The following is a 144179-nucleotide window of genomic DNA, read 5'->3' as shown; positions in this document are numbered from 1 at the left end:
ATGGGCTAATATGGTGGCGATATGTTGGGCTGGCATCACTGCTCTTAATTAAAAATGAAAGGGAAAAGAACCTGTGGCAGTCCTTTGAATGTAATTACATGAATGAACGATGCCATTTTATTGTTCTAGTTAATAGCATGTCTTAATGGAAATGGGCACATCGATAGGCATGTAAACATTAAAATGTAGTTATCATCCCTGTACAGCACATAACAATTAAAATAGTAATTGCTTACAGCTGATTTATATGTAGTAAAACTCAATATTTCAAATATAGCAGCCCCTGGAAATAAATCACTAATCTATGATAAACTGCATTTGCTACCTCCCTTGAAAACAGGGATGGTAAACTTATGGCCCTGCTGATGTTGTTTGACTTGCGCTCTCATCTGCTCCAACCAGCATGGTCAATGGTCAGCGGTGATGGGCACTAGAGGCCAGCAACATCTGGATGGCCACAGGTTCTCTACTCCTGCTTTAAAATAAAGCCCCAGCACTGGTAAAGGATGCAGCTGGTAAAAGAGAAATTGCAAGAAGTGAAAACAGAACTCTTCTCATCTACCGCAAATGATTGGAAGTTCCAAGTTCCAATAGGTTCAGTTCTCTTGTGAGGAGAGAGTACTGGAGACTTAAAGAACTAAAAAATAAAATGGTTGATCTTCTAACAAAAATATACAACATGTCCCTAAGCTCAGCCTCTCTCCCAGAGGACTGGAGAATGGCTGATGTAACATCAATTTTTAAAAAGGGATCCAAGAGGAATCTGGGAAACGACAAAGTGGTCAGCTTGACATCTGTTTTGGTCAAATTGGTTGAAAGCATTATTAGAAATAAAATTACTAAGCATATAGGACAAGTCCTGATGAAAAAGAATCAACATGGCTTCCACAAAGGTAAGTCCCATCTCATTAACCTTTTAGAATTCTTTGAGGGTGTAAATAAACATGTAGACAGGGATGATGCAGTAGACATTGGTTACGTGGAGGATTAACAAAGGGCTTTTGACAAAGTCCCTCACCAAAGACTCCTGAGCAAACTTAGCAGTTAGAGAAGAAGAGGAGGGGTCCTTTTATGGATTAGTAACTGGTTGACGAACAGAAAGCACAGAGTAGGAATAAATGGTAAATTCTACTAATGGAGGGATGTAAGCAGTGGGGTCCCACAAGGATCTGTATTGGGACCAATGCTTTTCAATTTATTCATAAATGATCTGGAATTAGGAGTGACCAGTGAAGTGGTCAGGTTTGCGGATGACACCAAATTTTTTAGGGTGGTTAAAACAAAAAGGGATTGTGAGGAGCTCCAAAAGAATTTCTCCAAACTGGGAGAATGGGCAAATGCAGTTCAATGTAAGCAAGTATAAAGTGAAGCACTCTGGGACAAAAAAAATCCCATCTTCAAGTATAAGCTGATGGGTCTGAGCTAGCAGTGACCGACCAAGAAAAAGATCTTAGGGCTGTGATGGAAAGAACAACGAAAATGTAGACCCAGTGTGCAGCTGCTGTGAAAAAGGCAGATTCCATGCTATGTATAATTAGGAAAGGAATTGAAAATAGAACTGCGAAGATCATACTCCCTTTATATAAATCTATGGTGCAATCACACTTTCAATAACAATACTGTGGACAGTTCTGGTCACCTCACCTAAGGCTAAAAAGGATATTGTAGATTTGGAAAAAGTGCAGAGGAGGGCAACTAAAATGATCAAGGGGCTGGAGCAACTCCCCTATGAGGAAAAGTTACAACAGCTGCGATTGTTTAGCTTAGAAAAAAGCAGAGTAAGGGGAGATATGATAGAGGAGCACAACATTATGTATGGTGTGGAGAAAGTGGATAAGGAGACATTTTTCTTAAGGCTGTGCACCACTTCGGCCCGAAGCCAGAGTTGAAGAAGGCTGCTTCTGGCCCCTTCCGAGGTGAAGTGGAGGGGGCATGAAGCAACCCGAAGTGGGTCTGGGGCTCTCTGAAGTGCTTTGGTGTGCTTTGGAGCTTTGGCACCCTGGCCCAGCCATGCCGGCACCTCCAGCTCCTTACCTGAGCCATCGCAAGCAGGAGTCACCATTGTTGTCGCTGCCACTGCCGTCATGTCCACCTCCGCTGTTGCCACTGCCACCACCGCCATCACTGCCACTGCCAGCTCCTGAGCTCTGGATGCGCAACGGATCTTGCTGCAGGGAGTCGCCATTTTAAAAATGGCAACTCCCTGCAACAAGAGTTGGCGTGTGTCCAGAGCTCAGGAGCTGGTGATGGTGACAGCAAAGGCGGCAGCAGCAGTGGTGGTGGTGGTGGCGGTGGCGGCATTGGCGGCGGCAGCAACGATGAGAGTGACTCCTCATGATGGCTGCTGGCACACATCCCGAGTGCCCAAGTGAGGAGCTGTGGGCTTGTGCAGCACAGCAGGGGCATTGGGGGAGTGAAGTGGGATTCAGCCATCCAGATTCCGCTTCAGGGCCGAGATGGATCCAGGCCCCCCAAATCAGCCCAAAGCAAATTGGGCCCACCTCATAAGCTCCGAAGCAGTTTCCAAGTTGGTTGGGGGGGGGGAGTCCATGCACACCCCTATTTTTTCTCCCTCTCATATAATATTAGAAGCTGGGGTCATCCCATGAAGCTGACTGGTGGGAGATTCAAGGCAGCACATAAACTAAGGAATTTACTTCCACAAGATGTAGCAATGGCCACCACTTTGGGTGGCTTTAAAAGGGGGACAAATTCATGGAAGAGAAGGCTATTAGTGATTACAACTCCTGATGGCTATATGCTGCCTCCAGTATCAGAGGCAGTACACCAGTTGCTGAGGGACTTGGGCGGGAGGATCCTGTTGCACGCATGTCGGGCTTGTGGGTTTCCCATGAGCAGCTGGTTGGCTATTGTGTGAACAGAATGCTGGACCTGATGGACCCTTAGTCTGATCCAGCATGGCTCTTGTGCCTTATGGTGACTTTTGGAATAAACTATTACAAATATATATGTTGAGTTGATGAGAATCAAGCACCCACAAAAGTAGCACTAGTCATAAGCAACATCAATGTAGCAGCACCAGTTGAATTCTAACAGCTGCTTCTGTTGTCATTTGTGCCAGCCAGAAACCACCTAACACCCTTTTCTTGAGAAAGCTACAAAGAATCTTGTGGCACCTTAAAGACTAACAAATTTATTATTATAAAAGTCTTTGTGGACTAGAGCGGATTATATCACAGTCCTCAAAACTGTTCTTCCCATCTTGCTGGCTGGATTCAAGACTACAAAAGCTATTCCTTCACCCCGCTAACCCATGTCGCTGGAGTAGTCACCCTCTCTTGGGCTGGGCCATTTTGGCAACCAAAAAAAGCACATTTCCAACAATGCCATTTTATTCTTCTTGCTGTTAAGAAGGAACCTATTAATATTTAGTGTGCAACATCCACACAGTGTTTTCCATCAGCACTAATTAGAAACAGAAGTTCAGCTCTACTTCTTTTCTTCACTATTAAAGAGCCTCTCTGTGACTTAACAGTTGTTGGGATATGGGAAACTATGTGCAATACGTACAACTGCAGATTCTTCTCAGTGCTGTAGCTTCCTGTTTTTACAGCCACTAACTAGGTTGGGAAAGATGCCTTCATATTCTTTATGACAGCACAATAAATACCTTTAAAAGATATGCTTTTTCCTCTGCAATTGTCAAGATGCATACTTCAATAAAAAAAGAACCAAAGCTGCTCATGAGCAAGGCGATCACATTATCCCTCCCCTCTCCAATATGGTTCCCTGTTGACTGAAGCTACCTCATCCACGCTTCCTGCATGCTTTATTTTGTATGGCTAAAGTAACAGTACTGGAGAAGGAGAAAGAGCAAAACAGCAAGTAGCAACAGAAAAACAAATGATTAAAGGCAAGAAAGGTTCGTTTGTATTGGGGCAGGGGTTCATTCCCCTATAATAAAATGCCCCCCTACATGGCTTACTTCTGGTTAAAGCTAGCCTTGCCTTTCCCAGGAGCCTTGTGGCTTTTATTACCTTTTTACAGATAAATAATTGAGGCTACAAGAGAGTGATTGATTCAAGACAACACAACATACCTGTGGTAAAGTTGGTACTTTAAGCCCCTTCCCTCAAGAGCAGATCCAACTCAGTTACAGAGCTCCTGTACCGTTAATAATGGTGTAGATTGGGAACGTCATCAGGTGCATCCATTTCAGACCCTTGCATAACAAGCTGCCAACATCCTAAAAACCCAGAAGCACGGATCTAATTATCTTTCTGCATCGCAGTTCTCAGGTAGATTGCCTTTACAAGTGGCCAGGTAACATGCTAAGTATATTCATTCATTCATTCATTCAGTTTCTATACCGCCCCATAGCTGAAGCTCTCTGGGCAGCTCAAAAAATTAAAAACCATTAAAACACTATATAAAGTGTTAAACCATGCACATAATGACATAAAACAAACAGCACACACAACAGCAACATATATCTAAAACCATTTAAAGCAATCAGCCAGAGACAATCAAAGAAACTCCTTATATGCTGCCAAATGCCTGCAATATGCTTCTAATATGCTTCTAACCAAATGCTATGTGTATGTTTCTAACCATATGCCATTTTATAGTGCTTCAGTCCCACCCTTGCTAAGAGGATGTAAGGCCTTTGACTGGCTGGGTGTTGTTGTTTTACCCTGATAGTGGTGACAGCCACTGGTCTTGCTCTAGGGATTGAAGTTTGTTTCACAGCTAACTTAAAAATGAATTGAATGGGGACATTTGATTCAACTTTCATTTGTTATGAAACAACAATATGGGTACAATTGGGAGTTATTTTCATTTCCCTATTCATTTGGTGAGGCGGGCAATTTCCCTTCTCTGGCAGTGGCAGCAGACATCCTCTCAGCAGCTGTCTTCTAGTGGCTGCCAGTTTATTTTCCCAGAATGCCCCTACCATTGCATCATTCATGGGCATTCTGAGAGGAAAAATGGCAGCAGCTAGTGAGAGCCATCGTGTGTGTGTATGTGCCTGCCTGCCTGCCATTTACCCCCAGAATGTTCCATAACAATGCCACATCCAGGGAATTCTGGGAAAATAATATGGTGACCACCAGGAGGCTGCTGCCATAATCATCTCTGATGCCACCACTGCTACTACAGGTAGAGGCAAAAGAAGGGGCGGGGGAGAAAAGCCATGACAACATATGTGGGTAATAAGGAAAATGCTTGAAATATACTGAATAAATAACAACATGAATATGATGTTAATGAATGACTAACAGAATAGATGAGATCTTTAATAACAAAAGTGAACAGAGCAGCAAAAAACAAAACATATTGTCGCACACTCATATTTTGCTCTACCGACAACCCCCAGCATTCCTGACCCTTGGCCATGCTGGCTAGAGCTGATGGAAGTTGAAGTCCAAAACATCTGGATGGCACCAGGATGGGGAAAACTGCAATCCCAAACAAATATGCTCGTTAAAGATATAGAGCCCTATTCTCCTTTGCACGTGGTCTCCCTTCACTTTGAAACGGGTCCAGAAATACCAGCACTTTGAATCAGGCCCAGAAATGGACTGGCAGCCAGTGCAGCTGGAAAAGTACTGACGTAATGTGATCTTGTTGGCCAGTCCCTGTTAACAATCTTGCTGCCCTATTTTGGACTAGCTGAAGTTTCCAGACTGTTTTCAAAGGCAGCCCCACATATAACGCATTGCAGTAATCCAGACAAGAGGTTATCAGAGCATGGATAACTGTAGCTAGGCTACCTCTGTCCAGATAAGCGCATATTTGGTACATCAGACTAAGCTGACAAAAGGTGCTCCATGCCACTGAGTTCACCTGTGCCTCAAGTGACAGTTCTGGGTCCAAGAGCACCCCTAAACTATGAACCTGATCCTTTAGGAGGAGTGCAACCCCCTCCAGAACAGGTTGAATATCACCTAGCCAGGCAGACAAATCACCCACTAATAGTACCTCCGTCTTGTCTGGATGGAGTTTCAGTTTATTCAGTTAAATAAACACTTCCTCCTTGCCTGTGCTGTGAAGTGTTGGTGATATTGGCATCAATGCCAATGAGACTGCTTAGATGAAATATGCAAAGTCATCTATCACAGTTAGCCATGGACTAGTGATTGCTTTAACATTACTTATCCCATTGCAACATTTCCGGTCAGACAGTGGCGGTCTTGTTAATCTGCAATAGATAACATAGGTTGTCATTGATCAATGAAGGAAACAGAAAATGAGAGGGTTTTTTTCATTCCCATTCTAGAACCTCTTTATGGCTGATGAAAGCCAACAAAAAACACAGTATACGTTTGTTTGCTTGTTTCATTTCTATACCGCCCAATAGCTGAAGCTCTCTGGGCAGTACACAAAAGGTTATTTTTCCTCTACATTGATATACACTCCATATTCTATTTATATCACCCACTGTATATACCACAACTCTCACAGACTTTATATCCAGCTTTTCCAGAATGTAGCATTCTGTTAACTAATAGTTTTGGTTCATTTGCTCATGATGGTCCCACCATCATTCTCCAAGGCCAGATCTACACCTTATGTCATATCATTACGATCCCATCATGGTCCTTCTTGTATATCCTTCTTGTGCAATTATACCTGGTAGGACACACAATGACTTTAGTTGCAGTATTTTGGATAATGTGGAATAAAAATCAGGAAATAACACTATGATAGTGGTATATCAAATGTGTAATGTGCCCCAACAGTTATCAGTGCACTTCAATACCACTATAAAGCAGTAGCGTAGCTCTAGCCCATGAGGTCTACTAGTAATAGTAAAAGCTGTATGAAGAGCCCATGTGGATTGTTCAATGGAGGGCTCCATCAGCCTGCTACTGTTTTATAGATAACTTTACATACCTAAGCTATTAAAGCAGGGGTGTAGAACCTCAGGCCTGGGAGCCAAATATGGCTTTCCTGGGGTCCTAATCTGGCCCTCAGAGGTTACCCCGATTGCCTCTTTCCCTTTCCCCAAACCACCTATAGTTTAGTGGTTTCCTGGCTTTTGTGTAGTTGTTTCCCCCATTCTAAAAGGTTGAAATGCCTACTGGCATTAAGAGCTTTAAGCTAAAATGTGCAGGTGGTTTGGGGCATGTTTGGTTTTTTGGCCTCGGCCCTCTTGCTTTTGGTCCCCCTGGAATGCGGCTTCTTCAGATTTGGCCCTCGGGCTGAATGCTGTTCTGTGCTCCTGTATTAAAGCCTAGTGCATCATACCAACAAAGAGCATCATGGTGGCTGTTTGAAATACAACTGTGTTGGCAGAATTCCACATGGGTGTCTCCTGCTATTCGTGGAAACCTTATCTATCTGGAAGTAAAGAAGGGGGGAGGTAGAGGCAACTATCACTGTTGGGTTTCTGATTTGTCTAGTCTTTTCTACGCACATTAAAAACCACCCTAAAGTGGTTCTCAGAGTGTCAAACATATTGGGTCAACTAGATCCATCTCTGTTCTGTGACAAACAGGAAGAGACAGCGAAACCCTTGGTATCGTCAGGATAGCTCTTTGGGGTTAAAGTAGAGCATATACTTACCAGTCCAAAAGCAGTCAGCCTTTCCTCTTTGTATTTTGATAAATGAATAAACTTATTTATTTATTTATTTATTACATTTCTAATCTTCCCGATAACTACTGTTCTCAGTGAGGCAGTGAGTAGAAATGCTCATTTCCAGAAGGGCAAGCCGTGCTCCTTCCATCAATGAGCATTTCCGCTTGTTGCGTTGCGTCCCCCTGAAAGTGCTACATCACAGCTGCTGGTGGCAGGGGCTGTGGGTGCCCTGGGGCCAATGGGCTTGGGCCGCCCATTCAAGGGCTCCCTTGGATACTGCCAGAAGTGCCAAAGTAAATGTGATGGTAATAATTATCTGGTCTCTCTAACATTTTACAAATAGGAACTGCAGGAGAGCTGATCTGCAACTGGGATAGTGTGTGTATCCCTCCCCCAAAGTTGCTATTTGCCACTCCTCCCCTCCCTGCTAGAAAGAACACGCAGCTCCAATTGACAGTTCCTCGGGACTGCGGACTCTGGCCTCATCCATCGGTTAGAGAACCGAGGGCCACTGCGGGGCTGCACCTCCTGCCTCCCGGGATGAACATCATCGCAGGGGGGAGACCAACCTGGCCCAATACATCAGTCATTGGTGTATTTGCTTTCCTTCTTCACCTCTCTCCTAATTCCTTTTCATGTCATGTCTTTTAGATTGTAAGCCCAAGGGCAGGGACTGTCTTAATATTCATCTTTGTACACCACTCTGGGAGCCTTTTTCGGCTGAAGAGTGGGGTAAAAACACTCCCTAAAAAAAACACCCTTGGGAAAAATATGTGAGTTATTGGGGCTTTTCTCTGATCCAGCAGGGCTCCTCTTATATTCTTATTAAAAGACGATTAGCTGCATTAATGGGAAATAAGGCTATCAATGGCTACCAGTCCTGATGGCTATATACTACTTCCTGTATCAAAGGCAGTTGCTGGGAAACACAAGCAGGAGGTACTATTGTCCTGCTTGCAGGCTTCCCATAGGCATCTGGTTGGCCGCTGTGGGAACAGAATGACCTTTGGTCTGATCCAGCAGGGCTCTTATGTTCTTAGGTGTGCTTGCCAGTGGACAAACAGCATGGGAGAAACATTAAACCCCACTCCTACTGTACCATTGCCCCATTCAGATCCCCCCTTGTCCCCTGCTCCCCAGAACTCTTATATGCGAAAGAAGCCAGAGAGCTATTCATGTAATTTACTCAGTTTTAGGGGAGGGGCTGTGCCTTAGTGGGAGAGCACCTGCTTTGTATGCAGAAGGTCCCAGGTTCAATTCCCGGCTTCTCCAGGAAGAACCAGAAAAACTGTCAACAATACTGGGCTAGAGTATAAGGTAGTTTCCTATGTTCCTAATGTAATGTTAGGGTTGCTTTCCTGTGCACAGTTACTTGGGAGCAAGACCCACTGAACTCGGTGGAACATATTTCTGAATAAATAAACTAATATGCATGGGACCCTTATGTGACTTATTCCCCTGTTGTTTAAAGGACAATTTGTTTATATCTCTTTCACTAGCTAACATAAATCTAAGCAAAAAACCCTGACAGCTGAACTGGATTTCCCATAAGGGCACTTGTTATGTTCTCTGGAGGCAATGTCTTGGCAGCTGAATTTATGTATGTATGGCCGCCATCTGCACCACCAGGATCTTATTCCACTGCTACGTATGTGGGTAATGAATAGTGTCAACCAGCTATTAGCCTTCCTGCTACAGCTGCATGGTCCTGAGTGGAGAAAAAGCAATCTGAATCAAACGTCTTAAGCATGGCTACTTTCCTTGTGAACAGCAATCTAAATCATTCTGATAGGACAAGACAGTGTTGGTCGTACCATTAGGTAGAGTGAGACAACCACCTCAAACAGCAGGTTTTGAATGCCTTTAAAAGTCAACAAATGATTGGTTATTGAATGTATTATATTGTGAGGGCAGGGGGGTACACCATCTGAAGTTTGAGCCTTTGCTGCCAAAAATTTCTTAGGCTAAGAGTGATATAAGCACTTATCCTTAACCATTTCTACATGAGGCATTTATTGTGCACTCATGATTGATCACTCACGGAAGTTTGCAGGTCCTACACACAACATCAACATCCTCTAGGCCACTTCCAGCTCTTTGCAACCTTTATCACGTTGTTTTTCCATGACAATGGAAGTCCGGCATTTTCCCTCCTCCCACTACAAACCATGGTAAGTCTATGGTGTGCTGATGAAATGGTGCTTTGTTGCAAATAATGCTACAGCACCATCTAGTGGCTCTGTAATGAAACATATAGAATTTTCAGAGAAAGAAAAAAAGGTGGCGGGGGGGGAACTACGTGGAAAGGATCTGATCATATTCCACAAGGAATCTGGACGCAGAAGCCCGATAAAGTTGCAGGGTTTTAGCCTGGTATGCTCTGACTATAAGGAGGTTCAGTGGCTGAAGCTCTTTCCAACTTTCTGCCTGCACATGAGTAGGGAGAAAGTGAAGCAAATATTTCAGTGTAGTGTTGGGAATTCTTCTGGGAAGCAGATTTTGCATTTTTGGTTGGGGTGCCAAAAGATCTCTTAATTTTGAGAAACTTCAATACTAACAACACACACAAAAGAACTTTCCCCAATGTTTCTTTGGTCAAATATTTCCTAACATTTTCAGCATCAAGATACAACTTCAACTGAGACCTTTAAAAGCCCTTTGGATCCTGTCAATTTTCCTTCTGGTTACTTATAACCACGGGAGTCCATGAAATGTTCTCCTTGGAATGGCTTTGCACTGGAGAACTGCAGTCAGTAAGCAGAGTCCTCCACAGATAAACCCTAGTGGTTCGTGTGATCCCATATGCAGAACACGGGTCTGGAAAACTGCAGCTGTATCCATTAGGGATGGCAGAGAATTCCACCACGGATCTCAGGGAGGCCGAATGCCAGTGCATTAGGCCCCCCGAAATCTGTGGTGGAACGGCCTGCCACACACACACCCCCGTTGATCCCCCCAGGACGAGACTTACCTGGGGCAGATCTTCCGGGTGGTGGCGGCTCTGGCGGCTCCAGCGGCTGGTCTTCCGACCGGCTGCCGCCGCCGCCATTTGCAGGTGTGTTTTTTTACACACACGTGATAGGCTACGTAAGTTTTTACGTAGCCTAAAACGTCTGGGTAAAAAAAAAAAGGCGTACGCAAATGGCGGCGGCTACGGACACCGCCATTTCCGTTCCTTATTTTGGGCCGCCTTAGTCTGCATAAATAATTACGTAGACTAAGACGGCGAAAATAAGGGGAACGCAAATAGCATCCGCTATGCTATTTGCGTTCCCCTTATTTTCGCCGTCTTAGTCTACGTAAATATTTATGTAGATTAAGACGTCAAAAATAAGGAACACAAATGGTGGCGGCCATAGCCGCCCCCATTTGCGTACACTATTTTTTTTTCCCCCCAGAGCCCTCCGCAGCCGGAAATCCAGCTGCGGATGGCTCTGGCCTGGCTGGGCCTGGCCGGCTGCTCTGCGGAGCTGCTGTGGAGCACAGCTGGCTGTGGAGGATTCTGGGGGGGGAGGAACAGAGCGCCTCCCCCCCATCCAGGATTCCAGAGGGAGGGACAGAACGCCTCCCCCCCCACCATAAACATAATCCGCGAACAGGTAAGTGATTTTCATACATCCCTAGTATCCATGGATGTCTCAAATCAAAATCTGTGTTTCTCCACAAAAATCCATTTCCAATGACTTGTTGGGACATTTGGAGCCCTTTCAGAACTTCTAAACTGCCTCTAAGGGCTTTTCTACATTTATCATGTGCTTGTCATTTATTTATCATGTGCTTGTCATTCTTTAGATGACATCATGACCCTTCAGTTTCATTTCTGTTTCTAACCAGCACTTTCAGTGAGGTTTTTTCGGAGCAGAGAAAATGCAGCATTTAATTGTGAAAGCGGAAGAAAGTGCAATTTCCTCTTGTGTATTTGCACTATTCTGCTACACCACAGTGCCATCTAAAGGTTAAGTAGTGGGAAAGCAGGAAAGGAAATGCTCCTGATTTTGTGCTTGGATCTCAGTTCTGTCACAAAAACTAAAGTAGATACAGCCAATTAAAAGCCGATTAGCAGCCTTGTGTAGAAAAGCTCTAAGACTGCAATCCTATACACACTGACCTAGGAGTAAGTCCCATTGTACTCAGTGAGGCTTACTTTTGAGCAGGCATCCATAGGATGTGAGTGTTCTAAATGGCAGTAAAGTGCTGAAGCTGAAAACCCATCAGTGCTGTTCTAGCTGTTGACCGAATTCAAAAACCTTCTCTGCCCTCCCCACTCCAACATGTGCTGAATGCACAGTAGCCAGTGCTTAATTTCTAAAAGTAGGGCTTAAGCTTGCCTGCAGATTTTTGAGCCACTGTCCTTTTCCTCACTCAAAGATGTGGGGGAAATGGCTATGGTTTTCAGAAGAAAGGCACTCTGCACTTGCTCAAGGCACAATTCTTCATAAATGGTTTTCAGCCCTACCTATAGCTTAGGCAGCTTCTGTCTGAGAAGGAAATCAATGGGGGGAAATACCATTAAGCCCGATCTTCTTATTTCCACTTTGCCCATATCCATATGCTGGCACTCTGTTTCTGCTTTAAAACGTGTGTGACCAACCTGCAACATTTTGACATCGCGCTAAAATATTTGCATGCTAAATACTAGTTGAAGCCTGTTTATTGTTATGGATGCAATTCTTCAGGAAGGGTCAACTTGGGCACTGTTGTGCTGACAAGGCATTTAATTCAGCTTTCAAATCTGCTTTCCTGAAAAGGTTTTTGGAGGGAGTGTTTCATGACAGCTTTTTTGCTTTTCCAAATTAGTTTTTGGGAGCAACATCAGGCTCCTAGAATGGATGCTGAGGGGGCACTGGACAGTGGAGACCTTCCTTTCTGCTGGCAAAGAGGGAGGTCCACAAACTGAGAAGGAGGAACGCCAGAGGCCTCCTCATTGCTGCTGTGGAATGAGTCTGAAATGAGTACAAATCAGAAATGAGTCTGCATTGGCAACAACTCTAGTGAGGCCTGCCTAAGATCTCTGATCCCTGCATCTGATAAGTACTAGTATGAAGTGGGGAGGGGCAGCATGAATGGACATAGGTTCCATGGGTGCTTCTAGGTCCTCATGCTGCCAAGGTATATAGGCTATAAGATTACTAAAGCTAGTTATCTAGGAAATAAAAGGTGACACCTGCTCACAGGCATTTAGCCTTCATCAAAAGCCTTGTCTGCCGAGATTATAAAAACACTCTCCTTTCTACTCTTAATTTTAAAATTAAATCTTACCTATTTTCTGGATTCAGTGAAATGCAACATGTAATTTACATTACCAGTGAGCACAGCAAAACTGAGGCATCCAACTAAATGGGCAAATAGCCATAACATTAAAGAGTAAGGTATAGAAAAAGCTGAAACATTCTTGCTGTTGGGGAAAAGAACTCTGAAGAAATACATCTGGAGTGGAAAGCAGAACATGCAAAAGCACAGCTGCCTGAAGGAAAGAACAGAACTAGACATCCATTAAATAATTGAATTAACCTCTACTCAGCCTTTTCAACTGGCTGCAATTTACTTTGATAACTTGCTATTTGTTTTCTTCTAGGTTGGTACACAATATTCAAAGTGTCTCAGCAGCTGTAAGAGAAGTTGAAGTCTGTATCTTGGTGTTGGTAAATGGTACCCTGAATGTACTATATGAAAGAAAATTAAAATATGACCTCTTGTTGCAGTCTAGGGCATGGTGGTCTAGTATTCCGTAGTATGAGCCCATTTTCATAATTATCAATCTTTTTATTTTTTAAATGTTTTTATTATTTTTCCATTAAACAGATAAACAAAACTTTAAACAATACTTTAGAGTTTTTGTTGTTTATTCGTTCAGTCGCTTCTGACTCTTCATGACTTCATGGACCAGCCCACGCCAGAGCTTCCTGTCAGCCGTCACCACCCCCAGCTCCCCCAGGGTCGAGTCCGTCACCTCCAGAATATCATCCATCCATCTTGTCCTTGGTTGGCCCTTCTTGGTTTTGCCTTCCACTTTCCCTAGCATCAGCAACTTCTCCAGGGTATTGACCATCTTCCGACCATATACATGCTTATTATACTATATTAACATCTACATTTAGTTTTGTAGTGCCAAAGTTACTCTAGATACAAAGAGTTGCACAAGGCATGCATTCAAATCTTAAAACATTACATCTCTTCAAAATGATCTGTGTGACTGCAGGTCTGAAGTTATTTCCTTTTTTGTTAACAAAAAGTCAAAAATGGAAACCATATCTTTATAAAACCATCTTTCTTGGTCATCCCCTTAATCCATTGACTGTGGTGAGTGAGCTTCTTGACAATTATTAATCATTTTTACAATATTCTCAGCATACAAACAGCTGTTTTAGCTTGTCCATTTCTGCAGTCACAAGAACTTTATTTTTCCAGTCACAAGATCTTTTAACAGCCATTGCATTACCTTGGGGCATGAAAGAGATTTCCAGTACTGTGCTAAAAAAAAATCCATTGAAAGCACCACAAAGCATAACATCATTCTTATCATGTTATTTCAAAACTGATCTTAATGTATCAAATTTCAGTCTAACTCTAGCATCTAATAAGTAACTCAACCACATAAGCCTGATACATTTCTATCAGAGGACATCTTCACCATACATGACGAAAGCCTACATATTGAAGTTTTGTCAACCTGACCTCAATTATGTGTTTACCAATTATATGTAGGTAATTATTCTTCTTTTACAAATGGGGGGTTGAGCGTGCTCTATCACTTAGCTAGGACACAACGACTGAGTCTCATGGCTGGAGAAAAGTTGTTATTGCGACTATTCGTCCTGTACTTCTGCGGTGGGGGGATCCATGTCACCAGCTGGTATTCTGCAAGGAATTCTATCCTGGTATTCTGCAAGGAAGAGAGGAGGCATGAACTGACGCAGACCTACACATTTGATTTGGGAAGATGGTCCAGGTTACTGGATGTTTAGATCCATGTTGTATATCTTCTTTCATGTTACTGGTGTTGCATACTTCCTGTTAGAATTATGAAGTTTATCTACCCACTTCTACCAACATCAAGTTTACGAACTTTTTCTTTCACAAGATAGGAGACATTGTGCCAGTGTTGGGACTTTTAAACCCTATTTTGAGTGCTTTGGAAGAGTAACGTTGAACTTTAGGGTTAAACTGTAGAAGTGTAACTTGTACCCTCAGAGTAGTCCCAGAACTCAGTTCTTCAACAGGACTTCAAGAAAACTCTACCTTAGTAATGCACCCTAACATTGTTTTTAAATTATTCTTAAGTCTGGCAGCTATATAGGCATTTTAGGCTGTAGCACTACTTATTATGAAGTAAATTCCATATAATTCAGTGCAACCTCTGGGTAAACATGGGCCAAGCTACAGATTGCAGCTGTGTGCATGATAGCTCAATAGCCCCTTTTCTGCTGGAGAGCAAATACTTTGCTGTGGAGAAGAAGCGGCAGAATAGAGGTGCTATTCATATTCATGCAGGTTGCGAAAAATCTTCATTTACCTGATATGCAAACTAATATTTCTGGCTCGACTGTTCTGTTCCATGAAAGACCAATGGTGTTCTATTGATTTTCATATAAAATACAGAAATGTTTGGTGCCAAACAGCTCTCTCTAAAGCTGCTTTCTAAGAGATGTCCTATTATAATGCCCTTATTTTCACTTGGATTCTCTGCTGTTTCCATAGGGCACACTGCAGACATATCTAATAGTTACTCCTTAGGGGAGAAAATGTATGTGAAGTGAATTGAGCATTTAGTGGGGAAAGGCCTCATAAAAACAAAGTAGTATTGATGGATGAACTCACCATGGCTCAATTTTGAATTTGTATTTATGAGCCTTCTCAGCTAATTTATTTTGGGGGGTGGGGAGCTCCTTGGGGATGTGGCTGTGATAGTTTTACCTCCTGTCTGTCCTGAAGAATAATTATGGGTTTATCCAGACAACTGGTTCAAAGCATGGAGAGGAAAGCTGTGTTGCTACCTCCCCACCCGTGCACATATGACATGCTAAAGCCCTGCATAGGGGGGCCCTGTCAGCCAATGATTCATTGCGTGGTGAACATACAGAAGCTTTTCTCCCTCGCTTTTATTATGAAAACTCAGAGTCATCCAATGCAATTGATTAGCAATAGATACAGGACAGACAAGAGGAAGTATTTCTTCACACTGCACATAGTTAACCTGTGGAATTTGCTGCCTGCCACCCAATGTGGTGGTGACCACTAGCATATACGGCAGTGGAGGCTTGGGCTTGCGAGAGCTGCAGTCCAACGACATGTGGAGAGCCATGTGTTCCCCACCACTGTTATATGGCTTTAGAAGGGAATTAGCCATATTCATGGAGGGAGGATAAGGCTAGCAACTTACAATGGCTATGTGGAACCTCCAGTTTCAGTGGCACTGTGCCTCTCAGTTCTAGCGACTAAGCAGCAACAACAGAAAAGGCCTACTGGATTCCCACCCTGCTTGTGGCCTCCCTAAGGACAGCTGATTGGCCACTGTAGGAAACAGGATGCTGGACTAGCTGGACCTTTGACCTTTTCTGGCATGAGTCGTCTTATGGTCAGTCTGGGGTCAGTTTTGTGATATGAGGAAGTATCTCATGCAGTGCCGCCTCCAGGTTTTCGAGGGCCCTTTGGCAAAACACGCTGAATGGGCCCCCTCCCTCAGTGAGTCGACCTTCTCACCGCCATTGTCTCCACCTGCTCTCGCTCCTCCTCTTTCTCATCACTGATACTGCTTGCTCGCTTGGCAGGCAGAGAGCCAGGGAGCATGCGGGCAGTGGCATCTGCTGCTCCTTCTCCGCTCCGCTGCAGACTGGGCAGGGCAAGAGCAAGCGAACAGGCAGGCTGCAACGGGGAAGGGGAGGACTAACACCAAGGGACTCTTGTCAGTGGTACCTGGCTGGGCTGTGCCTGGCCATGCCGGCCCTTGACACTGGCCCTCATCTCAGGACTGCAACTTAGAAACCACTCATTCCACAGGAGTCCTATTGAACGGAATAGGAGTATTCTAGTTCATAATATTCCACTGATGTTGTGTAGGCCCTTTTGTATGGTGCAAATAACACTTCAGGAAACAGTTCAGAACATCAAATCCAAAGAAAAACCGGACTATAGTCCCCAGACATAATTCCACTCATGTAGTGGAGCCAGGGCTCACAGGGACACAGTGCTGGACCTCTGTGATTAGCAGGGATGCTGATGTCGTTTGCCCCTCCCCCCCCCCGCTCAGAATTCCCTGTTCTCTCTCAGCTTAGCTGCTATCCTCACAGTAGCTGGGGGGGAATGAGTTTCCCAGCAGCTATATATAGTTCCCTGTGGTAATGCAAAGTATTTGGGGGTGTCAGGAGTGCCCTAGCTGCCTCTTGCAGTCCCCTCCAATAGCCAACTCAGGGCACAGACGACGAGGATTCTTTCCAAGACTTTATTCCTTTATTCCTTTATGACTCTTACAGATACTAATCACTAGCGACTAAGCAAGGAACAGCCCTGGGGAAAGATAGCAGAGTAGCCTAAGCTCCAGGTAAGACAGTTGGTCCCCATTTGAAGGAGAACCACGGGAAGACTCTGAACTTATGGGCTATGGAGAGATCCTCCCTCTTTCCCTTGGATCCTTGGTACGCGACCGTTGAGTGCCAAACAAGCAGAGCGCCTCCTTTCCGCGCCCTCCATCTGTCGCTGCTCCCTGCGTCTGCGCCGAGCATCCAGCAAGCCCCCCTCCACCGCTCTCTCATTGCCAGGGTCACTATCTCTCTCAGGAATGCAGGCAGGAGGAATCTCTCCCTGCCGCTCTGCCGGTGAGAGATGAGTGAGCTCCTCTCCCATGGGTTGTTGCTCTTCCTCAGACTCAGAACTGTTCTGGGGCTCTATGGGCTCAGTTTCCACCCTGACAGGGAGGTAGCTTGGTCTTGAAAGGGAAATAAGCTGGTGCAAATGAGCTGGTGGAGTGCTAAGACCCAACAGCTTTACAAAAGATCTGCTCCTGGTGGAGATGAAAACTGCTAGAACTGGCTTGTTGATATGGCTCAACCCAGCTGCCTGCATTTTCAGACTCTCCTTGGGGATGTGACTATGGGGGCTGGCTGTCATGATGAGTGCCTGCACTTCAAAATTTACCCCTACATCACTGCCTTGAGCAGGGAAGGGGAACTCCCAGCCTGCAGCCTAATCTGTCCCATCTGGACCCTGGAGGCTCTGATTCCCTCTGCGGGCCCCAGCCCCTCCCCAACCTCACCCCCAGGAGTCTACAAGGGGTGGAAGAGGCAAGAAACCTCTTGTTATGATCAGAGATAAGAAGGGGATTCCCCCCCCTGCTCCTTTCGCAAGCCCCCCCCCCCCAAGTAATCCTCTTGTTATTTCTGATCAGTTCCTGGAGATAACATAGGGATTTCCCTTTAGTGTGCCACTCGCCCTTCCAACTGGGAGCTCCAGTGGTCCGCTAAAACCATTTACATAAAAACACATGAACGGACAATACACACAAAAGAAACATATCTAAAACAACTTCAAACAAACAATTGCAAAAGCAAACAACCATAACCATAATACATTCCAGGATCAATTAAAACTTATCATATGCTGCTGAATGCCTGGGAGAAGAGAAAGGTCTTAACCTGGCACCAAAAAGATAACAATATTGGCGCCAGGCAGGCCTTGGGGAGATCATTCCATAATTTAGGCGCCACCACTAAGAAGGCACTCTCCCTTGTCACTGTCTTCCGAGTTTCCTTCAGTGTAGGCAGCCAGAGGAGGGCCTGAGATGTTGAGCGTAGTATTCATATAAGTTTGTGTCAGGAGAGGCATTCCATCAGGTATTGTGGTCCCAAGCTGTGTAAGGCTTTATAGGTTAAAACCAGCACCCTGAATCAGGTTCAGAAACATACAGGCAGCCAGTGCGAGGGGGCCAGAGTTGGTCTTATATGTTCGGACCTTCTGGTCCCCATTATCAATCTGGCTGCCACATTTTGCATGAGCTGCAGCTCCTGAACCATCTTCAAAGGCAGCCCCACATAGAGTGCATTGAAGTAATCTAACTTGGAGATTACCAGAGCATAGACAACTGAAGCCAGGTTATCCCTATCCAGATAGGGGTGTAGCTGGGCCACCAACCGAAGTTGGTATAAGGCAGTCCATGCCACTGAGGCCACCTGAGCTTCAAGTGACAATGATGGCTCAAGGAGAACCCTTAAGCTACGAACCTGCTCCTTCAGGGGGAGTGCAACCCTATCCAGAACAGGTTGAGCACCCTCCATCCAGTCAGAAGAACCACCCACCAACAGCATCACAGTCTTGTCTGAAATGAGTTTCAGTTTATTAGCCCTCATCCAGTCCATTGTTGTAGCCAGGCACTGATTTAGCACATCCACAGCCTCACCTGAAGAAGATGAGAAGGAGAAATAGAGCTGTGTGTCATCAGCATACTGGATAGGGGTGAATGCTCCTTCCTTGTTCTCCTCGACCTATCAGCGGCTTTTGATACCGTTGACCACGGTATCCTCCTGGACCGCCTGGAGGGGTTGGGCACTGGAGACACTGTATTGCGGTGGTTCCGGTCCTTCCTCTCCGGCAGGTACCAGAGGGTAGCACTGGGAGAGGAGGTTTCGGACCCGTGGCCACTTACTTGTGGGGTGCCACAGGGTTCCATCCTCTCCCCAATGCTATTTAACATCTATATGAAGCCACTGGGGGCTATCATCAGGAGGTTTGGGGTGCAGTGTCATCAATATGCAGATGACACGCAGCTCTACCTCTCATTCAAATCTTCACCAAGGTTGGCCGTAGAATCCCTGTCCAAATGTCTGGAGACGGTGAGTGGCTGGATGGGGAGGAATAAGCTGAAGCTGAACCCTGACAAGACCGAGGTACTTTTGGTGGGAGACAAGAGGAGGCTGGGGGATGTTGACCTGGTGTTGAATGGGGTACGGCTACCCTTGAAAGACCAGGTCCGCAGCCTGGGGGTCATTTTGGACTCCCAGCTGTCCATGGAGGCTCAGGTGTCAGCTGTGAGCCAGACAGCGCTGTATCAACTCCATCTGATACGGCGGCTGCGCCCCTTCCTTCCCGACCATCTGCTCCCATCGGTAGTACATGCCCTGGTCTCCTCTCGTTTAGACTACTGTAATGTGCTTTACGTGGGGTTACCCTTGAAGACGGTTCGGAAGCTGCAGCTGGTACAGAACGCGGCGGCTCGCCTGATTAAAGGCAGCCGCCGGCGAGATCACATCACTCCAGTGCTGAAGGAGTTGCACTGGTTACCAGTTGTTTTCCGGGCCAAATTCAAGGTGTTGGTTTTGACCTTTAAAACCCTATATGGTTCCGGCCCAGCCTATCTTAAGGAGCGCCTCCAGCAACACCAGACAGGCCGTTTAACAAGATCAGCCTCAGATGGCCTTCTCTCTGTCCCATCAGCCAGGACAGCTAGACTGGTGGGGACCAGGGAGAGGGCCTTCTCTGTGGTGGCCCCCACTCTGTGGAACTCCCTCCCTAGGGAACTCCGTCATGCCCCCTCTTTAATGAGCTTCCGTCATGCATTAAAAACGTGGTTGTTCAGGCAGGCATTTGGGGTGGGTTAGGGTATTTTAAAAAAAAAATTATGGTAAAATTTTATTGTTTTAGGTTGTTTTATGGTGGGTTGTACATCGCCCAGAGTGGCTGGGTGACCAGTCAGATGGGCGATTAATAAATTTAATAATAAATAAATGACAACGCACCCCAAAGCTCTGGATGGCTGCACTCAACAGTTTCATGTAGATGTTAAATAGCATGAGGGACAGACTTGACCACTTTGGAACCCCATACTGAAAAATCCACAGGGCTGAGCAATATTCCCCAAGCACCACCTTCTGGAGCCGACCATCCAAGTAGGAGTGAAACCACTGCAATGCTAGGGGTGTACGAAACCCCCCTACCTGAACTCCATGGGGGTCCGTGGGGGGGGAGGCAGGGGGGACGTCCCCGCTTTTATGTGATAGGCTATGAAGATATTTGCATAGCCTATCATGTTAATTAAAAGCACGGATGCAAATGGCGTCCAGGACACCATTTGCAGCTGTAAAGGCCTTAGTTTAAGGTAAATGCAGCCATTTACGGCTGCATTTACCTTAAACTAAGGCCTTTATGGCCGCAAATGGCGTCCCGGACACCATTTGCAGCCACAGTTAATCCGCCCAGCCAGGGATACGGCAATGGTAGCCGTATCGCTGGCACTCCGGAGCTGGCTGGCAGGGAGGATCCGGCAGGTGAGGATTTCTCCAGGAGGCGGAGGTAAGTCTTCCGATCCTCCACGGACTCTGGGGGGCCGGATTCTTTTGATTTCTCCCCCATCTCTATGCAATGCAGTCCCTCCCACTCCCAGCTCAGACAATTGTCCCAGAAGGATACCATGGTCGACAGAAGGATACCCTGTCTCTCTCCTGACATAGGTCATCATACAGGGCGACCAAGGCTGTTTCCATGCCAAAACCTGGCCTGAACCCTGACTGAAATGGATCTAGATAATCAGTCACATCCAAGAGTGTCTGGAGCTGGTTGGCAACCACCCACTCAAGAACCTTGCCCAGCAAAGGAACATTTGCCACTGGCCTAAAATTAGTAAGATCTTCCGGGTCCAGGGAGGGTTTCTTTAGGAGTGGTCCCACTACCGGGCTGCCTCTTTCAGGCAGCCCGGGACCACTCCCTCTCGCAAAGAGTCATTAATCACCTCCCTGGCCCTGCCAGCTGTTCCTTCCCTGCTAGTTTTTATCAGCCAAGAGGGGCAAGGCTCCACATTGTACCTTCCACCATCAGAGAGGATGCAGTGCATGCTGTCAGGGTGGACACTGAGCCCATAGAATCCCAGAGTAGTTCTGATGCTGAGGAAGAGCAGTCGCTCCTTCGGGAGAGGAGCGCGCTCCTTTTTTCCCAGGACCAACAGCTGACGGAGATTCCTCCCACCCACATTCCTAGTTTAGAAAGCAGTCCAGGGAGTGACTCAGCACAGATAGCAGACTGGGGGGGATGCGCGGCGCAGACGCAGAGAGCGGCGCCAAATGGTTCGCACTCAAAGAACGGTTGCGCCCAGAGGATCCAAGGGAAAAGGGGAGGGATTCTCCCTAGTCCTTATATTCAGGGGTCTGCCAGTAATTGCCCTTCAAACGGGGACCAACTGTTCTAACTTAGGGCATAGGGATGCTGCTGCTCAGATCTAGTTGCTACCTGTAGAGCTGTTAAGTTGTAAAAGAAGAATAAAGCTTTGAAAAGAATCCCTTTGTCTGTGTCTGGACTTGGCTACTGGATTAGACTGAGAGCCCTCCAAGGAGCCCTTGACACATGCAAAGCCACCCTGACACGAAACACCATCTGGAACTCCAGCCAACTCTTCGTGTCGGGGGAACTACGACATCAGGGGATGTGGCCACACTGCATTACATCATCCAGCCTGAGGATGGCTGTGGGGGGTATCCCCCCCACAAACTCAGTCTCCTCCCCCCCCCGCCCAGCTTATACCGGGAATTGTTTAAGAGCAGTTTGCTTTCCATCCGTATCTCTGCCATTTAGGTCCTAAGGCTCTGATTGTACTGTTTTTGCCTTACAGCTAGGTAGATTGTATGCCTCCCCCTTCCTGTCTTTTCCCCACATCATTGCAGCAGTGTACACTAGCGAACATGGCAGTGTGCTTTTTAGCTGCCCCTGAAAAAGAATTTTAATTCAAAGCATGTTGGGCCGATAGAATATTTCTGTGCGCCCATTGAATTTCACCTGCCCTCTTTTCTTCCTGCCCCAGGTCCCTCCCCTCCTTTGGTTTCTCTCTTCTTCCTGACTGTTAGAGCAATACGACAATGGAACCAATTCCCTAGGGAGGTAGTGGGCTCCCCCACACTGGAGGCGTTCGAGATGAAGCTGGACAGCCATCTGTCAGGGATGCCTTGACTTGGATTCCTGCACTGAGCAGGGGGTTGGACTCAATGGTCTTACAGGACCCTTCCACCCCTACTATTCTATGATTCTACTCCTTATTCCATCCTCCAGCCTACCTTGCTGAATGCATGCCCTCCAGCAGCAATTAATATCCTTGCATGTATTTAATTGCAATGAGGAAGTAACACATTAAAAGCTACCCACGCATCCTAGAATGTGCTGGTGCTAATGCTAAAGCCTTTGCTTTCTGCTCTTTGAATATGTGGAACTCTCTTTTCTTTCCTGAAGGTCACTAGAATAACATTAGCAGAATCAAAGCCCCTTAAGGAGATCTGTGTTATTTTCTGATGTATAGCAAAACCAAAATAGCTTTGGCTGCATACAGAGCATCTGATCATAATGGAAGGATCCAAGGACAAAAACAAAAAGTTGAGCTGCATTTTCTTTCTTTTGGATATAAAGCCATAGGCTGGTAGTGGCCAGGTTCCTGCTTCAGTCGAATACATACAAAGCGATCTCTGATTTTCCCTATCAGTTTTGAAATGGTGGTCTGCCTTTATTAAGGAATTACATTGGCCCCAGTTCAAAGAAGGACAGGAAGGCCTGGCGTGCTATGGTCCATGGGGTCACGAAGAGTCGGACACGACTGAACAACTGAACAACAACAACAGTTCAAAGAACAGGGGTGGATATGGCTGTGTATGAGGAACACCCCACCAAACCGAAGGCTGAACTAGCACCGTGTTGTTTGGGGACTCAGTCCAAATATGCCAGGTCCCATCATACCACTGATTGCCCGTGGCTTAGCACTGTGACCATGCACTTCTCCTCTGCCCCTTCTCTCCCCGCACTACATGCCACCTTCAGTGCTTCATTTCTGGCTTGCATTAAGCCAGAGTTCCCCATTATCTCTGAACTTGGGAACTCTGGCTTAATGTCGAGTAACAAACCAGGAAAATAAGCCAGGATTACATCATAACAAGGAACCCAGACTTCAGTGTAGACTGAAGGTGTCTATACCAGCGTGAGCCAGCGTGGTGTAGTGGTGAGAGTGTTGGACTGCAAGCTGGGAGATCCGGGTTCTAGGCCCCACTCAGCCATTGAAGCTCACTGGGTGACTTTAGGCCAGTCACAGACCCTCAGCCCAACCTACCTCACAGGGTTGTTGTTGTGAGGGTAAAATGGAGAGGAGGAGGATCATGTAAGCCGCCTTGGGTTCCTTGCATGAGGAAAAAAGGTGGGATATAAATGCAATAAATAAAAAAAATAAATAAATATACATGGAATATAAAGCTATGTAGATCTCTATACATGGAGCAACGTGTGTGTGTGTGGGGGGGGAAATAAGGCTATCAGTGGCTATTAATCATGATGGCCATATGTTACTTCTAGTATCAGAAGTAATATGCATCTGTATGCCAGTTGCTGGGAACATGAGCATGAGGGAGCTATTGCAATCGTGTCCTACGTGTGAGTTTCCTACAGGGGTCTGGTTGGCCACTTGTGAACAAAATGCTGGATGAGATGGACCTTTGGTGCGATCCAGCAGGCCTCTTCTTATGTTCTTAAGGTGGGAAGTAGGAGGCTGATGGGTAGACTAGATTCTGTGATTGATCTTTACTACCACTACTTAGAAGTGCCTTAAGCTGTAATACAACATTTAAAGCTTGTTACCCCTTTCCCGTCATGACATTTCATTTATTAAACACGATTTAATATTTCAAACTGCTTTAAAAAGTAGTGGTGCATTTGTTTAATAGCAATAAGCTCATTATACCACACCTGTTTAAACTTGACAATCTCAGCCCAAAATGGATATAGAGTTAATGTAAGTTGTCCATCCCCTTCATGGATCACTGCCTTGTTGTGGCGAAGGGGCTTGCGTAACTCAGTGAAGCCATAAGCTATGCCATGCAAGGCCACCCAAGATGGACAGGTCATGGAGGAGAGTTCTGACAAAATGTGGTCCACTGGAGAAGGAAATGGCAACCCACTCCAGTATTCTTGCCAAGAAAACCCCATGGAACGTATCACAAGGCTAAAAGATATGACGCCGGAAGATGAGCCCCTCAGGTCGGAAGGTGTCCAATATACTATTGGGGAAGAGCAGAGGGAATTTCCAAATAGCGCCAGAAAGAGTGAAGCGGCTGGGCCAAAGCCGAAAGGACACTCAGCTGTGGATGTGTCTGGTGGTGAAAAGAAAGTCTGATGCTATAAAGAACAATATTGTTTAGGAACCTGGAATGTAAGATCAATGAATCAAGGTAAGCTGGAGGTGGTCAAACATGAGATGGCAAGATTGAACATCGACATCTTGAGAATCAGCGAACTAAAATGGACAAGCATGGGCGAATTTAATTCAGGTGACCATTATATCTACTACTGTGGGCAAGAATCCCTTAGAAGAAATGGAGTAGCACTCATAGTCAACAAAAGGGTGGGAAAAGCATTACTGAGGTACATTCTCAAAAACGATAGAATGATCTCAGTACGAATCCAAGGCAAATCATTCACCACCACAGTAATTCAAGTCTATGCCCCAACCACTGATGCCGAAGAAACTGAGGTTGATCAGTTCTATGAAGACCTTCTAGAACTAACACCAAAAAAAGATGTCCTCTTCATCATAGGGGATTGGAATGCTAAAGTAGGAAGTCAAGAAATCACTGGGATAACAGGCAAGCATGGCCTTGGTGTACAAAATGAAGCAGGACAAAGGCTAATCGAGTTTTGCCAGGAGAACACGCTGATCATAGCAAACACTCTTTTCCAAAAGCACAAGAGGCGACTCTACACATGGACATCACCAGATGGTCAATATCGAAACCAGATTGATTATGTACTTTGCAGCCAAAGATGGAGAAGCTGTATACAGTCAGTAAAAACAAGACCTGGAGCTGACTGTGGCTCAGATCATGAGCTGCTTCTTGCAAAATTTCGGCTTAAATTGAAGAACGTAGGGAAAACCACTAAACCATTCAGGTATGACCTAAATCATATCCCTTATGAATATACAGTGGAGGTGAGGAATAGATTTCAGGGATTAGACCTGATAGACAGAGTGCCTGAGGAACTATGGACGGAGGTCCGTAACATTGTTCAGGAGGCAGCAACTCAATCCATCCCAAAGAAAAAGAAATGCAAGAAAGCCAAGTGGCTGTCTGAGGAGGCTTTACATGTAGCTGAGGAAAGAAGGGAAGCGAAAAGCAAGGGAGAAAGGGGAAGATATATCCAACTGAATGCAGATTTCCAGACAATAGCAAGGAGAGACAAGAAGGCCTTCTTAAATGAACAATGCAAAGAAATCGAAGAAAACAATAGAATGGGAAAGACTAGAGATCTCTTCAAGAAAATTGGAGATATAAAGGGAACGTTTTGTGCAAAGACAGGCATAATAAAGGACAAAGAAGGCAGGGACATAACAGAAGCAGATGAGATTAAGAAGAGGTGGAAAGAATACACAGAAGAACTATACAGGAAAGATCTGAATGTCCCTGATAGCCATGATAGTGCGGTCACTGAACTTGAGCCAGACATCCTAGAGAGTGAAGTCAAGTGGGCCTTAGGAAGCATTAGTAACAACAAAGCTAGCAGAGATGACAGTATTCCAGCTGAGCTATTTAAGATCCTAAAAGATGATGCTGTTAAAGTGCTGCGCTCAATATGCCAACAAATTTGGAACACTCAACAATGGCCACAAGACTGGAAAAGTTCAGTTTACATTCCAATTCCAAAGAAGGGCAATGCCAAAGAGTATTCAAACTACTGTACAATTGCGTACAAATCCCAGTAGCAACGTATGGCTGTGAGAGCTGGACTATAAGGAAGGCTGAGCGCCAAAGAATTGATGCTTTCAAACTGTGGTGCTGGAGAAGACTCTTACGAGTCCCCTGGACTGCAAGGAGGTCAAATCAGTCAATCCTAAAGGAAATCAACCCTGACTGCTCATTGGAAGGGCAGATACTGGAGCTGAAGCTCAAATATTTTGGCCACCTAATGCGAAGAGAAAACTCTCTGGAAAAGACCCTGATGCTGGGACAGATTGAAGGCAAAAGGAGAAGGGGACGGCAGAAGATGAGATGGCTAGATAGCATCACCGATGCAATGAATATGGACTTGAGCACACTCCGGGAGAGAGCGCAGGACAGGAAGGCCTGGCATGCTATGGTCCATGGGGTCACAATGTGTCAGACACGACTGAACAACTGAACAACAACGTCCATGTGTAAATTGACAAAACATACATCTTATGCCTACACTAATATAGACTTCTAAAAAGGATACTCACCAGCAAGAACGGACCTCAATACAGAGATACAGACACAGAAACCAAACCTTATGGCAGGCCCAGATGCCCACTCTGTCCCCATAAGTACTCTGGCAACTCTGACCTAATAATGCCATCCACAATATCAGGGGTTTATACACCTGCTCATCTTCTAATGTGATACATGCGTTCATTTGCCAGCAATGCCGTACTGCATTCTACATAGAACAAACAAGCCAGTTTTAGCACAGAGGAATAAATGGACACAAATCTAGCATCACAAATGACGATGTTTAAAAACCAATGGGGGTGACATATCAGCCTCCCAGGTCAATGAGCTGAAGGTGGCCATTCTTGAACAAAGGAATTTCAAAGACAGATATCAACGAGAAATTGCTGAAGTACAGTTCATCAAGAGATCCAGCTCTTGGTCCCATGGTCTGAAGGCACATGAGGCAGCTACCTTGCTGAAGCTAAGCAAGTCTGGGTCTGGAAAGTGCTTGGAGGGGAGACCACCTGGGAACCACATGTAGCCACCTTGACTTCCACAGTGGAAGAAAGGTGGGATATAATTGTAAGAAATGTAATAAATAAACTCAGCTCTATTTCCTGTGATTTGAATAAGGACAAATTATTATTATTAATATTATCATCATCATCATCATCGTCATCACACTATGTATATTAAGCAGCTCACCATTGCAATGACATCTGCATTTAACAAGGTTTTATGAATGGCAACAGTTAAGGCAATTATCACCGTCTGCACTTTTTGCATTTCAATTCCCTCTGACAACAGTTTACATCTCCCCCCACTCCCAGCATGCATATGTAAATCTGCCAATTTGAGGTTAACACTTCATCCATCTGAAGTGGACAGTGTATATGAATGCTTATGCCAGAATGCATTTGTTACTGTTTAAGGTGGCACAAGACTCTTTGCCACTTTTGTTTCAGATATTGGTGCATTCTTAATGAACCTGTGTGTGTGTTAAGCTTTTCTAACACAGGGGTTCCACCACTTTAAAAAAAAGGGGGGGTAGGAATCATCTTAAATATAGAAGCTACTCAAGAACAAAATGTCAATGCAACTGATTGAGGAATTTAATTGTTTAAATGTATCTGCTCTGTTCACTAAGTGGAGTAGAGAAAGAAAAAAACAGAAATAAAATAAATTAACTTAATATTGCTACTCTATCTGAGCAATATGAATTTAAAGTCAGAGCCACTGCCACTATTTGATATAGAATTGATAGTGGTATTAAGATAGCGGCTACAATTTTATTTTCATTACATTTGCTAAAATAATGTACCAAAGTTAAAATTGAAGCAATTTTTAAAATCTAGTCTTCTATATAGATTTAAAAAATGCATCAGGGTTTTTTTTTCTATATTATTTTAGCAAATGTAATAACCCAAAGTGAATATTGTTCTTTTGTGTGATATAATTGGTTATAACACTGAGTTATCACACCTAAGTGAGTTCAAAGTAAGAAATATGCTATCCCTTTGCTGTGGCATAAAAAATAAAGTTGCATACTTTTTCTGTTCATGAAAACATTAAAAAAACACACTTCAATCCAGTCAACAAATACATAAAAACATAAGAAGAGAGCCCTGCTGGATCAGAACAAAGGCCTACTTCATGGGTAGCCAAGGTAGTGCCCGTGATCCAGAAGGACATCTTTCTTGGTGCCCATCAAGGTGCCCTAGCCCTCCCACTTTTTAAAAAATTAACACATTTTCTTAGCAACAACTGGGATTGTTATGCAGTAGGTTTCTGTTGGTGCTGAAAACTGTGGCTTCAAAGGAGTTGTTTAGCGTGTTGAGACTCGGACCCCAACTATGCCTTTTATTCAGTCTTTGGCCCAGTTACTTATCCTTTGCTATGCCTCCCATAGCAGCCATGGTGGTGCCCGGGACAGTTTCCCAAATTGTCAAATGTGCCCACAGCCCAAAACATTTGCCTATCTCTGCCCTACTTAGTCTAACATCCTATTTCTCACAGTGGCCATACAGGTGCCCCTGGGAAACTCAAAAGCAGGACAGTAGGCCAATAACCTACAAGGTTATTGGTAGGATGTTATAGACTGGATCCAGGAGATTGCAAATTCCTCCTTGAGAGAGGGAGTGGTGCTGGCCTCTTTAAAAGAGGCAGTAATCAGGCCACTCCTGAAAAAGCCTAACCTGGATCTGGAGGAATTAACAACATCCCTTCTGGGCAAGGTGCTTGAGCAGGTGGTTGCAGGATAACTCTGGGCACTCTTGAATGAAATGGATTCTCTAGATCCATTTCAATGAGGCTTCAGGCCTGGTTTTGGAATGGAAACTGCCTTGGTCACCCCATGGGATGACCTCTGCTGGGAGAGGGACAGGGGGAGTGCAACCTCTCAACAGCTTTTGCTACCATTGACCATGGTATCCTTCTGGATTGGTTGTCTGGGTTGGGAGTTGGAGGCACTGCACTGCAGTGGTTCCGTTCCTACTTGGATAGCTGATTCCAGAAGGTGGTGCTAGGGGATTATTGCTCTGTGCCTTGACAATTATGCCATGGGGTTCCACGGGGCTCTATTTTATCCCCTATGCTATTCAACATCTACATGAAACTGCTGGGGGGGAGGTTATCCAGAGGTGTGGGCTGAGGTGCCATCAATATGAGGATGACACCCCTCTTTTTCATCAAACCCAGGTGAGGCCATGGCTGAAGCAGTAATAGACTAGATGAGGGCCAATAAACTGAAACTCAGTCCAGACAAGACGGAGGTACTATTAGTGGGTGGTTTGTCTGCCCAGCTGGGTGATGTTCAACCTGTTCTGGAAGGGGTTGCACTCCCCCTAAAGGATCACGTTCATGGTTTGGGGGTGCTCTTGGACCCAGAACTGTCACTTGAGGCACAGGTGAACTCAGTGGCACAGAACACTTTTTATCAGCTTAGGCTGCTATACCAACTATGCCCTTATCTGGACAGAGATAGCCTAGCTACAGTTATCCATGCTCTGATAACTTCTCTTCTGGATTACTGCAATGCATTATATGTGGGGCAGCCTTTGAAAACAGTCTGGAAACTTCAGCTAGTCCAAAATAGGGCAGCAAGATTGTTAACAGGGACTAGCCAATGAGCTTACATTATGCCAGTACTTTTCCAGCTGCATTGGCTGCCAGTCCATTTCCAGGCCCGATTCAAAGTGCTGGTATTCAAATCCCTACTTGGCTTAGGGGGCCAGGTTATCTGAAGGATTGCCTCCTCCCATATGTGCCTGCCTGGACACCTAGAAAGCTTCGGCTATTGGGTGGTATGGAAATCAATCAATCCATACAATAAATACAATAAATACAATAAACTTTCCCCAGCAACATATATTAGGATGCGTATGCTGCCTCAGATCCCAGAGCACCTTTAGGTCCAACTGATTAATTGCTTAATTCTTTTCCACCAAACCCAATGGGAACTTAAAAGTGCTTAACTTTGGCTACATTTTGCCTAATAAACCCAGAGGTATTGAGAAATGATTATTTTGCATTGTCAGTGTAAGACATAGCAGCTGTTCCCTTCCTCTTTGAAAGTAGCCATTTCCTAGAAGTTTAGGACTTCATAAACATTTAGGTGAATGTACATCATATAAATCATTATAACTGTGAATTCTGGATAAATAATAGTTTGAACTCTTGTACAACTCTTATATGCCTTATCATTTAACAGTTAATGTTGCCTTATAGTTGCGTAACAGAACACTGAGTGAGAAAACTTTATACATGAGGGAGGGAAATAGGGATAAATTCAGATGTAAGTCTCCACAGAAAGGGGCTGACGCACTTGTGTGTGTGTGGGGGAAATCTATGCAGTGAGAAACACAATATGCCTAAGGATACAAAACCAGTGAAAAGCAGGCCCTACAACATGATTATAACTGGGTGCTAAGCCAAGTTACAAACCATGTACATTGCCTTTTTTAAACAATCATGGGTCTTTCTCCTCACAGATGTAAAGTGGAGCAGAAACGCCTCCATTGTGACACCATTATATTGTTGGAGATGTGATGTGTCAGGTTTTATCTGTGTCAACAGCAGCCTTGTGAAAGCAAAACCATCATTATCATTTAATTGCCTTAATCCAGGACAGATACGATCTCAGAAAAGGGTATCCTGGTTTTGATTAGCATAATCTAATCAAAACCAGTATTTGGTCATGGGATAAAAATAGATTGTTATTCTTCAGCATGGAAATTAATGCTTCAGTCACCAGGACAAGACTGATGGATTTGGTATGTATTTTGAGAAGCACTCTTCTGAAAATGCATTTGCTGTTAAAACGTTGTTTTTAATTATGAAAATTTCCAGAGATCTAAAGAGCAGTGAAAGCAATTCTGATACAGTGGAAGTGTTGGTGTATATATATATATATATATATATGTATGTATGTATGTGTGTGTGTGTGTGTGTATGCGCACCATGCCTTGGAAGTGTGGAATGTTATGCTGCAGATTCTCTATGAATGGGTTAGACCCTGGTAAAAGAAGTCCAGTGATTTCCTTATTGCACCAGTATGATATTTTCCCAAGTCTATGCTTTTTTTGGCTTAGTACTTCTTGCAACCTATGGTCACAATCCATCCTCTCATGGGCACAGATGCGTGTGTTGGAGGGGATTTGGCATAGGACTCGGGGCTATGTACCTTTATTTATGACTTCCTACACTGCCCAATAATTCAAGTTCTTTCCACGCATCCCATCCTGACCCTTGGTGTCATGAATGCCATGCACCACAGTGTACTAGCCATTAATTATAACAGGAGGCCCATGTGTACCTCCGATATATACCTGTTCTTCTCTCCAGGAAGTGCCTACAGCTGGGCCTGATGGGTGCCTACAGCTCTCATCAGGCCCAGCCAACATGACCAATGGTCAGGGATTATGGGAGTTGTAGTCCAAAACATCTGGAAGGCACCAGGTTGCCTACCCTGCTCTAGAGCATGTGTAATGTGCAGGCAGGGGCTGAAAATGGAAGTTGGAGATATTATACATACCCTGGTCTTCAGCTGCAAAAGGCTCCCAGAATCACTTAGTAAGACAACCCCTTCCCTCAGGCTTACAATATAAAAGATATGACACGAAAGGAAAAAGGATTGGGAGGGAAGAAGGAGAGCTAAAATTAGCTGGTCTCTCCGCAGACCCAGTGGACTGGCCCTGCTTCCCCTCTCTCCCTCGCTGCAGCCTTGCATTATATAAGACTCACACACAGGCCTCATGGGATCCGTTGATCCATATGCCAGTATCCTTCCATGCACTGTCTCTGGAGGATGGATTGATGCTTTCTCTTTATGTTCTGCCTTGTTCTCTTCGTTCTTCTAAGGGCGCAATCCTATCCGGATAGTTGCCAGCCTCCAAAATCGGAGGCTCCTGACTATCCTATGCAGGGCAGCTATCCTATGCAAGGCAGCTATCCTATGCTGACTATCCTATGCAGGGTAGGTCCTCCGTGCTCCAGCCACCCTGCATTTTTGCCTAGACAGGCAATTTTGCCCATCTAGGTGCGGCTTCAAGGAGGGGGAGAGAAGGGGCCTGGAGATCTGATAGAAAGCTGCGTAAAGCAGCTTCCAGAGTCTCCTCCCCTCCCCACCCCTGGGACCGTCCCATTTTCCCTGTCCCCATGTTCTGTTTCTGAGTGTGGAGATGTAGCTTGCGTGCAGAATACTGCATTGGCTACAAAGGGGAGGGGGAGGGTTAGGGAGCATGGTTTCTGGGAACCACGTTTGGAGCCCTGGCTCCAACCTCGGTTCCCAGAAATCGAACAACCCCTTCGCCCTCTAGACAGTGTCTAGTGTCCATAGGATTGCTCCCTAAATGTCTTCTTCTGCCACTCTCCTTTGTCTTTTTTCTTTGGTATTCCTTACAGTCTAGCATTCATACTTGCTTTGCTTCTCTGTCTCTCTCTCGTTAAGCCTCAGGACTCAGGGATTCCATCTTATTCCCCGTACTTTTTAATATTCATATGAGGATATCCCCTGGTAGAGTTTGTCCAGGGATTTGGAGTGAGGTGCCATCAGTACGCTGATGACACCCAGCTCTATTTCCCTTTGTCGTCTGATGCAGATGAGACTGTGCAGGTATTCAAATGGTGCCTGGAGATTATAATGGGTTGGATGAGGACCAATAAACAAACTGAGCCCTGACAAGGAGACCCTCTGGGTAGGTGGTTCCTATGTCCAGAAGGTGGTCGGTCGAGCATACTCTGGATGGCATTGCACTCCCTCTTTAGCAGCAACTTCACAGCTTGGGAGTGCTCCTTGGTCCAACTTTGTCACTGGAGGCCCAGGTGGCCTTGGTGGCACAGAATATATTTTACCAGCTTGGGCTGGTTCACCAGCTGTGGCCATTCCTAGTCAGGGATAATCTAGCCACAGTAATCCATGCTGTGGTAACATTCCATCCGGATTACTGTAAGGCATTATTAGTGTAGAATTTGGCAGACAGAATTCTAACGGGTACAGCCAGGTTTGTTCATATCACACTAATTTTAGAAGAACTGCACTGGTTGCCTATTTGTTTCTGAACCCAATTCATGGTGCTGATGCTTACCTGTAAGGCCCCAAATGGTTTGGGGCCCAAATACCTGAAGAAGCACCTCTTCTTATACCAGTCTGCATGTGCCATAAGATCTTCTACAAAGGCCCTTCTCCAAGTGCCTTCCTAGGGAAGTATGTTATGTATCTAACAAAGGGCAGGGCCTTTTCTGTGGTAGCAGAAAAGAAATACCTCTGGAGTCAAAATTACAATTTTTTCAGTGCCAGGTTAAGACTGGTTTTATTTGCCAAGACATTTTAAATGGTAATGTTGCCTCTGCTTACTCTGTGGTTTTTATAATTGTATCTGCCTCTTGGTTGTGCTAATCATTGCTGTTTTATTGTATTGTATTTATATTGGTGTGATTAATTTTATCATGCTTTTGTATACTGCATTAGAATCCTTCTGGATGAAGGGTGGTTTAGAAATATTTTAAATAAATATGACTTACTTGTTCACTCTGCCTAGATATCTTTTGTATTCCTCTTTGGCGGAGGGGGGTTAAAGTAAGAAGTTGATATCTTCATTTCCTTGTTGTTGTTGTTGTTCAGTCGTTCAGTCGTGTCCGACTCTTCGTGACCCCATGGACCATAGCACGCCAGGCCTTCCTGTCCTGCGCTCTCTCCTGGAGCGTGCTCAAGTTCATATTTATTGCATCAGTGATGCTATCTAGCCATCTCATCCTCTGCCGTCCCCTTCTCCTTTTGCCTTCAGTCTTTCCCAGCATCAGGGTCTTTTCCAGAGAGTTTTCTCTTCGCATTACGTGGCCAAAATATTTGAGCTTCAGCTTCAGTATCTGTCCTACCAGTGAGCACTCAGGGTTGATTTCCTTTAGGATTGACTGATTTGACCTCCTTGCAGTCCAGGGGACTCGTAAGAGTCTTCTCCAGCACCACAGTTCGAAAGCATCCATTCTTCGGCGCTCAGCCTTCCTTATAGTCCAGCTCTCACAGCCATACATTACTACTTGGAAAACCATAGCTTTGATTAGACGGACCTTTGTCGGCAAGGTGATGTCTCTGCTTTTTACTATGCTGTCTAGGTTTGCCATAGCTTTCCTCCCAAGGAGCAAGCCTTTTTTAATTTCATGGCTACAGTCACCGTCTGCGGTGATCTTGGAGCCCAAGAAAGTAAAATCTGTCACTGCTTCCATTTCTTCCCCTTCTAGATGCCAGGAAGTGATAGGGCCAGATGCCATGATCTTAGTTTTTTTAATGAGGAGTTTCAAACCAGCTTTTGCACTCTCCTCTTTCACCCTCAACAAGAGGCTCTTTAGATCCTCTTTGCTTTCTGCCATTAGGGTGGTATCGTCTGCATATCGGAGGTTGTTGATAATTCTCCCAGCAATCTTAATTCCGACCTGTGATTCATCCAACCCGGCATTTCTCATGATGTACTCTGCATATAAGTTAAATAAGCAGGGTGACAATATGCAGCCTTGTTGTACTCCTTTCCCAATTTTGAACCACTCGGTTCATTTCCTTAGCTCTCTTCTTTTCCTTCCCCCCTCTTTTCCATCATTTATATGTTTTCTATCTCTTTTTCCTAATTTTTAAATGTTGCCGTATTGTGAGCCTGCAGGCAGGCCAATTGTCTTTTCATTGGTCATACAGTGCCAAGTTTTTACTTATGTATTTATTAATTTGAATAAAGAACAAATATCACATTGCATCTAATAGTACCATTTCTTAGGAACACATACTGGCCAGGATCCAGGTCTACTTGTGGGCAACTAATTGTGTGAAACAACTGATGCCCCTGGATGTAGTTCTACTTCCACATGTGAAGATGCATGCAGAGGGTTCAATAAGGCCCAGGGAAGCATCACAGTGCAGATGGGCATGCAGCTGCATCAGCAACATGCATGGCAGGCTGTTTCCATGCTGCCCTTCCATGCTCAGTCGGGGCAACTGAATTCAAGAGCACCCAACTTTCAGAATTGGCTTTTTGACATTTTGAAACTGAACAGTGGAGGCTGGCAGCTCCAATGCCAGTGGGGCAGTACATCCACTCTGGGTTTCAGTCAGAAGCAGCCAGAACTCTAAAAGAGGTATCCAAGGTGTGAACATCAGAGCCACCAGTCTCCACTGAAATTGAACTGTCCAGGCCACTAAGATCTTAGTTACCGGAACTATTTGGAGGCAAGTAGATCTATGAACCTTTAGAAAGGTAGGATAAAGGCAAATTCAGACAAATTTAATAGGAAACAGTAAATTTACACCGTGTAATGAACTTCGTTGTTATTGCTCCCCACTCCCTGAGTGGTGACAAGTTCTAGAAGCACTGCTACATGTTTTAGAATACTTTGGGTGAGAGAGCGCTGGAGAATCATGGAGTTTGCAACATTTGTTTTATTTACAGGTATACAAACAAGAACATATTGGAAGCAAATAGACCCTCCTACAGCAGGAAACAGAACAACTTGTGTAAGATTCCTAGAGAGGCACTCTTTCATCCCTTCAAAGCTTCACCCTAATTTCAACTAACTTCCAACGAGAAACTGTCTGTCTTGGATCCTGAGTTGCCATTCCAAGAACAAGAGGGCCTTTGATCCAGCAGAGGCTGCTACTGACAAAAGAGAGGAGGTGACTTTCACTGATTTCCCCTTTCCCTTGCAGCCACCCTGGCCCCTGGTCCAGCCCTCCAGAGTAGGGTGGAGTTTTTTTTGTTTTTGTTTTTGTTTTTTTGAAGGAGCAGAGGGAATCAGTAAAAATCACCTTCTCCCCTTCTGCTTATGGCAGCATCCCATGAGAGCAGTTCATGGGATGAGCAGATTTCTGCTCATGGGATCTCAGGATCCAAGCCTCTGTGCGTCTCTCTTTCTGTTTCTAAATTCACTTAGCAAAATTGGCTCCAAACTGGGGTTTGTTTTTCTGATTCATCCTCTAGCTGGGAGTTGCCCCTTTGTAAAACCTGGAGATTATAGGCTGTAAGGAAATATATCCCCAGCCATTAAATACATGAACAGTGCAATCCTATACCTGTCTACTCAGAAGTAAGCCCCACTGAGTTAAATGAGGCTTACTCCCAGGTACGTGTGTTTAGGATTGCAACCTGAGGTGATTTTGTCAAATACTTGACTCCCATCAGATGACTGTTTAGAAAAACTATAGCCATACACTCATCACATAATCAAGACAACTCCTCCTCCTCCTCTTCCACTACTACTATTACTACTACTACAGATTTCCCCCATGCATCTCACACTTCCTTGCTCCTTCTCTCATCCTCACTGTGCTTGAGCATGCAAGAATTAAGGGGTTGTCCCTTATATTTATTCAGTTTTATAAACCCTTTTGCACAGTAATCTTAACAATATATTAGATTTGTACTATAAATATGATATAAACTGTGGCAGCCCATGAATGTTACGATTGCCTTTTCCTTTATTCATGAGATCTGTATAATTTACTGTGCACACATATTCCCATTTAGTTGCCTACACAGCATGTAAGTATATTTTTAGGTAGAGCTCCAGGTAAGTCACAGAGGATAGATTTTTATGTCATTCAGAACCAGACCTTTGCAAGTGCGTGATTCATGGGCAAATAATAGGCACTCCTCAGCCAGCCATTTGCACTATCCTAAGATGTTTACCTAGCAGCCCCAGGCATGCCAATATGCAAAAGAGCCATTTTCATGTTAAATTAAACATGTCCACATATTTGGTGGAAACCAGTAGCCAGAGATTTAGGCTGCAATCTTATACACACTTACTGGGACTAAACCCCATTTAACGCAGTAGGACTTACTTCTGAGTAAACATGCACAGGATTGCACTGTGAAACCATATGTGAGATTCGGGATCGTACATCTTCCTTTGCTGCCCAGCACTCAGTAGCTCAGCTTCTATATTATTTTACCCCAGCTCCTGACTGATGCACATAGTTCCTCCTGTCCCCTAGATCCTATGCAAGATTTTCCCCCAGCCCAACTAACCTGCTATGGCCTGTCCTTGTGACATAATTCTTGACATGATTAAAACCATCCAAACCCAAATGGGAGCCACGTTACACATTTGCCTGCGCAGATGTCTTATATTCCTAGCACCTAGCATGAGGCAAAACAAAAGCGGATTTGGTCCCTCTAGCTTTAATACAGGGGTGCAGAACCTCAGGCCTGCAAGCCAAATCTGGCTCTCCTGGGGTCCCCATTTAACCATCTAGGAGTCCCCAGAAGGCCCCACCCCATTTCTTCAGAAGGCCCCACCCTTTGGTGGTTTTGCAGCTTTTATGGAGCTTTCCCCCCATTCTAAACACCTGAAATGCTGGTGGTCACCCGTCCCCTTAGCGAGACACAGTTTGCATAAAAATGGCAGCTTGGGGTTTTCTGGAAATGTAATGTTGCATAAATGGCCCCTATACAGCCACCATTTATGCAACATTACATTTCCAAAAAAACCCGAACTGCCATTTTTACCCAAAATGGCAGGTTGCTAAGGGGACAGGCGGCCACCGGGCATTCGCAGACTGCACAGCACTTAGCGAATGGGCTGGTAAGCATGGAAGTCCATCATTCTGTTCCCAAAGTGGCCAACCAGATGTCCACGGGAATCCCAGGACATGAATGCAGTAGCAGCCTCCTGCCCATGTTCCCCAGTAAATGGTTTACATAGGCATATGCCTCTGATAGTGCAAGCAATATATAGACAACATGACTAGTAGCATTGATAGCCTTCTCCTCCATGAATTGTGTTTTCCACAATTCTTACAGCTACTCCTTCTAGATAAAGCTAAATTTCTGCAATAATGTCCTTTTCCCTGTGGCAAACCCATCTATATTGGTCAGTATATTGATGACTTTGATCTGTTTGTTGGTGTCCATTTTAAAAAGTACCCCAAAACACATTTTGGAGTCAGCCCAAGGCTTATGTATATTTCTTATTTGTCACATGTCAACAAGACTAACTATTCCTAACCCTTCATCTCGCCTAGTTAGTTGTTGCCCATCAACTTTGAGCGTTGTGTAAATCACTATAGGAATTTCCTAACTACTGTTAATATTTCCTGTGATGTGTCAAATAACCACTATATTGGTCCTGGTTTTATCTAATTGCTTAACACTTAAGAGATCTTCTGTCAAAGTACACTTCATTAGCTCAGACAATGACCCTATAAGCTTCCATGATTGGCTATTCACAAGCCTGCCTCTTAAGATATTGTTTGGTCTACTTCATGAAGGGAATGGGAACCTTCTGCCCAGTCCAAAATGCTTTCCATGTTAAGACAGGATTCTATTTCCTAAGATGTTTAGTTCTCTCCTTTTTTTTTCATCTTTTGTTGCCAGCAAAAGAATAAATGTGGCTGGAGCAGCTACAGACTTGGGAGAGACCAATGAACATGTGCTCAGTGCCATCTTGGATTCATTGAAACAGGCTGAACAAGGACTTTTAGAAACCAGGTAATGCACTCCTAACATATTCTCAGAAGCAAGTTCCACTGATCTCTGTAGGGCTTCCTCCCTAGTTAGTTTATTTAGGATGGTACTGTAAAGGATGTTATGTACCTTTCACCATCCTGGGACAAAGGATGTTTTACTTTTCCGCCAGATTACTACCATTTTGGGAGAGGTTTTCCATTTTAGTTGTGGGTGCAAGTTGAGGAGCTTAATTTAGGGGGGGGCTACTTGGCCCAAGGTTTCCAACACCATCCTAAAGATTGCCATTAAATTCTTCTTTAAATGCTACCATAACAGAAGCAAATTTGAATTCTGTGAGCTAACACAGCCCGCCCTGAGTACCTATTTTCTAGCCCAAAATGTCTTAGAACCTTTTGGGGTCCGGTGGGAAATACAACACAGTAATACATTTGTTTCAGCTAATGAATATTGGACTGTGCCAGGACCAATGTAATCTTTGGAGTAATTCCTATTACTTTGAAAACACGTTTCCTTCAGCGTTATTTAGAGACTGTAATTCCCTGAAGATACAGCCTCTGACAGCCATTCTAAATTCTTCAACACCTGTGGAGTCAAATTACAATAAATCTCATAAAAATCCTAGCTCTGAAATTGAAAGGAATAATGGTATTTAGAAAATGTGATTTAGATGTCTGGATAGATCCACTAGTACGTTCTAATGGCCTCCCACAAGTCTGCATGACTTTGCTTGCATGCTGTTCTTTTGCATAATATAGCAATTCATGTGGGACTAGCCTAAAAGTTATTTCTGGACGATTAATATTTATGCGATTGGTGAGGCTATTACTTTTGGTTTAGTGGAATCTGGTGTAACAGAACATCTGAAGGACTAATGATGCAATGAAATGTCTTTCTATAAGATACAGGCTTCTAACAACATACTGTCACCATACAGAGCTACATCACTTCACTTGTTTCCAGATTCAAATTACTATAACAAAACCTTTTGCTAAGAAAGTATGAAGGAATAATGGTATCGCTTTGATGACATATTTTTGGTCACTTGCAATTTCTAAAGACAAGGTTAGATAACTACCTTCCTATACACACAGTGCATAGTTAAACTATGGAATTCACTACCACAACACGTAGTGATAGCCATCAATTTGGATGGCTTTAAAAGGGGGCTAGATAAATTCCTGGAAGAGAAGTCTATCAATGGCTACTAGTCCTGATGGTTCTGTGCTACCTCCAGTATCAGAGGCAGTATGCCTGTGTACATCAGTTGCTGGGGAACATGGGTGGGAGGGTGCTGTTGCACTCATGTCCCTGCTTGTGGATTCCTGGTCAACAGCTGGTTGGCCACTGTGTGAACAGAATGCTGGACTAGATGGACCCTTGGTCTTATCCAGCACAGTTTTTCTTTTGTTCTTTCCCTTCCTCTCTTTTTTGCTTTTCAATGTATTTGGCATTTTGGTCAAATCTTTCTTTTTCCAAGCACAACTTCTCCTACTGCTACATCCTAAAAGCTCTCACAGGTTTGGGTGTAGTTTTTTAGGCAGCAGGGGTGAGTGTGGTTGGATGTGTAGAGAAGTTAAATAAACAAACAAACAAGTACACAAACCTATGCATGTTTAGAAAAGACCTACAACTCCCAGCATGTCATGCTGGCTGGAGAATGCTGGGAGTTGTAGGACTCTTTTCTGTCTAAACATGCATAGGACTGTGCTCTAAGTTAATGTCCTATATGAGCCTTCCCCAACATGGCGTCCTCCAGGTGTTTTGGACTACAATTTCCAGGATTCCTGACAGTAGCCAGTCTGCTACTGCTGACCACTCCCTTACTGGCAGCCCTTTTTCATGTGGAGAGCTGTGCTCTTAGGAGGATTCCAATCACCCAATTGTGTGTGCCACAGAAAGATTAGATCAGGCCATTATTGCTTTTCAGGGATTTACGGAAGTGAGTTCCTCAAGTAAATCAAGTGTTAATTCCATTATTTCTATATTTATCCAAACTAGGATTTGAAGATCAAGAGGAACCTTTTCCAATATCTAACTTGGCCTCATTTTTATACACTAGAGCAGGTGTAATAAAGCTTACAGCTGTATTATTTCATACAGCTGAAAATCCAGTTCTGCCAATTTCGCAAATGTTTCGCCTGCGATTATCTCCTTTACTTATCACAGTTAGAACTGCAACGTAAGGAAATTTGGAAGCCTTGTAAATAGTTCCCATGAAACACAAGGAGGAACAAAACATAGTTGTTTTAGGTTATCAAGCAAAGCAAACACAAAGGTACACAAGCCCTGAATTCTCTCTCTCTCCCCCGCCACCCCAACTTCTCATCAGAACTTCTTCCTTTCAGCAAATACATTTTACATGCTATGCATTTTATAATACTTTACTTCCTGATACCTATGAAAATCCTGTTACCGGCCTAATATTACACAGGACTCCTTCATGGATCACTGCCTTGTTGTGGCGAAGGGGCTTGCGTAACTCAGTGAAGCCATAAGCTATGCCATGCAGTGCCACCCAAAACGGACAGGTCATGGCAGAGAGTTCTGACAAAATGTGGTCCACTGGAGAAGGAAATGGCAACCCACTCCAGTATTCTTGCCAAGAAAACCCCATGGAACGTATCACAAGGCTAAAAGAGATGATGCCGGAAGATGAGCCCCTCAGGTCAGAAGGTGTCCAATATACTACTGGGGAAGAGCAGAGGGTATTTCCAAGTAGCGTCAGAAAGAGTGAAGAGGCTGGGCCAAAGCCAAAAGGACACTCAGCTGTGGATGTGTCTGGTGGTGAAAAGAAAATCCGATGCTGTAAAGAACAATATTGTTTGGGAACCTGGAATGTCAGATCAATGAATCAAGGTAAGTTGGAGGTGGTCAAACATGAGATGGCAAGATTGAACATCGACATCTTGGGAATCAGCGAACTAAAATGGACAGGCATGGGTGAATTTAATTCAGGTGACCATCATATCTACTATTGTGGGCAAGAATCCCTTAGAAGAAATGGAGTAGCACTCATAGTCAACAAAAGGGTGGGAAAAGCAGTACTGGGGTACATTCTCAAAAACGATAGAATGATCTCAGTACGAATCCAAGGCAAATCATTCAACATCACAGTAATTCAAGTCTATGCCCCAACCACTGATGCTGAAGAAGCTGAGGTTGATCGGTTCTATGAAGACCTACAACACCTTCTAGAACTAACACCAAAAAAAGATGTCCTCTTCATCATAGGGGATTAGAATGCTAAAGTAGGAAGTCAAGAAATCACCAGGATAACAGGCAGGCATGGCCTTGGGGCACAAAATGAAGCAGGACAAAAGCTAATAGAGTTTTGCCGGGAGAACATGCTGATCATAGCAAACACTCTTTTCCAACAGCACAAGAGACGACTCTACACATGGACATCACCAGATGGTCAATATTGAAATCAGATTGATTATGTCCTTTGCAGCCAAAGATGGAGAAGCTCTATACAGTCAGTCAAAACAAGACCTGGAGCTGACTGTGGCTCAGATCATGAGCTTCTTGTTGCAAAATTTCGGCTTAAGTTGAAGAACGTAGGGAAAACCACTAAACCATTCAGGTATGACCTAAATCATATCCCTGATGAATATACAGTGGAGGTGAGGAATAGATTTCAGGGATTAGACCTGATAGACAGAGTGCCTGAGGAACTATGGACGGAGGTCCGTAACATTGTTCAGGAGGCAGCAACTCAATCCATCCCAAAGAAAAAGAAATGCAAGAAAGCCAAGTGGCTGTCTGAGGAGGCTTTACATGTAGCTGAGGAAAGAAGGGAAGTGAAAAGCAAGGGAGAAAGGGGAAGATATATCCAACTGAATGCAGAGTTCCAGAGTATAGCAAGGAGAGACAAGAAGGCCTTCTTAAATGAACAATGCAAAGAAATCGAGGAAAACAATAGAATGGGAAAGACTAGAGATCTCTTCAAGAAAATCGGAGATCTCAAGGGAACGTTTTGTGCAAAGACGGGCATGATAAAGGACAAAGAAGGCAGGGACCTAGCAGAAGAAGATGAGATTAAGAAGAGGTGGAAAGAATACACAGAAGAACTATACAGGAAAGATCTGAATGTCCCTGATAGCCATGATAGTGCGGTCACTGAACTTGAGCTGGACATCCTAGAGAGTGAAGTCAAGTGGGCCTTAGGAAGCATTAGTAACAACAAAGCTAGCGATGACAGTATTCCAGCTGAGCTATTTAAAATCCTAAAAGATGATGCTGTTAAAGTGCTGCATTCAATATGCCAACAAATTTGGAACACTCAACAATGGCCGCAAGACTGGAAAAGGTCAGTTTACATTCCAATTCCAAAGAAGGGCAACGCCAAAGAGTGTTCAAACTACCGCACAATTGCGCTCATTTCACATGCCAGCAAGGTGATGCTCAAAATCCTACAAGCTAGGCTTCAGCAGTATGCGAACGGAGAACTACCGGAAGTACAAGCTGGGTTTCGAAGAGGCAGAGGAACTAGAGATCAAATCGCCAACATTCGCTGCATCATGGAGAAAGCAAGAGAATTCCAGAAAAACGTCTATTTCTGCTTCATTGACTACGCTAAAGCCTTTGATTGTGTGGATCACAACAAACTGTGGCAAATTCATAAAGAGATGGGAGTACCAGACCACCTTACCTGTCTCCTGAGAAACCTGTATGAGGGTCAAGAAGCAACAGTAAGAACCGGACATGGAACAACCGAGTGGTTCAAAATTGGGAAAGGAGTACGACAAGGCTGCATATTGTCACCCTGCTTATTTAACTTATATGCATAGTACATCATGAGAAATGCCAGGTTGGATGAATCAGAGATCGGAATTAAGATTGCTGGGAGAATTATCAACAACCTCCGATATGCAGACGATACCACCCTAATGGCAGAAAGCAAAGAGGATCTAAAGAGCCTCTTGTTGAGGGTGAAAGAGGAGAGTGCAAAAGCTGGTTTGAAACTCAACATTAAAAAAACTAAGATCATGGCATCTGGCCCTATCACTTCCTGGCATCTAGAAGGGGAAGAAATGGAAGCAGTGACAGATTTTACTTTCTTGGGCTCCAAGGTCACCACAGACGGTGACTGTAGCCATGAAATTAAAAGAGGCTTACTCCTTGGGAGGAAAGCTATGGCAAACCTAGACAGCATAGTAAGAAGCAGAGACATCACCTTGCCGACAAAGGTCCATCTAATCAAAGCTATGGTTTTCCCAGTAGTAATGTATGGCTGTGAGAGCTGGACTATAAGGAAGGCTGAGCGCCGAAGTATTGATGCTTTCGAACTGAGGTGCTGGAGAAGACTCTTACGAGTCCCCTGGACTGCAAGGAGGTCAAATCAGTCGATCCTAAAGGAAATCAACCCTGAGTGCTCACTGGAAGGACAGATACTGAAGCTGAAGCTGAAATATTTTGGCCACGTAATGCGAAGAGAAAACTCTCTGGAAAAGACCCTGATGCTGGGAAAGACTGAAGGCAAAAGGAGAAGGGGACGGCAGAGGATGAGATGGCTAGATAGCATCACCGATGCAATGAATATGAACTTGAGCACGCCCCGGGAGAAAGCGCAGGACAGGAAGGCCTGGCGTGCTATGGTCCATGGGGTCACGAAGAGTCGGACACGACTGAACGACTGAGCAACAACAACACCTATGAAAATCCTGTTACCTGCCTAATTTTACACAGGACAGTTGCTGATGTTGTTTATGCTCAAGTCAGAGGTGTTGAATTACTATAAGTAAATTTCACTCAATGAAAATGCCTAACTACAACTAATAATAATAATAATAATAATAATAATTTAGAGACGTGCACACATTTCCTCATGATTGTGCAGAAGTTATGCTTGCTCTCCAGCTATTCTTCTGGACACACATAGAGGCTAGTTGTGCTTGCGCTCTCCCTCTCCTTTCTCTCCTGGAAGACGACCTGGCACTGTCAAGAGAGGAAGAGGATGTGTTTCCCCCACGCAGCAGTGTGTGCAGGCAGCTCATTGCTGTGTAAAACTATCTGTGCTCATTGGTGTCAGAAAGTTTATGAACATTAGAGAGCAATCCTATAGTCCCAGGGACCACAGCATTCTTTGGAACCCCCACCCTGAAGACACAGACACTGCTATGAATCTGATATCCAATCCCTTCCCTCTCCCCCTCGCAGCTGCTGGAGAAAGAACTGCGCCAGTTGTTTTCTGAGGTCGCAAAAGCAACCTGAGAGGTCTGAAAGTAGGCGTGCCAATGGGTGGGGAGGAGAGGGAGGGGAAGGTTACAGGATAGGCCAGGTTATGAAGAATCCTATGACCTCTCCAGTCCCAGCCTCGCCCCCACCAGTGCACCTCCTTCAGACAGGCTCAGAAGTCTGTACAGAGTAAAAACAGAACAGCATTGCTCCTCCCGGCCTGCTGGCAGTAGCCCAGCTGGGGACTGGATCCATGGAAGCCCCTGAGTTTGGAGACTTCTGTCTAATGAGTGTGCAACCCATAGGCCTGCAACCTTAGTTAACAATGGGGCTCTTCAAGCATTACCTTAGCTGCACAGGAGCCTCCTTCCTGTAACTGGCTACCACATGGCTGGAATAACATTTGAATGACCCAAACAGGGCCAGTGGTGTGGGTCCGTCTGAGTAGCCCCACCCAGGTTATTGGGTCATTTAAACTTTATCCTTGCCACAAAGGAGCTGCTCTGAAGTGTGTGGCTAGTTAATATTTAAAGGCCCCCAATGCCTTTCTAGCGCTGGGGCCTAGATGATTCCTGCCTCCCTCTCAGAAATATTTGGAAGCTTTGAGCTGATAGCAGTATGTTGAGGGAGATTTATACAATTCTTTTATTTCCAAATTTTGCAGGAGGCCTAAGGGGAAGTATTCTGGGGCTGGAAAATGTCTCCTTTTTATGCAGGTGATTATATAGCTAGAGATTTATTATACTAGTTAATACATTCACAGGTAGGTCATGGCTGAGCCCATATTATTGAATGATTATCCCTTGGGACTCCTCCATCGTTCCTCTTTTATAACTCATTTTTGGCCATCTTTGTTAGAGATAACCCTGGCTTCCTGCCAGACTGCCCCAAAGCAACAGCTCTGCTCCCAGTGGGAAAGCCTGATGATTATATGGTTCCATAGGCTTCCCATTTTGTGCTCAGTTTTTCAAGTCCGTTACTGAGTTCTATAGATGTGCTCGTCATTGCTACCCTCGGTGATTCCTATGTGGCTTGAGGAGGATACATACATGCTGGGGCAAAAGAAATCCATGGAAACCAAACTAGACTCTCATTATTAACTCTTTCCAGACTGCTGCATTTCCTTAAAAGGGGAGAAGGGAGGTTTATCCTCAGCCCTTGTTTGATATCACTGCCTACGTTTTATGAGCCAGATTTTTTGTGTGCTTCTGTTCTCTGTCCCCCTTCAGTTTGTCTGACATGTTTTTTAAATAACCTCTTAACTGCTAGTGACACCATCTTATTTCTTTTTCATTAACCTTAGATTGTCCCATTGCAGAAAACTCATTGTACGTCTTGGAGAAGCTGTCTTGCTGTGTGTTGCAATTTCTGCCATAATGCATCCTTCAAACTAGCACAGCAGCGGGATGCAATGATCCACCGGGTGTAGGCAACCTGGTGCCCTGGAGCTATTTTGGACTACAAGACCCCTAATCCCAACACCCATTGGCTATGCTGGTGGGGACTGATGGGAGTTGTTGTCCAATACAACTGAAGGGCCTCAATTTGCCTATACCCCATGACAAGAACATATATTTACACTGGTGTAAATTGGTGGTTTTCACGTTTTCAACCTGCCGGGAATTCTTTCCACATATGATGAGGGACACTTGTGTGTCCAATAAAATCAACTATTAAGCCCCCACCATTGCTACCTATTGACCCCAAAGTAAGTCCAGAGTTAGAAGGTCTTCGATCAGTTCTGGAAGATGTTCAGTCTTTGGTGGATCTCCAGGTAATGTGTGGTATGCATGGCAGGCTGCAGAGTGCATTCAAGATTAGTTGGTTTGGGAGATAAATGAGATTATCCAGCACCTGGCTTCTACTCCTTTAAGAACTCTGTGGAAGGATAAAATTGCATAGTGGGACCAAAGAGTTCTTAAATGGGCTGTCACAGATGGAATATGGAACCCTAAATCAAAAAGAACAACTTGGTTGTCTGGGTGACTGAAGGAGAATGCCTGACTTCAACATCTTGGAACCTGGGCTAGGAAGCAGCTTTAAAATAACCACCACTACCTCACCCCTGGAGAGTCTCTGTTGGATCCCTGCTTGGACTTCTCTTGGCTATGTTCAAGAGAGGAGGATGCAGCAAATATCACAACCCATAGAGACAGGGTGGTTAGGGCCAGATCCTGCCATGCAGCAGGGTGAAACGCCATGAAGGTGGGAAAATGAAGGCAAAAACGAGGTGCTGACTGATATATCAATCAAGGCTTAGAAATAAAACTTTTTTTCAACCAATCAGCTGTGTCTGCACTGTAGAGAAGGGGTAGAGGATTTACAAGGCACTGGATTGTGCCATTAAACTGGTTTAATAGTAATTTCCTCTACTTAGGGAACTGAGACAACAGTAGCTCTGATGGGCAGGGACTGCTATGAGACCACAGTTCTCAGATGCTTTGACAGAAGCCATGACAGCTAACCTGGTACAACACTTCTATAAGGGCCAAAGTAGTCATAATATTGTGTGAATGCAATTAACATGCCCTTTTTGTTGTTATGTATATAGAACTGATGGAGAAGCCTCTAAACCATGTAGGGCTTGTTTGAGGGACTCGGGCCATGAGTCACTTAACCTGGACGTAAAGGGTTAACATGCACCTTAGTCAGGTGGCAGTGGTCTCTGGGAGATTGTATTGCCTTTTCTTTGTCTTCTCCCCCTACTGTCTAGTCTTCTTCCTACTTCCTCCTGCAAGGGATGTGGACCATGGGGCTGACCCCAGCCAGCTTACCTTGAGATGTAAGCTTGTTATATCCCCAGTAAAGTCTGTTCTTAACCCACGACTTGAGTGTGTTTTGTCTACATCCTTGGCTACCTGATGGGGGGACTGATTCGGACTTCAGGGCTGAAGGGAATTTTAAAAATTGCCTCTCTGAAGACATGCAAATAGTACTTTCAGAGAGCCAGTTGGGACCATGGCAAAGAGAAAGACCTGGTTCATGACATGAAGGTGGTTAATAAGCCATGGTGGCTTGTTAACCACCCTGCACGTGCTGGTCATGTGCCAGCCTGCTTTACATAATTAACATCAGTGGGCATGGCTTCTTGTGTCATCCAAACCTGGCGATGGTCAGTAGTTAGGGTTGTTAACAAACCACCCAGAACCCATGGCCTACTCTAGGGTTGCTGAGTGGTTTTTTAACCATCCCAGCCACCCACCCTTGCTGGGTTCAGATATCACGGCAAGCCACACCTGGTGAGGGTAATTATGTAAATCAGGCCAGCACACAACCAGCATACACAGGGTGGCTAACAAGCCACCGTGGCTTATTAACCACCCTCGTGTTGTGGGAACTGGCCCAAAGAGTAGCCTGGTTTGCACGTAACAAGAAGCCACCATGGGTAAATTTCCCAGTGGAGCTTCTAGTCATGGTGGCCATTTTGAATATTCAGGGGTGTGCCATAGCTTCTTGTTACATGTGAACCTGGTGAGGATGGGTTTGGGGAATGTTTGACAAGCCACCTGCAACCTAAAACAGGCCATGGGTTCTGGGTGGCTTGTTAACCACCCCAACAACCTGCCCTCACCAGATTCGCACATAAAGAGAAGCTGTGGTGACAGGTGCTTGGATTATCAATGTGGCTCCCGCAGGCCACGGTGGCTAATAAGCCATGGTGGGCTCTGGTGATTGTGCAAACCAGGTCACCGAAACATTCTCTCTGTACCCCATATGGTCCCAAGGCTGTTCCCCATGGCTGCTATTTACATAATAAAAATATTATTGCATTCACAGAATTAACACTGCATTTAGTTTGGCTCTGTGTTTGCTCTGTAAAGATGCCCCTGTCTTTCAGAACTGTATAACAATGTTTTTAATGAAAGGATAGTTATGTAGCTCTAAATGGTAAAAATAATGGAGCCAGGCAGCTAGTAAATAGGAGGTTCATCAGTAGAAAGTATATCAATGAATGCCAAAGCTAGGAATGCTTTTGCAACTAATTTAGGATAGTGCTACATCCATAATATTAAACTGCATAGACAACCTTTATCCATTTGATCTTATATGCTAAAGATGAAAACTTGAACACTGTAAAGAGAATGTAATGAAATGTCTGCATGCCTGGCGGGGAGACTATTCCAGATATAGCATCAGTAACATCCTTGAAGAAGTCAACTTAAGCATAATAAAAATGGGGGAGAAATGTACTGGATTTGTCTGGAAACTCTGGGTGCTTCCAGACAGAGACCTCTTAGGGTTGGATCCAACCCTCATGTGAGTGGAAATCCACTTCTGCTTGCATGACAGGAATTCCCTGTCCTATTCTCCCCCCTGCAGCCCCCTGCACTCAGCCCAGATTTCCTCTGGAGGGTCCCCAGCCCTCCAGAGCAGATTTGGGAGGCAAACAGGGGGCTGCAGGGAAAGAAGGGGAAATCTGTTCTGCCAGTGCCCCCCTTCCACTGGCAGAATGATACCACTGAATGCAACCCCTAGCACTATCAATGAAAATACATTGCACAGCTATTCTGTCTTCCCCCCTTAGTTAATTTTCTGTGGAAAAAAAGGGCAGAAGAAGCAGTGGGAAAACCGAGGAGAGTTACCAATAGAAGAAAAAAAATCTTTCAGCCCAAGGTCCAAATTCAATTTCGGAGAAACTCTCAGGAGCCGCATGCCAGTGTTGGCCAGGACCAAAGGCAAAGGGAGTGGGGCCAAAAATACAACCCCCCCCCCAACATATTTTAGCTTAAAGCTCTTACTTCCAGTAATGAAACCTTAGACAAGGCATTTCAACTTTTTGGAATGGGGAGAAAACTACATAAAAGCCAGCAAACCAGCAAACGATTGGTAGGTGTGGGAAACAAGATGGGGCCAAGGGAAAGCGGCATGGCCATCTGGGGCCAGATTGGGACCCCAGGGGGCCTGATTTGACCCCTGGGCCTGAGGTTCCCCACTACTGATCTGGTTTCTCCATAAAATCCTGCAAATGAGGCAGGGCAATTCCAAAATAAAGGCCTTGTCTGGAAACACCTTCAGAGGCAGCACTGATATTGGGCCTCTGATTGGTCTGTCTGTTGATCATGACCCTCAATATGGATCCAGTGTTTCTGATAAGTTTGTGGCAGTGCTGAGGAGAGGACTAGAAAGCTGCTTTATTTTCTTAATGTAAAGCATGCAGGCGTGCTCTCCAAAGCCATCAGCATGGGCAAGCTTTCGATCAGAACAAGGACCAATTGTGGTCCAGTTAAGAGGGGAAAACAGATATTACACTTCAGGCACAAGTGTAATTGAAATGCCTGTCAATGTTAGGCATTTTAGGCTGCATTCCTGTACATACTCACCTGGGAATAAGCCTCACTGGGCGACGTCCAAATAAACGTGCACAGGATTGCACTGTTAGTCCCCTCACTTTTAGTGAGAGAAAATTAAGCACATGATGTTTCACTGTCCCACTTAAAATCAATCTGGTGAAAATGCGTAATTTTGGTAGGATTGTCGCCACAAATTTCAGTGCAAGCACAGTGATGTATATAGGATCAGCACTAGCAGCCATTACCAGGAATAGCAGCCAGAACACCCAGGAAGCTGGGGAAAAGGGCTTACCATCATGGCCACTCACCAGTGCTTCTGTTTTACTGCTAACAGCCTCCTCTGGGGGAGAGATGAAGGACCCAGCTGTGAACCATCTGGCCCGGTGAGAAATGTGTGTCCGTTCAACTGTATTTAAGCCAGGCTGCTGTGGCCCTCGGACAGCAGCAAGACTAGAACTAATAATGTGCATTACTTTTCTTTCTTTTGTACTGCTAATTTTGCTCTGTGCTAGTTATATATTAAAGGTAAAAGGTAAAGGTGTCCCCAACCAGTTGTGTCCGACTCTATGGTGCGGTGCTCATCCCCGTTTCTAAGCCGAAGAGCCAGCGCTGTCCGAAGACATTTCCGTGGTCATGTGGCCGGCATGACTTGAACACCGAGGTGCACGGAACGCTGTTACCTTTCCCGCCGAGGCGGTACCTATTTATCTACTTGCAATTTCTTGCTTTCGAACTGCTAGGTTGGCAGGAGCTGGGACTGAAGACGGGAGCTCACTCCGTCACACGGCACTCAGATCTCGAACTGCTGACCTGCCGACCTTCCAGTCTGCAGTTCAGCGTCTTAACCACTAAGCCACCGCGGCCCCAAGAGATATATATTAAGGCTACGTTATTTTATTGTTATATTGAATTTAACCTAGGCTGTTGATTTTCTCTTATTTGAATCAGCAGCATGTGAACCGAGAACTACCAGAAGTACAAGCTGGGTTTCGAAGAGGCAGAGGAACTAGAGATCAAATCGCCAACATTCGCTGCATCATGGAGAAAGCAAGAGAATTCCAGAAAAATGTCTCTTTCTGCTTCATTGAGTACGCTAAAGCCTTTGATTGTGTGGATCACAACAAACAGTGGCAAATTCTGAAAGTGATGGGAGTACCAGACCACCTTACCTGTCTCCTGAGAAACCTGTACAAGGGTCAAGAAGCAACAGTAAGAACCGGACATGGAACAACCGAGAGGTTCAAAATTGGGAAAGAAGTATGACAAGGCTGCATATTGTCACCCTGCTTCTTTAATTTTATATGCAGAGTACATCATGAGAAACGCCGGGTTGGATGAATCACAGGTCGGAATTAAGATTGCTGGGAGAATTATCAACAACCTCAGATACGCAGACGATACCACCCTAATGGCAGAAAGTGAAGAGGATCTAAAGAGCCTCTTGTTGAGGGTGAAAGTGGAGAGTGCAAAAGCTGGTTTGAAACTCAACATTCAAAAAAGTAAGATCATGGCATCTGGCCCCATTACTTCCTGGCATCTAGAAGGGGAAGAAATGGAAGCAGTGACAGATTTTACTTTCTTGGGCTCCAAGATCACCGCAGACAGTGACTGTAGCCATGAAATTAAAAGATGCTTGCTCCTTGGGAGGAAAGCTATGGCAAACCTAGACAGCATAGTAAGAAGCAGAGACATCACCTTACCGACAAAGGTTCGTATAATCAAAGCTATGGTTTTCCCAGTAGCAACGAATGGCTGTGAGAGCTGGACTATAAGGAAGGCTGAGCGCCGAAGAATGGATGCTTTCGAACTGTGGTGCTGGAGAAGACTCTTATGAGTCCCCTGGACTGCAAGGAGGTCAAATCAATCCATCCTAAGGCAAAAGGAGAAGGGGACGGCAGAGGATGAGATGGCTAGATAGCATCACCGATGCAATGAATATGGACTTGAGCACACTCCGGGAGACAGCGCAGGACAGGAAGGCCTGGCATGCTGTGATCCACGGGGTCACGAAGAGTCAGACACGACTGAACAACTGAGCAACGACGGCAACAAGGTGGTGGAGCGCCTGCTTTGCACGCAGAAGGTCCCCAGTTCGCTCCCCGGCACTTCCAGGTGTGTCTAGGGAAGAATCCCGCCTGAAACGCTGCAAAGCTGCTGCCAGTCCATGTTGACAATACCGGATTAGATAGACCGATGGTTTGGCTCGGTATAAGACAACTTCCTATGTTCCAATTTATTGACACATTTTGTAACAATTTTTCCTTTTCTTTTCAAATATAATGTTGCATTTTGATATGTGTTCATATTTATTGTGAGCAACCGATGTCCGAGGGATGAAGGGTGTGAATCCTTCTGAGGGGGCAGGGGGGCAGATCTAAGACCAGATCTCCTCCTCAGAGATTGGAGGTGGATTTCTGATAGATCCTTTGGCCCCTGGGATGCCTTCCCCAGGACTATAAGTTTGTGCCTTCAACGTATGTGCATACAGAATTTTCACAGGGCTATGCAACAGTACACCCATTCCTTCCCCTTGGTTGGCAGTGGTACAGTTATTATGATTGGGGATGCTTCTGTAATTCTCCTCTTCTGAATTTCTCTCTAGATTTTGGAGTTCTGAAGTAACTGGCCTTGTAGCTGTTTTTCAAAGTTATACAATTACATGTTTTTGTCTTATTTCTTTTAAAATATATATATTTTATTAGCTTTTCAACAGAAGAACAACGAACAGGTAAGTAGACAGTGACCTGGTTCACACATAATGCCAACCTATGGTTTATTTAACCCATAGTTAACCCATGGCTTGTTGCCCTATTCAGGATTTCTCTGGCAGATTATTTGTATTCTCAATTGCTAGGTTGTTTGTTTCTGTCCTCCTTTGCCTGCTCCCTCCCTATATCCTAAATGCCTTGGTGGTGCTGTAATACTGGCATGTACAGCAGCTGGTCTTTTTCTTTTTCTTTTTGACCATTCTTGCTCACTGCCACTGTAGCCTGGCAAGACAACCAATGAACAACCCATGGTTTAAACAACCCAGAGTTCACAACACAGCAACAAACCATGGGTACTCTTTCTAGGTTGTTTGTGGTTAACAAAACATGGTTTGTTAGCATGGTTAATGCATCCTAACAACCCAGAATTCAACAACCCATGAGTTAAATAAACCATGGATTAGCATTATGTGTGAACTGGGTCACTTAGTTGAAAATACACATAGATCTCGTGATGATCAATCAACAATAAAAGTAGCATTCAAAAATCTGCCTCTGATTTGTTCTTTCTCAAGTTTTTGTTGTCTGTCTACCATGGTACAAGCTCCTTCCAAAATGCTAACTGAGATGCCTGAAATCTTGGGTCTTGAGAATGCATGTTCATAAATGTGATAAATGGGAACCAGGCATCTGTAAATCAGTCATATTTTGAGATCCTTTCCAGGATTCTGCCCAGTCGCCAGTGATCTCTGGGTGGTTCACAAAAATTACAAAACATAATATAAAAACTTTAACATACAAAATTAAAAAAAATTAATAGCTAAAAACAGTTGCAATGAGATACTGGGACCTGATAAAACAAGTGACATAAAAATCTAATCACATGTGGTCAAATGCCTAGGAGTAGAAGGCAGTCTCAAACTGGTGCCAAAAATAGGAGTGTTGGCACCAGGCAGACCTCCATTATAAAACCTGACTGCAACCTCCAGTGAGTGGCTATATGTCTCTACAGGCTGCCACTAGCAGAGAGCTTTGGCTATTGGGTGATATAGAAACGCAGCACATAAATATAAATCAGTACAATACAAATACAACCAAATCCTTGTGGAGATTTTTCAGGGGAGTCCATAAAAATTGACAGCAAAATCAGCATCAGGCTTGGGCTCACTGGCTGAAGGACAGTATCTGTGATCGTTCTTGTAAGTAACATGACCAATGGAAATGAAGTTACAGAGAAAACTAGAATTCCCCCCAAAGAGAAAATGCATCACCAAAAAAAGGGACAAAAGATGACACCAATATGCATAAAACTGGCATGTGCTAATTCATGTGTATAGATGTTTATGGTCTCCTCTCGTCTAGACTACTGTAATGTGCTCTACATGGGGTTACCCTTGAAGATGGTTTGGAAGCTGCAGCTGGTGCAGAACACGGTGGATTGCCTGATTAAAGGCAGCTGCCTGCGTGATCACATCACTCTGGTGCTGAAGAAGTTGCACTAGCTACCAGTTGCTTTCGGGGCCAAATTCAGGGTGTTGATTTTGACCTTTAAAACCCTATATGGTTCTAGCCCAGCCTATCTCAAGGAGTGCCTCCAGCAACACCAGACAGGCCGCTCAACAAGATCAGCCTTGGGTGGCCTTCTCTCTGTCCCATCAGCCAGGACAGCTAGGCTGGTGAGGACAAGGGAGAGGGCCTTCTTTGTGGTGGCCCCCACTCTGTGGAACTCCCTCCCTAGGGAACTCCGCCATGCCCCCTCTTTAATGAGCTTCCACCGTGCACTGAAAACATGGTTGTTCAGGCAGGCATTTGGGGTGGGTTAGGGTATTTTTAGACGATGTTTTAATGTGTGATTTTGCTGTTTTAAATTGTATTGTTGTACATCGGCCGGAGTGGCTGGGTGACCAGCCAAATGGGCAATTAAGAAATTTAATAAATAAAATAAAGATAAATAAATGAATTCAAATTTAGAAATTATTCTTATAATTTAAATAGAAACATGGTACATCTCACTATAGGGAAGACTTGCATGCCTGCCTGTTCAGGTGCTAACTGTTGATGGGCAACCGTTCTTACAATTTTTAATCGTTAATACAGAATTGGTGTAGTGGAGGACGAGCTCACAGGGAGGCAGGGCTGGAACATTTTGATTAGCAGAGATGCTGAGATCATCTGCCACCCTCATCAGGCTTTCCTTCTCCCTCTGAGCTTCGCTGCAGTCTTCACAGTAGCTGGGGACAAATGAATTTCCCCAGGAACGATATATTGTTCCTTGGTGTATGTAAAGTATTTTGGGGTGGCTTGGTCTCGAATGGGCATTTAAGACCCACTTGCTTTACAAAAGCACAAGAAAACTCCTAGAACTGGTTTGATGGTATGGATCAACACAGCTGCCTGCAATTTTACAATCTCCTTGGGGTGTGGGTATGTGGACTGTCATGAGGAGCGCCTGCACTTCAAAATGTACAACGACAACGCTGCAAGAAGAGCACTTCAAACAGAGGATTCTTTCAAAGAGAGGACTGTCCTCTGTAAAGGGGGACACATGGCTACCCAAGGAAAGCAGATTCCCTGGGGAAGAAGGGGACTGTTTTCCAAGGGAATAGCTCCCAGCCTCATTCTGCACAAAGCTTCTATTTTCAGTGAAGCTCTTGTTGTAAGCCTAGCAACTAGGCCCTAGCTGTTGCTGCATCTTTCTGTTTGCAACTTAAGCTTTACTGAAATTATTGGGTAGCATCCAATGTTAGTCCTACATAAAGTAGACGCGTTGACATCAATGAGACTTAAGTTAGTTACAACTATATTAAGTACCATTCATTTCAGTGGGTGAACTCTATCTAGGACTAACATTGGATACTACATCTTATGCCAAAACTGCTGGACATGCTCACATTCCCACCATGTGTAGTGTAACAGAATGATCCTTTAATTTTGCAGCCACTCCATTAATATGGTGATAGCATCTTATTTATGTGATGTAGCTTTAGTGCGGTATAATATCACTGAAAGACCAGTTTAAGCACTGGCTCATGAACTTTAGTGGATATGGTCCTAAGGAGCTGTTTTGATCACATAACTTTCCAGTTAACTTTATCTTCGCTCACCAAGTCGTTTCCCCCCTGAATTTTGTACAGAGGACTGACTGTGCATGTGCCGTTTGCCACAGCATGTAGTGTTTCAGTTCTTTCATGTCTCCCCACCCCCACCCCATATTTACCTGTGCACATCAATAAATGATTGCAAAACAACAATCTTGATGTTAATTGTACAGAGGATTGCATTCAGATTCTTGATGCGTTGCACAAAAATAACCTTGCCGCAACCATATTTATAATGACGCCCACGGCCCACCAAGATTGCAATGTTTAACAACTCGCCCATGTGCCTTGGTAGCAGGGAGAAAGAGCTGCAAAGGAAATGAAGGAACTGTGAGCTGCATCAAACTGTGCATGCTTCAATTCCAGAATTGAAAAGAGGAAAACATGGAATGCATAGAAATGACAAAGGGTATAAAATATTTTCAAAAGATAAAATTGAACATGTACATTTAGTGGGAAATGTGAAAAATGTGTGTTCCTAAGGCATGGATAACTGTCCCTGGAAATCTAGGATCTCTGGATCAGGGTCCAAGTCCTCATCCCCTCTCTTACTGTTTTGTTTCATTTTTTCCCCTCACTTTCTTTTTCCTCTTTGGAACAACAACATCTTTGTTTGTTTGTTTTAATTAAGACAAAACTCACCAACTTCACTTATTCATTGATGGAATCAAAGTGCACTGTCCTATGCACGTCCATTCAGAAATAAGTCTTATTGAATTCCATGGGGCTTTCTCCCAGGTAAGTGTGCATAGGGTTATGCCTAAAAATGTAGCTGGTCTGGTGTAATGCAGCTGATAAGAGTATAAACTTGAAAGCCTGGAATTCAAATCTTGCCTCTTGTTATCTTCCCACTGTCTTTCAGCTTCAGTTTCCTGGCTGACAAAATAATCATACTGTCCTACCTTTATAGAGCTCCTTTGCTGAGAGGTGTTTTAAACACTCTAAAGCAGGGATGCGCAGAAAGCAGATCTCCAGATGTTTTGGACTGAAACTCTCAGCATTCCTGTCCATTTGGCATGGTGGCAGGGGCTTCTGGAAGCTGAAGTCCAAAATATCTGGAGATCTACCTTCTGCCCACCACTGCTTGAAAGTGCTATATAAAAAACACACTGTCTGGATTCAGATTTAGGTGCATGCAACTGGGCTGGTGAAATCAGACATCCAGCCCCATCAGACCCACAGCAACCCCTCCAGTTGAAAACATTTCACAGGGTCAGAAGACTTTGTTGAATGAGGTGAGCTTTGGTGCATGGTGGGAGGGAGATCCCCAAAGACCAGGTGGAGCCACCTTCTATGGTCCACAGAAGTCAGATTCTGGATCCAACCCATCACCACCACCACCACTGTTATTATTTCAGGATCTTTTTATGATTATTACTGAATATACAATCTCAGTGTACCACACTAATGAAATCCACAAATCCAATGCTTAGAGGAGTGTTTAGGAAAGGAACCAAAAATAAAACAGTGTGCATCTTCCCTATTTATACGGCATTTTTTAAAGAAAAAGAAAAACAACAGCTGAAAGGCCTTTTAAAACTGTGCAGAGAGAAGAGATATTATTCTTTGCCTGTCAAAACATTAAAGCCCTGGGGCATTCTGTGAAACAAATTCTTTCTCTCTGTGGCTATTAGCCATAATAAATCATAACAGGCTTCTATTTCAGAGGTGGCGTGCTTCTGATCAATAGATGCTGAAGACAAACAACTGGGGATGTTCATCTCTATCATGCTTTGTGAGCACTTGACCAGATGACTCTGAGCTGAGCCAGCAAAGCCATTCTTAGAAGCAGCTAACAACAACAAAACAAGTTTGCTTTACCTGCTCCTTCCAGGGTGGCCAAGAGCTCATCCTATAGTTCCTCACTAGAGCAGAACACTGCAGCAGTTAAAAAACACACCCACCTTCCTTTCCACATTCCACACATCCTTCCAGGGCTGGCAAAGTCAGGCAGCCACCTCAGGTTTTGGATGCTGGCAGTTGTGGGAGGGTAAGGTGGCCATGTGTCCTTTTTTTTTTTTTTTACAGAGGACAGTCCTCTATTTTTAGGGCTGCCCTGTCCTCTATTTTGAAAGTATCCTCTATTTGAAGGATGGTCCAGTCCACATCCAGTTTGAAGAAACCTCAGGAGGAGAGTTGGGCCTTGAAGCTGCCCATCAGCAACTCCTGGGCAGCAGATTGTGCTCCCACTGGTGCATGGGCACAATAGGATACTGCCCTATACGTTTCAGGCATACATTTATGAAGCATGACCCTTCTGCATCTGGAGAGATCACCATAAGGATGGATGGAGATCAGCGTGCATATATAGGTGTGTACCCTGGGACAGCAACAGACTGTTGCAGGGAATGGAAGCTATGTACATGTCTCCCATATCCCCATCTAGTCTCCCCTTCCATTTGGTTAAGTTACTGTAGAGTTTGTGACAGGCTTTGTTGCCACAATGAATTGAGCAGCCCTGCCTTTGTACTACATTCCATGTAAATGTTTATCAGAGAAGAATTCCATCTACAAAGTCACCTGTGACCCGACACATTTCAGAAACGGCTTGTCTTTGTCTGAATTGGATATTAATTCTAAATCATATGTTATGCAATAAGCGTGATTCTCTACTGAAGGCCAAGCATCTCATGCTTTTATAATTAAGAATGTCAAGTGCTTACTTGCAGCAAGAGACATCCATCAAATAATATTATTTCTTGACATTTACTACATTAAAGAAGTCATTTTTTCCTGATCCTTTTTTACTACCCAGAGAGCCCCAAACAGAAACATTTCATCCTGATGAGTATGATTAAAGCTATTTTTATTTTCCGTTTAATTTCATGTAAGCAACATATCAGGAAGCTACTATTTAAGATGAACACACAAAGAAAATTTCGATTTTCAGAAGTGTCAGCATAGGGAAAGATTTGTGAAATTTAAGAAGTCAAACAAAATCAGGATGCCCTGAAGCCATGTTTTTTCATCAAAGCTTTATTTTGACAAAATTGAAGCCATCCTTACTAATTAGCTTCAGTTCTTTATTTTTGTTCAAATATATATTGTTTATATAAACAGTGAAAAGGTTTGTTACAACTTTTCAGAGAGTCTGGTGTGAATAAATGGATATGAAACATTCTATTCCATGTACTTATATACTGATCAGTTTTGGCACAAATGTAGTACAACAAATATAGTTCTTCCCAGTCAGCATACTGAACAAGAAAAAAAGATCCCTCTCAGCAGAATGCTCATCAGCAACATGGCTTGGCTCCAGTTCCCACATACATTCACAAAATGATTTTCCTTTGTCAGTTTCATGGGATAGGCCATGCTTATCAATGTGCCCCCATGGAGCAGACGTGGTAGTGATTGCCTGAGGGCATTAGACAGGCCTCAAGCATGTCCTCTGGCATGACAACTACCACTTGGCACCACATGGGGGTGCATTTCATGAGAACATTCACCGCATGAAACTGAAAAGGTAATGCCACTGTGTGATAATTTTGCCTCATCAAAAATGAACGTAGGAATTTGGTTTCCGCCTTATTTGCAAACAGGCTGACACTGTGAAATGTTGCATTTCAATTTCTCCTTTGAATTAATTGTCCAGAATTTCCAGATAGATAGATAGATAGATAGATAGATAGATAGATAGATAGATAGAGATATAATTATTTTCCCCCCATTCAAATCCAGTTTTAGGTAACACAGCTACAAAGCTGTCTACATACACCAAGCCAGTGTAATTATTATAATTTGTTTCCCATTTTTAACCCCATCCTAGCAAAAAGGAAAATGTAACTGATGAACAACTAGCATAGAAATATGATAGAAAAGAGAGAGACGGTGAAAGATGCTTAAATTATGGAGACAAAAATATGTAACGTCGGATATGTAATATGGATTCTAAAAATACCACTGCTGTTTGTAATCTTTCATTCTCCTCCAATACACCAAGCTATGTATTGGATTACTATGGGCAGTATGCTACACTGGCAGCCCGCCAACACCAATCACTTTGGCTAGTGGCAATGACTGCTCGCACAATGGGAAGCTAGCACTTGATAGTGCAACCTGGGTAACTAGCTCAGACTAGTGTTCCAGAATGGGACAGTCATTCTGTCCATGAGCTCCACTGCCCTACCCTGTTCCAGAAGTGTTAGTTTGGGCTAGTTTCCAGCTGCACTATCAAGCAGTAGCTTCCTGTTGTGCTAGTGGGTCATGCCCTCTAGCATAAGGGCAGCACTGGATACTACCCTATAAACTTGCCAAAGCTGAGGTAAGGATATAAACATGCCCTCAGACAGTGCCTCTCTAAAAACATTTGCCTGGTTTACATTATTTGATTATTTTTCTGTCTTTTGTTTTTGGGCAGAAAAGTTACCATGACATGGCTTTTCCCTGTCATTTTCATGTGATGAAGTTTCCACCATCCTTATTTGGTGGACCAATTTGATCTAAACATTTTTCAGGACAATGTGAATTGTCAGTCTCTTCACTTGGGAGAGAGTTCAGGAGAAGGACAGGGGAAAGTTACCATCCTGATTCTTCCACCAGGTTCAAAAATAATTCTGTATTTCTGGCGAAGAAAACAGTTCTGAAATCTACACATATTTAGGTCTCTTGTTTCTATTTTCCACCTGAAAAATGCTGACACAAACGACCAAAAACCAAAAACCTGATACATACAATGGCAGCACAATATGGTAACCAATACACTGCACATTGTTACATATCCAACTGGCGTGGCTTAGTATTAATTTGATTTCATCGTATTCATATTATGGTTAATGTTGTTTTCCATGGTGATACCATGTCTATTGGTAGCATTCCAGCAACTCATCACAAAGAAAGCAACTGAAATATTTATACAACATCTTCTCTTTGAAAGAATGCCTGGTTGCTGCTTTTGACATTGCCTCTGGGATCATACCTTTCTGAAAAATCTTAGGAAGCCTGTTGATGCCAACAAAGGTTTTCTTAGGAGATGGCTTCTGTATTTATCATTATTTTTTATTGAGATGGAGCACAAGCAAGCCAAAATTAAGCATGTTTAAAATTTAAAGTGGGTTCAGTCAGAAAATTAAGCATATACTTCACTTTGGCTGGATATTGACCTTTCTCAAGGGGTTTAGAAAACCTTTCTTTTACTACACATCAACAGCCCTAGGAATGAAAACAATATTAGCAATGAAGTTGTGGTTTACACTGAGCTGTAATGGCCACAGTCCACTTAGGCCCACTTAAGTCCATTTTCAAAATCCCTCATAAACTTACATAAGGGAAGAAAAGCAGGGTGTCCCTTATAAGGGTATTGGATTTAATCAGCCTTTGTTTTATTAATCTTTTTTTCCCCCTGCTCTTGTTTTCTATAGTGTTGTATATATTACAGGTTCATTTTATTTAACAGATTATATACCTTGGGCACTATAGTGTGGAGAGGTGAAATACAAATTCAAAGAATAAATGAATGAATGAATGAAAAATACCACTGTCTATAATGATCCTAGAGCAGGGGTGGGCAACTTTTACCCTCCAGATATTTTGACCCACAGTTCCTATTAGCCCTTGCCAGCATAGCCAATGGTGATGGATGATGGGGAATTGTAGCCCAAATTGGGATGTATCAGAAATTCATTTCAGTTCATTTTTGATCAGGATTAACCCAGTTCACAACTTCCGGATTGAATACAGACTCGGATACACTCTGTGGTCAAAGTCCGTACATTTCCAAGCTTGCAATGTGATTTAACAGACCAAAAAAATTGTGTTTGACGGCATACGCACATTTGAACAATGCACATAAAAAATGCATACTTCTGAAAAATGCACACAAATACACTTTTAATCAATAGGAGAATATGTACATTTCAAAGATGTGCACAATTGATATGTACATTTGGAAAAATATGCATGAAAATATGCACAGATGTTTCATGCAAAAAGAAAAACACACACCAAAGTTCACAACCTGATGTGGACTTGAGTTGAAACGAGCTTCAAGATGGAATTTGGAGAACTTTGGCAAGCTCACTTTTTGATTTGCACATTCGTAAGGCCAAAACATCTGGAGGGCCACAAGCTGCCTACCCCTGTCCCGAGGCATAAATGACAATGGCTTAAAGACGGGTCATTACACAATGCAATACATGTACAAGTCAGGATGGCAGAAAGATGCCACAACAAAATTTGCAAATTCTACTTACACCAAATATCTATCTATCTATCTATCTATCTATCTATCTGGTGTAAAAGCCTGATTCATTTTGTCCTGGTACCGAAAACAAGCACCCTCCACAAAGGGCATTATCCTGTATTGTGTTCCATATGTTACCCCTAGCACCAACACAACCCCTTGGTCTGGGACCAGCAGCTAGCCAGACCCCTTGCACTGGGACACTGCTGCACTGCCATTGGAGACAAGGCCCTGTAGGAGACAGGAGCAGAATAAGTGGTGTCGGAAGAGACAGGGGGAGCATCCACAGCCTATAATACAGCAGCACCTCCTGCCAACACTGGTGAAATCTGGCATCAGCATCCTGGTGCAGCAAGAAGGTGCATTATGGGTTATGAGGGAAAGGGAGAAAGAAATGACAGGGCTCTGCTTACCTGTCTAGCTTTTGTGGCACAATTAGCCTAGGACTGGGTTGCCCATCTGCAGTCTGCAAGCCATTAACTCCATAGCTGTTCTACTAAAGTCAATAGAACATTTTAGCATATAAAAACTAACACCCACAAAAAACCAAAGTGGTTCATTAAACAAACTACTTCCACGTGTGCTATGCCCTCAGTGCAATAAATGCGTTTGAGATAAGACACAATAAATTTGTTTTGGAACACCACCAAACCATTGTGATGCTGGGCAAAGAATTTTCACTCTTAAAAGGGACACAGATATTAAACACAATAATTTATGAGGTGACATCACTTTGGATATGGTTTTCTAGTGTCCCTAGAAAGGCCATCACTGTTCAGATTTACGTGCAGAACGTTCAGCTCTTTGGCATTCCATGATATTATATTCAGACAATTATTTTGTCAAAACTGTATCCAGGCATAAGAAGGATGAGGCCCTGCACACCAGCTCCATCACCAACATCCCCATCCTCTCCATCATGAGCAGCGAGGTCTGCAGGGGACTTCTACTTGCATTCGCTTGAATGTGCATAAAAGCCTCCACACGACCAGGGACCCTCTTTTCTTAGGGTTCCCAATCACGCAAAGAGTTTTACTTGTGTTCAAGCGAATGCAAGAAGAAGCCCCCCTGGAAGGCTCCCAACTCAACACAGGGAGGTTGGGGACTTATGACGGTGGAGCCAGTGCACACAAGGATGTTGGCGGCAGGGCCAGAGCATGGGATCCCATCCCTTTTACACATTTTAGTGTATACTAATCAGGCAAAATGCTGAATAGGGCCTAGGCCTCAGTACCTTTCAGTTTCTAATTCACATCAACATGTAAAATAAATATGGGTTTCCAAGCTGCTTTTTAAAAATAATGGCTAAATTGAATATGATATACTATGTATGATATTCCATATTCCTTTAGAGCATAGCCATAAAAATACCCTGGCTTTCCTGTTGCTAAAGCACTTTTCATTGTCACTGGAAACTTTCTAAAATTCTGAAAAGCAAGATGCCTGTTCAAGAAATTAGCAATTACGTTTCCTCACTCACTACCACATTTTTACCCAGCAACTGAAAATTTGCTGCTGGTTTAATTTGTGGCTGTGGCATGTACACTGATAACTAGAATTTGCTGATGTTCTCAGAAGACCAGATTTTCTGCAATGAGAGGGTTATATCCAACGTCAGTCCTACTTAGAGCAGATCCAATGAAATGAATGGGACTTAGGTTGGGCTAAGATTGGACGCAACTAGTTAGATACAACTGAGAGTTCTTTCTACGAAACATTATCAGTTTGTTAAAATATGGAGGTTGAATTATGCAAAATCATAGCGCTGCCTCCTGAGAAGACTATCTGAATGCTTATTACAGCAATGGATGAATCACACATCAGGATGCATTTCATAAATTGAAGTTAAACACACACACACCATTGAGCATTCAAATGCAAAAATAAAACTCAAATGAGCCATTTATTATACTGAGGGTTCATGAGGTGGCATGTTGATTTTTTCCTTCCATGAAGCCTCATAAAGATTCCAGAAATAGTGACCTTTAAAAGTGGATTTAAATGAAATAGAGGGAAGCTGGTATTCTGCTTTTGCAAAAGGAAATAAAGCTATACCAAGTCACCTCAGCTGTGGTTCAGTCTCTGTACATTCAGAAACTGTCAACTGTAGTTTAAGCGCCACTGACTTTCCTGAAGCTTAAATATGGAACATGTTAACACTAGACAAATACGTTCTAACACTCTACTTTGAGGGTGGGGTGGGGATATCCTGAAGTCTTTATTGCTGTAAATGAGAGCTATTCCACAGGCTACCTTTGAACTATTTCCCAAGGACTGTACATTTCTGGAACAAATTGTGGAACAGGCCCTAGTGATACAGAACATACTCAGTTTGAGACTTGGATTCATTTATCAAAAGAATTATAATATCCTAGGCTATTTGAATGCAAACTTTTTCCCACAATGCAGGAGAACAAGGATTTCAAGGTTAGTGATTTTCTGCCAAAAGGAGAAATCCTAAGTCCTGTTATGGAGTGCACTAATCCTTTGTTCAGCTCCACTTGTTCAGTATTATTTCTCAGACTGAGAGAATCTGACTGAACAGTTATTTTCTGTGTTGCAGGGGAAAGAAGTGAGTTTCTGGAGCTACCTATTTATGTGAGTGTGTCTGTATGTCAAAGATCACAAATCATAGAATGTGAAGGGATTAAAAGGCCATCTAATCAAATCGCCCTGCTGCCACCACCACACCACCACCCTGACCAAAGCATCAATCTACACAATCCAGTTTAGATGTGCCACCAGCTCTGTCATTCATTTCATGATTATAATTTCACAGCCATGCATTATATACAGTTGCTTCCATACTGGTCTGAGATGACAAAATAGGTCAGCTGATCTCTTGATAGGATTCTGTTGGCAGAGGTCTTTTCAGCCTTTGTGTTATACCAAGCTCTTCCATCAGGAAGACTGGAAAGATGGCAAATTTGATGGCTCTGCATAGCTAAGTCTTTTTTGTCTGACATTGCTGAAAACATTTGCTTCTGAAGCTAGGTTTATATAGGTGAGAATGAGCTGCCATTTTGTCCAAACGGAAGGTAACACTTCCATATTTTGTAACTCTTATCAATTCACAGCATGAGAATGCCAACTGTCCAACCACTTTCTCATTCCAATGAAGCCATGCAAAAAGGTATTCGTGCTGTATAGGAGACTCCTATGTTTAGGGAGCTTCAGTGTAGAAATAACCCAAATGTATTTCAATCACTCCCTGGCTGCTGATGTGGAGTCCCATGTGCTAAGTAAGACATGCGATGTTCTTATCGCTGATGTTGTCAAAAGCACTAGAGTTGTATTTATAACAGCACACTGAAGGTGCTACAGTTGTATTTCTAACAATAGTACACACTAAGGACTATTAAGTTACTTATCACCCACTGAGGGCTAAACTAGATGAGATGTTGAAGGCCAAACTAGATGTTATGTGGTTGGCCTTTGCAAGGATTATTTTTTTTCAGAGCACACCTAAAAATATAAAGTGTGAATGTAACATTGTTTTGGTGTCACTGCCTCAAATTGAATATTTCTGGATGTGATCAGCATAGGTCTTGCCAATTACAAGCTGTTCCTGTCAATAACTGATCACTTTTAGTTGATGTGTTGATCAAAATGTTCCCACTGTGAAGGTTTTCCTGCTTAACACATAGGCTGGGTTTTATTCAATGGTATCTATCTGCCAGTGGAATGGGCACAGCTGGTGGACCAGATTCGCCCTTTCCCCCCTGCACTCCTGCTTGTGCCCCCAATATCTTCTCCAGAGGGTTAGGGGATCCTCTGGAGAAGATTTGAGGGGGCGCAGGGGGAATGAGAGGAAGGGGAAGTCCCACTGTGTCACTGGAAGTCTGTGATGTTGGATGTAGCCTAATGTTACTAGAATGACAAATGATTTAATAATGTAACCAAGCTAATGCTCTAGCATTCAAAGAACACAATGGTCAAAATTCAAACAAGGTAAAGAGAAATGAATGAAGGTAAGTATGAATCTCTTAACTGAGCATTCCGTTGCACATAACATGGTCTAGAATATACTACAGTGTCACATCATGTTAACAATAGCCTTCAGTGGAAATAAATGATAGAAATGCTTATTGTGTCTGAACAGAGTTAGCATCTGAATTACAGAGACAGTACAGTTAGACCTGGTATGCATATATCAACAACCCAGATGACAGGTTGAGTATGGATTGCCATTGAATCGTGGGTTGTTTTTGAAACGTGGGTTGTCATATGGAGTTGTTAACCAAATTGTTAACCACGAACAACCCAGACTTCACAACCCAACAACAAACCACGGGTTCTCTTACTGGTTTGTTCATGGTTAACAGCCCATAGTTAAGCCATTGCGCAGGGTTTGCACATAACAACAACCCACAACCCACACTCAACCCATATTCTGGGTTGTCATTCCCTGTGAACCAATGTAATTCCTTCTTTCAAGAGTCATCAGCAGGTGATCTCTGAACAGTATGAAGGTGATTAACACAAACAGGCCATTCTATCTTCTTGAAACTGAAGACCTCTGAAGATTTTCAGTAGGGCTGCAATCTGTCCCAGCATTAAGCCTGGTCCTTCGCATATGACACATCTCCTAACTGATTTTAATATATTTCTTCAGAGCCCTTAAGTTTAGTAATAACATTTTAGGGGTTTTACATGCAAGAGATCTTGTCATTCCTGTTCATTCCTATTAAATTCTGATGAAAGAGGTCTCGATAGTTGTAGGGCACATTCTTGTCTTGATGTACAGCAGAAATACACATGCATATCACCACACATCAAAGATGAAAATATATCCCCTAAACTACAGATAACCATGTTCAGTCCACTTTTGGGGACTATTTGGTCTTTTGAGGTAAAAATGTATTTTCTGTCTAATATGGCACATATTCAGCTACACAATTACATCACAGAACAAAAGGTGGCTTCAGCATGATGCTGTACTTCACCATACTTATTACAATTAAATTTTGCTCAAAGTAGGATGCTGTACTTAATCTTTTACTATGTTAACAATGACATTGCCTTATTATACAATCTATAATAAACTCTAAGCACACCAAATAGGTATGATTTGTTTGTTTTTTAATAAATCCTTGATTAAATATACTTATCTACCAATGACACTTTATATGTAGAGACTGGTAAAAATATATAGATATGTATTCAGACTTCAGTTTTTCATAAGATTTAGAAATTCTGCATCAGTCTGTTGCTGCTAAGTATTATGAGCTGAACGCCGAGCATTGCTGAGTATGTTCCACAAAAGGAGGAAAGTTCTGAAACATGGACCCAATGTGAGGCAGATGTTTTGAGGCCCATCTTATGCTCAGGACCCAAACAGCACTCAAACCCCGGACTTTGTGAAAATACTAAAAATCAGATGGCTCGTAAACAAATCAAATATACTAAAGAATGGTGCTTAACTTCCTGTTTCTGCAATGTCTTTTTTCCTCTTGTAATCCAAAGCATATCCTAGTCTCAGCTATGAACCATAGCAATGTCTGTGAAATATAGTCTTGTAAGACAGGAAATCTCACACCAGTCATGTCTGCAGGATCCTATGTTCCCTTCTTAAATAAAAAATGCAGAAAGAAAATGAAGCAGTCAGTATGAAAGCGGTACATGGCTTTGTATAAAAATGATGAAAGTTACTTACAGCTGATTTTTTGTTTGTTTGAGTGCTTTCCGTTCTTTTACGGTGCACTCAACTGGCACATTTTAATAGTCACTCTTATTTTCCAGTACTGCATCCCTACCATTACTTACAAATGCTGAGAGAAGGAGAAGACTCTATTTACAAACAGGTTGGCACTTACAGAATATATTATTGATATCTTTCTCCTTTGATTTCCCCCCTCCCCACCCTGTTTTCCAGCCCAGGGCACCCATGTTCCAGGATGACTGGCAAAACCTGCTGCCTTGTTACGTTATGCTACATTAACATGAAAAACAGGGTTCCAGCTGGTACATTCTCTCCCAGGGGTTTGCTTGTTGCTGAAAGGCAATACCTTCCACCCCAATTCGTGTTCAATCGATGCTCAGACATCATTAGTCCAGTGAAAGCAACGGCTGCATGTTCTCGTCTTCATTTTTATCCATACGCTTTAACACTCCAGGGTCCACGACTGATTGAGACCTGAAAAGGGATTAAAAACAAAGGCCTGATATGGATCACTTAGAGAGAAAAGAAGGTAGGCCTTGGCATTTTCATAACTAGCAGGGCTTTAACCAGAAAAATTGCCTGGAGAATAAGGTGGGGAATATATGTCACTGCAAAAACAGCAACATAGGAAGCTGAGTCTGACCGTCGGTCCATCTTATTGTCAGCAATGATGGGCGGCGGCTCTCCAGGGTTTCAGGCAGGATTCTTTCCCAGCCCTACCTGGAGATGCCGGGGATTGGACCTGGGACCATCTGCATGCAAAGCAGGTGCTCCACCACTGAGCTACGGCCCCTCCCATGCATCTAAGAAACACAACAAAATGGATCTAAGCAGCACAGCTATGGATCTAAGCAGCACAATGACAGCCACTCTAAAGCAGCCTACCCCAAGTTGGTGCCCTCCAAATGTGTTGGATTACAACTCCCATCATCCCCAGTGGTGTGATTTCAGAAGTAGTAGCCTTATTGGCAGCCACTCTGCCTGCCCTTGGAACTCGCAGATGGGTGCGTGCCTGGTCTTGCACTTATGAACCCCTGAACTGCTGGTGATGCCAGGAGAGGTCCTGCAGAGATAAACAGGGCCCTGGAATCCCGGCTCTGAGTGCCCCCCACTTTTTCTGGGATCCAACTTCCAGTGGACTCTGCCTGGTAATGCCTTGACACGGACAAGGAAAGACTCTTCATTTTACCTTCTTTTTGGATTTACCCTGATGCTAAGGATCCTCACTCTTCCTTCCTGTGTTTTGGACAGAGCATAAGAAAGGACTAGTAAAACTCCACCTTCTATCCCCTGCCTTGCATTCACCAGCTTCCAATTCAAACTGCAATTCCCCTGCCTTCCCCCTACCCCAAAAGCTGAGATGATCAATGGCGCAACATCACTTCTTGTGCTTCTCTTCCCCTCCCATCTTTCGGACAGGCTTCACAGTTAACTATTACATTTCCATTTTGTGGTACTTTCTCAATAAAACTCAACTTTTGGAAAAGTTCTTATCGCTCAGTTCGGTAAGGACCTTACAAGAGCACTCCACTACACTGATCCAAAGGTACTCCTGCCATGCTCCTGTGAATAGAAATAGGGTTGCAGGGGCAAATGGTTCCCCTAGCACATTTGAGCTAAATTCCCACCCACCCCCAATTCCTGGCCAGTTATTCGAGCTCTGGAAGGGCTAAATCCCTGAAAATGGATACACAGTTTGCAGACAGTAGAGAGAGAGATTTGTTCTGAACAAGCCTGATAACTTCAGGTTGCAGGATGGGGCAGTTAGTAGAGGGGATTCTGCTACGGATCTAAGAGGACAACTATTGACTGTAGAAGCATAGAAATTTTATCAGATAAAAAAATCCTCCCCCATTCAATGGATATTCTCAAAACCAAGTTCTGCTAACTATTGCTAAAGCCAAAGAAGGATCCTCATCCATCATCACTACCTATAAAGCAAAGTCTCTTCGGTTATACAGAAGAAAAAGGCTCGGATTTCATAAAATTCATGCCAGCCATAAACCGCTGGTAGTATAATAATTTCAGCACACGGCTAATACTGTTTTCATACTGGCATCACATGCTACCTGGAAGCACTATTTGACTTTTCAAAAGGAATTTTAACAGGCACCCAAAATGGTATTCCCCAAAGCCATGGAGCAGAATGATCCTTGGCTAAGACAGTATATTCACCAGCTTTTTAAAGATTAACATGACTGCTAGCCAAAGTATAACTGAAAAGCTTAATTTGTTTGAACAATGAAACAAGTGATTTGTAGACCTCCAATAGATCATAATTGATATTTGAGGAAGTGCCTCCACTATATATGCCTACCTGAGGACTGAGATCTGTTGGAAGAGCCCTCCTCTGCATCCCACCAGTGCGAGACATACACTACGGTGGGACGTGGGGGAGGCCTTTTTCTGCTGTGGGACCCTGGTTGAGGAATGCCCTCCCCTTGGAGGCCTGATTGGAGAAGACATTGGCTTCATTTCGGCACCAAGTTAAAACATGGTTTTTTATCAAAGACTTTGAAGGCTAAATGCATTCCCTAAAGTAGCACACTGTTTTAACTGTTTTATTGTTTTAGATTTTAAATTGGTATTAGCTTGCGTAATGGTTTAATATGTTTTTAGTGGTCTAAATTATTTTTTGTTTTATACTGTCTAAATTGATTTTATCTGTACGCCGCCCTGAGGTCCTAATGATATAGGGTGGGATATAAATGTTTTAAATAAATAAATCATAATTGCATAACAGGGATATTAAAAACATGAGAGGCTGGATGGGTAACAAGGTGTGGCTTGGGAGGAAAGGATGAAAGTGGATACTTTGTGATAGAGACATGCACCCATTGCACCAGTCTGAACTTAAATGGAGTGAAAAACTAATTTCTGACAATGAAAATGATACCCATTCCTGGGCTGGGCATGGACATTTTTCTCTAGCAAAGCTCAAGTCAACAAACACAGAACAAGGATCAAAAGTTAATACAGCTACATTCCATTAACATGTTTTTCATCTTTCTTTATAAATTCAGAAGGAAATTGTGGTCACTGAGGAACCATAAGGGTGCTTCTATCGTAAAGGTCTGTCTTCAAATGCAATTTAATATTTGTTACTGATGTAGAATTGGATAAGATTTCGGCACAGTAATGTAGCTGTATATGTAATTCCCAGCAATATTGCTTAACCTGTTGTTGACAGATTATCTAGTTTCTAAACATATAAAGATTTGCACGCTGCAGTCTCTCTGATCCCAACGATGACACATAGTGTGGCCTGTGGAAATGTTAACTGGATGAAATCTGACAAATGGGGCATATCAATCTTGTTTTGCTGCCTGCCTGTTTCATTTCCACATTTCTTGTGTTTCCAGTATAATATCGGAAAGCAGAATTCATTTGTGTCCCTGTGGTGATATACATCTTACCACATCTGGAATTCATGCACCTCTCCATAGGATGGTTGTGAAAATTCCAGGGTGTGCTGTTGCACTCATGTCCTGCTGGAGGGTTTCCCGTGGGCAGCTGGTCAGCCACTGTGTGAACAGAATACTGGACTAGATGGACCCTTAGTCTGATCCAGCATGGCTCTTCTTATGTTCTTAGTATGACCCCAGTACTGGAGTGCTTTGGGATTCATCGCTGTCATTAGAGCCCAAAGTAACTTCTGTGGGGAGAAGCACCTATTAACAGCCTCAGTTGGTCTGTCAGCTACGCCCTTTCCAGGAAAGCGATACCCCGGCCACTGCAGTCTGTGGACTGGTAAATTTGCACTGAGCTTATTGTAATGTGCTGTATTAATGTTTTATATAAAGTTTTTGGTTTTTTATCACATTTTATTTTATTTCAAATAAAGGCAACAAAAAGAAGAACATACCTAATAATAAGTCAAAACCACTAAAGAAACAAAGAAATTCACTATTTATAAATCTTAGTCTATAACTGATATGCTTATGGAACACCTACAGTTTTTGTATTTATTATGATGTATTTTAATGTATATGAGGATGCGTTTCAAAGTCCTTTAATCTCCCTGTAAACTGCTTTCTCTCTCTCTCTCTCTCTCTCTCTCTCTCTCTCAATATGGTAAATCTATTAAATAAATAAACATCATAATTGTCATGTTATCTCACTAATAAGCATGATCATTTATTGGAATGGCTGAATGACACAGACGATATATGCTACTGTCCTGGCCCTCAACAGCAGACATTCAGTCTGGGAGATCACCTAGGTTTCTCTTCCTGCTTCAGAAGCATAACTAATGTACCTCTTCATTGATTTGGGAGACAGGTCCTTTTCAACTTCTTTCGCAGAAGTGTTGTAGGAGTCCACACTGTATTCACTGTCATCATCATATTCATGATCCAGCAGCGTTCTTGCCCATGTACCCATATCATAAGGTGGCAGCATTCCTCCAAATTCAGAAGGCAGAATCTCAGGATGAATCAACTGGTGCAGGCTGTTGAGGTTATTTCCATGGAGAAATATCTGTTAAACGATTAACCAAAAACATTATAAAGCAGCACCTTCAGTAAAACAGGCAGTATCTGAAGCAGAAAATATTTTTAAGACTTGAAGAGCCCAGTTAGAGGCAAAGTCCTTGCAAATCCCACTGGTGTGCACATGTCCTTGGAAATGCCCCGAGTAATTCTATGGTTCCTAGCCAATATAGACAGATAGTGTGGTGTAGTGGTTAGAGTGTTGGACTGGAGCTCGGGAGATCCAGGTTCTAGTCCCCACTCAGCCAAGAAGCTCACTGGGTGACTTTGGGCCAGTCAATGACTCTCAACCTAGCCTTCCTCACAGGGTTGTGATGAGGATAAAATGGAGAGGAGGAGGAGGACCATATAAGCCACCTTGGGTTCCTTGCAAGAAGAAAAAAGGCGGGATATAAATGTAATAAATACATAAATAAAATGCAGGTCTAATGTGTCTGTATATATAAATAAGCTCTGCTAAACTCCTGGGCATGTTGCATTCTTAGGATATTTGAAGTTTCTAATTTATTAGGAACCATCCATATTGAGTTGTATCCAATGCTGCACAAGCAGAAGTCTATTTATGAAAAGGGGCTTTCCCATCCTCGCCTCCCCACTGCAGCCCCTGAAAAGCCTCTCCTGATAATGAGGGGATTCTCAGGTAAGGCCTGGGATGGGGTACAAAGGGGGTCTGGCATGAGATGGAAGACTCACTGAAATTAGATGGATGGAGCGTGTGTGAGAAGGAAGTCATGAACAGACTTCCTTGCAGAAGTGAGCTTCATTCATGCAGCACTGAATACAACCCAATGAACTGAATTTTAAAATTCAGATGAGTTCCAATACATCTCATGTTGTAATAAGTTTCATGCACTTTGTGGCAGAAGCTGAAAACAAAATATAAATAAATCCAGCAAGATGGCTTTTCAACGTGTCTTTAATTTTAAAAGAACCAACCATAATAGTTTCATAAGTGCACTGAAGTCAGCAAAAAGTCCTACAACTCCTAGACTTTTTGCTGTCTAAACATGCCTAAGATTGTGTCCTTAAAAATCAAATATAGGACTGAGGAACACTACATTGTTTTTGAAATGAAACCGAGAGAGAGAGAGAGACAGAGAGAGACAGAGAGAGACAGAGAGAGACAGAGAGAAACAAAACAGAATAATTTGGAGAATACGGCATCTCTGGTTTTCTGAAATCTAAAACAAGCCACTCTGCTTCAGCAGGATCCTTTAAAACTATCTTACGGAGTGAGATCTGTGTTGTATGTCATTACGTGTTCTTCCTTCATCCAGTTCTAATCAGTATGACTACAACAGTGCATGGTAATTCAGCTGCATCTCAGTTTGCTTAAATAGTATATACTGTCAATGGCTGCGATCTAGCAAGCCTTTTTAAGTAGCCTCAAGGGCTTCAGTGTGTATAGTGGTGCTTTCTTTTATTTCCTTCCAAACAGTAGACCCACTTCACTCTCCATTTCAAGCTGCTTATGAAATTCCATTGTATTTTCAAAGACAGCATAAAAACATGGTCACGCAGCTGTTTAGGGAAGGGGATGGAAAAAAGTCAATGTGTGTGTGTGTGTATAGGGGGGTAGTTATCTGCCTACAAACCACTCTACAAACCATGCACTGACCGGGTTCACATATCACTGCAGACCATCATGGTTTATTATGGGTTGCAGTGCATTCTGGGAGACTTTTGAATATTCAGGCTGCAACTGCACCTTGTCATATTGTCTAAGCACAGCGATGGTGGGTTGTGGGCATAGTTAACAAACCACTGAGAACCCATGGGCTGTTTTAGGGTTGTGGGTGGCTTGTTAACCCTCACTGGGTTCTGATGACATGACAAACCATAGTTGCTCCTTGAATATTCGAAATGGCAGCCCACACGTGCCACAGCCCACTGTGGCTTAAATAAACCACGGTGGTCTGCTTGATCATGCCAACTGGCTTACTGCGTGCGTGTGTGTGTGTGTGTGTGTGTATCTGTATCTGCCTACTGGCATACTTTCTTGGATTGTGGTCAGAGTCTATGCCAAACATTTTTGCACACTAAATTGATGACCATGGGCAATGAACTGATAGAGAAATGTAGTAATCAACACACTGGAGTCTAACCACAATTTCTCCGCTAAGCCAGTGGATACGATTCCCATTTTAGTCTCTGTGATGGATTGAAAGTGAAAATACAGCAATCATACTTTTGTCTAATATGGTTAAAAAAAAGCTATTCATGCCTTTATAACCTCAACTAGTCTCCTCTACTTGGGTCTCCACTGAGTATCAGTGTATCAGCTGGTACAAAATGTGATAGTCCAACTATTGACAGGGTGGTTGCTGACCCATTTACAGTCAGAATCTTTAAGATAGTCCCAAATCATTTTAAATTAGGTTCATAAAGCACCTTTACACCCTGAATATCTTTTAAAATTGGGGTGGCTTCTATTGATAAAGACCAAATCATTTTAAATTAGGTTCATAAAGCACCTTTACACCCTGAATATCTTTTAAAATTGGGGTGGCTTCTATTGATAAAGACCAAGGGGAGGAGCCATAGCATAGTGGTAGGACACATGTTTTGCATGCAGAAGGTCCCAGGTTCAATCCCCGGCACCTCCAGGTATGGCTAGAAAATACTTGAAATTAGTGCTGTGCTGAATCCTGCCCCCTGTTTTCATTTTTTTCCCCTCTCCCTGTGAAAGAGGCATTGTTTTTTCTGCCTCTTTCACAGGGAGGGGGAGAATTTTTCTGCTTGGGGAGGGGACAAGGTTTCCACATACCTTTTTAAGTTTGGGAGGTGGCTGAAGGATCTTCTTTCTAATTTAGGGTGGCGGGTTCTCCTTGAAAAATGTCCCTAGCACGAGGTACTTACAGACAGGCTTCTCCAACCTGGCAGTACTTCTTGAATTCCTATGAGACCACATGACCATACCATCTCTAATAGGCATTCAGGAAGAACTCCTGGCTTGCAGAAGCTTCTTTGCAAAGAGTCCTGGGCTGCTTCAAACAAGAACAAATGGGACTTTGGAGCTTTAGAAAAACTCTTCTCTTGCTTGCTCTGTGTTCTTGCAAGGAAGAACAGAGCTTTTCTAAAGCTCTTTAAAAAATTACTGTTGCTTTGCAGAGAAGCTTCTGCAGCCTGGGAGTGCTTCCTGAATGCCTATATGAGAGGGTGAGGTCAAGTAATCATTTGGGAATTCAGAAAGTTCTGCCAGGCTGGAAAACCTTCTCTATAGAGTCCTGGGCTGCTCAAAGTGTAGGGGGTGTTTTTAAAGTAAAAAAAAGAAAAAGAAAAATAGAAAGAAGACTCCTCAGCCACTGCCTACACTTTAAAAGGTAAGTGGAAATCCTGTCCTCTTCCCCATGGAGAAAGTTATTTGAAATTCTCACCTTCTCAGCCTCTTTTGCCAAGGTTTTTGTTTCACCTCCACCCCTCCCTGAAATGCCAAAAATGAAAGAATCAAAATATTTAGCACTACCTGAAATCCTGGAGAACCAGTGCCAGTCAGTGTTGACAATACTAGCTAGATGGACTGACTAAGTCTGCCTCAGTGGCCTGGTTCACACATAATGCTAACCCATGCCATGTGTTGTTGAATTCTGGGTTGTTGTGATGTGTGAATGCACTTGTGCTAACAAACCATGGTTTGTTAACCACAAACAATCCAAAAAGAGAACCCATGGTTTGTTGTTGGGTTGTGACCTCTGGGTTGTTTAAACCCATGGGTTGTCATTATTTGTAAACTGAGAACTGCGGGTTGTTCATGGGTTGTTTTGCCAGGCTATAGCGGTGGTGAGCAAGAGTGGTAAAAATAACTGTCTACTCAACATGCCATTACTACAGCATCACAAAAGCATTTGGAATACAGGAAGAAAAAGGGGAAGAAGGAGGGAAACAAACAACCCAGGGACTGAGAAAGCAAACTACCATTTGTTCAATCATATGCTAAACAAACCCTGGGTAGGGTAACAAATCATGGCTTAAATAAACCATAGGTTACCGTTATGTGTGAACCAAGCCAGTATATGGCAGCTTCCTATGTTCCTATGACCAGTGGTTGAAAGTCAGTTTTGTTTAGCTTCTGTTATGTCATCATCTGGATTCTAAAATCTGTTAGCATCAATGTTTTATCTGTCATATAAGGTATACTTCCATTTGTTCATAAGCTTTTAAAAATATGATCATTATAATTCTTCAAAGCACCCTAACCTCTTGGAAATTAAGACCCATCTGACTGGAATATCAGAAGGTGATTCCAGAGGGTTGGCATCTTGCATGACAAAACAAACATACAGTTTGATGGTGGGTGTGTATGTGTTGATAAGTAAAACATTATAATACAAGGCATTGCAAACATAATATTTTGTTTCTTATTTTTTAATGGAATCCATCCACAAATTATACATTTGCAAAACCGTGAAAACAAAGAAGAGAAAAATACCCTTTTCCTTGTCTTTTCCTTTAAAAAGGGCCGTATAACTGTATAGAGGGCATGGATGTACCATGGCTGATTGACAAAATGAATTCCTCCGAAGCGAGCTGGAAAACTGTCCTAGGAGAGAATATAAAAACAAATACAGTTAGTGGATCACATTTGTAACTTGTTCTTCCTTCCGAGGCACTCAGTGCAGTATGCATATATTGCTATCCCATTTTATCCTTACAACAACTTTGTATGGTAGATTTGGCTAGAGATTGACCTGGTTTGTTTAACCCATGAATTGGCAGGGATGTGCCACAGCAAGCAAGTGTACTGCTGCCCACGCACTCCCCACTTCACATCAGCTTTCATAAACAGCCCGGGTATGCCCCGTTCCAGTGTTGCTTGATCCAATGTCTGAATCCAGAACTCTGGGTTGTTGAAGGAAAACAACCCAGAATTTTAATTGAACAAGGGAAAGGTTCCTCCTGTGCAAGCACCGAGTCATTACTGACCCCTAGACTTGGGGTCTAGGGGTCAGTAATGACTCCTTACTGACCTGCTTGCACTGGCGTTTTCATGGCAGACTATAGCGAGGTGGTTTGCCATTGCCTTCCCCAGTCGTGACTACCTTTCCCCCAGCAAGCTGGGCACTCATTTTACTGACCTCGGAATAATGGAAGGCTGAGTCAACCTGAGCCGGCTACGTGGGACCCAGCTTCTGCTGGGATCGAACTCAGGTCGTGGGGAGAGTTTCGGTTGCAATACTGCCACCTACCACTCTGCGCCACATGAGGCTCTTAATTGAACAACAAACCATGGGTTTATTCCTGGGTTGTTTATGAAAGCTGATGCAAAGCAGAAGTACTGAGTGGGCAGGAGGCAGCGTGCTCATTTGCTGCCATGCAACCCCAACTAACTTGTTTAACCCATAGTTAGTTGTTACATGCAAACTGGGTCATTGTGACTTGCACAAACATGGCTGAGCAGGAATTTGAATCCAGATTTTCCCACTCCGAGTCCAATACTCTGTCAGCACTATTACACTAAAGACAGTCTGTGACTGTCTGCTGAATTCTCTGTGTTAAAATGCAGCCGTTTGTTATTTTACATTTCAAAGGGAAAAAACCAAAACACCCTCCCTCCCCCACATTGTGAAGGTACTGTCTAAAAAATGGAATTCTTGTCTTCCATTCCAGGAGAACAATATGTGAGATGTCCAATTTCCTGACAGTAGTTCTCTCTTAGGAATTCTAATAAAGAAATGGCTTTTTCTTTTTCTTTTTTTGCCTTCCAAACAACACTATACATATTTTCCAGTCTAGACTGAAATTTGTGTTCACAAGATGTTTCTGCCTTCTGTGTATCTAACTTCACTTTCATCTATGTTTAATGGATTAATTATGTTAATTATGGAGGACGGGTGAAGTGCCAGATGACTGGAGGAGGGCTAATGTTGTCCCTAACTACGGACCAGTCAATCTGACATCAATCCCTGGAAAATTCTGGAGCAGATTATAAAGCAATCCATCTGGAAGCACCTTAAACAATGCAGTGATTACTCGAAGCCAACATGGATTTGTCAAGAAGAAATCCTGCCAGACGAATCTGATCTCATTTTTTGATCAAGTCATCTCCCTTGTGGACTGTGGGAATGCTGTAGACATAATATACCTCGACTTTAGCAAAGTTTTTGACAAAGTGCCCTATGATATCCTGATGAGCAAACTAGCTGAAAGTGGGCTAGATGAAACAACGATCCGGTGGATCCACAGTTGGCTACAGAATCGGACTCAAACAGTGAATATCAATGGGACCTTCTCAAACTGGGGAGAGGTAACGAGTGGGGTACCGCAGGGCTCAGTCCTGGGCCCAGTGCTCTTCCACATTTTTAGTAATGACTTGGAGGGGTACCGCAGGGCTCAATCCTGGGCCCAGTGCTCTTCCACATTTTTAGTAATGACTTGGAGGAGGAGGTGCAGGGAATGCTGATCACATTTACAGATGACACAAAATTGGGCGGGATAGCTAATACTTTGGAAGACAGAAACAAAATTCAAAGTGATCTTGATAGACTGGAGCGCTGGGCAGAAAACAACAGAATGACATTTAATAGGGATAAATACCAAGTTCTGCACCTAGGAAAAAGAAACCAAATGCACAGTTACAAGATGAGGGATATGTGGCTCAACAACACTACAAGCGAGAAGGATCTTGGAATTGTTGTCGATCACAAGCTGAATATGAGCCAACAATGTGATGTGGCTGCAAAAAAGTCAAATGCCATTTTGGGCTACATTAATAGGAGCATAGCTTCCAAATCCCAGGAAGTACTAGTTCCCCTATACTCAGCACTGGTTAGGCCTCATCTGGAGTACTGTGTCCAGTTCTGGGCACTGCACTTTAAGAAGGATCCAGACAAACTGGAAAGGGTTCAGAGGAGGGCAACAAAGATGATCAGGGGACTGGAAACAAAGCCCTATGAGGAGAGACAGAAAGAACTGGGCATGTTTAGCCTTGAGAAGAGAAGACCGAGATGAGATATGGTAGCGCTCTTCAAGTCCTTGAAAGGTTGTCACAGAGAGGAAGGCCAGGATCTCTTCTTGATCATCCCAGAGCGCAGGACACAGAATAACGGGCTCAAGTTATAGGAAACCAGATTCCGGCTGAATATCAGGAAAAACGTCCTGACTGTTAGACTGTTAGTCACCTTGGGAATCTTGACTGAGAATTGGGGAGGGCAGGGGACGTATAAATCTTTTAATAAATTAACACATCTGTTTGCCCATTACTCTGTTGAATGGTTATACATTTGATCCTTTCTTCTGTTCCAGATAACTAAAGGGAATAGCATATTAATATGCACCCAGTATTCACTATCAATCATAAAGTTGAAACTGCATTCTGTACTCTTTAAATGTAATTGTAGAATATTTATGAAGCTCTGCCTAACCTGCATACTCAAGAGGTTTTCTATAAGAAAGTTAGGGGGAATGTTTCTCTATTGAGCTGCTTTCAAAATTGGTTTTGGCTGTTTCTCCATAGGCAGCTATTAAAGAAACATGAAAAAAACGAAAGTCAACTGTACAAACCAATTTTGCAAGCAGTAATTGACTGTACTGCACTAATGAGCAGCTCACAGAGGCCAGGGATGCGGAGGCCTAATGATTCTGTTAGAGCAGTCTGGAATGTCCACTTTCATATGAAAATGGAAGTTTCAAGCCCTCATCATTGCTAAGAAAATATAGCTTGAAAATGTAACCCATGTGAGCCTTCCTGTCTACTGTCCATCAAGTTACCCTTCTAACTTTCTCTCTTTCACTCAATCCATATATACGGGTTTCTCTGTGCACTTCATTTAAACACAACACATTCGCTCAGCATTTTGCAGTCCTTCGTTAATGTTCCCATGGGATGAAAAATAGCAGTGAAGTTGTACATTCCAGGGAAAGTACTGCAGTTTTATAACCATCTGCAGAACCTTGCTGGTCAAGAATCTTCTTCCTGGCTGGTTATGAGGAACAAATTTATTATTGGAAAGGTTAATGTTTTGATGTATTGCCTTTCAACCCAATATATATTTCCTTCCATTAGCTCTATGTCCACCTCCTGGGAAATCCTCTTAAGCTTTGTTTATATTGCATTCTTCAACTAAAGCTGCAATCCTAAATACTTACCTGGGAGTAAGCCCCATTGGGCCTTACTTTAAAAAAAAGGTGGTTAGGCTAGGGCTATAAAAGAGATCAGGGTGCATATGAAGAGTTATCTAATTCATTCTCCCAGCATCCCAGTGGGGTAGATTAGGCTAAAAGATAGTGACTTGCCCAACACCATCTAGGCGGAGTGGGGATTAAACCTGGTTTATCATATCCCCACACAATATTCTATCTACTAGACCTCACTGGCTCCCATGGCAACTATACAAGTTATTACCCCAAAGCACAACAGATTTACAAAGGGTGATATAAATGATATGAATCCGTGTACAACTATATATATATTCTGGAGGTGACGGACTCGACCTTGGGGGAGCTGGGGGTGGCGATAGCTGACAGGAAGCTCTGGTGTGGGCTGGTCCATAAAGTCACAAAGAGTCGGAAGCGACTGACCGAATAAACAACAACAAAACGACTATATAGTAGCAAGGGGCAATTAAGGAACACTGTATATAGAATTATTAAACCAGTTCTGTATACATCTGCTGCATGTCAGGTAAACCTTCCTCTTGTTCCATTATTTGCTGGTTTTGGCTCAACGGACATCTTTTTGTCTTGCCTCTATTAATTAATTTGTTTGTTTATTTGTTTATTTAAAATGTTTAGATTCTACCTTTCCTCCAAAGAACTCAAAGTGGCTAACAACAAAGATAAAACATAAATTAACAATCTGAAATATCCCTTATAAATTAAAACTAAAACAGCAGCAGGAAATGTAGAAGAGAATGCAACAGCAATTAAAATTATTCAAATATTCAGAGAGTTAAGCTAATTCCATAAAACAGCAGTTGACAGCCCAAATGTCTTCTTAAAAAGGAAGGTTTTTACCAACTTACAAAAGGTCATTAGAGAGGAAGTGCAATGGGCTTCCCTCAGAAATGACTACCACAAGCCTAAGCACACAGCCATCGAAAAAGGCACTCTCCCTGGCCCCAACTAAATGTATTTCAGAGGATGCTGGGACGCACTGGAGAGCACCCAAAGATGATCTCAGTATGCAGGCAGGCACATGTAGGAGAATGTAGTCCTTCAAATACCCTGACCTGAAACCATTGAGGGCTTTAAAGGTCATAACCAGCAATTTGAGTTGTGCCCAGAAACAAATTGGAAGCAAATGCAGCTGTTTCCACAAGAAGTCACACGCTCCATATCTGCAGCCTCCTTGGACAACATTCTGGACTAATTGTGGTTTCCAAGAGCTCTTCAAAGGCAGCTCTATATACAGCACATGGCAATAATCCAGATGTGGTGTAACACCACAATAGCCAGATCTGCATTCTCAATGGTGTAGTTGATACACCAGTCTCAAGAGGAAAAGGCACTGCTAGCCACAGCTGAGGCCTGGGCATCCAGAGTCAGGCCAGGCCCACATGAACCCCTAAACTATGAACTATGTTGGATGGGGGAGTGCTACCCCATCCAACACTGGTTGAAACTGAGTTCCTGGGTCAGCTCTACTGACCATGAGCACCTCTGTCTTGTCTGGATTAAGATTCAATTTCTTTGCCCACATCCAGTCTATTACCACTTCTAGGCAATGGTTTAGGACCTGGAATGAGATGGAAAGGAGACATAGAGATGGGTATCATCTGCATATTGGTGACACCAAATCCCCAGACCACAAACAATCTCTCCCAGCAGTTGAATAGCATGGGAGACAAGATAAAGCCCTGAGAGCCAAGGTATTGAACAGGAGTCCCCCAGCACCATCTTCTGAATCCACCCCTCTGGGAAGAACTGGAACCACCAGAACATCTCCCCCAAGTCCTATCCTGGTGAACCAGTTCAGAAGGATCCCATGGTCAATGGTACTGAAAACCACAGAGAAGTCCAGCAGAACCAACAGGGACATACTCTCCTGTTCCGTACATGACACAGGGGATCCACCAAGATGACCAAGGCTATCTTGCTCCTCAAACCAGCTTAAAGCTAAATTAAGCTTTAATTTAGTTCTAGACAGTCAGTCTCATCCAGAAAAACCTGGAGCTGAAAGGTCACAACATGCTCAAGCACCTTGCCCCAGAATGGAATATTAGAAATCAGCTGGAAATTCTCCAACACAGTGGGATTAAGGGATGGGTGTTTTTAGTTTTTGTTTTTTCCATTAAAGGCTTCTGTGACATCCACCCCTCCTTTACCCAGGCTTTCCCCTATTATCCCTTCATGCCTAGGATAATAAGCCTAAGGAGTGGACGTCACTGTACCCACTGACTTGACTAACCTTTTACCCAGCCAAAATTAATGCCAAGTATGTCAATTCTGTCGCTGATACTGTTACTTCTAATTTGGGACATGAGTGCTGGCTATTATGAGTTCATGAATAAGGTAGCATAAATGAAGACCAAGCTGGCACATGGATTTAACTCAGGAAAATAAAAGTTTATCATTTATGAGATGCTATTCCAGTGTTATAGATGTTATTATTTATATTGCATAGATCTTGTTAATTAGCCCAAACCTGACTCACTACCCCTCTAAATCCTCTCTCCCCATCCAAGATAGTGCTCGGTTGAACTCCAAACCCCATCTCCCTCAAAAACTAACTCCTAACTAAACTGAACTGAATACAAACCCCCTGCAGACATCAGTCACTCTCCCCTCCCCACAGGTAGAACTAAAACAGCCAATCACACACAAGCCCCATCCTACTCACAGTTAACCCCTTCTTGCCTGAACATACTTTCTCTGAAAAACTAAACACATTAACATTAATACAACAAAACAGAACAACATAACATGCAGATGATTTTATCAGAGTCTCACTACAGCTTCTTTTAAAGATGCTAGGATGCCATCCTGAAACAAGGCATTTAGCATTTTTGCCACCCACCTTGCCAGTATCCATCTATCTGGCTGTTTGTATTAGCCAGGATGGGCAAGGGTCAAATGCACATAAAGTTGGTGTCGCCTCTCCAAGAATCTTGCCCACATTCCTGGGTTGCACAAACAGAAAGGTATCCTGTATAACCAGACAAGTAGGGGCCAAAGGTGCATTAATGGTACTGCTCTGATTGGAATATCTAATTCAGAAGGGATATGAGTAAATTTATCCACAAAGTGCCTAGCAAATTGGTCACAGTGGGCTACTGAGCAATCTTCTCCTCCATCATGCGGGCTAAAATGTAACAGCCCTCTAAATACTTGGAACAGCTTCCCTGGCCAACTCAAGCAGATGCAATGGTGGTGGAAAAGTAAGATGTCTTTGTCATCTTCACCACCACAGTGTAAGCTCTAATATGAGCTCTACCTTGGGTTCAATCAGATTCACCATGATTCTTCTGCCACCATCACTCTAGTCATCTTCCCTGCTATTTCATTCATTGGCATCACCTCCTAAGACCATCAAGGAGCAAACTAGCTCCACATCCAGAGAGAGGACATTCCAGAACAATTGTGTCAACCACCCAGGTCATTTCCCTATTCCAAAAGTCCACCAGGGCTTTTACAGGATTACCAGCTTCTGTCACAGGAAAATCACAGACAGCCATCAGGAAACCACTTCAGATCCATCAGTATCCTGAGATGGGCCATCTTAATGGGTCCCTCACCTCTGCAAATGTTTCCTATGGGGAGATGTTCATACTATAGAGAGCGCAAGAATTATGAAGAGGCTGGATTTCACCGTCATGTACATTCAACAGCTGAGTCTTTTGCACTGCAGGCCCTTAGCAGTCTTGTTATTTTCCATCTGAGTCTGCACCATGATTCTTCTAAATGAAAAATTCATTCAAGGAACTTTCACTGATGCTAGTGCCTGTCAGGGTGGACACTGAGCCCATAGAATCCCAGAGTAGTTCTGATTCTGAGGAAGAGCAGTCGCTCCTGGGAGAGGAGCACGCTCCTCTTTCCCAGGACCAACAGCTGATGGAGATTTCTCCCACCAGCATTCCTAGTTTAGTTAGAAGTCCAGGGAGTGACCGAGCACAGATAGCAGACTTGGTGGATGCATGACGCAGACGCAGAGAGCGGCGCCAGATGGAGGGCGCGGAAAGGAGGCGTAGTGCCCGGTTGGCGCACAAACAACGGCTGCGCCCAGAGGATCCAAGGGAAAAGGGGAGGGACTCTCCCTAGTCCTTAAGTTTAGGGGTCTGCCAGTAATTCCCTTTCAAACGGGGACCAACTGTTCCAACTTAGGGCATGGGTACTGTGCTGCTCAGATCTAGTTGCAAACAGTATAGTTGTTAAGTTGTAAAGGAAGAATAAAGCTTTGAAAGGAATCCCTTTGTCTGTGTCTGGACTTGGCTGCTGGATTAGACTGAGAGAGGCCTCCAAGGAGCCCTTGACAGTGCCTCTCTCAATGACATTTCCAGACCTCCCTTTCTTAAGCTTCGCACATTCGGCCTTCCCAAGTCTTAATGAATGCAGCATCGCATCTCTTCTAGGTTCAGCTCAAATTCTTATAAGCAATTTATATACTTTCCAAATATGAACCACACACAATTAAATGTTACATTCCCCAAGATTCCTGGGCATGTCTTGCCTTTTCCATTTTTAGCAGAAGCTGATCCATCATTAGTGACCTTTATGATCTTCTTGACTCTGCTAACTAAAAAAAAATGCTATGGAATTAGAACACCTGAGTTGCAAGATGCATGTTCAGCAAATGGAAAAAGCTACCTGATGAGACTGTAAAACAGTAGAATCACCCGTAAAAATAGTTTATAAGGGATTATCTTTACATGTGTGTGTTTTTTTCCCCCTCCTGAAAGTAGCATGGTACTTCTGCCAGGCCTCAGAGGAGATTTCCGGGACAAGAGGGCTCCCTCAACCCCTGCCGTCTTGAAGACATTGCTATTTCTCAACTGCTGAGCATTTGTCCAGAGAATAATCAGAGCCAGCTTGGTAGTAGCGTGTGTGACTTCAAAAAAGCAGGTTGATGGCTTGTCATGGACCACGACCCCGAATCCTTGTCCTCAGAAGATCTGACCTCTTGTCCTCAGAGCATGAGGCTCCAGAGTTAATGGTTCAGGCAGAAGACTTGGCTATGGAATGGCATCATCATGCTTACACCTCCCTGAGACCCAGTTGTCCAGAGAGATCCCAGGGGCCAGCTTCCCCTACATCCAGAGAAGGTTGCATTACCATCTGAAGACTCAGGCCATGAGGAAACTAGCATGCCATAGCCACTCCCACACATCTCAGTCTGAGATTGCTAAAATGGGCTAGGCCTCTTTAAGAGACAAAGCCTCAGTCAGCATAGAGGCAGGGCCAACCAGCCTAAATCTAGCAACAGTTCTATTTAAGCCTCAGTCTTGCTCTGATCCTTGTTGGAGCAACATACAGACAATCCTTTCTAGCTTCTAGCCCCAGCATCACTCTGTGGTGCTGATCTCTTTTTATCTTGCTTCCTGAGAAACCTCACCTAACCTGACCCTTGTTCCAGATCTGATCCATAGCAGAACCCTGCAACCCAAGCCACATCACAGGACATCATCAGAACCCACAGAACCTGAAATGGTACATGCAGATAAGCCTTAAGTCTGTGTCATCTCTCTCACCCTCACTGGCTCAGTTGACATAAGCAAGCTGCCTTCTTGAAAATGTGCGCTGAGTGGAAAGTTTGGCATGTGATGAAATGCTAGTATGATTTATTTCACCTCCTGCTTACAACTCAACCCAGTGCACCATTGCAAAGTTTAGGGAGAGCAGTGATGCACTCATTGGTCTAGCTGCCCTTCTCCCGCAAACCTACTTTGATGTACAGCACATATTTTTGTAATTTATTAACATCTGAGTTTATAGCACCTAGTAAATAATCATATTAAAATATATTTTTCCAAAGTGTGTCAAATGTTAGTATACATCAACCTTCTACGACCTGGTTCCATCCAGATGTTTTAGACTACAACTCCCAGCATTCCTGACCATTGGCCATTCTAGAACTGATGGGAAACATCTAGAGGGCACCAGGTTGGGGAAGGTGGTGTACTTTCTTACATATGCTGAAAAAAAATGTAGCTGGCAAATATTACAATGTTTGTGCTCTTAGAAATATCAAAGCCCACTGTATGCAGAGTTAGTAATGTCATACATGGATCTGTGTTTAATATCAGCCTTCTATTTTACAATATAAAGTTGACCTACACCTGACAAAACCTCAGACTTACATAATATACAACTGACTTTTGTTTTGTTAAAAACTGAAATCCTTGAAAGCATTCTAGGAAGCCAGAATGTAGAGTCGGAGTCATTGGGTCTGCTACAAGATTACCTCAGGCAAACAGCTGCACTTACACATTTTATTAGCTATAGATCAAAAGAGAGGTGTCACATATTTTATTACCAATGAAGCACAGGTTTGCGTAACTTGGGACATCTGCCTTGTGAGGTTTTTTGATATTATTAAGTCTAAGAAAAGGCTAGAGGGTTTTTTTTACCTCATATTCATCCTCTAAAATGAAGCCCTCCAAATAAACTAAAGAGGATTATTTATTTATTTATTTATTTATTTATTTATTATTAAATTTATTAATCGCCCATCTGGCTGGTCACCCAGCCACTCTGCACCTTTTGGAGTTTCTGTGTGTATGCCTGTTTGTGTACATCCTTTCATAAGGAGGGAACGCTGTCACTGTTAGTCAGGCAACCTGAGGACCCAGCCATAAGAACACTCCCCTAAATTTCTGGCAATTGGGGGGTTCGGCTTTCTGGGAATCATTTTCAAGTGAAGACAACAGATAATGAACAAGTTTCTCTTTAGATGCAAGAGCAATAGAAAGGCAGGATCAAGGAACTACTCAAGAGCAGGCCACCTTGGGGAATCCCTTTAGTGGGAGCTAGGAATTAGTGGGAGCTAGTGGGAGCTACCTCCCTTAGGAATTTTCCAAATTCATTGCTAGCTGTACAGCAATACAGTAACTTAGCTATTGTATATTATAGTTTTATGTTTTGTTTCGTGAACCGCCTAGACAGCTTCAGCTACAGAAATGTAATAAAGAAATAGCTGGGCATTTGTCAAGGATATAATTATGGATGGGCATAAGGCCAGACTCATGCTTGGCAGAAAGAAAGAGCACTAATAGAGGAAGTTCACTTGCCTAGGGAAAGAAAAAAAAGGAAGGGCATTTGCTGTCTTCAGTCAAAACTATTGGGGGGTGGGGGGGTGAAGGACCACTACACTCTAGGACAGAAAGGATGGAGCAGACTACTGCAGGAAAAAAGTTTGTAGACTCTGGGACAGGGAGAATAAAATCACCTATTGCAGGAAAAACAAGAAGTCGATTCCAGGATATGGAGAGTAAAGCAGTCTACTGCAGGAAAAAAAAAGGTGGTAGAATCTGGGACAGGGAAGATAGAGCAACATATCTCAAGGATAAACTTGTACAGAGTAGGCTGCCAGCACAGGGAGCCGACCAGACTGTCATGGCACTAAGAGGTCAACTGAAAGAAGTGGTGGAAAGAAATGGGGTGCTGGAGATAACAGTTGATTCTCTTCAGGATCTGTTCAGGCAATTATGTTCTACTGACATAGAAGACGGGAGCTGTGGATAAGCTATACATTTCAGGATAGAAGATGGAAGAATAATTCTTTCTTTATGAAGTCCTGACTGTTTAGTCCAAGTTGATTCCCTGGAGGAGTGACAGAACTTGAAAACAGTGAGGAAAAAAAAGGAAAGAAGAGAGAGAAAAGAGAGAAACAGAAAGGAATCACGAGAGAGAGAGAGAGAGATCAGAGGAGTTGTGGAAATGCTGTGAATTTGGTGAGATGAAAGAGATAAGTCTTTCTTGTTTAGCTAGTTTTAATGTTTTAGCTCAGGATGATTCTGTGGAGCAGGGATGGAGAACATGTGGCCCTCCAGATGCTGTTGGACTGCAAGTCCCATCATCTTTCACCATTGGTTGCTGAGGGTTCAAATTCTGGGTTGTTTGTCCCCCAACAGCCCAGAGTTCCAGGTTCGACGATCGCGATAAACAACCCAGAGATGTCGCATCCCTGTGTTGTTTATCGCAGTGGGAGCAGGTGGGCACGCACGCAGGAACCAGCATGCACCCTTGCTCCCATTCGTCTTCTCAACAACCATGGTTTATTAACTGTGGGTTGTTACAACATGCACACCAGGTGAACATATAGGGAGGGTTCCATGAGAATCTCTCAAATAACTATGAGTTCTATACCTGCAGAATTGCAGAAGCAAGAGCAGCATGTGTGATCATGTGGGCACTGCATATAAACGTTAGCTAACATGCACTTGGTTTGATTCCATAATGAGAGAGCTAAGCAGTTTACTTTTGCAAGTTGCCAGATGCCCCTGCATAAGGAAACTGTTTTCAAAAACATGTCAGGCTTTAATAAATCCAGGCACGTCTGGAAACGCTTTTTGCCCTGGTCATTTGCTGCATTCAGTGCCTTTCCCTTGTGTTTTTCTTATCTAAAAACGATTCAGCCAGCAAACAAACAAACAAAACAAGTTTTTAAAGGAAAAAAACATAATGGAGTCAGGCAGGATAATATGGGAGAAGGTGCTCATTCAGACATGTGGGCCCCAAGCCATTAGAGCTTTAAACCAGCCCTTGAACAGGGTGTGGTAGCCCCTGAACTGAACTTGGTAGCAAACAGGAAGCCAGTGTAGTGCCTCAAGAATTGGGGAGGCACAGTTCCATCCAGGTAAGCCAGTCAGAATTCTAGCTGCCAAAATCTGCTTATTGGTAACACCTGTGGAGATTCAGAATAAGAATACTGAAGAACAGGGGCAGGGAATATTTTTTTTAGCTCGAGGGCTGTATTGGCTCCATGGAAACATGATGGGAACAACATGCCAGCTGTGCCAGCCAGAAAAAGCAGGTGCAGTCCTTCAGAGGACTGGCTCTGAGGGGGTCCTTCCTCAGAGCCAAGCATTATGGGAGGGGTGTCCCAAAAGATGGACTACAGGCTTTTTTTTCCAGCTGACATGGCTCTTCAGAGAGCCTGCCCGCACTCTGTGTCACTCTGAGAGTGAGCCAGAGGATAAGCGGCCACAGAGGACGGAGGACAAGGTAGGGAGGATAGAGGAGAGGTAACATGTGCCATGGGGCTGATGGGCGGACCGGTGGGGATGACAGACAATGCGGCAGTGACAATGGGGGATGATGCAGCAGCACACAGTGGAAGAGATGGCACCAGCCCTACTTGGGGCAGTGCCTCCCAACAGAGCTAGTTTTCCGTTTCCCTCACCTTCTCCAAGGTGTGAGTGTTTCAGGAAGGGGCCTCAGCAGGCTGGGTGGGGAAGACCGGAGGTTGAAATCCCATGTACACTTACCTGGAAGTAAATGCCACTGATCACAGCAAGATATACTTCTGAATAAACATTCATAGGATTGAGTGGTAAACGTAGAGGATCCATCCACTGTAGTTTGCTATCTACTTTTAAATTAAATTAAATTTTGTCTGACACATTTCCATTATATACAATTTATGGATTAGATCCAGGATCTGCCTTCCACAGAAGAAAGGGCTCTGCCCCATCCTATTTTTGAGGATCCCCCCTCCCCTCCACACCACAGCTCACCCCATTCAGCTGCATCCCCTGACTCTCTGTGTAGCATTTTCAGGGGGCTGGAGGGGCTGTCATGGGAAAGAGGGGGGCAGTTTGCTTCTGTCAGAAGTTCACTTCTGTCAGTGCAGTTGATCCAGCATAAATCTAGATCCAACCCAAAATTTTCAGACTCACTTTCATCTAGAACCAGTGTAGTCCTTCACATTCAGCATCCATGATGGCCCTGATCTCCTTTGACAGCATTTATACCACGGCTGTTCATTTACAGTCGTAGCTGGAAGGAACCAGGCCTCTATTTGCATGTTGTTACCAAATCTCCATTCAGAAGCAGCTTTCGACACACTTAGCCAAAGTACAAATAGATGTACATCTTCATCCACATTCTGTTGTTCTTCTGGGCCCCACTGAACTGACTGGAATGCCTCTTCTGAAGTACATAAGAATGTGCACCCCTCACCAGAACTTCCAGTTGTCATATGCAACTACTTTTCTATGTCACTGATGTTTGGTTTCCCCCGTCCCAAATTTCTACTAACAGTACTGCTTTAAACTGCTTGCAGATTCTTGTCTGATGCTTCTATGGGGCTGTTCTTCCTGTTGCTTGCATTTTTTGTGCTTTCTCCTTCTGCGCATCTGCAGTTTTGTTTTGTTTTTACCCATTGTCTCTGTGTGTCATTTATATCATTCTGCTTTTATGAAATTCTATCCACCAGGGTTGTCATGGATGGCAGAAAGACGACATAGAATATTTAAAAATAAATAGTATTACCAGAGCTGGATCAGGGCCCAAGTGTGTAACAAAAGGAGAACTACACCAAAGGGCTCCTTAAAGGACTCTGCTAGCACACGCCCCTTTAAATGCACCATTATGGTTCTCAAAAGATGACGCTTTCACTGAACAGTCAAGAGCCCTCCTTTGAGAAAAGAGGCATATTCTCACCAGCTGCAGGCAGCCTCCATCAAGTAGAAACACGATCAGAATTGCTCTGCCTTGATGCAAATTGACCCTGGGCATGCCAATCTGCTGCTGACAGAGGATGCAGGTGCTGAGAAATGTCACAGAAAGTCATTTTTGCATTTCTACACAGAAGCACACACACAGGAGGAGCCAGCAATTAAACATTTGAGTGAGTCAATAACAGGTGCAAAGTTACAGCCCGGGCAAATATGCAGAGCAAAGGCCAGACTGAAAGTGCTGAAACTATCTATTTTATGAATGGGAAAAAAATTAAAGCCAAGGAATGTTTTTTGCTCCAGACTTGAGCAAACTGGCATTGTTTATTTTCTGTTTATTATTAGTCATCTACTGATTTAAATTTAAATGTAAGGAGACACGATGGTCTTATAGGCCCCTTCCAACCCCACTATTTTATGATTCTATGAGACAGGATAAGGACCACATAAACTTGGTATTTCCTATCTGCATTGGAAACACAGAAAACTGATGGTTTCAGTTCTGCATACCCTACTTAGTAAGTAAGCAACTTGAGTAATAAGTGTTCCATTAGTAAGTGTACAGAGTATGGATCTACTCCAAACCCATCTGTGCTGTCTCTTTCAAGCATCCAAAGAGAAACAGTGGTAATTATCTTCTGCTGGTTTTTTTCCTGAAGAAATTTACCACTATGTTAATGGTCAAGTGCAAACCCTACCAGATATAGGGACACATCTGGCAGTGGATTCAGCAATAAATGCACTGAAAACTGCCAATGCAAATGCAGTAATTCCCTTTTACTCCTCTTAATGTTGGCAATTCAGTACAATGTTTTGCTTTAATAGAATTCTTAAAATAATGCCCCTAGCCTAGGCTTATAGGAATCAGTTGTGCTTGTTTTTTGGTTTTGCAAAGCATATAAAACTGGAGTAATAACAACTGCCATAGAATGAAATCATGCAGCATTCTAGGGGAACAACCCACATCCTGTTGAAATCAATAGTAAAAGCTCAAATGCTCTCAATATTTTTGAATTGCGCATTTTGGAGAAGTAAAAACAGTGCCTTCAAACTCCTGCTCAGATTCTAACATAAGCAATTTCCTTCTGCCTGCCAAAATTTGTCCTTCAGCTTCACAGACACAAAGTAATCTTTGCTCCCTATCCTAAACTGCCAAGAAAAGTTGTTTTGTATTATCTTTAAAAGTTGCTAGAAATGGGTTGCATTTGCTTAATGAAATAAGCAATAGCTCAAAATTTGTAAATTCAGCACTGACATCACAAAGCATAAATTAGAGTGAAACATTGGCTGAATCCCAGCAATGGAGATTCTAAAAAAGGTCAAAATGATTAAGATCTACCAGATTCCATGGCCTATGCACAAAGACGTGTTCAGCTAGTAATATATGCATCCACATTTATTTTTGCCTCCACCCTGTGATGTGCTTGCAGTCTGGATTGGCAAGGATGATCAACGTGGGGCTGGTGGATGTATTTTCTTGTCTCACAATGAGGTGATGGATATTATGGTTACTCATTCCCTTCCATCTCTTTAATTCTGTTAAAGATGATATTAGCATCCTTGGCCTAACTATTAGATGGGCAAAACTTCTGATTATCAGAGTGCAGTCTTCTGCAGGAACTATCAAATGCCCCTGCACACAAGAAGGAAGAGGATTACATCTTCTCTAAGAAGCAACTTGCCACTTCTAACATTATATAATAGTCAGTGGAATTTTGGGGAAAACACAGCAAAAGGGGTGCCCCGGCATAAATTCATTGATTATACTGTAATCTTTGGGTGCAGACAAATACATATATACGTAAACAACTCCTTTACAAATACTTAACTTTTTTTGCTTTTGGTCATATGAACTCTGGTATGTAGATATGTGACTTCACCCCTTGACCTGTATTCTTCACACAGTGTTCAACAAATTGCCAGACTATTCTCCAAACACCAGCACACACTCAGGTTTTCCAAATCTTCCACAGTGGGGTCCCAAACTGACACCCTGAGCTGGCCTTCCCCAATCAGATGTCCTGCAGATGTTGTGAACTTCAACTCCTATCAGCCCCAGCCAGCCCTGGGAACCTTGGGAGTTGTAGTTCAAAACATCTGGGGGTATCAGGCTGGGAAGGGCTGCCTTAAACTCAGTAACCAGCTCAACCAAATAAATCTACCTGGAGTTGCAGGATATCACGACCGGAGGGGCCATTTTCCCCAGCAGCCTAGTGCTCTGCTGAAATGTACTCCCACAGTTTTTTTGACCATTCTCATTCACTTTGATAGAAAAGAAATGGCTTTCGAAAAGAAATTCAAAGGAGAAGAAAACTCAGAGAAATTCTCACAGGTTGGGTTTGAGGTTCTTGTGGTTACTGTACTTATGAGGTGGCTGAGGAGTATGTGTGAGTGTCCTATTTCTCATTATGTAATAATCTCTCTGGCAGCTTCCTCAGATTCCCGCACTTCAATTAGAGCCCATGGGAAGACATCATGAAGTAATTCTTGCTATAGGGCTTTTTCAGCCCAGGAAGTGCAGGTAGCCTGGGAGGCTGCAGAGCAATAGAGAGGTGTATAATAGAAAGGGGGGGAAACCACATAGCACCTTTGGCCGCCTCACAGTCATTCAACTCAAAAACACCACCAAAATAAATTCAAAATAAGCTATAAAATGCCCTGAGAATGAGACAAAAAAATTAGAGCCTCTTAAGAGGGAAGAAGACTGTCAGGAAATTGGAGGGCAGATTTTGGCACAGCACTAGCTCTACCTGTTCCCTGGAACTGGATATAACAATGTCCCCTCACACTTGCATTGTGCAGGATGCAAAATGGGGGCTAGGCTGCTAATACAGTTGACGCTGTTGCCACTTGTAATGGCAGCACAAAAATTCCCAAAACCCTTTAGGAAAAAAGAAAGACATCATGCTTATAACCCCAGCCAATGGTGAGCCCTATCTGTGAGAAACTTTTGGAGAATTTCTCCTCCCCCTGGAGAAGTTGAGTGAAATTGTTCCCCCAATTTCTTTGCCCACAAATAGGGTGGAGAATTTTGAGAGGCTATTTGGGCACAGTGCTACTGCGGTGTTCCTAGTCAGCCCACCCAAGAGTTTCCTGACTGGTCACTAGTTCCTCTGTTGGAACAAAAGTTTTTCTGACTAAGGCCACACCTTTGTCTGAACAAGTCTACATGGCTTGGCATTCAAGCTCTTGCCCTGTGCCTCCTAGCCTGTGTTCCCATCTCCAGCTTTGCAGCGCTCCTCCGTCCTTGATTCCTTAGACATATTCCATGCCAATGACCTTGTATTGCTAGCTCTGATTCTCTCTGGCACCAATTCTTGTGATCTTAGTTTCTTATCCTAGCTCTCATCTATGATACTCTCTCTGTCTTGCCAGCTCTCCTTCCACATCTCCTGGAACCTCTCAGCTTGGTGGTTGTGTGCTGTTCTAGCTTAGCGACCCCACAAGGAACCTCCTGGGATTCTGATACATTCAGAAACACACATTCCAACTGCTGGAAGTGCAACGCACATTTCAACACGGCTGATCTTGTCTGCATACTTGTTATCTGCCACTGCATGTCTCAACGAAAAACTGCACAGAATACTATTCCAACAGTCATAAATGTGTTTATGGGCTTTACATGAGTAAACATTCAGAAAGTTACACACTATTGATTAGATAGATTTTAATGGCTGCTCTGGAGCTATTACAGCCTGCTGTTTAAATACATAATTATAGAGTTTAGTAGCTCTTCCAATTTCCTGTCTAAATGCTTGATAAATAATTAAAAAATCACACCACAGAGCACATCACTTTTCAAAAGAAATCACCCCATTGCAGAAACATGTATTGAAACATATTTGGAAATGGGGGCTGGTAAACCATCTAAGGGGCTATTTGCACCTAAGCAAGCAAACAGCAGTAGTTTATTCAAGCAATAACTTCAGCAGTGAAATGCCTTACTTCTCTACTGTCCATACTATCAGCCCGCTTATTTTTTTACTCAGTTGGCTGTGCGGACAGTCCAGAAGTGTAGTCCCTCAATGCTGCACTAAACTACTGCTACTGGAAAGTGTTAAGTGTGAACTCACCCTGAACTGTTCTAGATACTGAGCATTATTCACTTAATTATGCTTAATCTCTTGGAGCCCATTCATGCAACATCTATATCATGTGCAGTAACTCCAACTATCATATGATTGCTTCATTTGATCTTTTGGGTGCTCTGTAATGCTTTGGCCACTTTTTTTTTTTCATTTAAAAAGTTTACTAAACCTTTTTTTCCAGGTCACCCAACAGCCTGCAGCCTGCCAAGGGTGTGTGAAAATGGCCCCCGGACCTCCTGAAGTTGCCCACCCCAATCTAAGGGGTTTGTCACATGGGGACAGAAATCCACATCAGTGCCAGGGCTTTATCCATCCGGTTTCATCACAGAATTAGATCGGGCTCCTTTATACAGTTGTTTCTATCTCGCTGTATTCTGTTCCTTATGTTTTCACAGGGTGGCTAACTTTTCTGTGAAAAGCCATTATGTGTACTGGGGGCATTGTGAAATTTCCTCCCTGGTTCCTGCCCCTTTCCTTCCCCTTGCAGTTTACTGGTGGCTTGGTTGTGATTGACACTCAATGCAGGTGGACAGCAACCTCCACCGAACTGCCCAAACCTAAGTGGCCAATCATGAATGTGTGATAAACTGCAGGTGTGGAGATGCCCTAAGCCAAGTTCAGAATCATGCATTGCGTTTCCTTTTGCAGATTTTATGCAGCCATTACTATTGAGTCATCTGGGAAATCCACAGCTATCAGAAAATGCCCATCTGAAAGCAGTTATAAAAAGCCTCCACTGGCAAAGCAAAATACAGTCATACAAACATCATTTCTCCTGCATCATATTAAAAAAAAATGCAAAAGTCCCCTGAGAGGATGTCAGATAGGTTGACAGTCACCAAAAAGCTGAATATATACCATCTGAAGAGTCTTTTGTCACAGCTTCCTAACTCAAAATACAAAAAATAAAGAAATCCCATTTAGAACAAAGCTCTTTCAGCATGGGTTTTTGGTCACAGTATAAATGTAGATATACAGCCATGTAAAAAGAATGTAGATTTCAAAAGAGAAGTTGTTAAACAAAGGATGCTGACAAGTTAACATACCCTTATTATAAAATATATATGCCAAAGAAACACCTTGTAGTAAGCATAGCATTTGAATACAGAGCTTTTAAGAGCTGAAAGATTATATTGCAGTCACAAGACATTAATAAATAAATAATATGGTACACATTAAATCATTCTTCTGTTTTACTTACATAAAGATTTTCCTCAGTGCTACACTCCTACACAAAGCAGTAAAAAATATTGAGGCGCTTTATCATCACAATGTGAGAGGAAGCAAAAGAAAATCCATCATTTCTACTGAGGGAAAAGGATTTATTGTGCATTTCACAGCTAAGTTTCTAGGTGAATGGGTATCAGAGGAAAACAAAATGTGGAGTTGTCATACTAAGATAAACGATTAACAGTACAATCCTATGTGTGCCTACTCAGAAGTTCGTCCCACTAAGTTCAATGTGGCTTACTCCCAGGAAAGAGGGTACAGGATTGTTACTTAAGGCTACTTAAGCCTACAATCTAATGCACACTTACCTGAGAGTATTTACTTCCAAGTAGACATGCATACATCTGTTGTGTAAACCATATCTAGGAATTTCCTCAACAAGGAAACTCTCCAAACTTCACCCAATCTAAACATATTCCCTGAATTCTCTGTTGTTATTGTTGCATCTTTGCTCAACATTCTAGGCACTAAAGTCACAATTCTAAAAACTATTTCTTAACAGACCTACATAAGTTGTGACCCACCAAGAGACACCAGTCATCTATTAGGCCTGCTAGGTATTTGCAAGACCCCCATGGTCTTGCAGTGGACAAAACTGGACAAAAAAATATCAGTGTGCCTGCCCCCTCTCCCTTTTCCTGGAAAGAGGGGGAAGATATCCATTTCCTGTCCCTGTCTAATTTTCCTGTAGCCATTTATGGATTTTAAAATATTTTTAATTACATTGATTTTGTGTACACATTTATTTATTTATTTTATTTATTATTTGATTTATACCCTGCTTTTCTACCCAAAAAATGGCACTCAAAGCGGCTTACAAAAACAATTTTAAATCAATCAAAACAATAAAACACACTAAAATACAATACAGACCTAACAATTACAGAATAAAAACAGCATCCAAGCCAACAGGCTTACTTACAGGCCAAATGACTTCCTGAATAAAGTGGTCTTTGCTTTCCAGCAGAAGGACAGCAGAGAGGAAGCAAACCTAGCCTCCCTTGGGAGGGAGTTCCACAGCCTGGGAGCAACTACTGAAAAGGCCCTCTCTCATGTCGCCACCAAACGTGCCTCTGATGGTGGCAGCCTTGAAAGAAGGGCCTCTCCAGAAGATCTTAAAGACTGGGCAGGGTCATATGGGAGAAGGTGGTCTCCAACATGTGTTGCGCACTGGGCTGGTGTCAAGGGTAGGAATGGTTGGACACCAGCTGAGGGTCTATACCACAGCAGGGGCTCACTGACAAGAGGCCCCCTTAAGTTGGTCCTCTGCTCCTCCTGCCTCTCACTCTGGCCCAGACAATGGTGGTGGTAAGAAGGAGACACAGCAGATGCCACTGCTTATCTGCTCACTGGCTCTCTGCCTGTCCAGCAAGCAAGGGCTAGCAATGCTGAGAAAGAGGAGGAGGAGCAATAGCACTGGTGACAGGAACAGTGAGAAGGTAGACTAGTTGAGGTTGTAGGGTCCATTGAAGGAGCCTTGTCCCTCAAAGGGCCCTCAAAGACCTGGAGCCAGCACTGCTTGTGCACACATGTGGACTGAGCCACTGTGAAACATATGCCATCCTCAGTCTCCCTCCTGGTCATGACGGCAAGGACTGTGGGAAGAGCAGCCAAGGAGGAAATGTTGGCTGTGGGTGGGGCATTTTTCACCTGGACCAGGCAGTTGATGATGACTTGTGGTGGTAGCAGTGGCAGTAGGCAAGCCTGTGTCAGATGACCTATCCCAAACCTACTGCCCACTGCCATGGACGAAGAAAAGGACGAGTGAACAGAGTTGCTGGCTGGCAGAGGGAACCCAGTGGTTGAGGCTGGGGCCAGCAGCAGCACCCACACTAGTTGGGCTTTGCATTGTGTGTGTGTGTGTGTGTACACGTGCACGCGTGCGTGTGCACACACGTGTGTATGACAGCAACAATATGTTTTGCATGTTTGTGCGAGGGAGAGAGGTATTTGTGTGTGCCATATATGTGTATAAAAGGTGTGAGAGAATGTGTGTGGATGGGAGAGTGACAGAGGATGTTTGTATGCATATTTATTATTTATTGAAACACGTTATCCCATCCCATTACCTTATTATTCAGCCCAAGTAATAACAGTAATAGGCCATGGGGCAAACTGCAAAAAAGTGCTTAGAAAATCAGTTCCATAGCAAAGCCCAGCCACCCCTCCCAGCCCCCCAGTGCTTCGTCCTGACTGTATTTTTTTGCTTGTAATAATGCCCAACCCCACAATTGCTTGGGTTACACTTTCTGTACAAAATTCCTTGCAGGTTTTTTTTTGCTAGGATATGTTTAAAGGAACAACCCTAAATTTGAATTAGTCAGTGTAAAAGTTTGAGGCTTAATCTTTCATACTTTATTGCCAATTTGGACCCCAAAGGGTTCAAATGACTAGAACAGACTTAAATAATAATGCATTTAAATGGAAAAGATGCAGAACAGATGGGAGTAAATATCTATAACATGCATGGAATATACCTTGTTATTCAGATTCCAGTTAAGCTCCTAGAGCTCTTGGTTTTTCAGCTGCACAGTATACACCAAAATACTCCACTAAGCTTGCTGTCAACAATCAGATGACACTGCACTCTTGGGGTATAATTGCCAGGGCAAAGCATCCCCCCGCCTCCATCTTTTCTAACAGTAGCAACACCTTCAGTACTTTACTGCTATATCTGTGCTCCATTTTTACTCCACAAAAAGCAGTTGGAGAATCAATGCATTGACATTTCAGGAAAAAAATATTTACAGGGTAAGGATAACTGCTAAGGACAATGCATGTTCTTTCACAGGGAGTGGGGGCGGGGGGAATAATCCTATTTACCTTCTTTGGCAGCATGAAAGAAAATCTGAATATACAAAGCCAGTGAAAATGAAACTAACATGTCTAGCTGTCTTAACAGGGTAGGTTATCGGTGCTTTCAGTAAAGATACATTTGATTTTAGAGAGAGAAAGAAAGCTAAAAACATGGGAAGGTGAGTATTCATATACCCTGTGGCAGCAACAATTCATAATTTTAGGAGAATATTGATGTTATTGATATTACTTGTATACTGACAGATAGGGGCACATACTGTTCTTGCCTGATGGGGAGCAAATTGGTTCAAAATGGAGAGAGTGCTGTTGTGAGTGCAAAACCAAAACAGGCTTCCCTGGGTGTTAGTAATTGCGGTTCTACCCAGACCAAAAATAGAATTATTTATTGTACAAGGATGGTAAAGGCAAGTTGTTGGGTGTATATATAAAATGTCTGTTATTCATTGGAAAAATATGTTATTCTTTGTATTCATGTCTGACTAATGTAACACTTGGTTACTTTTACTTGCTGGATTTTTGGTATATGGAAACTAAGTAACATCATTTTGAAACGGGTAGCTGCATCTTTGCCTTTGTCCAAATGACAACCTATCATCAAGCACATGCATCCATGAACTCCCTTTTCTTTTCAAGCCTATTGAATGCAAAGGGAACTAATCATCACTCTTGTTTATGAACAATTAATTACTATTGCTTGTTCTTCTGTAATGGCATGAAGAACCACACCACTGACATTAAAAGCTGTTACTCACGCCAGGCTAATTAACTGTTCTGGTCTTAGGTAATGCTGAGCTGCAATAAAAAGTATGTCAGAGACTAATGCTGGAATTACTGTCAGTTATCAATGTAGTTTTCCATTCACTTGGATGCTATGCCATTGCCCACTTAATCTGACAGTTACCATGGTGAACCTTGATCAGTTAGTATGCAAACACGCACTAAACTGTGGTACAGGAGAATAAGCACAGAACTTAGATGCTTAAGTGAGAGGAGAATGGTTATGGGCTATTGGGAGAAAATAGCTCCCTTCTTATTTATTCTCTGTACATTTGCAACCCTTACTATTCCTGAAGGACAGCAGCTTAGAGTGTTTAAGTACAATAGAAAGCATGAAAATGAAAGCTATATTAAACACTGGCCAGCTTTTAAAACAGCAAGATGTTTTTTTTTCTGGCCACTAAAGGACTGATCAGATTAAAAGGCCTTACATTGGTTCTAGCAGATTACTGAGGTTTAGATTTTGTTGTATATCTAGAAGAATGGAGTCCCTCAGCTGGCAAAGGCCACCAGACACCATAAACCCTCTCTATAACCCTCACCATTTAAATTTGCTGTATGGAGGGCATTACACAAGAGATCTCCCTTGGCTTATGGTATCATTGGCAACTATATGTAAGTAAGGACACAGTAGTTAAATAAGCAAGGCCCAAACCATTAAGGCTCTCTTGAATTGATTGTTCTTACTGGGACCCCCCACCCCCCTACAATACCTATTATTCCATCCAACTTTCCTTTCTAGTACCTCCCACAACCCTGCACACCTGTAGTCCATGGGTTCCTCCTGAGCTGGAGGAAAGAGGAGGTGGTGGTGGTGCTGGAAGAGGAGGAGGGGATGGAGTAATGGGAAATGTCAGTTTTTGTCATCTTAAATTTTGACCCAAACACTATAGGAAACTAGTGCAGGCCCTAGAGACTTATATAGCTTCCTTTTATATTTCATACTTTTACCTGATATGCTCAGAAGCTTAGCGAACATTCTGTACAAGACATGCCACCAGTGTATTCATGTGGGATATTTGTTTAAAGCTGAACTAAACTAGGGGTCTAAGTTTCACAAACACTTTAGGGCTCCTCAAGAAGCAAGGCCCGTCCTCTGCAGTTTTTCAGGGGGAGTGTTTGAAATGGTGGGAAGGTATTCATGAGAGGGGAAGGGCATACATCCCTTTGCTGCTGCTGCAACTGAAATATAGTCCCCACTTTGTTGAGCTGAAGTGAATAATTCTGAGGTGGAATGGGCACCTTACTCTGTTTGTGGATACTTACGGCTTGCACGAGCCTTTCATTATTTGATTTATTTGTTATAGTATGGTAACAGTCCCCTTGTGTCACACAATTTTGGGCATTACCGAGTTGATAAGCTGAATCTCTTCCTGACCTCATGGCCTGCAAAAGGGCCCATCTTTCAGTGATGCTTCAAGGGTGGGTTGGGGGCTGTCAAAATTCACCCACAGTAAAGAGGAAGGACGTGCATCTTCTATTGACCAGGCAATAAAGTGATGCTCCCACTCTACCAGTGCTGTGCAGTGAGTCAATGAAAGTGATACAGCACAGTGCTGGAACAGAATGCAGCACCTGGGCAACTAGAAATTAATTCCCTTTCTTCCCAAACCACGCTGAGCTGGTTTCATTACCTTATTTTCTAGCACAGCAGCGTGAGCATCGCCAGGTTGCCTAGGCAATGGGGGGGTTGCGTTCCCACTTTTCTCAGTACTGAATTGCCAATTTGATTGGATATGCAGTGGCACGATGTCATGCTTACTATGTGATCCTTGAGTAGGTAGTATCACAGAGTAAGGGACAAAATAAAATTGTTCCAAAGAAGGAGTACCCACAAAGGAACACAGAAAAATCTGAAGTACATGGGAGGGCGGGTGAGGTGAAGGATGAGATTTCCCATCACTCTCCCTCCCAAAGCTATGTGAATTTGACTCTGCCCGCTGTTCACAACAATTCTCTGCTCAGCACCTTCCATCCATTGAAGATGTGCCTAAATCAAGTGTTTTAAGCAGTAAGGGGCATGTGTGTCAGTCTCCAAATTAAAAAGGCAAATAAATAAGGATATCATCGGATTTTTGCAGATCAGATTTGTTGTTATCAGATAAAAGCACACTTTTAAATTTTACTTCCAAACTTTTGTCTTACAGTCCATGTTCACCTTTCAAGCATATTGATTTCTAAAATGAGAGAGTGGAATCTGTAGAAAAGGAGTGATAGATATAAAAATTGTTTTGATTTTCTTTGAAAACATAAAGGGCAGCAGCATTCCATTTATTTTTCTAGATTTGCTCTTGTAAAAGTTTAATTGACTCAGGCACATTCAGAACTTTGTTTTTAAACTCTTAAAACACAGATCTCAGCCCTCGGCAGCATCCTGAAAGGCACCACCTCAATGTTCTTGGTCAAGTCACCCCCTTCCCAAATGATTCCTGTGAGGCACCTCTCTAATTTACCCACCTACTATCCATATGTTTCTTTCCTGGGAACTTACCCTGGTTCTGCAGACTCCTACAGCATCCCCCTTTGAGCCTGAGGGATGTTCCTTTACTTGATACTTAAATTGATACTTAAAAAAAAAAGAAAAGAACTGGGCAGACTCATATGGGAGAAGGGGGTCTTTCAGGTAGCCTGAAATATTTGGACTACTATGTACAGTTCTGGTCACTGCCCTTTTCTGCACTTTTTCCAACTCTACAGTATTCATTTTTAGGGGCAGTGACCAGAACTGTACATAGTAGTCCAAATATTTCAGGCTACCTGAAAGACCTCCTTCTCCCATATGAGTCTGCCCAGTTCTTTTCTTTTTTTTTAAAGTATCAATTTATATATAAATACAGCATTCTAGAAAGAGTAAATTATGCATAAACTTCAACAAAAGCAGACCATATCCATATATGTATCCATTTGTAAGTGGCACTTATATCCCACCCGTTCAAATGTTGATAGTGTTGTTATGTCCTCAATCCATTGCATTATAGGAGCCTACCTGGTTCCTGGAGAGGCCCTTCTTTCAAGACTGCCACCTTCAGAGGCATATTTGGTGGCAACTTGAGAGAGGGCCTTTTTAGTGGCTTCCCCCAGGCTGTGGGCCGCCATCTCAAGGGAGGCTAAGTTTGCTCCCTCTCTGCTGTCCTTCCACCGGCAGGCAAAGACCACTTTATTTAAGAAGACCTTTAGCCCATAAGTCACTTTAGATTTGCTTACGCTGAACTGCATTTGTTATTTTGGTGCCCATTCTCCCAGCTTGGAGAGATCCTTTAGGAGCTCTTCGCAACCCCTTTTTGTTTTAACCACCCTAAATAATTTGGTGCCATCAGCAAACTTGGCCACTTTACTGCTCACTCCTAATTCCAGATGAACAAGTTGAAAAGTACCCTACTGTTTACATCCTTCCATTCGGAGAATTTACCATTTATTCCTACTCTTTGCTTTCTGTTCCTTAACCAGTTACTCATCCGTAAGAGGACCTGTCCTCTTATTGCATGACTGCTAAGTTTGCTCAGGACTCTTTGGTGATGGCCATTGTCAAAGGCCTTACGGAAGTCCAAGTAAACAATGTCTACCGAATCACCCCTCTCCACATGTTTATTGATACTCTCAAAGAACTCTAAACAGTTAGTGAGACAGGATTTACCTTTGTGGAAGCCATGCTGATTCTTTTGCTTACTAATTTTATCTTTAATAATCTTTCAAGCAATTAACCAGGAACAGATATTAAGGTAACTGGCCTGTAATTTCCCGGATTTCCCCCATCTCCCTTTTTAAAAATTGGTGTTACATTGGCCATTTTCTATTCCTCTGGTACAGAGGCCGATCTTAGGGATATGTTATATATTTTTTATTAAAAGATCAGCAAATTCACATTTGAGTTCTTTAAGAACTCAACCTGGTGCCCTGCAGATGGTTTGGACTACAACTACAAGCATTCCTGGCCACTGGCCATTCTGACTGGGGATGATGGGAGTCGATGCATAGGTGAGCTGGGAGCATCGAACACCAGAAAGGGTTTCTATATTTTTTAATGATGGTAGGGCAGTTGTGCACAAATCTGTCTTTCATACCCATGGTTAATTCAATGTTTCATCAGAGCCAGGAGATAGTTCTACCCAGTTTTTGCCTTCTCCTTCCCATCCATCAGGGATAAATGGGCATAAACTGCATGTCTGGAAAGCCTCCCATGTCTACCGAAGCAAAACTATGGATCACAGGAAAGCAAGCAGTCTTTTTGTCTCATGCAAAACAGGAGCCTTGAGGCAGTGGGGCAGTGGGGAGTCTCCATATCCACTATTAGTAGGTGGGTCACTAAGTGTTTCTCCCTGGCTTACTGTTCCAAAGAACAATCTCCACCAATGGGCATTACGGCCCTAGTCATCACCTCTTTGGAAGACATTTGCCAGGCAGCAATGTAGGCTTCACCTTTGAAGGCATTACAAAACCAACTCTTTTGCCTCTGTGGAAGCCTCTGGTAGGAGAATTCTGCAGCAGGTCCTGTGACTTCTCTCTGTGTAGGAAGGTCCACCCTGGGATGTGGTCACCGTTTTTGGGCACCTTTTGCTCTCTGCTGTCCTGCAGGATGAATGAGAATGCTGGACTTACTGACAAGTTCCTTTCTGTTCATCCTTGTAGGAGACTAGGAAGACTCACCCTTGGGATCCGTTCCAGTGAGTACAGTGGTGTTTATTTTCACATTTGCATGCCCCCTATCAGATCAGGGCTTCTTTAGGAAACCTTTCTGTTCTATCCACTGACACTTTCCTTCATCCCATTTCTATTTGATTTCATTGGCTGCTACTTTTTTAAACAGTTGTTTGTCAGTTTCTTGTCCTTACAACAAGAAAGGACAAGAGGAAGAGGAGACGGACTGAATCAGAGACAATTCTCCTTTCTGGATGGGATGTGAAGACTTTGATCTTGAACCTGCTGCCTTACCAAATAGGAGTTAACCTCTTTATGCTGACTGGGCTCCTACAGGGATGAACAGGAAGGAACTTCGTAAGTCCAACTTTTCATTCTGCTGATGATACATTTATATATTTGTTGCCACCTGGTGGCCAGAAGAGATATGGGATGGTTTCCAAGGTGGAGGCCAGGCCTCCGGGGCAATACTGGCTACCATTCACGAAGTGGTATAACTTACTGTGGTGGCCACACAACCACATCCACGATGGTGATGAGAATGATGCAGATTCTTTTGTCACATTTCTATTCAGTTGCGGATGTGTAGTACCATTTTCTTTATCTCATGAGCAAACACTGCAAATGGTTGCCCAAGCCACTTTGTATTCCAGGAGCAATACAGGACCAGGGGGAGGGGGGTAGCCTTTTCTGGCTAGGCTAGAGCAATATTAATTTATAGGTTTTATTCATAACTTTTACAGTGCAATTCTATGCCCGTTTACTCAGATATTAATCCCATTGTATTCAATGAGGCTTACTCCCTTGTAAGTGTATTTTAGGATTGCAGCTCAAATTAGATATACCATTTTTGCACTTTGTCTTAAATTGTTTAATATCCCCTTGACACAAACATTGAAATAAATTAATAAATGGTACTCTGTATTTCCCCTTCATGGATCACTGCCTTGTTGTGGCGAAGGGGCTTGCGTAACTCAGTGAAGCCATAAGCTATGCCGTGCAGGGCCACCCAAGACGGACAGGTCATGGCAGAGGGTTCTGACAAAATGTGGTCCGCTGGAGAAGGAAATGGCAACCCACTCCAGTATTCTGGCCAAGAAAACCCCATGGAACGTATCACAAGGCTAAAAGATATGACGCCGGAAGATGAGCCCCTCTGGTCGGAAGGTGTCCAATATGCTACTGGGGAAGAGCAGAGGGTATTTCCAAGTAGCGCCAGAAAGAGTGAAGAGGCTGGGCCAAACCCGAAAGGACACTCAGCTGTGGATGTGTCTGGCGGTGAAAAGAAAATCCGATGCTGTAAAGAACAATATTGTTTAGGAACCTGGAATGTCAGATCAATGAATCAAGGTAAGCTGGAGGTGGTCAAACATGAGATGGCAAGATTGAACATCGACATCTTGGGAATCAGTGAACTAAAATGGACAGGCATGGGCGAATTTAATTCAGGTGACCATCATATCTACTATTGTGGGCAAGAATCCCTTAGAAGAAATGGAGTAGCACTCATAGTCAACAAAAGGGTGGGAAAAGCAGTACTGGGGTACAATCTTAAAAATGATAGAATGATCTCAGTACGAATCCAAGGCAAACCATTCAACATCACAGTAATTCAAGTCTATGCCCCAACCACTGAGGCCGAAGAAGCTGAGGTTGATCAGTTCTATGAAGACCTCCAACACCTTCTAGAACTAACACCAAAAAAAGATGTCCTCTTCATCATAGGGGATTGGAATGCTAAAGTAGGAAGTCAAGAAATCACCGGTATAACAGGCAGGCATGGCCTTGGTGTACAAAATGAAGCAGGACAAAAGCTAATAGAGTTTTGCCAAGAGAACACGCTGATCATAGCAAACACTCTTTTCCAACAGCACAAGAGGCGACTCTACACATGGACGTCACCAGATGGTCAATATCGAAATCAGATTGATTATGTCCTTTGCAGCCAAAGATGGAGAAGCTCCATACAGTCAGTAAAAACAAGACCTGGAGCTGACTGTGGCTCAGATCATGAGCTGCTTCTTGCAAAATTTCGGCTTAAATTGAAGAACGTAGGGAAAACCACTAAACCATTCAGGTATGACCTAAATCATATCCCTTATGAATATACAGTGGAGGTGAGGAATAGATTTCAGGGATTAGACCTGATAGACAGAGTGCCTCAGGAACTATGGACGGAGGTCCGTAACATTGTTCAGGAGGCAGCAACGAAATCCGTCCCAAAGAAAAAGAAATGCAAGAAAGCCAAGTGGCTGTCTGATGAGGCTTTACAAGTAGCTCACGAAAGAAGGGAAGCGAAAAGCAAGGGAGAAAGGGGAAGATATACCCAACTGAATGCAGAGTTCCAGAGAATAGCAAGGAGAGACAAGAAGGCCTTCTTAAATGAACAATGCAAAGAAATCGAGGAAAACAACAGAATGGGAAAGACTAGAGATCTCTTCAAGAAAATTGGAGATCTCAAGGGAACGTTTTGTGCAAAGACGGGCATGATAAAGGACAAAGAAGGCAGGGACCTAACAGAAGCAGATGAGATTAAGAAGAGGTGGCAAGAATACACAGAAGAACTATACAGGAAAGATCTGAATGTCCCTGATAGCCATGATAGTGCGGTCACTGAACTTGAGCCGGATATCCTAGAGAGTGAAGTCAAGTGGGCCTTAGGAAGCATTAGTAACAACAAAGCTAGCGGAGATGACAGTATTCCAGCCGAGCTATTTAAAATCCTAAAAGATGATGCTGTTAAAGTGCTGCATTCAATATGCCAACAAATCTGGAACACTCAACAGTGGCCACAAGACTGGAAAAGGTCAGTTTACATTCCAATTCCAAAGAAGGGCAACGCCAAAGAGTGTTCAAACTACCGCACAATTGCGCTCATTTCACATGCCAGCAAGGTGATGCTCAAAATCCTACAAGCTAGGCTTCAGCAGTATGTGAACCGAGAACTACCGGAAGTACAAGCTGGGTTTAGAAGAGGCAGAGGAACTAGAGATCAAATCGCCAACATTCGCTGCATCATGGAGAAAGCAAGAGAATTCCAGAAAAACGTCTATTTCTGCTTCATTGACTACGCTAAAGCCTTTGATTGTGTGGATCACAACAAACTGTGGCAAATTCTTAAAGTGATGGGAGTACCAGACCACCTTACCTGTCTCCTGAGAAACCTGTACGAGGGTCAAGAAGCAACAGTAAGAACCGGACATAGAACAACCGATTGGTTCAAAATTGGGAAAGGAGTACAACAAGGCTGCATATTGTCACCCTGCTTATTTAACTTATATGCAGAGTACTTCATGAGAAATGCCGGGTTGGATGAATCACAGGTCGGAATTAAGATTGCCGGGAGAATTATCAACAACCTCCGATATGCAGACGATACCACCCTAATGGCAGAAAGCGAAGAGGATCTCAAGAGCCTCTTGTTGAGGGTGAAAGAGGAGAGTGCAAAAGCTGGTTTGAAACTTAACATTAAAAAAACTAAGATCATGGCATCTGGCCCTATCACTTCCTGGCATCTAGAAGGGGAAGAAATGGAAGCAGTGACAGATTTTACTTTCTTGGGCTCCAAGATCACCGCAGACGGTGACTGTAGCCATGAAATTAAAAGATGCTTGCTCCTTGGGAGGAAAGCGATGGCAACCCTAGACAGCATAGTAAGAAGCAGAGACATCACCTTGCCGACAAAGGTCCGTCTAATCAAAGCTATGGTTTTCCCAGTAGTAATGTATGGCTGTGAGAGCTGGACTATAAGGAAGGCTGAGCGCCGAAGAATCGATGCTTTCGAACTGTGGTGCTGGAGAAGACTCTTACGAGTCCCCTGGACTGCAAGGAGGTCAAATCAGTCCATCCTCAAGGAAATCTACCCTGAGTGCTCATTGGAAGGACAGATAATGAAGCTGAAGCTCCAATATTTTGGCCACCTAATGCGAAGAGAAAACTCCCTGGAAAAGACCCTGATGCTGGGAAAGACTGAAGGCAAAAGGAGAAGGGGACGGCAGAGGATGAGATGGCTAGATAGCATCACGGATGCAATGAATATGAACTTGAGCACGCTCCGGGAGAGAGCGCAGGACAGGAAGGCCTGGCGTGCTATGGTCCATGGGGTCACGAAGAGTCGGACACGACTGAACGACTGAACAACAACAACTCTGTATTTACTTCTCATTCTCTTCCTTCGTCCACACGATCTTCACAAAAACCCATCTAGCGTCTTGATTTACTCATTCGTCTCTTCTCCCCTTTGATATGACAATGTATTTCAAGCCAAAAGCAACCAGCTTACCAAAACCAGTTAAACGAGAGTGTGTACCCCTTGCCCCACCCCAGCCATGCTTTGCTTGCTTTTCTGAAGCTCCATATTGACCAATGCTCCATATTGACTGCACTTCTCTAAGGAAGCTTTCCGCTATTCCAGCCTCTTTGGACAACTAATTGGAGTGGGCTGGGTCGGGGGATATAAATAACTCCTTTCAAGACAACAAGTAGAAGTATATTGCCAGACCATTCCCAAGGACATATCTGGGGATATGATTCCTAGATACTGGGCCTGCAGGAGGTGCTGATTAGTCAGTATTAAGAGATGGGCAGTGGAGATAAGCTATCATGGGTGCTTGAAAGGAAGTGTGTGAGGAAGTGGATAAAGGAAACATGGGTCCCAAGAACTGGAAGATTTCAGAGGTCCTCTGTAGACAGAGTGTTGGGGGTGTTTGGAATCCTCTGTAGGACTGGAAGTGGTGGGGATGGAGGTGGGAGAGAACAGGGGTCAAAATATGGGTCCCTGTTCTGGACTCAGTAATACTGAGAAGAGAAAGTGCCAAGGCAAGAGCTTTTCATATGTGTGGGAAATTATGGATGTGCTAATTAACATCATAAATATTTTCAAGCAAGGAAGAGCTGCATATATTTAAAAAGGATCCCTATTAAGTAATTTTTAGTTTAATTAATTAAGCGACTCACTTGAAAATGATCGGTGATGTGTGAAGGCCAATTATAATAACATAACAAGGAAAAAGGAAACAGGGATAGATTTTAAACACTTGTCAGCCTTCAAGGCCATTAATAAAACAGGCGAGAAAGACTCCTTCACCAGTCCTTCTGAAAGTCATGGGAACTGTGCAAAACTTCCTTGGAGCACAATCCACATGGAATGTTCATGTATAATGACCACTGATTGGATATGGAGCTCTTATGCTGAGATGCCTGGCTTCAATGAGGCTTGCCCAGCCAACACCCCCATGGATTGTGCCCTAAATGTTTATACTAGTCTTTTATACTATTTGAAAACTAGACATTGATTCCTGGTGGGATCTACATGAAAATGGAATGAGAAGTGTGTTGGGGTATTATCTGAATTTTCATGAAATCGGCTTTGGTTCATCAGCAGCACACAAAGCAAGAAAAGTGGAGTAAAGAGTACCTAAAACCCCACTTTTCAATGGTCAAACTACACTTGAACTCACCTTACTTTGGGGCTGAGTCAGCAGAGTCCCACTAATAGAAGTGACTGTCATCAACCCCATAGTTGCTGCTCGGCTAACGAGAGAGGCTTGCTCCCAGCCCTCTCCATGCTCAGGGAAGTTTCAGGGAGAAGTAATGTGGTAGTTTTCCCTAAATGCTCTAGATCCAGCTGCCACTGATGCCTCTGCTTCCCAACCACAAACTAAGCCTCCTCCTTCTGCCCACACTTTTATGAATGGAAAATAAAGGCTAGATGTTCTGACATGCGAAGACAACAGTGACACAATTCTGAAGCTCTGAAACAGTGCTGTAGCACTTTTATTAATGAAAAATGCAGGCCCATTGAGAACAACACGCTCCCCTCCCTCTGCAGCCCCCCTTTTGTGCTCAGTGATATGTGAGAGGAGACAATCAGTTACTTCCCCAACGTGGTACCACAGGCGCCATTTTACCAAATTCAATCCCCAACCTGGTGCTCCTGGAAATAAATTAATCTGGGGCAAATTATATCAAAACTTTATGAATTGAAAAGGCAGACTGGTTACTCCCAGTGGTGAGAGTGAATGGGGAAGGAGGGAGCAACAACTGAGCAATTGTGAATGGCAGAAACAGCGCTGTAGCACATTTATGAACTGAAAAGGCAGGCTAGTTCCTCCCAATGGTGAAAGAGTGAATGGGGGGGGCAGCAACAACTGCACAATTGTGAATGGCAGAAACAGTGCTGTAGCACATTTATGAACTGAAAAGGCAGGCTAGTTACTTTGACTGACGAAACAGTGAAACAGGGGGAGGGCGGCCCCACCCCTTGACCACCTCACTGCCAGGTCAGAGTCAAGTTTCAGAGGCATGCCAGGATTTAACGCGGAGGGACAGAACACACTACAGCTGAATCACCTGGGAGCTGCTTTAATTAAAAATACGGAGTAAAAGGACTTTCCGAAAATGTAGTTTTTCAAGAGGGAAGCTGCTGGTTGGCTACAGATTGGCAACAACATCATGTGTCACAAAGGACCTCAAACTGCTCTCCCTCTGAACTAACTAGCTCATGTAGATTGCCCCCCTGTCAATGTATAAGCTCCAGTGTGGTATTTCGTCTAACGCTGGAGACATTATTATTTCAACCCAGGTTACCTGAAATACATCATTGAAATCTGATACACACTTTTAGTCAGAGCACTGTTTCAGGGACTTTATACAAGTTTTACTTTATTTTGATTCCTATCATGTAGGAGACACAAAGAATCTACTCTCACACTGACTTGACTCAACTAATTTTTGTGAACTGCCCAGAGCTATTGGGTGGTATAGAAATGAAATAAATAAATGATAAACTAGGTCCATGGCACATGACATACCATAAGCTAAATGCAAAATAGCCTCAGCTTTAGTAAGCCCCCCATGGGTATATATAATGGAAGTATAATCATCTCTCAGATTATATTGGTACTGGAGAACAACCCCCCTCCCCAAGTCCTACCAGCTCAAATAGAAGCCAGCAATTGGCAGCCTCTGGACCAAATCCACCTACCACCAAAGAATGGATGAATAGGTTTTGCTTTCTATAACATTCACATTTTTCAAGCAAAAGTCCATTACATGTTATTTCCACATCAATTTGTGAATTTCTTTAAAGTATACAATTTTCCCTAACATACACATTTTTGTATGCATTATGTAGGCAAAAGGCATCGCAAAATTCAGAGAAGTGCAAAAACCAATGGATAATTGCGGTCCGGTTCTTGTATTAGTCCAGGAAGTTCAAATTAGGTCAGTTGATATTAAAATGTGAACCAAATTAATTTCTCCCTCGTCCTTAATGAAAAATGTCCCCACCCCCTGCCGTTGCCAACTCAGAGACAAGAAAGGTGTGTGAAGGAAGTGGTAGCTGTGGCAAAGGGACCGGAAGTCCATTTTGAGAAACTAGTGGGACTGGCTCAGCAGCCTCCATCCGCTCCTCAAGTGACTCTCTGATAAAATGAATTGCTGAATTGCTCTAGAGTGTTAATATTGTTAATACTGTCTTGCTATGTTTCCCTTCCCACACACTTCATCTCTGAGGATCTATATGACCTGATCCTTCAGCTAAGATAGGAACTTATAAGCTAATGGACATCCTGCTTAGCTTTTCCAGTCCTTTTTCTTAAGATCAACAACAACAAAAACACACTCTCAATTGAGAAAGGTAACAATGTCCTGAACATGTAACCACACCATGATTTGTTTTCTTATGTTGTGTTTTCATTTTTGCTTGGAACTGAAGAATTGTTCTGTACAATTCCAAAGCTTACTTCTAGCGTTTTAAGCATTAGTTGGTCCAATATCTATATCACTTGCGCTCCATTTTCCATGTTGAGTGAAAGTAACCATACAGCCAGGTGAATTCTTGTGGTTTTGAGTTTGCTCACATGATTGATTTTTTGCCTTGCTCAGTGTCAGTCTACTTCATAAAAAGATTAATTCTATCCGCACAAAACACTAGAATCCTATGCAAAGATTCACCTGCACACATATAGGACTAAAGTGGGGAGGAGGATGTAGGTGCGCATGTAAGGCCCACCCTGCAATATCCCCGCACAACCAAATGCCATTTAAATCTTTGTGCATTCAGCATGAAGATCTGAATAAGGCTGGGTAACCATGTTTGACTGAACACAGTTACAGAGCTCTCATGATCAGAAAATGCTGCCAGACACATGGCGGTGGGGAGCAGGTTGATATGCACGCCCTTCTCTCCAGTTTAGCCCAAAGCATATGCAGGCAAACACATGCATAGGGCTTAGGTCAATCAATGGACAAGTGGTTGACTGATGCAAATTTTGACTAGGGTAGGGAGCACACTTCGGACTCTCTACCAAAAAAAGGACACCCTTCTTCTCCAGGAATATTTCAAACACTTGGCAATTCTCTTTTCTATGGCCTTCAGGTTACACATTATCCACTATGTACAGAAGCCTCAGACACCCTTTAGCGGCCACCAGCTCTGACACCTTCTGCAAGTGTGGAGAACCCTCTTCCAGCCCTTGTCTTGGACTAATTATTGCAAGGAAAGGGTCACTACCACCCATTTCATCACAAGCAGTATCTTGCTTTTTCTTGAAGAGAAAAACAAGGATGTTGGTCCCCAGGTGTTTCCCTTCCTTGGTCTCTCAGATCTGGCTATTCTTGACTGTGTTTCCCTTTATGCCAGAGTATCTTAATTAGTAATACAGTGTCAGCAAGAGACTTTTGACACAACTGTTTATCTCTACAAAGCATTTTGCGCTACAGCCTCCATGCACAATAAGGAGAGCAAAACTGTAATACAAGCAGCTTCCATTTATGTTCCAAAATGAAAGAACAGAAGAGGCCTTTGTAACTCACACCTGTCACCTACATACGTGCTGTCTTAAAGTGTTCACAGCATCCCCATACCATAAAGCAGTTCCAACTACTTTGTCATTATACTCAAGTAGGTTTCCTCATTTTGCTTAGTTCTCTCTCTCTCTCTCTCTCAACTTAATGACACGGGGTTCTATCCAATAGTGTTCTGTCAGTGGAAGGGAAATGCTGACAGAACAGATTTCCTCCCCTTCCCCCCCCCTGAGACCCCTGAGCACCCCCAAATCTGCTCTGGAGGATTGGGGCACCCCCTGGAGCAGATTTGGAGCATGTGGGGGGAAGGAAAAAATGGGCAAGTCCTGTTATGTGAGCAGAAATCCCATTGTGTGAGTGGACCTCCTCTCTCACGAGGCTGGATCCAACTCATGGCTTTCAGTTCTACACAAGAGCAAGATATTTCTGGACTACTAATGAGAATAAGGAGCCAGAGAACAGGAATCTCCATCTGATGCTGTGCTTAAAGAAGACAACTCTATAGTCACATCTGTATGCAATGATTTTAAAATTCCTGAAATATTTTTGGAATTCAGATGTCATCCATATAATGTGATAGCAGGTAGCAGTGACCTAAGGCACCATTCTGTGCATGTTTAGACAGAAAAAAAAAGCCCTACAACTCCCATGCTGGTTAGGGAATGCTGGGAGTTGTAGGGCTTTTTTCTGTGTAAACATGCATAGGATTGCACCCTAACTGGCATCAGTGGTATCCGTAGGGAAAGGATACACAGAAAGGGAAACAAAGCAAAAGGGTCCAAAGCGAAGACAAAAGGGCACCCTGGTGGAGTTCCATCCACACACTCATTCCTTATCTCTCACACACAACAAAGGTTCATAGGGTCAGATGTTCTTTTTCAGTTCTGGAAAGGAGAAGAGGGGAAGAAAGATTGCCTAACAACCATCCAGGGTGTGTTCCAACTGTTTCCTAAGAAGCCAAAGTAGCCTGTTCTCCTCCCACCAACCAAATGGTCACTGCAGAACCTGAAGCAGCCCACTTTACTATTCTTTTCTCTGGTGCTCCCTGGTGACTCATACACACCTTGAACAGCCTGTACTATTCTGCCCTACAGCCTCTGCACTATTCTCTCTGCTAATCCTGAGGCAACCACCAATTCTGCCTCCTTTTTTCTTCTCCCATAAAAGCAATGAATTTCCCAGAGCAGTAGCTTTTTGTGAGCTGCCATTTTGAGATTTGCAAAGACTTTTAAACCAAAAACAAATACAATTTCACTGATTTCACTGAGTGTTTGTGAAGACAGCAAATAAATAGTATATCCTGACAAGACCGAGGTACTTTTGGTGGGAGACAAGAGGAGGCTGGGGGATGTTGACCTGGTGTTGAATGGGGTACGGCTACCCTTGAAAGACCAGGTCTGCAGCCTGGGGGTCATTTTGGACTCCCAGCTGTCCATGGAGGCTCAGGTGTCAGCTGTGAGCTGGACAGCGCTGTATCAACTCCATCTGATATGGCGGCTGCACCCCTTCCTTCCCGACCATCTGCTCCCATCGGTAGTGCATGCCCTGGTCTCCTCTCGTTTAGACTACTGTAATGCACTCTACGTGGGGTTACCCTTGAAGACGGTTCGGAAACTGCAGCTGGTACAGAACGCGGCGGCTCGCCTGTTTAAAGGCAGCCGCCGGCGAGATCACATCACTCCAGTGCTGAAGGAGTTGCACTGGTTACCAGTTGTTTTCCGGGCCAAATTCAAGGTGTTGGTTTTGACCTTTAAAACCCTATATGGTTCCGGCCCAGCCTATCTTAAGGAGCGCCTCCAGCAGCACCAGATAGGCCGCTTAACAAGATCAGCCTCGGATGGCCTTCTCTCTGTCCCATCAGCCAGGACAGCTAGACTGGTGGGGACCAGGGAGAGGGCCTTTTCTGTGGTGGCCCCCACTCTGTGGAACTACCTCCCTAGGGAACTCCGTCATGCCCCCTCTTTAATGAGCTTCCATCATGCATTAAAAACGTGGCTGTTCAGGCAGGCATTTGGGGTGGGTTAGGGTATTTAGAAAATGTTTTTATTGTAGAATTTTATTGTTTTAAACTGTTTTTATTGTATGTTGTACATCGCCCAGAGTGGCTGGGTGACCAGCCAGATGGGCGATTAATAAATTTAATTTAAAAAATTTTTTTTTACATATTGCCACATTTGATGCAGCAGAACAAATTACTGAAAAAATACATTGCACCTCAAAAAATAAGGGGTTATGCACTGTAAAAACGTGCTGTCCTGAATCCTGCCCCCTATTTGGGGGGAAATTTTGTCTCCCTGTGAAAGAGGCATTTTTTTTCTGCCTCTTGTTTTGGCCCGGAAAACAACTGGTAACCAGTGCAACTCCTTCAGCACTGGAGTGATGTGATCTCGCCGGTGGCTGCCTTTAATCAGGCGAGCCGCCGCGTTCTGTACCAGCTGCAGTTTCCGAACCGTCTTCAAGGGTAACCCCACGTAGAGCGCATTACAGTAGTCTAAACGAGAGGAGACCAGGGCATGCACTACCAATGGGAGCAGATGGTCGGGAAGGAAGGGGCGCAGCTGCCGTATCAGATGGAGTTGATACAGCGCTGTCCGGCTCACAGCTGACACCTGAGCCTCCATGGACAGCTGGGAGTCCAAAATGACCCCCAGGCTGCGGACCTGGTCTTTCAAGGGTAACTGTACCCCATTCAACACCAGGTCAACATCCCCTAGCCTCCTCTTGTCTCCCACCAAAAGTACCTCGGTCTTGTCAGGGTTGAGCTTCAGCTTATTCCTCCCCATCCAGCCACTCACCGTCTCCAGACATTTGGACAGGGATTCTACGGCCAACCTTGGTGAAGATTTGAATGAGAGGTAGAGCTGCGTGTCATCCGCATATTGATGACACTGCTCCCCAAACCTCCTGATGATAGCCCCCAGCGGCTTCACATAGATGTTAAATAGCATTGGGGAGAGGATGGAACCCTGTGGCACCCCACAAGTAAGTGGCCACGGGTCCGAAACCTCCTCTCCCAGTGCTACCCTCTGGTACCTGCCGGAGAGGAAGGACCGGAACCACCACAATACGGTGTCTCCAATGCCCAACCCCTCCAGGCGGTCCAGGAGGATACCGTGGTCAATGGTATCAAAAGCCGCTGAGAGGTCGAGGAGAACAAGGAAGGAGCATTCGCCCCTATCCAGAGCCCTCCTCATATCGTCTACCAAGGCGACCAAGGCCGTTTCTGTCCCATGCCCAAGCCTGAAGCCCGACTGAAATGGGTCTAGATAATCAGTTTCTTCCAAGTGTACCTTCAACTGCACCGCCACCACCCGCTCAATCACCTTGCCCAAAAATGGCAGATTTGAGACTGGGCGAAAGTTGTTCAGAACTTGAGGATCCAAGGAGGGCTTCTTTAAGAGCGGTCTTATCACTGCCTCCTTGAGGGCTGGTGGCATCACTCCCTCCTCAAGGGAGGCATTCACCACCGCCCTGATCCCCTCACCCAGTCTCTCTGAAATACTGAAATTAGAGAATATTCAGGGCAGCCCCATTTTATTTGGCCCAGGTGATCTGCTAAATGATGTTTTAGGGTGCAATCCTATGCATTTTTAGACAGAAAATTCCTACAACTCCCAGTATGCTTTAGCCAGCGATGCCAGCATACCCTCCATGCACCCACATCTTTCCTTGGTTTTTCAGGTCCAAATCCAGATGGAAAGGATGGAGTGCCTGGGACCAGCAAAGGTGGCCCAGATTGACCTGTTTCGCACACCGTTGGCTAAACAAGCCACAGTGGCTTGTATACGCTGCAGTGTGTGCCAGCCACAATTTGCATAATCACCCACCCAGGCGCAGCTTGTCATGTCAGCTGAACCTGGGCAGCATGGCTTGTTTGTGGGGGAAACAAACCCCAAATCATCCATGGACTTTTGTTGGGTTATTGGAGGGTTATTTCCCTCTCAAACAAGCCATGCTGCCTGGGTCCAAATGATATGACAAGCTGGCACGCACTGGCATGCACCACAGCTTAAACAAGCTATGGTGGCTTGCTTAGCCAACAATGATCATGCAAACTAGCTCATTGTCCTCGTCCTATATTGCCTTATGAAGCATGTGAGCCTTACTGTTTTGCTAGAGAAATCCTTCTGTGTGTTCACCCATGCCAGTGTGTTGCTTGCATCAGTAGTGGCAGGATGGCTTGAACAGTGAGAAGGAGCCCTCTTTTAACAGTAAGGCTAGATGTGTCATAAGGCAATACAGGACCAAAATAACATGGTCCAAAGAAAAGTGTAGGTATATGCAGGGCAAGTTGTCAGCAAACACAATTTGTGACATTGCACAATATTGTCAGTGATCATGGGGCACATCAGCTAAGGCATCAGTCTTAGCTTCCAGTTTCCTGACTTTGTGGAGCCTGAACCAACATTAGATAGCCTTAACTCTGCTCTTAAACTAACAGGTTTTTTTGAGCATTGAATTTCCCTGGTTTTTGAAAAGGAAATTTATTATTACAGTAATGAAGAGAACCCATGGATTGTTGTTGGGCTGTGAACTGTGGATTGTTCGTGCTCAACAAGCCATGGTTTGTTATTGTGGCTGGGTTCAGGCAACACGAAAACCCATGGTTCAAGCACAATCCACACTCAACCCATACTCAACCTTTGAGTGTGGGTTATCATGTTGTCTGAACCCAGCCATCAACAATAAAAGTATTTAGAATTGCAATCCCCTGATGTTGATGGCTGGAAGGGATTATGATGGTGTGTTGGTGCCTCTGCCAGTGGAGAGAAGCACTGCTGGGGGGCGGGAGGGAGGCTTCACCTTGATGGAGTTCTCTGCTGCATTGGAATGGGCAGTAATCCTCCCCTGATGGTTGTCATACTGGTGGTAGCTGGTATAAAGCACCACTTTGGATTACGCTGTTATTTATTTCTTTATTTACATAATTTATATCCTACATGTTCAGCATAACATTTACATTGGCTGGTTGGTTAACTAAGTGATAAGAAACCATGAGAGTACATTTAAATGGTGCCCAGAAGAACAAACATGTTTGCAACGCATGTCTAAAATTCCAAGAAACAGTTAATGTTTTTCAGCACTCATGAAGGAAACATGAAATTAAGCCTCAGCCCAAAAATGAATATGTATTTCCTCACCTTAGCTGGATTTTATCTGGGTTCACATGTCAAAATCTATTGATGTGTGAATTGGTTGAATCAACTTAATGGGTATTGGGCAGAGAATTCACGAAAGAAAGTGGCCTTAGAACAGAACTCTGTAAAAGTACTATGAAAATTCTGGCAAACCTTGCTAAAATTGACTGCAGTATCAGAAGGCATAAAAGCTCATAGAGATAGTTGTTCATTTGCTTTACAGAAGTCATAAAAGCATGCCAGTCCTTAAAATGTAAGGAAACGAATGCATTTCCTCATGTAAAAGCAGCAAAGACTGTGGTAAGAGTGACACAAAGACGTCAATATTCCGGATATAAAAGTAGATAAACATTGACCTTAATTAATGTAGCTTTTCAAGAACATATAAACCAGTTACACACCTTGATTCAAAGATTTAACAATAAAAGAGAAGCACTTTAGCCTATAGATAACTTTAATCAAGCATGCAATTAATGGCTAAGAAAAACCTCATCATAACCACCATTAAATATTAAGGTATCAGCATTCTCTCAAAGCCAGATACAGAGAGGAATCACACAGCCATTCACCACACAGGGCCTTCTTAACATCTTATCCTGTCATAGCTCTGGTAATTTTTAGCCTGTGACCAAGTATTACTATACTCCTGGAGGTTGAAATCCAGGGGACTGGGCAAGTATGGTAATGTTCATCTTCCTGTATAGCCTGAAGCTCTCCATGTGGCTAGCACACCACTTAGGCTACCTCAGGACTATGTTCTTCAGACATTTTAGCTGGTCTAGACATTACTTTTGCCATAGTTTCCACATCCGTGTAGCACGTTGCCCTACCTCAGAATTTCCAATCAATAGTGTGAAGCAGAACTCAACACATGAAACAAGGCCCACCATGCATTATTCAAGACAATGGTGGTGGCTGGCAATGTCAAGGGAACTCTCTGGGTGATATCCCAACTCAAGTGATGCTTCACAATACGTAGGCTGGGCTTAAACACTATGTAAGCTTACACAAGGATGATATCTCCCATTGCAAAACTAGCATCTAGATCAGCATTCCCCAACCTGGTGTCCCCCAGGCGTGTTGGACTACAATTCCCAGTGTTCCCAGCCAGCATGGCACCAGGTTGGGGAAGGCTGATCTAGATTGTCTCACATATATCTCCATGTCCTCAGGACATGGTTCTGAGGTGGCCTAAGGGGTGGTTATTTTAAAATTAATTTTGTCACAATTCACACAAGCACAGACATGCAGTTACAGGTTCTCTCTGTCTCTCTCACACACTGCACTGCACCTCACCACACCTGAAACCTACAGTAGTAAACACAGTATGGTCATCTACTTCCTCATGCTGAAAGAGGTTCTGACAGCCTTTGTTAGCCTCCAGCCTTCAATAACACTTTAGAGCTCACAGATCTGAGGGAACCACAAAGCACATGCTTCAAACCCTTCATAACTATAAGACAAACAGCCACTAGAATGGATTCTTCTTCAGTCACAAATTGTGGGAAAGGCATATGCATCTAAAATCTCTGGTGGCCATTCTTGAACAAAGGAATGTCAGAGACAGATGACAATGAAAAACAGCTGAGCTACAATTCATCAAGAGGATTTTACCTGAAGGCCTTCTATGGCTAATCGAAGCATACTTGGTGTCAGTTTAGAAGCCTGTTTGAAGGTGAAGTTGCTCCAGTCTATAATCAAAACAAATCCATTTACTTGAAGTTCTGGATCCTCAATCATGGCTTCTAAGGAAAGAAGTATGGCACGCAAAATATCCACCAGTGTGTACCTGTCAATGTACAAGAGAAAAGACTGGGTTAAGCTAGCCAACAATGTTCAAATGCTGGAAGGAAAGGTATTGTTTTGCTGGTAGCTGTTGAAGTATCAAATGTGTAGCTGATAAAGCAGGGGTGCGGAACCTCTTTCAGCCCAAGGGTCAAATCCCATTTCAGAGAAGCTCTCAGGGCCTGTATGCCAGTGGTGGGCAAGACCACAGGCAAAAGGGGTGGGGCAAAAAATGCCAGCATAGTTTAGCTTAAAGCTCTCATTGCCAGCAACTAAGCTTTAGGAGAGGCCTTTCAATCTTTTAGAATGGGGAAAAAATGGCACAAAAGTTGGGAAACCACCACATGATTGGTGGTTGGGGGAAAGGGGGTGGAGCCAGGGATAGGGGATAGGGCCTTCTGGGGCAACCTGGGAGGCTGGATTAAGAGCCCTTGAGGGGCAGATCTGACCCCCTGGCCTGAGGTGCTACACCCCTGTGATAAAGCCTGTATATATGGTCAGCTGTGAGTATATAGACACCTGTTTAATTACAGCATAGTGTCTACCACTGGAAAGATAATACTGAGAGATATAGACAGACTGTGGATCATTCATATATTACATTACTCAAGCACTGGTAATAGCAGGTATAACTTCATAAACTCAGTGTGTGAAACTGGCTGCATCTCTTATGACATGACGTGATGCCACATATCATCACTTGTTGCCACTTGTCCTTTTTCAAATTCTATCAGTTCCCCAAGTTGCATACTTCTGTTTCATTTTTAGTCAAAAAGTGATGCATTTGGAAATACTGATCAAATGGTTTCCGGTCCTGTCATGTATTATTTAATTTCTTTATAGAAAATTTTCATGCTTTTAATCAACTTACCTGCACAGGAGATACAAAACAAAGAGATAACAGCACTTATAACAGGATAGCAAATCATATTTTCACCCTTCATCTCCAATAGTGGAAATCAGCTATTAAGGCAAGAATTAATAATGCCTCGTTACCATACTGGGCAATTCCGAAATGGATAGCAATGCTGTGGAACAACAGAAGAGCTCTCCCCTGTTTAGGCCATGAGAGCACAGTTGTACTAGACAGAGATCAGCCACTAAGGGTATAATCCTATGCATGTTTAGACAGAAAAAAAAAAAATGCCTACAACTCCCAGCATGCCTCAACCGGCATTGATGGCTCGAGGGATGCTGGGAGTCATAGGAGGGTTTTTTTTCTGTCTAAACATGGATAAGGTTGTGCCCTAACTCACATAATGGGTCGGATGGCAGACTGTAGTTCTGATACAATGATATCTATGAATGAATACACATTTGTGTATGTAGCCATTAGCTCAGCTGGTTGTTCCCTTATTCTGGAAGTGGTGAGTTTTACCAGACCTGGAGAAGCAGAGGAGTGATACAATTCTCCTCACCATTTAGCAGAAGGATACAAATAATGGATTAATAAGTGGGTGCATTCATTTGATTTATTCAACACACTAATACTCCACTTTTCCTCCAGAGAGATAAAAGCAGCTTACATATCATTCCCAGCGGGCCAGACCTACTTAGCTTCAACAGTTCAAGTGCATCCTGTTCCTTCAGACTATGGCAAATTGCTGTTCAGTAAACAGTTGTCTATATTAATCCAGAATAGTCACAAAAAATTAGGGTCAGACAGTACCACAGAGGGCTTTTTTTTTAAAGGATTCAGGCTAGCACGTTTACAGTCCATCTTAATATACTGAGGCAAAAATCCTATATTTACACTTACCAGGAAGTAAACCCTATTGAACTCAGTGGGGTTTAATTCAGAGTAGATGTGTACAGGATTACTCCACCAAGGAAGCTGATATCCAGCAAAAACTATAATATGCTGAAGAATGATTGTATCAAGCAGAAAATAATTGCACTGTATATTCAACAGGATGGAAACTGATAAAACTTCAGGCTAATGCACATGACTATTGAGCACATGGCGCTTTCATCCCCACCTCACCCCCCGGCTCTATGAGGCCTTTGGCCTTCATTACAACTGAATGCTACTACAATTTATTTATTTATCCATTCATTTCATTTCTATACTGCCCAATAGCCAAAGCTCTCTGGGCAGTTCACATACAAACTTCCCAAAAGTGAGCCGAATGTTGTGTAGTGACAGGCTCCACTTTCAGTGGTTGTATGAATCAGCCTTTATTACGCTACTCAACGTGAATAAGAATTTCTAAATCTGAGCCATTATCATACTTTTAAAATGTTTGAAAAATGGCCAGAATTTCTCTCAGCATTGAAAAAGGCCTATTACAGAAGAACCTGCCTTATTCCGAGTCTGGCCATTGGTCCATCTAGCTCAGTCCTGTCTACACCAGGGGTGCACAACTGTTTTGGCTCAAAGGGCTATATGTGATGCTGGCTTGGTGGGTCAGGGGATGAGCACACAAGCACATACATGTGCATGAATGCACATAGACATAAAGACACACACACAGGCACTTGCAAACAAAGACACCTATGCACGCACGTGCACACATCCCAGGGAGTGGAGAACCTTCTCTTGACTTCCTTCCCCAGAGATCCTCATATAGATTGCTCTACCAGTGAGGAAATGAGGAATGTATATGGGGTGGGGGGACACAGAGATTTGGTGAGGGTGACAGCAGGGAGGAGGGTTAAGGGGATGCAATTAAGACTTTGGGGAGTGCATACAGCGTATGGATTGTACACTCCTGGTCTACTGACTGGCAGTTGCTATCCAAGGTTTCAAATGGAATTTTCCTAGCCCTACCTGGAAATGCCAGGAATTGAACCTGGGCATTCTTGTATGCAAAGCATGTGCATTCTACCACTGAGCTATATAGTCTAGGAAAAATATGGGGAAAGAAACATTTGAAAGTGTTTTCTGAAACCTTCACAATTAATAACTAGTCACTGGAACATTCCAAAATTGAACAATAAAAGTTTAAGGAGAAAGTATACTTACCTGCAGATTAGTACATGGACACCATTTTGAAATGAACATTTGAGGGTGTTCTCATGCTTCAATTTTTGGCAGATTTGGGGTATGTTAATCAGCTATCATTTCTGAGTGAGAAACACTTCTGGTACAATTTTTCCCTTGTCAAACTGAGTTCCTACACCTATGGTGCTTCAGTGACAAGGTTTGCATGACCACAGAGGGAAAATAAGCCATGGTGGCATATTTCCCTCCCTGTGTGTTAGAATAATTACTCTTGCCAGGTATGGGTTGTCATAATGTCCGAACCCAGCAAAGGTGGGTGGCTGGAATGTTTTACAAATCACCCTGAAACCTATGGCTTGTTCTAGGGTTGCTGGGTGATTTGTAAACCCCACCCCCTCCCAGCCAGGTTCAGACATCACGACAACCTGTGCCCAGCGAGGGTAATTATGCTAATTAGGCAGCTTGCAACTGGCACATGCAGGGAGGGAAAATAAGCCACCATGGCTTATTCTCCCTCTGTGATCATGCAAACTTGCGCAGTGACTGGGTTTGCACATCACAATAAGCCACAGTGGTTTATGAGCCACAGTAGAATCAACATGGCTTACCATGACATTCAGACCCGGTGTGGGTGATCCAGCGGACTTTTCCCCAACAAGTCACCCTGAGAACCCATGGCTTGTAATAGAGTTGTTGAGGATAGCGTATTCTCAGAGTGGCTTGTCAGGATGTCCAAACTTGACACTGTAGCTTGTGCCAAGCAAAACAACCCATGCCACTCTTTGCAGCTCACCAGTGCAGCCTACTCGCTAGTGGCTGCCCCTCCACTGATGCTGAAACGGCACTTTGGAAGGACCGTCACTTGTTCGCCACCTTAAAAAAAAATAAAAATTGGCACCTCAAAATTGCACAGATGGGGTTGTAATTTTGTTATCATCATTATTATTATTTGTCGATCTTTTGCAAGTGCACAAGAGCACAGATGTGGCTGTCTGATGTGTGTAGCCTTGCCTGGTCAATTTCCTTGTATGTTTCAGCTGTCAAAGGAAGAGACAAAGTGGAGTAGATACTGCACAATGAAATTGACAAGACATGGTTGAATATAGGCTAGTTTGCACACAGTTGTGAAGAACCATGGGAGAAATAACAGTACGACAAGGGAGGAACCCAGTAGCACAATACAGAAGCACCAAAAATGGGGCGGGGGAGGAAAACAGAGGAAGTGCACTAAAAGGGACGAACAGTATCTCCCCCTTGGCAATGTAATCCTCTCACTTTTAAGTGCTGCATGGGACAGAGTGAATGGAGCCCTATGGAGGGGGTGGGGGTGTAAGGACTGCTGGTGCACCCCATTTGCTCCATCCCATTCAGACACTCTCTACAGGTGGTTGTTGTGTGTGTGTTTTAACAGTTGGGAATGTTTGCGCAAATTTAAAGGCTGGGAAGTAAATGCAGGGGAAATTTGCACACCTTCACTAATTAGGCGAGCGAACAACCAACCCACAGTGGCTTATCCTCCAGGATGGCTTAGTGTTACATGCAAACCAGCCCTGTTCTTCTGCACACCTCCATGATTCAGCTACCATGAAATTGTTTTCATTAGCTAGCTATCAAGAGAGAGTTGCGACACTGGCTGCAATCTGCTCATTTTTAAGCTGCTCAAAGCTCATGGAAGTCAATGAGATTTCAGCAGCCTGTTTTCAGGATTGCAATCATTATCCCTCAAAAGAACAAGATGATTAGAATTTGTTCATCCAGAAAGGCCTATTAAAAGTATTTAAAAATAGAAGTCAATATGCAATCTCTATGGGGCACCTGAATTTTCTTAAATGGCCTTCTTTCCGGATTATGTAACATTAGATCAGCAAGCTTCATTTTGCAACACCACAAAAAAACAAAATGCACTATAGGCCACATTGAAAGCAGCATTTTAATTAATTCATTTATTTTTTTAGTTTAGTGTTAAAGTTTTGGAACTTTAGCCCCATGCGAGGGTTGAAATTGTAGGTATCACAAATTGCAAGCTTTTGTTTGCGAAATGGCAGCCTCAAATGAATTACGATGAAAGAATCTGCATTAAAGTCTTCACCCAGCAAGGAATTATTTGCATAAAAGGAACTATTTGCATAAAAGCTAATCTCAGATTCACTCTAGACTTGAACCATCTGACATTTATTGAACTGGATAGGTGGGAGCATTCTTCCTTAGTGTTATTTATGTTGGCAGCACAGTAGGGGGACAAATGTAAACTTGAAGTTCCTTCACAGGTTTCTGACAGACTTCATTAACTTATTCTAGTGAGTGATGAGCCATAACACAAGTCCCATTATAAAGTAGAACTTAAGGACTTGGGACATATGCCTGAAGTAGAGATGAAGTGAAGTTGTGCATGTATTTGAAATTTGCCAACATTTGGGGGGGAAATGAAAAATTATCTTCTTTTGTTTTCAGTGTTTGGTTCCGAGGGACACTTAAATCTAAAAGCCTATTATTTTCTTCAAAGGAAATGTTTATTATCAATATATCAAATGCAGTGCTTCTACACACACACACACACACACACACACCCCAAACAGCATCCATGAGGGGGACTATTGGGAGGGGGGATTTGGGGAAAGATGTGCTCACTTTTTTGTATGCAAATGGGAGTCAGAAAAAGCTTAAAGTGTATTCTTCTATCTGTGTCTGTTTTGGGAATACCCCTAAAATATTCATCCTGTCTACTTCCCAAATTATACATTTTTTCTAATACATTTGTAAAATCTGATGAAATCTGCCCCATTTTCACCTTCAGGCTCTTTTCTCCCACCTTTCCCCAATGCAATATTGTTATGAACATCTGACAACTTGGTTGCTTCCATCTAGCCAGTTCCTTTAACTATGACTGCTCTTAATAACTACTGACCATTCTTTGTTGACAAGCCTAACCATTTGTAATCATATCACACTCTCTACCTAACAAATTAGAGAAAGAGATACATTAACAAGGATGGTACTGGAAGGCTAGTCATGCTTACACCCTCATAGATGCCATTTGAGCAGTGGGAGGCTTTGGATATTCTTTTCTTTAGGTACTGGGTGCTTTCCTCTGACATTTCTCAATGACTTTTCAAGTGGTTCAAAGTAAGCAGTATGTACTCCTGCCTCATCTGATGTTATGTGTGGTTTACCAAAGTAGTCCTCACTGTGTGAGATCCACAGTAACTACTGTGGGGTGTCTATAAGACTAAAATCACTCTCATGGTTTAGATAAGGGTATCAGTTCCTTTCACCACCCTCATGTTTTTCTCAGAAAAATGGCAAAGGATATCTAGGGCTGAAAATGTAAATTGGGAACCACTGCCTTAGTGGTTGCATTAATACACTGGACAGCCAGTGTGTTATAGTAGTTAAGAGTCTTGGACTGGGACTCAGGAGACCCAGGTTCTAGTTCCCACTCAGCCATGAAGCTCACTGGGTGACTTTGGGCCCGTCATTGATAGTCAGCCTAACCTACCTCACAGGATTGTTGTGAGGATAAATTGAAGAGTGCTGCCTTGGGTTCCTTGGAGAAAAGGCGGGATATAAATGTAACAAATAAGGCAGAAAATTAAAGTCTCATTTTGTATCTATCTGATCTCGGTGAAACTTAGTTTTCATGCAGTATTCCATTTATGTACCCAATGGTGTATAACTAATTTCTAAAGATAAACTAGGGTTCATGATTAACTGTTCTTAATGCCCCCTATTTATGCATGCTGTTAGAAAAACTCTGTTTATCCCATTTCTAAAATGTTTTATGCCTTAAAAAAACAGATACAATTACCCAACTGAAGAATAGTTATAGTGCATGCACACAATAAGCAAAATTTACCCATCTTGGTTCCAAGTCACAAAGCAGATTTAAAGGAAAATTCATGCACTGAGGCTGCAATCGTATGCACACTTACCTGGGAGTAAGTCCCATTGAACGTAGTGGGACTTACTTACTTCAGAGCAAGCATGTAGAGGATTTTGCTAGGGGTTTCTTACACTGATGTAGCGTGGGGCTATACCAATGCAGGTGACAAACTTCTGCATGTGTAGAATTTCCTTTGGGGTAGACTTAATACAGGGGTGTGGTCCTCCAGATGCTGTTGGACTAGAAGTCCCATGATCTTTGACCATTGGCCATGCTGGCTGGGGTTGATAGGAGTTAGGGTCCAACAACATGTGGAGGGCCATAGGTTCTCCACCCTTTCCTTAACAGATGGGTTTTGCTTCACCTTCAGGGTATAACCAGGGTTGTGCATATTTCACAGCTCTGTGAAACTACAGGGGAAAGGTACTTAACTGGTTTTAGGCACAGAGTCCAGCATCCTGAGCATCTCATATTAAAACGTTAAAAAATCTACTTCCTGCCCCATATGGTGTTGTGGTGCTGGTGGTAGAGCTGTCCACCTACTTGGAATAGTTTGATGCATGCCTTTTCCCTATATAAGCAAATGTGCCTTTCTTATATCATCTGGAGCTGCATGTTCTATAGGCATTTTGACAAGATACTGTTCACACTGGATGTAACATACTGTAGTCTATATTGCATGGATTCGTTTGAAGCATGGAAGGCCTTGAATGAAAATTTAAAACTTGAGAATCAACTTAAAGCAATTCACTCTCTACTATACTTCAACCTCCCTCCTTCCTCCTCAGTTCACTTCATGCACATGATTAATTCGGCTGTGTTGTCAATAAAAACCCAGGCCACAACAATTGTCTTCTGTTCTTGTTGCCATGGGCTAGCATGGTTCCTCTTCTTTCCCAAATATGAAGTAATTCAACAGCATCTTGCGAAGAGAATTAGTGCATCCTTCTGTTTCTGCTTGGTGGCTATTTATCACAGCTTCTTACGTATGAACATATGAAGCTGCCTTACACTAGCCCTGTTCACTCATTCCCTCTCTACACATATACTCAACACATGGTAGGGGGGAGGCCGGATGATGCCCACAGGCTTGGATACCCACTTATAGGGGCAAGGGGATGTACCCCCCCCCCCGATACCAGTCATGGCATCATTCTGAGAACGGCAACTTATGCTGCTCCTGCCCCATCTATCTTTACTTTCAGTTTTCAGCCACATGGGCAAGTCTCAGGACAGGAGGTCAGTAAATTAAACACAGGACTGGGGGATGCCCTGCAGTTTAACCAGGTAAGGCAAAGCGATAGTAGCAGGCAGCAGATGACCAGGTTCCTCCACACCAAAGTAGCTCCGTTCTGAGAGTAGCAACAGCAGCTTGTGCTGGGCATGCCTACCCCATGGGCTATCTGTATTCTCCAGATTCCCACAAGACGGGTGGATGAGGCCCAGCCAGGGGAGGTCAGTAAATTAAACTTGGGAGGTGGGGATTCCATCGAGCTCAGTTGAGAGTGGCTGTAATCCAAATGGAAGAATGTGGACCTGGAAGGGGCAGTGAGGCTGGCTTTCTGGCTTGCCCTGCTTGTTAGGCCTTTGGTTTGGTAGCCTGTGGGAGTGCCCGCCTCGTAAAGCATCTCTTGCTGACTGTGACTATGAAAATTACTGACTTCTTGTCTTGTACCACCTGGCATGGGCTCCTGGCTAAGTTCACATTAATTTAAAGTGAACCAATGAGTTGTTTTCCAGCCCACAGGTGAGATGAGGTGGAGGGAGAACACTGGAACGTATCAGGGGGGCAAGGGAATGTTGCTTGAAAGGACAATCCCTGCCAGTCCCAGAATCACAAGGGGAGATGCACTCCTTATGTACATTGGCTTTTTGTGGTTTAACCGCGACCACCCCTCGTAAACACGCATAGGATTGGGCTATTAATGTTGGTATGGGAAAGCACCATAAAACCCTATGCTTTCATCCACAAAAACTGGGGACGTGCTGAAAGAGAACATAAGGGAAAAAGAGAGATGGCTAACTGTCACATTATGATGGCAGCCATTCCAAATTTCATCCATGCCCATGGGCATCACAGGAAGTGGCAACGGGAGCTAATTGACCCGCTGGGGATGAGCCATAGTTTCCAGATTCCCAGCTTTCATTTAAAAAAAGTCAGTCTCTAGCCCTTCTAGAACCTGAGATATGAGGCAAATTGCGCAGCCACTATTCCGGCCATTTTATGAGAAACTAGATGGCTTAGTGTTTTTAACCAATGCATGAGGTCACAGCAGTGGTTAACACACCCACTATCTGGGTGTGTTAAGCCTTTTTGGGGTCTTCCTTGTTAGCAAGTAATTGCAGCCTCATTAAAAAAAGAAAGAAAGAAATCTAGGAGTTTCCTGTTGCTAGGATTGGACAGGAGCGTGTCTACCAAAAGCAAAAGGTAGCGGCAAAGACAGGAGTTCGTGATCTTTCTAACTCATGTCTTCTTAATATTTTTTTCTGAATGTATAAACATTAAAAAATTACCTTGACAATTTGTACAGATAAAGTTCATCATTATTATACTCATATTGCAGACACCACAGCTGTGGTTACACAAGTCCTGCAAAGTAGCCCAGTGTTGTTATTCCTATTTTACGGAAGATGTGTGTGCGTTAAGAGTAGTGTAAGACAACTTTGCAGTGTTGGTGTTTTGGGGAAATGCAGACTGGGCTATGAAATTGATTGTAGCAGTGTACTTTATTAAGGGCCAGAACAGGTTGTTGTGATAGATAGATAGATAGATAGATAGATAGATAGATAGATAGGAGTTTTAAGAGAAACTGCCATTTTTAGGTCTTGCAGGAGGCTCAAGTGGAACCTTTCCCCAACTCTGCCTTAGTGTTGGCCTTAGAGCAGAGACAGTGTGCCATGCAGCTCCACGGAAGTTTAGTGTTTTCTCATGTACTGCAGAAATAAAGAAACCTCTTGTGAAGGTAGCTGAATCTACTGTGTGTTGCCTGTAAAGCACAGCCTAGCAGTAGACTGCAGGCTGAGCAGGTCACCTCCCCTCCCCCCCCATATTAACCATGCCCTTCAACCCTGTAATGGCCTTTGGCCCAAAGGGTCATTATAGGGGTGAATGGAGTCATGGAAAGAACTTCGGGTTTCAGCTGTGGGTGAGAAGACATTGTCTGGACACCAGGTCTATCCACTGAGAAACAACAGAGGGGTAAACCTGGTATACAAATTTCTCAATCTGCTGAGACACTGGAAGTAGCCCAAGAAAGAAGGAAAGCAAAAGGCAACAGTGATAGGGAGAGATATGCCCAATTAAATGCAAAATTCCAGAGGTTAGCCAGAAGAGATGAGGAATTATTTTTAAACAAGCAATGCACAGAAGTGGAAGAAGATAATAGAATAGGAAGGACAAGAGACCTCTTCCAGAAAATCAGAAACATCGGAGGTAAATTCCAGACAAAAATGGGTGTGATCAAAAACAAAGATGGCAAGAACCTAATAGAAGCAGAAGAGATCAAGAAAAGGTGGCAAGAATATACGGAAGATCTGTATAGGAAGGATAATAATATCGGGGATAGATTTGTCGGTGTGGTCAGTGAGTTAGAGCCAGACATCCTGAAGAGTGAGGATGAATGGGCCTTAAAAAGCATTGCTAATAACAAGGCAGCAGGAGACGACGGTATCCCAGCTGAACTGTTTAAAATCTTGCAAGATGATGCTGTCAGGGTGATGCATGCCATATGCCAGCAAATTTGTAAAACACAAGAATGGCCACCAGATTGGAAAAAATCAACTTATATCCCCATACCAAAAAAGGGAAACACTAAAGAATGTTCAAACTATCTAACAGTGGCACTTATTTCACATGCCAGTAAGGTAATGCTCAAGATCCTGCAAGGTAGACTCCAGCAATTCATGGAATGAGAATTGCCAGGTGTACAAGCTGGGTTTAGAAAAGGCAGAGGAACTAGAGACCAAATTGCCAATATCCGCTGGATAATGGAGAAAGCCAGGGAGTTTCAGAAAAAGATCTATTTCTCTCTTATTGACTATTCTAAAGCCTTTGACTGTGTGGATCATAACAAATTGTAGCAAGTTCTTAGTGGTATAGGGATACTAAGTCATCTTGTCTGCCTCCTGAGGAATCTGTATAACGACCAAGTAGCAATGGTAAGAACAGACCATGGAACAACGGACAGGTTTAAGATTGGGAAAGAGGTACGGCAGGGTTGTATACTCTCACCCTACCTATTCAACCTGTACGCAGAACACATCATGCGACGTGCTGGGCTTGATGAAACCAAGGCTGGAGTTAAAATCACTGGAAGAAACATTAACAATCTCAGATATGCAGATTATACCACTTTGATGGCTGAAAGCGAGGAGGAGCTGAGGAACCTTATGACGAAGGTGAAAGAAGAAAGTACAAAAACTGGGTTGCAGTTAAACCTCAAAAAAGCCAAGATTATGGCAACCAGCTTGATTGATAACTGGCAAATAGAGGGAGAAAACGTGGAAGCAGTGACAGACTTTGTATTTCTAGGTGCAAAGATTACTGCAGACGCTGACTGCAGCCAGGAAATCAGAAGACGTTTACTTCTTGGGAGGAGAGCAATGACAAATCTGGATAAAATAGTTAAGAGTGGAGACATCACACTGACAACAAAGGTCCGCATAGTTAAAGCAATGGTATTCCCCATAGTAACCTATGGCTGTGAGAGCTGGACCATAAGGAAGGCTGAGCGAAGGAAGATAAATGCTTTTGAACTGTGGTGCTGGAGGAAAATTCTGAGGGTGCCTTGGACTGCAAGAAGATCAAACCAGTCCACACTCCAGGAAATCAAGCCAGACTGCTCACTTGAGGGAATGATATTAAAGGCAAAACTGAAGTACTTTGGCCTCATAATAAGAAGACAGGATACCCTGGAGAAGATGCTGGTGCTAGGGCAAGTGGAAGGCAAAAGGAAGAGGGGCCGACCAAGGGCAAGATGGATGGATGATACTCTGGAGGTGACGGACTCGACCTTGGGGGGCCTGGGGGTGGCGATGGCCAACAGGAAGCTCTGGCGTGGGCTGGTCCATGAAGTCACGAAGAGTCGGAAGCAACTGAACAAATAAACAACAAAAGATCTATCTATCTTGGTAGACCTGGTGCCCAGGCCTTATCACTCCTCAGTGACCAGATATACCAGAAATGGTATACCTGTTCTCTGATGCTATCAGGGATTGTTAAAAATGTGCAACCATACATAAAATGTACAGTTCAAGAGAAAATGTGCAATTTCAAAAGAACATTGCTGTAGTTCTAAATTCAAGCTATGAAAAAGTTGTATTGTTAGCTGATATAAAAAGTGGCTGATAAAAAGTGAAAAGTATAGTCTCCTCTAGAACCTTAAAAACTGATCAAGCATACTTACTTCTCCTTCCATTGCTAAAGACACTCCCCACAGACTCCATTGCTACTCTCTAGAGCTGCCTTCCCCAACTTGGTGCCCTTCAGATGTTTTGGACGTTGTGACGTTTTGTTGTTGTTTATTCGTTCAGTTGCTTCTGACTCTTCGTGACATCTGTGACATTACACGTCTGTATATAATAAGGTTATGGTTATGTATTCCTGTTACAGTATATCTCTGTATTTTATGGTGAGTATTTCTGTGGTGAGAGAGAGAGATGAATGACAGGAAGAATGGTGGATTTGCATTGGTGTGATGACTGGCTGAGTGAGTGAAGTGGGGGTGAAGTGTGTGTGCTGCATAAACTTTGTGCTGTGCTGTGGAAGTCAGATAGGGATGAGACAGGGATATGATTTGATAGAGGTAGAGTTAGGATTTTAGGATTGAGAACTGAGAGAGAGAGAGAGAGAGAGAGAGAGGTCTGTGGGGATTTGTGAAGTGATTGTTTGAGAGTGTGATCTAGACAACAGTTTATGAGGAAACATGTCTTGATAAAGCCATTAAGAGTTACCTGTTTATCATTCCTGTTTATTATACCTGTTTATTATTCAACAACTTATTACTGTAATCGATAAAAGATTTATTTGTTAATAAATCCTATGCCTTCTGCTCTTGGCTACATAGGGGGAAGGTATAAAGGGAACAGTACAAGGTTATAACTAAAGTCTGTGTGTCCTTGCAGTTAGAGGACTGAGTAAAGGGTTGGACCTTAGCCTTAAAGGCCCTGATGGCAGCAAAACCCTGTGTATGAGATAGAAGATGGTTCCTGCTGGGGGTGAGAAAGGCCTTAGAAAAGGTGTATTCTCACTAAGAGAAGGCAGGAACGCCACAGATATCAACCCCAATGAGCCCCAGCCAGCATGGCCAATGATCTGGACTACTAGGGTTGTAGTCAAAACACCTGGAGGGCACCAGGTTGGGGAAGACTGTTCTAGAGACTGTTCACCAATGTTTCCAAGATGAAAGAAATCATTCTAGGATGAGTCACGCAAGATTGACAATGTTATGATAAGGGCAGTGATTTTTTTCTGTTGTTCCTGGGGGCGGGGGTGTTTTATCCCTCACTCCAAATAAACTTTTGTTGGAGTTTATGATGCTTCTTGAATGCAGCAGTCTTCTGCATTAGTGCTGTTCTGTTCTCAGAATCTTCTACTACTCTGTGGGGGGTTGTAAATGTCATAGAATGTGATGCTAAGCAACAAAGAGCACACACAAGGAAAGTGCACAGGCACATTGTAATTTGCAATGCGTGCAAATTACAACCACAAACTGCTGTGCAGCTCCCCCTGCCCTCCTCAAAAAAAACTCCAGTGGACACCCATGCCCACAGGCCTGACTTGTTGGCCTCCAGGCAATCAGCAGCAGTGTGAACGGGACCTCTTTGCTTTTGTGCAAAGTTTCTGATTGTGTGGAGTAACCTGTGCTTCTAGCAGTTGTGCGCACACAGAAGCCCCTTTCACACTGCCACTGACTGCAGGGAGACTGAGAATGGAGCCAAAGGGTGGGATTCCGTCCCTTCTCCATGCATTCAGTACATGCATGGAAGGAACAAGAGAACAGGGCTTTTGAGACAGAACATTGATCCATCTAATCTGGTGCTGTCTGCATCTACTAATAGCTGCCCACAAAGCCTCAGGAAAAGGTCTTCGCCAGACCTGATACCCGAAATCCTTTTAACTGTGGAGGTGGGGACTGAACCTGGTGCATTTGCATAGGCAGCTCCAGGGGGGTGGGGACAAGCACTGCCCCCATAAGTAGCCTGCCCCCACCTATTCACTCTATTTTTTTTTTATTTTAGAAACCTAAGATGTGGGATAAAGCTCCACTCCCCACATCCCAAAATGTACCTTGTCTCTTCTACATCCACCCACCCCCTGCAGTAGTTTTTTTTCTGGTGCTACTGCTGGCCTTTCTGCATGCGAAACATGTGCTCTACCATGGTTATGGCCTCCCCTCACACTTGCGTCTCACAAGCAGAGCTTTCCTATATCTTGGTATGTATAGTTTCTATTTAGGTCTTTCCCAGTTAGGTCTTTCATTTATCTTTTCCAGCACCAAAATACAATGATGGGAGAAGCATCACCTCTTGAATTTCTGCCTCTCGTGCAACTTTTAAGGTCATAGACTTTTTTGGCAGCTATTTCCATGTTAAATATACATTTCCCCCAATAAAATTATGAGATAAATGCTTAGCACAAGGCAATGTTTTCCCATTTTGTTTTGTTTAACGCACCCAATTTCCAGTTTCCTTAATTAGCTCGATACTAATTGGAGTTATGTAAACGACAAACTAATATGCTAGCAGCAAATCGTGTATACTATGGTTCATATTCATTTTAGAATCAACTGTCACCTTCTCATTATAATTATGAACCTGGTGACAATTATACATGCATACTGAATTAATGGACAGGCACGTTACCATTATCTAACTCACAAAAGGAGTTTAAAAGTTAACTAGTGGAGCAGAAGCATTTGAACTTTGCCTACTTATGCAGAAAAAAGGGCATTACTTCAGGCAATAGTAAGTGAGTATTAGGGATGTCAGAGAATTCTGCCATGGATCTTGGTGAATGCATTTGGCACCCTGAAATCCGTGGCGGAACGAAGCCCCTCCCCCCCCGCCCGCGAAATGGGCCCGGAACGTAGCACCTACCTGCTGCCATCCTTGCTGACTTGCGAATGGCGGCCGTGTCTGCGGCCACCATTCGCTTCTTCCATATAGCCGTGATAGGCTACGTAAATACTTACGTAGCCTATCACAGCTAATGCAGGGATGCCATTTGCATCCCTGCGGAAGCCATGATAGGCTACCTAAGTATTTACGTAGGCTATCATGGCAAAACTAAGGGAACGCAAATGGCGTCGGCTACGCAGCTGGACATCTGGCCGCTGGGCATCCTGCAGGGACACAAATGGCAGCTGCCATAGCCACCGCCATTTGCATCCCTGTATTTCGCCATGATAGGCTACGTAAATATTTATGTAGCCTATCACAGCAACCCCCCCAAAAAAAACAGCGAATGCAAATGGCAGCAGCAGCCGCCATTTGCATTCCCTTTTTTTTTGCCATGATAGGCTACGTAAATATTTACATAACCTATCACAGCAAAAAAAAGGGGAACACAAATGGCGGCCGCCATAGCCGCTGCCATTTGCATTCGCTGTTTTTGGGGGGGGGTTGCCGTGATAGGCTACGTAAATATTTATGTAGCCTATCATGGAAAAAAAAAGGGGAACGCAAATGGTGGCCGCTGTAGGTGCTGCCATTTGCGTTCGCTGTTTGGAGTTTTTTTTTTGCCGTGATAGGCTACGTAAATATTTACGTAGCCTATCACAGGAAAAAAAGGGGGACCGCAAATGGCCGCTGCTGCTGCCATTTGCATTCGCTGTTTTTTTTTGGGGGGGGTTGCCGTGATAGGCTACGTAAATATTTACGTAGCCTATCACGGCAAAATACAGGGACGCAAATGGCGGCGGCTATGGCAGCTGCCATTTGCGTCCCTGCAGGCTGCCCAGAGGCCGGATGTCCAGCTGCAGGCGGCCCCGGACGGTGGCTCCATGGAATCTCTGCGGAGAGAGCTGGCCAGAGAGAATTTGGGGGGGAGGGATGGAGCGCCTCCCCCCCACCGCAAATGTCACCCTTTGAAAAGGTAAGTGACTTTCGTACATCCCTAGTGAGTATAGAGCAGACCTGACTTTAGGGCAAGAAACAAGGGTGTTTCCTTTGAGGGTGCATCTGCTTGGCAATTTGAAGAGAATTAAATAAATCTCCCTAAATCTCTTTGGCACTGACTATTCAATTTCTTGCTATGCGATATTTGTATACCTGCTCTGCCACTGCTGTTCTTTATGACTGAGCTATGTTTTTAGCATATTGATGGAAGTACAGTTTTGGCCTGGAAAGGCATCTGATACATTTTCAGGTAAATATATTCAATGGCAGGAATCATGTTTTTTTCCTGCTTTTTCAAGGTACCTACAAAAGTGCTGAACCAAGCGCAAAGGATCCTACTTCTGGAGTCCATAGCATTCTGGCACAGTGCTTAATCAGCCTGCAACACTTATCTCATCTTAGTCCCACCATCTTCCATTAAACCAAAGTGGCAGAACTGAAAGGTCCAGTACAAACATTACTTCTGCAGCACGTTTTCTCCTCCACTCTGATTGGCTCTGATTCACATTTGTAACGTCTGAAGTGATGCATCATTGGGGGCAATTCCCACACCACCTTCAATGGACCACAATGGAAGTGGAAGACTTGTCTTTGGAAGTATTGATATGGCCTGGGCTATCAATGCACTGCAGAGCTTCAGGCTTTGCTGCTACAATATGGGAAATGACCAAAGGGAAACAGTAACCACTCTGCAGAAGTCACATCTGAACTGGGTTAAAGTTAGAACACTTCGAGGGTCGAATGGTGTACTTGTCAGTATCACACTAGGACTGGGGAGACCCAGGTTCAAATCTCCACTCCAGCCAAGAACCTCACTGGATGACCTTGGATTCCAGGGTTGTTGTAATGATAAAAGGAGAGAACTAGGTATGCTTCCTTGAGCTCCTTGGAGGAGCTCAGTGTAATAAAATGAATAAATAAAATAATACATCCTTAAGACATGAGGATAGGATTGGATAAACAGTCCTCACTTTAGGAGATCTAGAAAGAAGTTGCTTTCTCTAACTCAGGGGTTGGCTTACGACAGCTGCAGAATGAGGTGCTTCTGAACAGCTACTCAGTCCAGCAATTTGTTTTCTGTACCAGAACTGGAGCTTGCACACCCTTTGACACACAAATCTACTCCTGTTCCCCCACCCCCAAATTTTGTGGATTTAAGCAGGCTAATTTAGTTGTTGAGGGGGGAAGCTTTGTGCCCCTATTTCCCCAAGCTTTGAGTTAAAATATCTTCGGAAAAGGATATATTTCCCTTCCTCTGATGGGATGATAAATATCCCTTATTTCTGCCCACTAGAGGCATCATTATGTTGCAGACAGAACTAGGATAAGCTTTAGGGATATTAAAACTTCATTCGTGTAAGAAATCTCATCACAGCAGCACTGAACATACAGCTTGCTATTTAATACATAGTCTCTTCTATATGAACGCTGTTACCTATGATGAGGAAACTCATCTCAAATCCTCTAAGCGTAGAGAAAGCAGCATACGATAGGCGCTCAGACATTTAAGTTGCTGCTAAGAGCTGGGAAACAGCAATCCATTGGGGAAATTGGGCAACAGTGACATGCAAATGAGCACTGCCCCAAACGTCATCATTTATCTTGTATTGTTTGTGCTCCAATGGCTGCATGCCAACTCAGGAATATCCTCCCCAAAGAGATATAACAAGCACTGACATTACAACCTTTCTGTTGTCTGATTAAGACTTTTCTATTTGCCCTGACATTTTAAAGTGAACTGTTGTGCCCCATTTTCTTGGAGTTTTGATCATCCTTTGCTGCCTTTTAGTCTGTAACTGGTATGAAGGAGATTGTTTCTTTGTATTTTGTTTGCATAATGTTTATGTCTATTGTACATCACCCTGGAATCCACTGGATAAGGGGCAGATTAGAAAGGTTTTGAATAAATAAAAACATTTCACAGAAGTAGGTAAAGATGATTCAGATAAATGTGTTGGGACAAATGGCTAACACCTTAGCTCCTTTACAGGCATCCTTGTTCTGGTCAGAGGAAAACAAAAAAGACAGTAAACCAGGAGTGTCCCTCTTCTCCCACCAGTTACTGGGGGGAATCTCTAAAATAACCTTGCCCCCAAACCTGCAAGTGAAGGGTCCAAGTCCGTTTCCATTTGTTTTTCCCTCTCCAATATTGTATGGGCCAAATGGACAGGTGCAAATGTATACCTGCGTATGTTGATTCTCCCCATCATAGAGATCTAAGTCTGGAAAGAACTTGAGGGACATCTGTCTAACCCTCTTGCTATGACAGGATACCTGGATCAGATTTACAGTTTGCCACACACAGAAGCCAGGACCAAACAAGGTGCCTTAAGCCGGGCATTCTGCTAGTCAGGAATGGAATATTAACACCATCATTTCATCATTGGGACCAAGCAGGATTTCAGTCTACTGCTGTGATGTGAAATATCTAGACTGCAGCCCTGCATGGCAGATTCAAGTTAATGTCTCAGCCTACCCTGGCCTCCCACAACAGTGTTAGACCCTAAACTATACCTTTACCTGCTTTGATCCCAGTTGGCAGCAAACAGGACCAGGATCTTCCTGCCATAGTGATCAAGGTTGGCCAGTCCCCCGGGGAAGCCGTCCTTGAGTGCCTGCTTGATGCCCGGGTCAGTGGCTTTGAAGCTCTTGAACATATCAAGGTTCTGCTGACGATACTCGAAGTACTGGGCCAACAAGCGAAACGCCTCAAAGTGCTGGAACTTCCTGGCCCGAAGGAAGCGGAGGATGAAGGCGTCATCTGTGCGGAGAAAGCCAATGTCAGGCCGGGTGATCACCATGTCCCGTACCTCCTGGATGTCCTGGTGCAAGGTGTCTGGGTTTTCATTCAGTTCCAGCCGGGCTTTTTCCAGGGTCTCCGGGGACAGACCTGCCTGCAAATGAGTCATGCTGCTGCTCCCTCCAGTATTCTCGTAAGTAAGAAGGGATGCAACCCCCAATGTGATACGAGGTCTGGAGTCTCCTTAAAAACAAGAGATCCTTCTTTCCCTTTCTAGAATCCAGTGAATTTGGTGCTTCTTTGCCTTATAGCATGAATCTCTCCAACAGAAATACCTGATGCCGTTCAGTCTGTAAGCCCGGCTCACTGCCCATTTGCCCTTTCCATTTCACTCAGGCCCATCCAGTGACAACCCGCCCCCGCCTTCTTCTCACGCCAAATCCCCACCTTCCCAGGAACCGTTAACAGCATAAAGCTGCAGTAAAACTAGAGCGGGTGTATACTTGAACCCAACCGCTATCCTTCCGCTGTAACTGGCCGTTGAGTGACACAAATGATGGCTTTGGCAGGGCCCAAGTAGATGGAGTTAGTATTCTTGTCGACCCGCTCAAGCAATGGGGTTTGCTTCCTCCCACACAAGATTGTCCTTTGGGTTAAGTAGTCATTTTGCCTGGGACACAAAACGCCCTGATCAGCAGTACATGATGGCAGAGAGGAAGGCCAAAACAGCCAGACAGTGACTTTCCCCAGATTAGGGGCTGATGTTGACAGGTACTGGATTTTTTCTCTCTCGCTCTAATATTCCCACCTTCCTCCTCTGTGCAAAGCAGGGATCGCACCCTTGGTGCTGCTGGAATAGCTATAAGGAAGAAGAACGATAGAAAAATAAATGAGGCGGTAATTCAACGCTTCCAACAGGGATATTCACCCCCTCCCCAAAAAACAAAAACACCAGGCGACTGGTGTATTTAGAAGTCAATGTGCGACAGGGTTCAAGAGGCATGCAGCTGGTCTGCTGTGGGGCTGGCTGTTGTTGTTGTTTTAAAGGAGGATCTAATTTGCATCCCCACCCATTCTAGCCCATGGAGCTCGGGATGGATCCCCCCCCCCATTCCCCTCCTACATGCACAGTGATCTCATCTAGCACCAGCAAGCCTGTCGCACGTTCCTCGCCCGTCTGCTTCTCTCGGGTCTTCCGGGGAGGAGGGCGGAGGGGCGGGAGAGGTTGAGAAATCGCCCTGCTCCTCTCCCCTCACTCACGGGACGCAGAGGCTTGCAAAAGACCCCCCCGCCCAAAGCCAGCAATCCCAGACAGGCATTCAGAGAAAAAAAGGCACCGCCAAGTAATTCCTCCCAGCCAAGCCAGCCAAACGCACACGCAAGGCAATGCGGCACCTTCCGGCATCCATCAGCTACGGCAGCAAGCGCTTCGCGTGGGAAGCGGCGAGGCGAGGCCGAAGCGGTCAGCAAGACGCAGCAGACAAGCCCGGGACGTGCCCATGTGGCGTCGCGGGCTTGCCCGTCCTCTCCCGGCGGCCCCCAGCCCAGCCCTCGCCCCGGTGCCCAGCGGCCGCGGTGGGGGCGTGGAGGCGCTGGTGGTCCTCGCGGTCTCCTCGGAGGGGAAGATGGGGCTGGGCGGCTGGTGGGAGCCGAGCCGGAGCCGCCGCCGCCGCCTTTGTGTTCTCGAGCGAGCAGCCGGCGACTGCTGCCGCGGTTGGCGCTGGCTTGTGTTCGATGCGCCGCTTCTAGCAGGTTTACGTCAATCAAGGCTCCCTGGGCGGCAGCCGCCGCCGCTGCCTCCCCGCGTTACTTCAGAGCGAGCCCGCCGCGCATGGTTTTCACGGCCCGTCCTCTCGCTCGGCGTTCTCCGGGCGCGCGGGAGGGCCAGCGGGGGCGATTTCGTCCTCCGGTCCTGGCCCCAGCCGCCCCCTTTGCCTCCCTCTGAACCTGCTTCTTTCTCCAGCGCTTCTGGCTCTACCAGCAGAGCGCTTGAACGGCCCCCATAAGCCCAGGGCTCCAGAGCCCCCCGGAGCGCACCTTCCCCCGCCGCCCGGACTCCTGGCTACCCTCTTTTGCGCGGGCAAAGATCCCAGAGTGCAGCGGGGGGAGCTGCGTATGGTCGCTTTGAGGCGCGCAGCGGCGGCCCAGAATTCTCCCCGAAGTCCCCGAAGTCAAGGCAGCTGGGAGCACGAATACAGCCCAATGGGACACACTTGTAGCGACTGAGGCCAAATCTCTCTCTCTCACACACACACACACACGCACGCACAGGGCTGGTGTCGAGGGCAGGCTTGGTCGGGCGCCTGTCGAGAGCCCACACCGCAGCAGGGGCCCACTGACAAGATCCCCCTGGAGTTGCTCTGCCTCGTCGCCGTTGCAACCTGCTTGTTCACCTGCTTCTGGCTGAGGCCCAGACAACCGTGGTGGTGCGAAGGAGGAGCAGATGCCCCTTGCGCACGGGTTCTCTGCCCGTCAAGCAAGCAAGTGGTCGCGGTGACGAGAAAGAGGGCGGCGAGCAGCAACAGCAGCTGGTGACAACGGCGGGGAGAAGGTCTGACTCGCTGAGGGGAGGAGGCCCGTTGAGGGTGTCTTGCCCAAGGTCTCTCCAAACCCTGGAGCCAGCTGTGTGTGTGTGCCTGCGCACGACTGGGGAAAGTAGGATCCATGCGGTGGGAACTAACAGAGAGTGCTAAGATGTGTTTTCCCAGGACAAGGCCACACACATGCAAGTGCTCATTGTTGGATGAGTGCAGCATCAAGTGGTGATTTGCACGTGTTTATAACCTATCGCCCCCCCCCCCACACACACACACACATCATCTGCACCACGAACACTGTTTTTCAGTGGAGTCAGTTCATTCGCACAGCTCCCAATCATCAAAGGGCTTTTCAGAGGGGTGGGGGGAGAAACAGGGCTGTGCCCATGGGTCACACCCCCGACATCAGTGTGCCCGCTGACTCCACCCCCTGACCTCAGACATTAGCAGAAGGTCCGAATGCCTACGCATGCACAGCTGGTGCACAAAGACTCCTCCGCTCAGTCAGGAACCCCAATAACACAGGGTTCCCTATTGCATGGGAAAGCCTACACCCATAGAGCGGGACACATCTCCTGCCAGATATGAGCAGTCGAGGGTGTGAGGCAGCGCACATCAGGCAGGCATACTGACCTGGAGCACCTCTGAATAGCCATCCAGTGATGAGAAATCACATTTTGCACCTGCAAATATGAACCAGCCCTGCTGTGGAGGCTGGTGGCTCCTATTTCAGTGGGGCTGTGAATTTGCTCTGGGTTTCACTCAGAACTCTAAAGAAGCTATCCAAAGTGCTGACCTATCCAATGGTTCAGCACCTTGGATAGCTGCTTTAGAGTTCAGACTGAAATCCAGAGCAGATTCACAGCCCCACCGAAATAGGAGCCACCAGCCTCCACTGCAGCCCCATCTTACGCAGCCTCTGGACACAATGCTACAAACTGAAATTGGATTAAAGCACTTTGGGGACTGTCATATGTTCCTGAAAAGAATGGTGGGCCTTGTAATGGTATGAGGAGGTGAAGGTTTTGATGGCTTCCCCTTCCAGAACAGATTTCCCATCTGTTCCCATAGCATGCAATGAGGGTCGTTACAGAAATCTATTGTGGAAATCTAGGCATAAAATGTACTACACTATTTTCTGTCAAACCTGAAACTTGCTGGATGAGACCAAGTGCCTAGCATCTGACTGTAATCAGCCCAGTGCTTCCAGGGAGCCACACAAGTAGAACATGAAGACAACAGCCTTTCCCCATTATTTCCCCCCACACACACACACACACACACACACAAGGCAACCAGTATTCATTGAGAGTCATGGCAAATGTAACTTGTTGCTTTTTAAATTGAATGTTAAGGAAAATTGCATTAAGGACACTTCTTTGTATTCACACAGGAATAGGTCACCTTGGGAAGATCACAGTCTTGAAAGGTGGCTAAGAAATATATTCAGTAAATAAAAATTGGATGTCAGGAGGTAACAAAAGATTACGTTTCCCAGAGGGAAGCCATGCTAGCCGATTGTAGCAAATATACAACAAATAGTTTTGGTAGAATTCATCAACAGGTTTAGTTCTATTGCCAGAGGCTTGAATTGGGATAAAGGGTTTTTATGGCACACTATGTGTGAATTGGTTTACCTAGTGCCAGGATGTTTGTGTTATCAGCAACAACTGCACTGTGAATGCCAATGGTTAATAATGTGATTATCACTGTCAGTACTTCTTGCATTTAATTTCCTTTGACCTCACCATTTACAGTTCTTACACACACACACCACTCTCCATAATACCCCATGCCTCTGATAAAATGGGCTACAGTCCACAAAACTATATGCCAGAATAAATGTGTTAGTCTTTAAGGTGCCACAAGATCCTTTGTTGTTAAAAATTCCATGACATCCAGCCATATGACAAATAGATCCACAGGCACATCTCGATCAAGTTCCACTTGAAAGGAAATATAGATAATGCTGTAGATAGTTGACCCCGCCAATATACCCCAATATTTGTGGTGGTGGTGGTTGCATACATCTTTTTATACTGGAATAATGGCTTTGCATCCTATAACCGACTGCCATGGCCAAAGCCAGTAACTGAAAATGGCCCCAGAGTCATCTGTCCTGTCCTGTGGATTTTTCCTTCCCATAATATAAGGATTTTTTTTCTGCAGAGCTTAAATCTTACTTAAGAAGGCTTCACTTCAGTGGTTTCTGGGAGTATGTGATAAATGGGAAGGGAGGGATCTCACTAGCTGTTACAAGAACAAATAGATCATAAAAGGCTGAGCAGTGGCTCACTGCAGATGACGTGACTATCATCTCTGTTCCCTGCATCACTCCTCACCATGCCAAGGCCTAGACAGAAATAAAGGCTCTCTTGATCTCAAAAATGGCGCACTCACCAATTCAAGAATGAGGCAACTCTCCGTTGTAATATTAGCACAGTCATCTGGGTCACATATCAAGCACAAGATGAAGCCAAATGTTCTATGTATATTTTTTTTTAATTGTCACCAACATACCTACCATTGCAAATGGTTGCTGATGGCACAAAAAGACCTGCTGGATCAAAGAAAGCAGCAGTGTAGTTTTCAGTTTTAATGTAATACTACTAGGAGTTATTCAGATAGGAGCTGGTTTGGTTCTCATTGGTACCCATTGAGATTTATGACATAAAATAAGCAGGCAAGACTGCTGGAGGAGAAGAAGACACTTTTGATCTATGCTGGGTTTTAATAATTTGTGGGTTTTACTATATTTTATTGTGTTTTAATGTGTACAATGCTTTGAGAGACTTTGACCCAGTTTGCACTGTGGGTTGTTGGAAGTGCGGCAGGAGCAAGCATGCATGCTGGTTCCCACCCA

At 43.8% G+C, this 144179-nt stretch overlaps 1 protein-coding gene across 1 annotated transcript; it reads right to left on the bottom strand.

The window, feature by feature from the left end:
• Nucleotides 1–67201: 67201 nt before the first annotated feature.
• On the bottom strand, nt 67202–140846 carry CLVS2 (clavesin 2). The gene is made up of 6 exons (XM_084831605.1): nt 140175–140846; nt 138560–139638; nt 119928–120102; nt 76699–76809; nt 72038–72258; nt 67202–68253 (listed from the first exon to the last, which is right to left on the bottom strand). Exons 2-6 carry the CDS (start codon nt 138946–138948, stop codon nt 68166–68168), a joined length of 984 nt encoding a protein of 327 aa, XP_084687731.1. The 5' UTR covers nt 138949–139638; nt 140175–140846; the 3' UTR covers nt 67202–68165.
• Nucleotides 140847–144179: the final 3333 nt, after the last annotated feature.

Source organism: Heloderma suspectum, chromosome 1, assembly GCF_057233095.1.
Source record: "Heloderma suspectum isolate Gila_16-S chromosome 1, 16-S_ref, whole genome shotgun sequence".
Classification (NCBI taxonomy): Eukaryota; Metazoa; Chordata; class Lepidosauria; order Squamata; family Helodermatidae; genus Heloderma; species Heloderma suspectum.
The sequence above is the reverse complement of the archived record's forward strand: the minus strand, read 5'-3'. Positions and strand labels throughout refer to the sequence as shown.

Bases quoted from the DNA above. Each gene is read 5' to 3' on its own strand.
- CLVS2 (XM_084831605.1), bottom strand. From the start codon at position 138,948: ATGACTCATTTGCAGGCAGGTCTGTCCCCGGAGACCCTGGAAAAAGCC. The intron at 76,810-119,927 runs GTAAAATCCTCT...ATTCTCTCCTAG, and splicing joins TAGCCATAGAAGGCCTTCAG to GACAGTTTTCCAGCTCGCTT. The intron at 72,259-76,698 runs GTATTTTTCTCT...ATCGTTTAACAG, and splicing joins AGGAAAAGACAAGGAAAAGG to ATATTTCTCCATGGAAATAA.